Consider the following 144,179-nt stretch of genomic DNA (forward strand, 5'->3'; position numbering starts at 1 on the left):
TGATGACCTGAGGCGTCATGGGCCCATCGAGCCAGGAACAACTCTCCCTTGTGTTGCCAATCTAAGTCTATCTTTGACACCTCTATCTTTGCAGCCTGATCCACCTGCTCATTGTTTCGGTGCTCTTCATTAGCTCTACTCTTGGGGACATGGGCATCTACATGACGGACCCTTACAGACAGTTTCTCTACCCTGGTGGCGATGTCTTTCCACTCATCAGCAGCTCAGATTGGCTTTCCTCTGCGTTGCCAGTTGGCCTTTTTCCACCTTTCCAGCCATCCCCACAGAGCATTGGCTACCATCCATGAATCAGTGTAGAGGTAGAGCTTTGGCCACTTCTCTCTTTCAGCAATGTCTAGGGCTAGTTGAACAGCTTTGAGTTCAGCAAGTTGGCTTGATCCACCTTCTCCTTCAGTGGCTTCTGCGACCTGTCGTGTGGGGCTCCATACGGCTGCTTTCCACTTCCGGTTCATCCCTACGATGGGACAGGAACCATCAGTGAACAGAGCGTAGCGTGTTTCTTCTGCTGGCAGTTGGTTGTATGGTGAAGCTTCTTCAGCCCATGTCACTTGTTCCTGCTCCTCTTCATCAGTGAGACCAAAGTTTTCACCTTCTGGCCAGTTTGTAATTATCTCCAAAATCCCAGGGCAATTTGGGTTTCCAATACGGGCGCGCTGCGTGATGAGGGCGATCCACTTGCTCCATGTAGCGTCAGTGGCGTGGTGGGTAGCAGGAACCTTTCCTTTGAACATCCACCCCAGCACTGGCAGTTGGGGTGCCAGGAGGAGTTGTGCTTCTGTGCCAATCACTTCTGAGGAGGCTTGAACTCCTTCATAGGCAGCTAAGATTTCCTTCTCTGTGGGAGTGTAGTTGGCTTCGGACCCTTTGTAGCTTTGGCTCCAGAATCCCAGTGGTTGGCCTCGAGTCTCCTCAGGCACTTTCTGCCAAAAGCTCCAGGACAAGCCATTGTTCCCGGCTGCAGAGTAGAGCACGTTCTTCACGTCTGGTCCTGTTCTGACTGGGCCAAGGGCTACTGCATGAATGATCTCCTGTTTGATCTGAGCAAAGGCTTGCTGCTGTTCAGGGCTCCAGTGGAAATCATTCTTTTTTCGGGTAACCAGGTAGAGAGGGCTCACGATCTGGCTGTACTCAGGAATGTGCATCCTCCAAAAACCTATGGCACCTAGGAAAGCTTGCATTTCCTTCTTGCTGGTGGGTGGAGACATTGCAGTGATCTTATTGACGACCTCAGTGGGAATCTGATGCCGTCCATCTTGCCACTTTACTCCCAGGAACTGGATCTCTCGAGCAGGTCCTTTGACTTTGTTCTTCTTGATGGCAAAGCCGGCTTCTAGCAGAATCTGGATGATCTTTTCTCCTTTCTCAAATACTTCCACTGCTGTGTTCCCCCACACAATGATGTCATCTATGTACTGTAGATGTTCTGGAGCCTCAACTTTTTCCAGGGCAGCCTGGATCAGTCCATGGCAGATGGTGGGGCTGTGCTTCCTCTCCTGGGGCAGTCAGTTCCAGGTCTACTGCACTCCCCTCCAGGTGAAGGTAAACTGAGGCCTGCATTCTGCTGCCAGGGGAATGGAGAAAAATGCATTAGCAATGTCAATAGTGGCGTACCACTTTGCTGCTTTGGACTCCAGCTCGTACTGGAGCTCCAGCATATCCGGCACGGCAGCGCTCAGCGGTGGAGTCACTTCATTCAATGCACGATAGTCCACAGTCAATCTCCATTCTCTGTCAGACTTGCGCACAGGCCAGATGGGGCTGTTGAAGGGTGAGTGGGTTTTGCTGACCACCCCTTGGCTCTCCAGTTCTCGGATCATCTTGTGGATGGGGATCACAGCATCTCGATTTGTCCTATACTGCCGGCGATGCACCGTCGAGGTGGCAATTGGCACTCGCTGTTCTTCCACCTTCAGGAGTCCTACTGCAGATGGGTTCTCTGATAGTCCAGTATGGAGGCTAGCTTTGGAGCAAGCTGCAGGCCCCATGGCCTGCCAGGCCTGCCTGAGAAATTCATGGGAGGATTCAAAACAATCCTCAAAGACAGAAAACAGCCTGCAGGTGCTGTTTGTCTGTTCCCGTGTTTTCCTTGCAAGAGAGGGTCAGGGGGGTGGTGAACCCCACTGACCAATGATGGTAATGTAGCACTTTACTAACCAATAAGTGTTTCCTTTCTGTACTTTCCACGAACTAGTCTATATAACATGACTGTAGCAATAAACTAGAGATTGTCTCCTGTTCTGACTCCCTTGAGAGTCCGTGTCGTTCTTCCTGCCGTTCCCAATTAGAACGACAGTCCAGGCAAGGTGTTCAATTGCTTAATGTCCTCTGCCTCCACAGCAGCTATTCCAAAAGCCCGTCTGAGTCCCTTTGGGTCTTTGTAATAGCCATTTCGAAGGAAGTCCATGCCCAGAATACACGGGGCCTCTGGGCCAGTCACAATGGGATGTTTCTGCCACTCTTTCCTAGTCAGGCTCACCTTGGCTTCCAACAGAGTCAATTGCTGTGACCCCCCCGTCACCCCAGCAATGGAAACAGGTTCTGCCCCCACATGTCCTGATGGCATTAGGGTACACTGTGCACCAGTATCAACTAAAGCTTCGTATTTTTGTGGCTCTGATGTGCCAGGCCATCGGATCCACACCGTCCAAAAGACCCGATTTTTCCGTGCCTCTTCCTGGCTAGAGGCAGGGCCCCTCTAGCACTGGTCATCCTCTCCTCCCTGGGCATACATGCTAGAGGTTCCTTCAAGGGGATCATCCTCTTTTCTGTAATATCTGGCAGTTTGGTCACGGGAAGTTGAGGCTACCTTCACTTTAGTGGAACCTTTCTGGTTACTGGTTCCCTGCCTGAGTTGACGCACTCGTTCTGCCAGGGCAGAAGTGGGTTTTGCATCCCAGTTTCCCATGTCTTCCCCATGGTCACGTAGAAAGAACCACAGCTCAGTTCGTGAGGTGTACCCTCTCTCTCTAGCTGGGGGACGTGGGGCTTGGAGTTTTGGGCTTGTGACCCGCACTGGTGCCATATGGGAACTGCTCTTCTTCATCTCTTCCCTCATTTCCCTCATCTCCTCTTTGAGTTCCTTAATCACAGCGGAAATCTTAGCCTGATGTGGACCATGGAACATACTGTCGTAATTTCTAAGCCTGGTGGCAACAGAACCCACCGTCTCTCTGCTGTTATTGGCATTAATCGTTGCAATATAGGTGGTGTAGTCATGTGGCTCTAGATTTGCCAGACTCCACAACATCTGCCCAGTGCACCTGACTTTGTCGGGGTCATTATCATGCTGTCCACCCCTTCCAAAAAGGACCTCTAATATCGCCACTTCTCTCAGCTGTTGGATCTCTTCCTCAATGGTTTTCCATTCCCTTCTATGATAGTGCTCTTCCATTCTCTCTCTATGGACAAACCTCTCTCTTACACTCATCAAAAGCTGCTCCCAGAGGGAAAGGGGCCCTTGCTCCCTGACGAATTTCTGATTCACACCTGAGTCCTGCGTCAAGGGTCCCGCATTCCTTGCCTCACCACCATCCAGCTGCATGCCTGTACCCATAAGGTCCCAGACCCGAAGTAACCAGGTGGTATAAGGCTCACGCCCCCGCCTCACAATGTCTTTTTGTAACTTAAGGAGACTGTCATATGTCAGAGACTCAGTGATGATTTCAACTTCTGGCTCCCCTGTGGGTTGTGAGGACCCTCCTTTTTTATCCTTATCAGCAGGGTGCTGTGATTTCATCTTAGACTTCCTCGTTTCCACAGGGGCAACAGCTGCTGGCTGTGACTGCCCTTGTGGTTCAGCTGGAACCTGGACGGTTGTAACGTCTGTGGGTTCCACTGCTGCACCATCAGACTCTCCCTCTTTGGGGAAGGGGGAGGGTTTCCCAGCAGCTGAGGAAATGCACTCTATCTTCTGGCTCATTTCACTTATCTCCTTCACCAGAACCGCCACCCACTCTGGGTGGTTCATTTCTGAGGTGGGCTGTGGGGCAGGGGCAGGCTCTGGAGCAGCACTTCCTGTCTCTGGGGCAGGGGCAGGCTCTGGAGCAGCACTCCCTGTCTCTGGGGCAGGGGCAGGCTCTGGAGCAGCACCCCTAGTCTCTGGGGCAGGGGCAGACTCTGGGGCAGCACTCCCTGTCTCTGGGGCTGTGCCAGGTTCTGGAGCAGCACCTCCGGTCTCTTTCCCTTTGTCTCTGAAGGCTAAGTAGAACAGGCCTATCAGCAACACCAGCCACTGTATGATGTCATTAGCATTCAGAGAAGATTTTAACCCTTTGAAAACTGGTGGGGTAGGCCCAAGGAACTGGGTGAAAGGTTGGGAGAAAATTTCCCCAGCTGTCTTTTTCTCCCAGTAGGTACCATTACTAAAGTAACCTGAAAACCATCCAGTTAGTGTGTGACAGCTCTGAATCCATGAGCCCGCCGTCCAGAGGACGTTAAACATCCATGAATTCCTCACCTTATCAACCCACAAAACAAGCTGGATAGTAGCCACAGTAGCCTTAGTTATAGGACCCATGTTTATGTAAGGTGCAGCAAATGGGAGAAATATAGCTGTGACCACATGGCCCACGAACCTGGGTAAGCTAAACAACATGGTTCTACCTAACAAGGTTTCTAAATCCAGCACACAAAAGTTAGGTTATTTAAGAACTGTTATTCCTTTTTTGCCCTTTTTCTCTCAGTGCCCCACGTTGGGCGCCAAAATCTGTCTTGGTTCTAGAAGACAGGTGTCTGCTAGGGAGAGCAGGAGCCTCCCTTGGGATGAACGAATATAGACTCCCTCCCTCCGAATTATTATAATTTTGAGATCAAGGGGGCTTTCAGGCAGAGATCTGGGGATAGGAATAACAGTTTTTTACTAGTATAACCAGGTAAACAAACAAACAATAACTACAGCAATAACAAGAACACAGAACCAGGGACCCCGGGACAGCTTTCTCGGCTAAGACGGGATGAAGGAGAGGCTTGTTTCACAAACCCCTCGGGCAATCAGTCCCAGTGCTCCTGCAGGGCTCTGAGGAACAGTCAGCTGGAAACAGCAGGGATGAGCTGTGTCCTGGGGTGACTTTATGATACTGGTATCCCCAATCGTCTGGTTTATGTTATATATTAAGTTCTGTACCTTTAAGACTGGCTCTGAGAGCAAGGGAGGGGGAAAAGAAGCCGCAGTTTGTGTTAAAGAAAATATAACTCCCACACATCTCGCTTCTGGACTGTGTTGTCTGCAGCACAGACAGACAGCGGGACAGAGCTTCTCCCTGGCTTTTAGTTAGTTTTAGCTAGCTGAGGCAGAGGAATTCCCCGGACCTTTGTTTTTTTTCCTTTTTCTTGGATCTGTGCAAGCCTGCTCTGGACTGAACACCCAGCCAAACCCCGGGAGCTCAAGCCTGTGGCCCACCGGGGCCTGGGCCTCGGCACTTTTCCAGCGCCGGAGGGACTGATAAGAAACTGAGCGAGCCGAGCTACACCACATAAAAAGGACTTTTCTTCCTAGATTTGCCATCCCATCGAACAGCAAGAGGTTTTATTATTTAATATTATTCAATTTTCTGTTAAATAAACAGCTTTTTCCACTTCTCTCCAAAGAAATCTTTTTCCCTTTCCCGGACCGGTTGGTGGGGAGGGGCATTTCCCTGGGGAAATCCCCATTCAGAGTTTTCCTCCCTAATTTGCCCTAAACTAAGACAAGCTGAGATCCTGGGCCGGTGGATGAGGTGTATCAGCAGCTCCGTGGCGGTGCCTGGCACTGCCACACGTCTCGGCAGGACAGGGGGTGCGAGGACACCAACAAAGAGGGGAGAAGGAGAAGAAGCAGCAGCTCCGTCTGGGTGATGGCGAAATTCCCTTCTCTCCACCGCAGCAGCTCCGCGACCCAGCACACGAACGTCCTTCCCCGAAGCCGAGGAAAAGCCAGCTAAAAACTGTCCCCACCCTCCTTTTCTGCCCCCTTCCCCCCCCCACCCTGGGCCCGGCCACTCTTTGTCCTTTGTGAGCACCCCTAAGTACCGGTAGTTAGGTTGTCCCAGCACATAATGGGTAAAAATTCCCTGGGCAGGCCAGAACACAAAACAAAACAAAAAAAGAACACCTAACCCTCAACACTAAGGCATAACTGTCATTTAACATAGTCTCCAGGCTGGAACAGATGAGCAGATTTGTTCAATCCTATCGGTCTGGGTAATATGATGAATCTCTGGAGCTTCTGCAAAGCGGAACTTAAAACTATTAAATACCTCAGTAAGTCAATTTTCCCCCTCATATATGAATTTCTTCCATAATATACAGAATTTGATATGGCCTGCTGTTGCTAGAGGACATGAAATAATTCACACTACTACCTTCAGTATTAGAACAAAAACCCTTGACTTTATTACTTGACTCCAGTATTTATAGATTCTTGACAATGACCAGGGATTGGATAATTAAGTTACCACCTTCCCAATCACACTGGTCATGCAAAACGTCCATCAAAAGACGTTTCTTAGAAGGAATGAGTAAACATCTATGTTTACAGTTACTTTCCTGAGAAATTAGCTACAACTATGAAAAACAAGATCAGAAAGCTAAATTTGAGGGCGACATCTCACCCTTTCTTCTTTAAAAAACAGAAAATAGAAAAAGAAAAATGAACAGAGAAAATGAACAATATTTTAAACAATCAAAAAGGAAAATAACGAAAAAAACCAATGTTCTAGACAATCAGAAGGCTTTAGTTTCAGGGTGATATCTCACCCTTTCTCCATTAAAAAAATAAAAATGAAAACGTTCTCAGCATCAGTGTCTGCTTGTGGATGGGCCATCGGGGTGATCACTCACATTGTCTGCATGTGAGACATTATCCGATGGCCCATCCAGCTGATGACTTTCAATTTTGTCATGGTCCCCAACCTGCTCTTGGCCGGATTCTGCCTTTGTGGTCGCAGGTCAGGACAAACGCACTTTGCAGGTACCCAGCGTACCCCAGTACCTGTGGATACACACGCATACCCATGCCCCAAAGAGATAAGGTCATAGGGATTTTCCCACTGTTTGGTGACTAAATTCCTCACTCCAACATTTGCTCGAGGCTGATGCGTCTTATCCAAAGCCCGCAAGGAAAGGTGATGATTCAACATGACCAGGTTATTGGAGTTCTGCAGCACTGTGAGGTGATTGAGGGTATATAAAGCTTTTTCCAACTGACTGTGTGGGGTTTCATCCTGCATTCCCCGTTTTTGCTTCTGTAGAACTCGTTTTAGTGTACCATGAGCATGTTCTACGATAGCCTGACCTGTCGGAGAATGAGGGATACCAAACTTGAGTGACACACCCCACAACTGCAGGAACTGCCGCACCTTCTGAGAGGTGTAAGCAGGACCATTATCAGTCTTCACAGCAGAAGGTATGCCTAAGATGGCAAAGGCCTGCCTCCAGTGGGCAATGACATCGTAGGTCTTGTCTCCTGTGTGAGCAAAGCCCACATTGCAGAGGAGAAAGTTTCCACACTGACGTGCACATACCGGAGCTGGCTGAACTTGGCAACTTGGGTGACATCCATCTGCCAAAGCTCCAAGGCCCGAAGGCCCCTGGGGGTGGCCCCTGGGGGTTACCCCTGCCGGCAAAGGCGCAGCAAGCGCATGACAGTCATCACAAGACTCGACAATGTCATGGGCCTCAGCTGATGTCAACTGAAGCTGCTTCTGCAAAGTATGTGCGTTCTGGTGGAAAAACCCATTTGATGCCTTGGCCTGGCCAGGCATATCAGGCTGAGGCGCAACCCACGCTGGGTTAGCCAACTTGTCAGCCCTCGTGTTACCTTCTGCAATGAACACTGGCAAATTGGTATGATTCTTCAAATGCAGAACATAATACAGATGCACCTGGGCCTAAATGGCGCACCACAGGGCCTTCAGTAAATGAAACAAGGCAGGATTGCTGACTTCCTTCCAAACTGAATGACCCAATGGGGTGACTTTGTGATGCTTGTTTCCCCAGTTGCCTTGTTTATGTTACATATTAAGTTCTGCACATTTCAGACTGGGTCTGTTAGCGTTCAGGAACACACATAATCACGAATGATTATATGAAGGTGCTTTATTGAAGAGCTCTGGGTGTCAGGGGTACACATACCCAAATCTGACCCAATTTGGTTTTGAGTTGAACATGTTTTATACTCTATCATTATACAACTTACATATTAATTATTAAACTTACATTGTTCTATTGTAAGCATTGTTTTTACCCAAGCATGGATTTCTCGTGATCCCCCCTAGCCCCCTAACATGTTCCTCATGTTCTTTAAACAATAATTATATCTAATCACATCTAACAATTGTATCATTTATCATATACTGACTACACAGGTGCAGTTTGACCTGATCTTTAGCAAGCACAAGGCCTAACATTTCTCAGGGCCTACTTTTCCCAGGGCTTTCCAAACCTAACTTAGTTCTAAGTCTCTGAATTTTCTAAGATTTTAGAACCTTTTACTATCAGGTCTGTGAACGAAGGGGGGGAAAGAAGAAGCGTGCAGTTTGTGTTGAGATAGAGCCCCCACTCCCTCGCATCCTGCTCCTGGACTGTGTTGTCTGCAGCACGACCAGACAGCGGGCCAGAGCTCTCCTTTGCTTTTAGTTAGTTTTCATCTAGCTGAGGTAGAGAAGTTCCCTAGACTGTTTTTTTTCCCCTTTTTCTTGGATCTGTTTAAACCTGCTCTGGACTGTGAAACCAGACAAACCCCGGGAGCTCATGCCTGTGGTACATCAAGGCCTGGGCCTCAGCACTTTCCAGTGCCAGAGGGACTGATAAGAATCTGAGCAAGCCGAGCTACACCACATGAAAAAGATTTTTTCTGGATTTCCATGTCATTGAACAGCGAGAGGTTTTATTGTTTAATATTATTCAATTTTTGTTAAATAAACAGGTTTTTTCCACTTTTCTCTAAGGAAATCTTTTCCGGAACCAGTTGGGGGAGGGGCCGCTTGAATTGATTTTCTAGAGGGACCGCATTTGGAGGTTCTCTCCAAAATTTGCCCTAAACCAGGACAGAAAGGTATTTTAAGAAAGATTGTTTGGGTTAGCCCCACCTCAGGCAAAGGGAAACCCATCCATGGGATTGCTTTTTCTCAAAGTCCTAGTTACACTTAGTAGGTTATACAGAAAGATCGAGAAACTCGTGTACCACAAGGAAACCTAATCTTAAGCGGAAACAGTGTGTAGGGTTTAATTGTGTATAAAGCAGAGTTTAAAAAGAGTATTGATTTAGGTGTGCTGCAGATAGTAATAGAATAAGGGGTAGATAATGTCTTAGGTTGCAATGCAGGATGTAACCAAAAGTATGCATTCTATCACTATCTGTTGAAACCAGGTGGGGCAGTTTTCTGTATCTCTTTCATGACCCCATCCCTCATAACTGGGGGATATCTTCTGTTAATGACCCAGCTGTTAAAAGCAGGTGTAGCAGTGTTCTTTATCTCTTCCACAACCCATCCTCCCTCCAGGGGGATATCTTCTGTTAATGGGCCACTGAGTCTCATTACATGACTGATAAAATTACATCATCCCATTGTGAGATGCTCCACCCAGGGGGAGGAGCCAAGCATCTAAACTTGTATATCTTTAAAGACTCAGAACACCGTAGTAGCCTTTCTCCACTGAATTCCCAGAAGAGAGAAACCAGACCCATCTACACAACCAGACCTTCAGAAAGAAACTACACCCTTCTACGGGTTCATTTCTTCAACAGAACCACATCTGTCACTCTAGGAAGACTGTAGCCACCATTTAATTAGACTGCTACCAACACCCTGACTAACAGGGTGTCAGGTTTTATTCTGACTGTCAGTGGGTTGTTTTTCTTGTTTTCTCTTTTGTACTACTGCATTTTTATTTTAATTTTCCTAGTAAAGAACTGTTATTCCTATTCCTAATATATTTACCTGAAAACCCCTTGATTTCAAGATTATAATAATTCGGGGGGGGGGGGGGTGGTTTACATTTTTTCATTTCAGGAGAGGTTTCTGCCTTCCTTAGCAGACACCTGTCTTTTCAAACCAAGACAGGGGGTGTCTCCCTCTGTGCCAGTGACTAGCTAGAATGCATGGAGTTCTGCCAACTGAGGTTAAACCATGACACTAGGGATGGAAAAGGAGCTGACCGAGCGCTTATGGGTCAGGATTAAAGGGAGGGCAGGGACAGGAGATGTTATAATGGGGGTCTGCTACAGGCAACCTGACCAGGAAGACCAAGTTGATGAGGCCCTATAATGACAGAGAGAAGCAGCCTCATGTTCACAAGCCCTGGTCCTCATGGGGGATTTCAACCACCCTGACATCTGCTGAAGGGCCAATGCAGTATGGCACAAGGAATCCAGGAGGGTCCTGGAATGTGTTGCTGACAACTTCCTCCTCCAAGTGATAGAAGAGTCAACAAGGAGAGGTGCTATTCTGGACCTTTTTCTTGCCAGCAAAGATGGGCTGGTGAGGAATGTGAAGCTCAAGGGCAGCCTTGGCTGCAGTGGCCATGAAATGGTGGAGTTTGAGATCCTTGGGGCAGTGAGGAGGGTACACAGGAAGCTCACTTCTCTGGACTTCAAGAGAGCAGACTTTGGTCTCTTCAGGGACTTGCCTGGTAGAGTGCCATGGGATAAAGCCCTAGAGGGAAAAGGGGCTCAAGAAAGATGGTTAATACTCAAGGATCACCTCTTCCAAGCTCAGGAGTGATGCATCTCAGTAAAGAGGGAATTAGGCAAAAATGCCATAAGATGCATGGATGAACAAGGAGCTCCTGGACAAACTCAAACACAATAAGGAAGCCTATGGAGGGTGGAAGCAGGGATAGGTAGCCTGGAAGGAAGAGGGAGAGATTGTCTGAGCAGCCAGGGATCAGGTCAGGAGAGCCATAGCCTTGAGAGAATTAAACCTGGCTAGGGACATCAAGGACAACAAGAAAAGCTTCTCTAGGTACATGGTAGTTTTCCAAATGTCTACCAGCAGTTGTATGCAACTGCATAGAATGAAATGAGAAGTTCTATAGGGATTAAGAGGATAATCCTCAAATAATGACACAAACTGATTTCTTTCATGAAGGGTCAGTAGAACCCATCTATTTTGTACTAAAAGTGTGTCGTGGTTTCAGCACTAGCTAAAAATCACTAGAATACTTACTCATTTCTTGCTGTGAGATATGGATTAGGAGAAGGGGAAAACAGGCTTAAAACTTAAAAGGAATTTCGAAAGTTTATTAACAGAACTACAAGAATAAGAAACTAGAATAAAACTTCCAGAAATCTTTTTTCCCCACCCCAACTTTTTCCTTGCCCAACTGACAACATAGAGACAAAACCTGGGATGTTAAAGCAGTACCAACTATACAATAGTCTTTTCATCAGTCTTTGTAGAGAGAGTTTTCTCTTGTCATTCCATGGAGAGTTCTCCACAAGAAAACCAGTTTTCTCATGGCTTTTAATTTCCCATGATTGATAACCACCTGGGAAAAAAAACCTCTGCCATCATGCTCCCCTCAATTTTCACACCACTCTGAGGTGTGTTCATGGACCATGAACTCAAGGGGTGTTATTTTAAGGATGAGTTATTCAAAGGCAAAGGTTCTCTTTGTCTGTCTCTGTGATCATCTCTGGGAACAGAGGTTTTCTTCTTCTCTCCCTGGGGGCAAAGGATCTTCATCAACTCTCACTTTTCTCTCTCTGTTCCAGCATCTCATGGGATCACAACTTCTCTACCCTCTGCTTAACTTCATCAATGGATACCTTTGCTCAGATTCACAGTTTGAATAGTTCATTACCCCCAATACTCTTTTCATGAATTAAATGAGTTATTCAGAACATTATTGTCCATCTCCATGGTCTTACCAAAAGAACGTTTCAGCTTATTAAAGTGTCTCCTCATTCTCTTTCCATCTGAGGCTAGACTCCTTCTTTTACTGACTTTGATGGTTCATGTTGTCTCTTTACATGTCGATCGCTCCCACTTTTCTCTCTCTGGAGAGGGAATTAAAATCTAGAGGTCTCATCTGGGTAGTGAAAGGGTTAAATCTAGCCCAGGTCTTGTGGATGGTCACATGATCTCTGCTGGGGCAGCGGCTGGGGCTGTTTGTGATGTAGGATTTTCGGTGGCTGTGCTGGGGGAGGGTGGCCAGCATTTCAGCAGCTAGGCTAGCACTCAGAGGCAGCCCGCTGCAGGCCGATGGCTTCCCCTCCCCCTACTTGGCAGTTTTTGGCGAAACCCAGCGGCAGCAGAATTTCAGCCGAGCCAGGGACCAGCCTGGCCTGGCAGTGCCGCTGTACAGGGCTCGGCGGGCTTCCCTAGGGGGCTCAGACCCTCTGGGAAGGGGCTCCTGCCACCTCACAGTCTCCATCCCCCACCCGGGAGCCACTGTTACCTATCAAAGCCGGAAACAAAGAGACAGAAGTTTCCGGGCTTAGGTTTAAAAGGTGGTATTCACAAAGTTGATCTCACTTTTCAGTGGTGGAAAATGCTGTCAATTCTCAGAAACGGCCAGCTATTGGCCAGGTCTGAAGCAGAGAAGAAATTCCCAGCAGTTTCTCTCAGAGCCCTTATTTCCGTGGGTGTTTCTCACTTTTCTTCCTAAATGCCAATCCATCACATTGTGAAATAGCTAACTGTAATGTTCTTATTGTAGCTATTTGCATGGTATCCTCCTAGTTGGAGACTGGGACCCAGGAAGAAGGATATAAGTGGATCAGGTGAATAACTGTCTGTGTGGCTGGTGCCATGTTCAAGGTTCTGGGTTCTATGATCTTGGATGCACCTTTAAAAGACAGGACATATTGACACCTGATGGGGCACACATAACCAGGTGGGGAAAGAGTGTTCTGGAATCGAGATAGCTGGACTTATTAACAGAACTTTAAACTAGATTTAGCGGGGGAAGGGGATGTACTTCTGAGTGTCAGAGAACCAGGAAACACCAACACTCTAGGAAGCAGGAGGGAAATACCTGTAAATTGCCCCAAAGGACTTTTTTGCCTCAGTTTTCATCAGCAAGTGCTCCAGCCACATCACCTGAGTTGCAGAAGGTGAAAGCAGGAACTGGAAGAATGAAGAACTGTCCACTGTAGAAGATCAGGTTTTAGACCATCTAAGGAACCTGAAAAGTCCATGGGACCAGATTAGATGCATCCACAGGTCCTGAGAGAACTTGTGCAGAAAGTGGCTAAGACACTATCCATCATATTTGGGAAATCATGGCACTCTGGTCAAGTTCCCACTTGCTGGAAAAAGGGAAATATAACCCCTATTTTTAAAAGGGAATATAAGGAAGACCCAGGGAACTACAGACCAATCACTTATCTCAGTGCCTGACAAGATTGTGGAGCAGATCCTCCTGGAAACTATGCTAAGGCACATGGAAAATAGTGAGGTTATTGTTGATAGCCAACATAGCTTCACTAAGGGCAAATCATGCCTGACAAATGTTGTGGCCTTCTACGATGGGGTTACTGCAGTGGTGGATGAAGGAAGGGTGAGTAATATCTGGAAATGTGCAAAGCATTTGACACTGTCCCACATGATATCCTTGTCTCTAAACTGGAGCGACATAGATTTAACATATGGACCACTCAGTGAATAAGGAATTGGATTGATGGTAACACTCAAAGAGTTGCAGTCCATAGCTCAATGCCCAAGTGGAGACCAGTAATAAATGGTGTCCCTCAGGGGTCAGTATTAGGACCAGCACTGTTTGTCATCTTTGTTAACAACAAGGACAGTGGGATTGAGGGCACCCTCAGCAAGTTTGCCAATGACACTGAGCTGTGTGATGCAGTTGACACGCTGGAGGGAAGGGATGCCATTTGTGTTACTTAAAGCAAACAATGAAACAATAAGGCATGAGTATGATATTTGATTTAGCTTTATGTTTCTCTTTTTTTTTTATTTAAGGTACTTCTTTTTTGTTTTAATTTTTAGGCAAACTTTTTTGCACACTTTTTTTTTTTTTTCCCTTAATTTTGTTTTGAGACAAGCCAAATGTAAGGCACTAAGTTATCTTTTGTATTCAACTTTGTAAATTCAGACTTTTTTTTTTATTTTTAAATTTTAATGGCCTTACACCTTCTATGAAATTTTGAATCATAACACTATCCACACTATGCTCTTGCCAACAAAGCTTTATGATACTAATGATTTTTACATTTTTTGTATTGGCATAAAGCCGGTTTACACCTTCTGCATGTGGGACAAAAGATTTTTGTCATTAGCTGTGGTATCAATGTAGTTTACATTTGCATGTTCTCTTTTCTGTTCTTGGAGTTGTTAATGTGTTTTTCTACTTGATATGACTTCACACTGCTGAAATCTACTGTAGTGGAAGTTTCTGTGGAAACACAAACATACCTTTTGCTGTAGGTTATTAGTGAAAATGGACTTTTAATTTGCTTTGTTTCTGGGTTTTTGATAGTTTTAGCTGTCATATTGATAGGGTTAAATTGCTAAGTTAAAGTGACTTAAATATTGTTTTTATGTAGAAAACATTTGGATTGTTGGTAAACCTTCTATCTAGGTAAAGTTAAGGCCTTGCTTGGGCTTAGGCTTTAAACTGGAAGGTTGTTCTTTAACTTATTTTTCAAAAACAAAGCTTTTAACAAAGACAAATCGAAACATTTAGTAGTTGGTTTCTTTTGAAACAACTCTGGAAGTACTGAAAAATTATGAAGCTGTATTGGATCAAACCTATAACAAACTTGTTTAAACAAGAAAAGAGACTAAAAAATAAGAGAAACCTGCACAGGGTTAGTTAAACAGCTTGTTCAGAGAGGTGCATTTTGCAGCTAAAGAATAAAAGGAAAATCTTGAGAATGACAATGACATCTGTCCTATAGTTGATCATACAAAGAGATGTTAAAGTATATAAGAAGCTGGCTGTAAATACAATAATGATACTTTATGAATAATACTCATCATAAAAAAAAATGTAAATTTATATTATACAATGACTATATCAGCAATAAGTGTTTGAGGAAGTTAAGTAATAGTCTCAAAACATTTATGTATTAAGGCAAGAAATGAAGCAAAGTAAAAAACTTTTAAACTTCTTAGTATTAATAACAATCACTATTATTTTGTGTTACCTATAAAAGACAAAACTGCTGGCCACACCTCTTTTGATGCAGCCCAGGATGTGGTTGGCCTTCTGGGGTGCAGGCGCACACTGTTGGCTCATGTTCAGCTTTACATCTACAAGAATCTCCAAGTCCTTCTCCACAAGGCTTTAGTTTCTGATTCTCAAACATGTCAACTGTCTAGAACTAAAATTCTAAAGTCCTCGCATCTATTTCTGGGAGAAGATACTATTTAGAAAAGAAACATCAGTTGAATTAAAGGCACTTATAGATGGGAGATAATACTTAAATGGTCAAGAAAAATAAACTCAATGAAATTATTCCCTGCAATTTACACCAATGGGGTTGCTCAGCCCCTGAAACTGCTTTAGATCTAAGAATATATTTTTTAAAAATTACTGCAAAAAATAGTTTAAAAAAATAATAAGAAAAAAAGGTAGGAAAAAATGTTTCCCTGTGGTCATGTTAGTAAGAGAGATGAAATAGGGAATGAAGACATGGTTATATATATTGTTTAGGACTCTTTTTGATAGAACAATTATTTTTTATTCTGGTTGTTTTTACATACACATGCACAAACACCCTTCTCTCCCTGAAAATGAGTACCAATTTTTAGTTTACTCATTTCCTTCCTTAACTGTGAAGGAGGGCAATCTAAACATGCTGTAACATATATGCATACCTGTCACGATCCACAAGGTGGGATTCGTGATGTGGTTCTTTTAGTCGGTCTTAGAGTACAAAAGATTATCAGCAAACCAAGGACTTAAACAGCAAAACACACTTTATTAAGTGCTCATCAGCACTAATATGCGATAGAGAGAAAAGAGGAGAAAACAAAGCATAAGGAAAAGAGAGTAAGGGGATTATAGCTACCAACGTCAAAGTCCACTCAGCTGTCCAACGATGCAGAGCCTTCTGTCCATTGGGGAGATCTCAAAGGAAGGTAAGTTTGGGGTATAATTTTATAGTCTTTTGCAAAGCGAGGGGCGCAGGGCCAAAAACAGAGGAGATTGATGATCACTGTGATGAATTCCATTGCGCGGGGGGCAGGTGTAGGGTACAGAGCAAACCACGTCTTGCAAGTCTTTGCTCACCAGCAGGAATGAAAGCAATGTGTCGTGGAAAGCCATTGTGCAGGGTACCACGCACAAGCCTCTGCTCACCAGCAGGAACGAGAGCAGTGTACCGTGCAACCACCTGCAAACAATCACTTAGCAAACATCCACCTCAGCTAAGCCTGAACCCCCAAACCAAGGCTCTTGTGATATTCAGGGTCTCAGTCTCTGTCCTTCAGACAGTTGTGAGACAGATGGGACAGTCTTCGGACCTTCTCTTACAATACCCATGATTTCAACAAATCTATTTGGTATGAATCAGCTGAAAAATCAGTCTACATCCTTAAAGGAGAGAGCCCTGAAACCACAAATTTCTTGTGACACATGCTATTCTGTTTATCGATGCCACTCTAAAGCTATATGAACAGTACACAAAATAAAGAATAATACTCCAATCCAGAAAACACAGAAGCATGTTCTGGTTTCTTCCATGAAATTACTCATATGCTTCTTATGTTAAATACGGTATGGGATTTCTTAGACTGAAAATGTTTTTGCTTCAGTCTCCAATTACCCCTAGCATAGGAAGAGGTGTCAGAAAAAATACATCTTTCAAATAATCTGCGTGTAAATAACAATTTAAAAACACATTGGCACTGTCTCTTGTTTATTCAATTTTAACAGCAAAAACTCCTTCTCCCCTCACCTCTGTGTAGTTAATTTGTGGGTCCCCTAGGCAAGTCTGCCCACTAAGCACCATTCTTGCAGCACAGCCCCTGAAAGCCAGTGGGTTTCTCTGCTCCTTTTTCAGAGCAAAGCACCAGGATATGACAGCATTTTCATGAATCAGATTACAGCCCCAGAAAAGGATATGCAGAATTAGACCTCCAGCTGAAGGGAACAACTGGAAACAGTTTATTTTGTTTAAAATACGTTAAAGAAAAGTCAGCATTAGAAAGATGTGTGTTGCTAAAGGACATGGAATGATTCACACGAACACGTCTCAGTGGTATGACAGGAAATTAAAGTAACTTTATTTTCTGACTCCAGTATTTATAGATTCTCAACAATGACCAGGGATTGGATAACTAAGTTACCACCTTCCCAATTTCACTGGTCATGTGAAATGTCCATCAAAGGACATTTCTTAGAAGGAATGTGTAAACAACTTATGTTTATAGTTACTTTCCTGGGAAATAACTAAAACTATGAAAACAAGATCAGAAGGCTTAGTTTTCAGGGTGACAGATGTGGGATCTTATACCAGTAACTTTATGAAGAAAAAAGTTCCCTTTAACCAGTATACTTTCTCTAAGAAAATTAACATACAAATTTAAACAGCAAAAACAAATACTACTGAAATTATTAAAACTTCTCCGGGGCAGTGCCTCTGGGATAACATATTTAATAAGGGAAGAAAAATTGTGAAACAGCAGCTGGGAGAGCAGGGTGAGAATATGTGAGAGGAACAACTCTGCAGACACCCAGGTCAGTGGGGAAGGAGGGGCAGGAGGTGCTCCAGGTGCCAGAGCTGAAATTCCCATGCAGCCTGTGGTGCAGCCCATGGTGAGGCAGCTGTGCCCCTGCAGCCCATGGGGGAGCAGAAATCCACCTGCAGCCCCTGAAGGAGCCCATGCCAGAGCAGGCTGTGCCTGAAGTACTGATCTCATGGAAAGGGACCCACACTGGAGTAGGAGGAGTCCTCCCCTGAGGAAGAAGGAGAGCAAGAGATAATGTGAGAACTGACCGCAGCCCCATTTCCTGTCCCCTTGCACTGATGAGGGGGAGGAGGTAAAGAATTTGCATGTAAATTTAGGCCCAGAAAGAAAGGAGGGGTTGGGGGAAGGCATTTTAAGATTTAGTTTTTATTTTCTCACTATCCTACTTTGATTTGAATGATAATAAATTAAGCTAGTTTCCCCAAGTTCAGCTGTTTTTCCTGTGACAGTATTTGGTGAGTGATCTCCCCCTGCACTATAATGAAAGACCAGAGTCTTTCATTATATTTTCTCTCCCATGTCCACTTGAGGAGTGGAGTGATGGAGTAGCTTGGTGGGCACCTATTCAGCCAGGGTCAACCCATAACACCTTGGCAAAAGCTTTAAGACCCAATTGTGCTGGAAGAGCACCGGAATTATAAAACTCAGCACATACAGGTGTGGGGAGTCCATGCACATTCACAGCAAGCTGACAATGCACAGTGGCTCAGCCTCTGTTTCCCACAACAATCCATTGGCAGAATCTGATGAGGACCAGCCTGGAATGCTTGTCTGAGGCAGTACCACCTCCAGGGGCCAGATCTCCAACCGAGCAGGGGACATAGCCAGCCACCACTGGTGCTGTGGTTCCACCTCTGTACCTGAAAACTAGTTGCCTTCCCACTGCCTCCAGCCTTGGCTTTGCAGTGTCTCACTGCTTCTTTCAACCTTCCAGCAGTCTAAATCTGGGCAGAGGAGGCCTGCCTGGGATTTTAGTCCTCAGCACCACTGCAGCCCCTGCCAACCACCTGCCATCACTCTTCTCTTCATAAGATGGGGATTTGTCGCTGTTGGACACAAAATGATTCACACAGGCACAGCTCAATGTGTGATAGAAAAAAGAGAGCGATTTATTCTGTGGTTTCAGTATTTATAGATTCTTGACAACGACCAGGGATTGGATAGTTAGGTTACCACCTTCCCAATCACACTGGTCATGCAAAACGTCCATCAAAAGACATTTCTTGAATGGAATGTATAAACATCTATGCTTATAGTTACTTTCCTGGGAAAGTGGCTAGAAACTATGAAAACAAGATCAGAAGGTTTAATTCTCAGGGTGACAGGGATGGACCTCCCTGCCTCACCCCATCCCCCACTTGCCCAACTCCCAACACTCCAGCTGAGAGGGCTTGCAGTCCAGGCTAGGCAGCCACTGCAGCCATCTTTATTATGAAACCTTGGACAGCTTCGGCAGCGATGGGCTGCAATCCCATGACCAGTTATCACTTGCCAGGCACAGCTGCCTGCACACCATTTATACCCTCTGGGTCCTTGTACCCCTATTGAGAGACTGACAGCTATTCACGACCCTTCACAGAAGTAAAAGTGAACGCCATTTATTTCTATCTTTAGTACACCTTTTATAGGGTTCTACAGGGTCCGCAGGCTAAGCAAGTTACTATTGGCTAATACACACAGGTTTACATTTTTTCTCCTGTACACAAGGATATTGTTTTGCTTTACTCTTTCTTCTGCAGGAAAGTTTCAAGGACTTTAGCCTTTAATATCACGACTTATTCCAGAGGCTGGTTTGTGCAGACAGGCCTTTACTAATATATAAAATATTCTCTACATACCCCCACGTTAGAGACCCTCACCCTAAGATCTACATGCTGCATCCCCCTTTCCAGTTTTAGATCTTTTAATGGTACAAATTATTTCCTCAACAGGCCACCAAGCTCTCAAAAGAATTGGAAAGACAAGTCCCAGCAGAGATGTTTATAGATGTCAAAGTTCCAGTTAGGGAAGAAAGTATGAGGGAGCTGTGAGAGCATTACTCACATTGCATGCAAAGCTGTGGCCAGGATGCAAACACAGGCATGCTCCCACAGTTAGGTCCAGCCATGGCTGAAGCTTTACAAGATCTGATCTAGTGAGCTACAGCTTCTGTTGTACCTGCCTGAGCTACCAAGTGTTTAACAAGCTATAAATTATTTGTATTTTCATTGTAAACAGGTTGTTTTAATTTTAAAATGATTTTTTAGAAGCAAACACTACAGTTTAAGAAGGAAGTTGTTAGAAATAACAAAAAAAAATTCTAACTGCATGTTACATTTTCACAATAGTCCTTATAGAACAAATACTTCAGTCCTTAAAAGTAAGCAACCAAATTAAACATCTATTTGTTTCCTTATTCGAAATAATACTGTTACAGAATTTGTGTAAGAGATTACTATATTCTGCACCATTAGCTAATTATAAATTCCACTGCAAGCATGGAACAGTAGAAGCTGCATGATCCTCCTCTAGTGACCATCTCACACAGGACTGACATCCAATTCCATCCTCATAAGCCTGCAGATGGAAACATGCTTTTGCAACTGTTTTCAAAAAAAGCAGCTAATCCTTTCTTATATTGTATGAATAACTTAGCAGATCTCAAACTATTGATCAGCTCCCATTCCTCTCCCTGCCCTTCTTTCAGAAATAGCTTGTGGCATTTCATGAATATTGTATATAAATCCACAAGTTTCAATTTAATGTTCACTTTTTATTTTGTATCTAGACACACCTCACAGTTTTTTGTTCATTCCAACTTTTCTGTTTCTCACTGCCTAGACCCCAGTGCTTTAGCCAATTAGTTTCATTCAGCATAAATTCAAGCATTCACCTCATATGACACGGCCCACTGCAAGCACCAGACAACAAGTGCAGCTGCATGCTGCCTCATTGCAAGTTACAGACCAGTACCTGCATAACACTGGGCACTCTGGGGACCAGCAGTATATACTTATTTAAAGGGAAAAACTACTCCAATGGTGCATAAGTATATATTTTGGAGCGATCTGTATGTCTATACAGATATTTGTGGAAGAAAGAGGATGGCAAGGTGGCTGTTACGGAGGGCAACCAGAACTTCCAAGTCTCTCCAAGACTTCAGATTCTTCAAGTCAATCATCCGTCCCACAGTTGCAGTTGCTGTTGCAGTAAGGAGGCATGGGGGACTCCACGGGTAGAAGCAATTTGGGAAGGAAATTCTGGGGAAGAGTGTTGCCCTGAAAACTAAGACTTTTGATCTTGTTTACATAATCTCTAAGAACTTGCCCAGGACAGTGACTGTAAACATAGATTATGTATACATTCTTTCTGATACATGTCTTTTGATGGACGTCTCGCACGACCAGTGTGATTGGAAAGGTGGTAACCTAACTATCCAATCCCTGGTCATTGCCGAGAATCTATAAATACTGAAGTTGTAAGAATAAAACCAGTTTTTTCCCTGTCATATGGGAGCTGTGTCTGTGTGAATCATTGCGTGTCCTACAGCAACAGAAGAGGGGGTTGCAAAGGGAATCACTTTCCAGTGGAGTTATTACTTGAGGAGCCTTTCATCCTGTCTGTCTCGGTTCTAGAAGACAGGTGTCTGCTAGGGAGGGCAGGAGCCTCCCTTGGAATGAAAAAATGTAGACCCCCTCCCTCCAAATTATTACAATTCTGAAATCAAGGGGCTCTCAGGCAGAGATCTGGGGATAGGAATAACAGTTCTTTACTAATATAACCAGGCAAACAAACAACAATAACTACAGCATTAGCAAGAAAACAGAACCAGGGGCCCCGTGACAGCTTTCTCGGCTGAGACGGGATGGAGGAGAGGCTTTGCTTCACAAACCTCCTTGGGCAGTCAGTCCCGGTGCTACTGCAGGGCTCTGAGGAACAGTCGGCTGGAACAGCAGGGATGAGCAGAGATCCCGGCTCGGTGGTTGAGGTGGATCAGCAGCTCCGCGGCGGTGGCTGGCACTGCCACACGTCCCGGCAGGGCAGGGGGTGCGAGGCCACTAACGAAGAGGGAAGAAGGAGAAGAAGCAGCAGATCCGTCTGGCTGATGGCGAAATTCCCTTTTCCTCACCGCAACAGCTCCGCGCCCCAAAGTGTCCTTCTCTGAAGCTGAAGAAAGCCCGCCAAACTGTCCCCACCCCCCCTTTTCCTGCCCCTTCCCCCCTTGGGCTCAGACGAACTCTTTGTCTTCTCTCAAGCACTCACCAAGTACCCACAGTTAGGCTGTCCCCTCAATTAATGGGTAAAAATTCCAGTCAAGCCAGAACTAAAAAAAAAAAAAGACACCTAACCCCCAACACTGTCCCTCGGGGTGAGGAGAGGATTGGTCATGCCGCCACTGCATTCCCACCCAGGCTCAACAGAAGTCTGTAGAGGCAGCACTGGGCACAACAACAAAGCATCATTTCACTCCTACCAAATTTGTAAGCTGTTCTTAAAAAGGGGAGATAGAACAAAAAAATAGCCCAACTGTGCTTACCAAATTATAGCCCTGCTATCAATATCACCTAATTGCTCAATTTACATTGGACTTAAATTGCCTAAGTTAGTTTAATTAATTAGACACAACCAGATTGCTCCTTTAATTCCACTGATTCAGGTCTGGTGTCTATATGCATAAATGCCTAAAAATTTAGAGTTAGGCAGCTAAGCAAGTTACACCCCCTCCATGTTATCAAAATGCAGGCTTCTTATCAGAAGCCAGGTATAAATCCAATAGCTATCTTTTACTTTCATGATTAACATCAGGCCACATTCTTTCCTCTGCACATAATCTCATCCCATATTATCTGTATCTCAGAAAATACAAAACATCACAAAAAAAAGAATGCAAGTTATGTTAATGAAATAGTTTGAAATTTTAATTGAGATTCATGTTTGTTTTCCAACAGTTTCTCCAAGGCTAGCTATGATGAAACACAACAATCATTTTGAATGATACTAAATAAAAGCACTAATCTCAAAAAATAATTTTGCATTTGGAGAAGACTGAATAGAAAAGCCTGATTTTAAGCAAGATCTACAGGAATACCAAGAGCATTAGGGAACATCCTTGCAAAAAACCCTCCCTTTCCTTAGGGCTTTGAAAACAAAGTTTTTCAGAAGTAGGGAGGCACTTCTAATCTCAAGGCAATAATTGAAAATTGGAAGTTCTTAGCATCCTTAAACATAGAGCCAGACAAGTATTTTCTAAACAAACTTGAGATTAATAGGTCATTACTATAAAGTTATTAAAATTATATATTCTTGACACTGGGATTGGGCACTGTAATTGACAGTCACTCAGTTGTTCCTAATTCACCGGATTAAGCAAATAATGCAATATTTAATGGATGCTATTGTTTTGTTGTCTAATACTGATAAAAATATTTACACTTCTACTTTTCAATTCACATTTTAGCATTCATACCAATGGCTTTTACTTTTAGTACGTCTTTGTGTCAAGTGTCAGAATTTTATTAAAAAATGTTAGGAACTGGATACCATATAGACAAGCCTTCCCTATATGTTTAAAAACATTCCTTTTCAAAAATGACAATTTATAAAAGAAGAGTCTGCTAGTAGCTTTCTTCCAGCTTATGTTTGCCACAGATTTTACTGAGCTTTTCCTAATTTAAAATATCCCTTTTAGAGTGTCCTGCTGCCTCAACATGGAATCTATTTCCTCCCTCATCCCCTCTTAAATTTAATGAAACCAAAACCCTAAATCAGTAGCTGACAAAGCAAAAATATAAACCGCTATAACATTATCTGCATTGCCTTTTATTGAACTAGGTTGAACACTTTAGGAGCTTTATGGAAATTTCACCTCTGTCAAAAAGGCACAGTATTTTTGTGCTCTGAGACCTCCAGCAACAATGTTTTTTCCCCAGCCCGAAAGTTAGGGACTGCTGTTAGGAAACAGCAAACAAACAGTGTGTTGGAATCCAAAATAAGTCTCTATGAGTCCCTCATAGAGAGAAAAGAATTAAAATATATTAAACCACATAGACATGAAGAGTGTAGGTTTTAGTTTTAAGTAAGTTCTAATATAGCTTAAATGCCTTAAGAGTCTGTGTTAGCTTGTGGAAAGCCTTATTACCAGTTTAAAGTTCAGTGATAATACCCTTCACAGATTCAACTTAGCTCTAGACATAATAAAAATATAGCTTGCATTCTTAGATAGAACAAACAGAATTATTCACGTAAACAGATAATATCCTATATGTAAGATTTAGGTAAAAAGAACACTGCTTTTGCATGTTAGAATTAAGCTTGGATTGGTGTAGAAAGTTTGTTTTAGAACCATGTTTTTAGCTAATTGGATGATTTACAAGTTTAATCCCCTGTACTGGGGATCTCACACACACACACACACACACACACACACACACACACACACCGGAAGAAGAAGAAGAAGAAGAACAGGAGCACCATCATCACCAAGAAGAAGTTCTGCAACTGCTTCTGTGGCCCAGGACAACAGAACTCCACGCCGAGAAGCTGATGCCCAGAACATCGAGACTTTATACCAGAGCTGCTGCTCAGAATTCGGGACTTTATGCCAAAGCTTTTAGCAAGGACTTTAATTCTCTGAATTCTTTGCCTTCAAGACTGATGCTTTTATACAATAAATATCTTTCTAGCAACCAACAACTGCTCATGTCTCCTTGAGACCCGGCAATCCCCTTGAATCCCCATTGAATCATCAACAAGTTTGCCCAGAAAATTCACAGATATCTGATTATCCACTTACATTAGAACCCACCAGATTTTACTGATTCTTCTGCCACAGACACCCTGCAAATCTATAACAAGAGTTTGCTTCTATAGAAAGAGGAAAAGAGGCAAAGTTACTCTTACATATACCCAGGGGTGATGCAAATGATACAAGCTATTCATTATCAAAATCGTAACAAAGTTGTGGTGGTTTCTGTTCCATGGCATTACATGAATGGTAAAGTTATTTTTCACATATGAGAGGTTTAGTTGTACATGAAGGAAACTAACTTTGGTCCACTTGCTTCCTAAGGACAGCATATTGGAAAGGTGACCACTGACCATTGGTTCAAAAACCAATGTAAAAGCTAGCAAAAATAATTGGGTACTTAATTCCTAAAGCTGCACAGTGTGGTTATTTGTCCTAGTTATCCACCTTTTCATTCTGTGTGTCCACTAATTGATGAGTTTTTAAGTTTTCAGCTTGTTCATGATCTTCCATATCTGCATCATCTACTTGACTTGTTTCATTTTCTTCTGCTTCTTGATCAACACTTTCATATTCTACTTGTTCAAGATCTGTTCCATCTATAAATTCTTCCTGTACTTCTTCCATCTGTATTTGATTTACATGCCCAACATGCAATTGCTCCACATGAACTTCAGCACCTTGTTCAGTCCGAATGTGTTCAACTTCTAAATAACTAATTTGCACCTGTTCTTGCAGTTCCTCCATCTGTGTGCCTTTCACTTGATTGTCCTGTATGAGATCCTGGTGCATCTGTTCCACAGTTACCTGTGCAGGATCCACTTGTACCTGAATTACTGGTAGGACATGGACTTGCTCTACTTGTTCTATTATAGTCATTGATGTTACTGGTTCAGCTTCCATAGCTTCCACTGGAAGAATCTCTTCTGTCACTATTCGTTCTGAAATATTGTGCATGTCTTTGAGATGCCTTCTCAACTCACTGCCTTGCATAAACCACAAATCACATAAGGTACAGTGGTTGGGTTTGTCACCAGTGTGTATTACCAAATGATTTTTAAATTGATCCCAGCTGTTAAACATGCTGTTACAAACCTGGAACAAAAGATACAGTGTGTTAAACAGTGCCAACAGAAATATAACAAATTATAGTGCCTATTTCAGATCATGGCTTCACATAACGTAGCTTCTTGCTACTTGGATTAAAAAAACCCACCATGTATGTTAGAGGTAAAAGCTGAGAAGTCAGCTTCAAATGAACAGAAGACCTGGTATTTATTTATTTTTAAGATACAGTGTGCCATTTTGAGTTGTGCATACAGAGGATACATACAAAATTAATGAGTCAATACAGCATGCAAAAGCTTTCTTATTTTAACTTTATGTGAAATTCACATACAGATTCACACCCCAATAAATGTCTGATGCTAGAATTTTGAGTGGAAATCTATTTATGTGATATATGATCAAAGTGCAATTCAAACTGTTCTTTTACTGAAGTTCTAGATGCAGTTCTAATAGTCTACTTTTACTTATCAGTTTTCATTTGTTCATGGCATTGTAAGATTTACCTGGATAGACTAAACTCTCACATTTTGCCATTTCAAAAAAAATATTTGAGCGATTTTAGCAGATAAAAATCTCTTAAAACTCCATCTTTTTAAGTCTCTTCCAGCTAAAAGTACTGCTCTGACTGCAGACATACTATTTTCACAAAGCACATGAGCACACTTCCTTCCCTTCAGCTGGCAGTGAGGTAAGTAGCTTGAAAACAATACACAGACTGCAGAAATTAATGAGGTGCCAGGGTAGAAGAGAGAGAAGAATGGGGTAGAGTCAGGCTTGGAATAAAGAAAGGGGGTTTTGTCCACACAAGTGCTCTTGGCTTCAGAAAGAAGCAAAGAACATGCATTTCACTGTTGGAACCCCTTCCCTGTTGGCAAATAATTTTGAAACAGAATGTTCCTTCTCCTCAATTTACAGCAACAGCACAAAAGGATGATAGAGTATCTGACAGGGATTAAATCAAGGAACAGGTCTGTGTAATGGAGCTGAATATCCCCATTTTGCTGTTGAAATCTTAAAACCACATTTGTGATGCTAGTAACATGCTTTTTGTATATGTGTGTCCCTTAGGCTCATGCTTTAGAAAGAAGTTGCACACACAGACTTCTTAAAATACTAACCTTATTGATAAGCATTCCAAATTAATTAGTAATACATAAAGATAATGACTATCAGTAATGCCCAAGTACATAATTACTGTTCTTGAGATGTGGAGCCTAATTCAATACTCAAGGCATTCACTGAAGAGCACCAAAAGTGCTCATCAAGCACATGCAATTTTGTTTTTTCCTTCCTGTTCAGTGAGCCAAGATTTTATTTATTGAACACTATTCAAATTCAGTTCTAAAGAGAAAAAAAACCAAGAAGAATTTATCCAAGAATTCTTGTAGTTGCTGCAGGCTGAAATAACACTAACCCACATTCACAGTTATCTGTAATAAAGCAAGCTACAAGGTGAAGTAATTAAATCAAAGGGTCACAAAGACAGAACAGTATCTTCAATGAAGCTACTAGGTACAATTTTGCATTATATAGTAGTTGTCATGTTCAAAACAAACTTATCTTTAAGACAAAGGCGTGCTCCCAAGAATTAACTTCAGTCTAGCATAACAACTAAGCAATGCCACAGCATTGGTGAAACTTCTGATTAAATGATGAATTTATTCACCTCCTGCAGTATTTGCTGCTTTCTGTGAATAAGATCACTCTTTTTTTGAACAAATAATGCCAATATCCAACATTTTTCTTTACTACATGACCCAATTTAACCTCAAACCACAGCAATTCTGTGAACTGAATTAGGTGAGAGCCTTATTTGAGACTGTCACAGTAGTGGGACAGCAAAATGGTAAATAAAAATGCTACAACCAACCTCAGCTCTCATATTTTATAGCTTTTCAGAATCAACTTTTAAAAGCTAAGTAATATTCTTCTGAACAGCTTTTCACATGTCAGTTGTATAGTGACCAAGTACCCTAGCTATCCATCTACAGCATTTATATTTGCTTAAAAGACATTACGGATTGTCATCATAAGTAGAAATGACTTTCCAGACAGTCAGTATATTTGTATTAAACAAAAAAATAATAAATTAGGAAATAAAATAGTAGTTTGTATTTTGGACTTCAGTGAAGCATGCTCACAAGCACGAAAGGCCTAGGTCTGTGCATCAAGAAGCAGAAAGATCAGTAAGATGTGGATGAACACTTACCTACTCACAAGAATCTAAGTGATTAACTATTATGAAGCTCCATATCAGTAATTTCATATTTTAAATGGAACTACTTAGATATAAGAATTTACCTTCATATCATGGTTGAATGCAACCTTTATAATGTATTTTGCTAAAAATAGTTCTTGGAGACAAAAGTCCACTCTTACTCCCCCCCTCAGCTCAGGAAGGGTCTAGCCTCAGACTTCTATTACCCACCTGACATTCATACAGCTTCTTTCTTCCCTTTTTAGCTCCAGCTCCAGACTGACAGGCTGTCAGGTGACATTTGAGTGTACTATTCCTAGCAAAATGTTCATGGCAGTTTGGACATTCAAATGGTTTTTCACCTGTTAAGACAGACACAGGGATTTGTAAGTGTATAAAACCAGCTAATTTTTGGTCAGCTCTTCCTTTTGTGTAGTTTGATAAATATGCTGTAAAGATGTGCCCAACTGGACTATTCTACAGAAGAAAAAGACATTCTATGTAAATTTTATGCAAATAAAATTGCAAAAACTTAATGTGGAGTCATAACTTTCATTTATAAAAACAAAGCAAACTGAACAAAACAAAACCCAGACATGATAAAGTAACATAATTACTGGCCTGTATCAGGAATAGTGTGGCCAGCAGGACAAGGGAAGTCATTCTTCCCCTGTACTTGGCACTTGTGAGGCTGCACCTTGAGTACTGCGTCCAGTTCTGGGCCTCTCAGTTTAGATAGAACGTTGAGACGCTTGAGCACGTCCAGAGGAGGGCAACAAGGCTGGTAAGGGGCTTGGAACACAAGCCCTATGAGGAGTGACTGAGGGAGCTGGAGTTGTTTAGCCTGGAGGAGACTCAGAGGTGACCTTATCACTCTCTACAACTTCCTGAAAGGAGGTTATAGTCAGGTGGGGGTCGGTCTCTTTCTCCAGGCAACAACTGACAGAACTAGAGGACACAGTCTTAAGCTGTGCTAAGGGAAATATAGTTTGGATATTAGGAAAAAGTTTTTTACAGAAAGGGTGATAAAGTATTGGAATGGTTTGCCTGGGAAGGTGGTAGAGTCACCATCCCTGGATGTGTTTAAAAAAAGACTGGATGTGAACTTGGTGCCATGGTCTAGTTGAGGTGTTAGGGCTGGGTTAGACTCAATGATCTTGAAGGTCTCTTCCAACCTAGTGATTCTGTGATTCTGTAATTCCCAGCGTCATTTAAGGTATATTCAGGTTTTATGAAAGTTAGATTATTATTCTGATGAAATAGCCTTAAGAAACAGAAGCTATTTCTCTCTTTTCACCTGATAATAACAGTTAAAGACTCAACATTAGTATATACAAAGTGACACATTAAAGAAGGAGGTATTTAAAGAATACAAAGTTTTATTTTCAAGAACAATGACAGCTTATGCTTGAGAGCTGAAACAAAGCTCCAGAAAAAGAAGTTGGAACAGAATGACCATGAAGTAACAATGCATTGGTATTAAAACAAACCAAGCCGAGAAACTTTAATTCAAAGTAGTATACTGTTATTACCATCATCAAATAGTAACAAAGAAGAACTGCTGTCTCTGTTTACTATTTTCATCATGTACAAATGTGGGTGCGGAGGAGCCTGCTGAGCCCAAGATCCTGGCTCTCCCCTGGAGACAAGATACTTCTCTGTAAGAGAGAGACAATGTATAGCTCCCAGGGATCTTTGAGTTAGATATGTTAAACTGTTGTGCCCCATTGGTGTTCCCCCCTGCTGTCCCACCCCGATACATGTATCTTGGGCTCCCCCCGCCCCTCTCCTCCCCTATAAATATCCCGGGTTTTCCCCTGTTCGGGAGATTAGCTGTTGCTGGCACCCTTCGCCAAAGCTCTGCCTGAATAAAGGTTTGTGCTTAGCAGAACGCTGGACCAGCTTTCTCGTCCCTGCTTCCCGTGTCGCCTGCCCGCCGCCGCTGAGCCGAGCTGGAATCACTCGCCTGCCCGAAGCTGCTCACACGCGCTTTGGCCCAGCCCTTTTCAAAGCTGCTTCTCTAGAAAAGTCGCGGCGTTCCGGCCTTTCTGTCACCGCGGCATACAAATACAATGAAATTCAAGGAAATTATAGTACAAAAAATTAGTAACAGTGTGTTTCTTCTAAGTCTGATAATTAATCTGTGGAGGTACTGATACCAACATCACTATTGAAACAAACTATTTAATGAACTCCAAAAGAGGCTGAGACATTTCATTGAGTAACATAAGAATCTATTGTAGCTCGATTCAGTTTAAAAGCCTACATTTTCAGGGATGTAGTAATTATTGACAACTGAGATGGAAAGCAAATAAACCTGTATTTTAAAAAAGATATTCAGCAGCATTTAACTAACTTTTCAAAAGTAATCCACAAGTAGCCTATAATTTTCACTTATACACCCAAAGGCCACAGAAAAATGATAAATGGAGGAAACATCCCCCTTAATGGTTAAAAAAGGCTACATTTTTGGAAACTTTCATACAGGTAATGCAGAGTATGCTGAACTACCAGGTCTCACAGATCAAAAATCACAGACATTGTACGAGCAACTGAATACATTGGTGAGCCTAAAGAATATCCCAGGAGGTGATCCCAAGAAATAAAAAACTGGACAAAGAAGAGAAGAGATTGGCATGGCTGAGTGGGTAACTGCTGGTCAAACTAAAGGGAAAGAAGGAAATGCACAGGCAGTGGAAACAAGGACAGCTATCCTGGGAAGAATATAGAGATGGAGTTTAGTTGTGTAGGGATGGGGTGAGGAAGGCCAAGGTGAAGCTTGAACTGAACCTGGCAAGGGACACAAAGAATAACAGGAAGGGCTTCTACAGGTCTGTCAGCCAGAAAAGGAAAGTCAAAGGTGTTACCCCCTGATAAACAGTGCTGGAAAACTGGTAACACTGGACAAGGAGAAGGCTGAGGTACTGTACAGTTTTTTTGACTCAGTCTTCAATGCCAACCTCTCTGCCCACACCTGTCAAATGGATGGACAGCAGGACAGGGACTGGGGAAGCAAAGTCCCTCCCAATCCAAGATCAGGCTCCTGACCACCTGAGGAACCTGAATGCACATAAGTCCATGGGACCTGATATAAATGCATACCAGTCCCGAGGGAACTGGCTGATGTAGTTGCCAAGCAACTCTCCATGATATCTGAAAAGCCATGACAGTCAGGTGAAGTCCCAGGTGACTGGAAAAAGGGAAACAGTCCCCATCTTAAAAAACAGTAGAAAGGAAGACCCTGGGAACCACCGCCCTGTCAGCTTCACCTCTGTGCCTGGGAAGATCATGGAACAGATCCTCCAGGAAGCTCTACAAAGGCACATGGAGGTGATTCAGGACAGCAAGCATAGCTTCATCAAGGGCAAGTCCTGCCTGACCAACCCAGTGACCTCATCTGATGGAGTGACTCCATCAGTGGACAAAGGAAGGACTACAGATGTCCTTTCTGTGGACTTCTGTAAAGCCTTTGACGTGGAGCCCTACAACATCCTTCTCTAAATTAGAGAGAGATAGATTTGATGGGTAGACTCTTAGATGGGTAAGAAAGTGGTTGGATGGTTGTTGTGGTTTGACACTTGCTAAATGTCAGGTACCCACGAAAGCCATTCACTTACCTTTTCGTGCTACAGTTGGGCAGAGGAGAAGGAAAAAAATTAACGAAGGATTCATGAGTTAAGGACTGGGAGAAAAGCACTCTAAGGGCAAAACAAGTTCAAATTTAAAGGTATAAAGTAAATTTATTATTAACAGAGTTAGAGGAAGATAATGAGATGTAAAATAAGCCTTTAAAAAACTTTTTCCTCCTAGTCCTTCTCTCTTTTCCACTGGTAGCGCAGGGAGACAGGGTGTGGGGGTCTTGGTCAGTTTGTCATTCAAGACCTTTTTTTTTTGTTCACTCAGAGGGAGGAGTCTTTTCTCTGCTATGCTGTGGAGTCCCTCCCATGGGCAAACGGTCTTCCCAAAACTGTTGTGGCATGGGTCACTTGTCCATGGGGTGCAGTCTTTTAAGACTAGGCTGCTTTAGTTTGTAAGCAAGGGTCTTTTTGCCCTATCTCTGGAAGCAGGGGCCCTCTCTCTTTATTTGGGTTTCTTACCGGATAACAGCTTTCTCTGGTATCCACCCGCTTCAGCGTGAGCACTTTTCTCATGGGCTACGAGTGGATTCTGCATTTCCTGTGGACTTCATGCATTACAGGGGGACAGTTTGTTTCACCATAGTCTTCACTACGGCTTTTAGAGGAATTTTGGCTCCGACGCTTGGACCACCTCTTCCCCCTCTTTCTTTTCCACTGACCTTGGTGCCGCCATGTTTTTTCCTCACATGTCCTCACTTCCTCTTCTTCTCTGACTAGAAGAAAAATTGCTGCTTGTGGGTACCATTGCCAACAAGTTTCACTAATTTAAAGATTCCTGCAGGATCCCACAGCACCGAGAAGTTGATTTCATCCAGGTTCCGCACTGGAGAATCGCTTGCCATGTTTTTGCCATCGGCCACGTGGCCCCACTGCCACCATGTGGGCAGTGGCGACTGCCGTGGTGCTGGCGTTATTTAATGCCTTTCTTCAGGTGGGGTGCCGGGAAGGAGAAGCCACCACCGCCACCCCTGTCCTTTTGTCCATGGGAAATTGAAAGAGGAATTGGAAAGGAAGGACACATTTGTAGCCTTTGGAAATGGCTTCTCTCAAACATGAGGGCAAGATATCCATTTAAGGATGATCTTGTGAAATCCCCAGGGAAGTGGACCACTGCAGATGAAAGTATTCAGTACTTGACAGAACTAGCAGTGCTGGAAGTCTTCTATAGTGATCTGAAGAATGACAGTGTCTCTAAAGATCCAGAGGATGTCCCTTGTACACTCGCCATGTGAACAAAGGTGGTTCAAGGCACTCCTACATCATATTCCAGCAGCTTGGTAGCACTGTATTATCCGCAAATGGATACACCAGCTGTAGAGGTGGCATCCTCCTGGTTCCAAAATGTAGAAAAAACTCTGGGTACTCCCTCATCCCTATGAGCCAGTATCCCAACTTTTAGGGGCAGCCCAAGAGATTGCTCCTCTCCAACCCCAGTCAGAAGGATGGGAAGCCCCAAGAACAGGCCACGTAATGAACTTTGGTTCTTTCTGTGCAACCAGGGGGAGGACATGAGGAAGTGGGATGGTGAATCCACCTTTAAGCTAAAAGTCTGTGTCTGTGAACTGAGAGGGAAGAGACCTGTTCCGAAGGGGCTGCCTAAGAAGACAGTGTAGTTGCCACAGAGAGAGCAGAAGACAATTAGAGATCTCCCAGATATAAGAGAACTAAAACAATTTCCTACAGCCCTGATGAGGGAACTTCTGATCTGGCATCGCAAAGATCAGATAGTGAATATTCTGGCCAGGAACAGGAATAGAGGGTCCCTGCCTTCAGCCAGGAGGAAGAAAAGAGATGACAGGGTATACTGGACTTTGTGGATTAGATGGTCTGGCACATTGGATCCACAGAAGTATAAAGCTTTAGTAGATACAGGCGCACTGATGCCATCAAGGCACTAGCGTGCAGAACCTATCTGGATCTCTGGAGTGACAGGGGGATACCAAGAGTTGTCTGTAATAGAGACTGAGGTGAGCTTAACAGGGGACAGATGGCAAAAGCACCCCATTGTGACTGGCCCAGAGACCCCGTGTATCCTTGGCATTGACTACCTCAGCAGATGGTACTTCAAGGATCCAAAAGGGTATCAATGGGCTTTTGGTATAGCTACAGTGAATACAGAGAAGATCAGTTATCCACCCTGCCTGGCCTCTCAGAAGATCCCTTCATTGTAGGATTGCTGCAGGTAGAAGACCAACAAGTACCAGTTGCTACCAGGGCAGTGCACTGGAAGCAGTATCGCACAAACTGAGACTGTAACTCCTATCCAAGAACTAATTTGTTGACTGGAGAGCCAAGGAGTAACCAGCAGAACCCGCTCACACTTCAACAGCCCCATATGGCCTGTGCAGAAGTCAAATGGGGAATGAAGGCTGACAGTAGACTATTAGGGCCTGAATGAAGTCATGCCACCTAAAAGTGCTGCTGTACCAGACATGTTGGAACTCCAATATCAGCTGGAGTCAAAAGCAGCCAAATGGTATGCCACAACTGACATCGGTAATGCATTTTTCTCAGTCCCTCTGGAGGCAGAGTGCAGACCACAATTTGCTTTCACCTGGAAAGGTGTCCAATACACCTGGAACTGACTTCCCCAGGGGTGGAAACAGTCCCATCACCTGCCATGGCCTGATCCAGACTGCCCTGGAACAGGCTGGAGCTCCAGAATACCTACAATATATTGATGATATTGTGTGGGGCAATTGCGATAGATTGGCATTTAAGAAAAAAAAGTAGGAAACACCTATGGTTTCTTATTGTGATAAACAGAGACCCTTTTGTTCAACTAAACATGCAGATATGATACTCTGTAATGCTATGTTCTGTAAAATCAAGATTATATTGAAGGTTGTTACTGATGTTTGCATAATTATTATGGCCTTGCCAAGATTCCTTGAATTCCAGAAAGTTACTGAGCTAAGCCTTTAAAGAGAACAGTGAAAAAAAGTCAAGAAGATACGGCAGAGAAAGACCCCCCTAAACCAATGGAGACGCATGCGCAGAGACACCCGAGAAAGGTGTCTTAGTTTAGGGCAAATTAGGAAGGAAAACTCCAAATGGGGATTTCCCCAGGGAAATGCCCCTCCCCACTTCTTGGTCGGGGAAAAGAGAAAAAAAAATTCTTTGGAGAGAAGTGGAAAAAGCTGTTTATTTAACAGAAATTGAGTAATATTAAATAATAAAACCTTTCGTTGTTCGATGGGATGGCAAATCTAGGAAGAAAAGTCCTTTTCTTGTGGTGAACGGCTCGCTCAGTTTCTTATCAGTCCTTCCAGCGCTGGAAAGTGCCGAGGCCCAGGCTCCGGTGGGCCACAGGCGTGAGCTCCCGGGGTTTGGCTGAGTGTTCACTCCAGAGCAGGCTTGCACAGATCCAAGAAAATTGGAAAAAAAACAAAGGTCCAGGGAACTCCTCTGCCTCAGCTAGCTAAAACTAACTAAAAACCAGAGAGAAGCTCTGTCCCGCTGTCTCTCCGTGCTGCAGACACCACAGTCCAGGAGCGAGATGTGTGGGAGTGATGTTTTCTTTAACACAAACTGCGTGCTTCTTCTTCCCCTCTCTTGCTCTCAAAGCCAGTCTTAAAGGTGCAGAACTTAATATATAACATAAACCAGATGATTGGGGATACCAGTATCATAAAGTCACCCCAGGACAAAAGGACACATCGTCGGAGAGCCGGACCGATTAAAAGGGGACGCACGGAAAACAGAAGCACGGCAGTGGCGAAGCGGGATAGCTTCCCGGCCGTCCAGCGCTGTTATTTTGCTTATTGCTCGCTTGCTATAATTAATAAAATCCTTCTTAATTAAGTCATATCACTCTCTTTGAGTGAATTTATAACAATTTGGTGCCCCGTGACTCGGATGCAATCTGTAGGACAGATTCTCGGCACTTCCGGGAGGCGCCCCGCTAAGATTTAGCGGCCTGGGGGGGGCCCGGTTCCTGCCTCGATTGCACCGATGAACCTAAAATTAAGGCAATAAGCAAAAGGGAGACCGGTCGACCCCTTAAATTCTGTGCACAGAGTCCGGACGAAGACGCGGGACGCGTGAGTATAACGGGGAGCCGTTCAGTCGGGGTCGGGATCCCAGAGTGTGGCGAAGTGTGTGTGTGTGCGTGAGAGGGGGACTGGTAGCCGGATTCCCCAAGCGAAAGCGGACCCTCTATCAGTGCGGTTCCCATTGGCCCGCGAGGGCCTGGGCCACGAATGAGGGGAAGCAAAAGGAATTGTGTGATTTGAAGGCACTCCGGAGGAATGGGACAGGGGAAGAGCAAGACTCCTGTACCTGTTAAACTACCACCGGTACCTAAAGATAGTCCGTTGGGTTTTATACTAGATAATTGGGAACATTTCCCAGGGACAGAAAATAAAGATAGGGCAAAAATGATTCACTATTGTGTAGAAATATGGGGAGGAAAGGAAATTTCAAAGAATGTATTTTGGCCTATATTTGGATCAACCGAAGAGTGGGTTAAACAAAAGTTAAATTCCTGGGTAAAAACAAAGATCCCCTTTAGCCCAGAGGAAAGTGCTTATGCAAAGATCTGGGTAGAAAATCCCGAGGTTTTTATATTTAAATTGACAGAGAATTCGGGGGAGGGGAAGGGAAAGAAAAAGAAACCCCGAAAAGAAGATACTTTGATAATCCCCCCCCCTCCATTTGTACCACCACCACCACCACGAGCCCCTCCCCCTCCCCCTCTGAATCCCGAGGAGGAGGATTTAGATATGCCAGACATGCCAGAGGTGGGGCCTGTTACCAGGAATAGAGCCAGAAGGAAACAGGAGAACCTATTCCCATTAAGAGAGATGCCAATGGGTGGCCCCCAAGCTGGAATAGAATTTATATCTGTCCCTCTTAGCTCAGGGGATGTCAGAGACTTCAAAAAGGAGATAGGGCATTTGCTGGAAGATCCATTGAGGGTTGCAGAAAGAGTTGATCAATTCTTAGGACCCAATATATACACATGGGAGGAATTACAATCTATCCTGAATATTTTATTTACGGCAGAAGAGAAAAACATTATTAGAAGGGAAGGCATGCGCATCTCGGATGCTCAGCATGTCCAGGGACCACTGGCAGATGTAAAATGGCCCCTCCAAAATCCCCATTGGGATCATCAGAATCCAGCCCACAGAGTACACATGCAGGATTTGAGGACTATTATAATTCAAGGAATTAGGGAGGCAGTCCCAAGGGGTCATAATATCAATAAAGCATTCAATGAGAGGCAAAAGAAAGATGAAACTCCTACGGAATGGTTGGAAAGGCTAAGAAAGAATTTTCAACTATATTCCGGAATGGATCCAGACACCCAATTGGGACAAGCACTGCTTAAAGCACAATTTGTAGCAAAATCCTCGGAGGATATTCAGAGAAAGATAGAAAAATTGGATGGGTGGCAAGACAGGGGTTTGGATGAGCTTTTGAGGGAGGCCCAAAAAGTGTATGTTAGGAGAGAAGAGGAGGCTCAGAAGCGGCAATTTAAGATGATGGTGGCTGCTGTAAGAGAGGGTAGAGATCAAACCTGGAAAGAGAAACAACAGAGACCGATCAGAGATTCAAAGGAAAGACAGAACACTAAAGCTTGTTTTTACTGCGGAAAGAAAGGACACTTTAAGAGAGAATGTAGGGTGAGGATCCAGAATGAAAAGATGTTCAAAGAAGACTAGGGGTGTCAGGGGCTCTTTATTATAGGGACCAAAAAACACCAGAAAGAGCCCTTGATAAAGTTAAAAGTGGGTCCCCAGCACCAAGAAATAACATTCTTGGTAGATACTGGAGCTGAGAGATCAACCATTCAGTTTTTACCTAAAGGATGTAGTATATCCAAAGAAACTGCCACAGTAGTGGGGGCAAAGGGGGAACCCTTTGAAGTGGGGGTTATTAAAGATGTGATGATAGAATCAGAATCAAAAATCGGGTTGGGAAATTTTTTGTTAGTACCAGAAGCAGATTATAATTTGTTGGGACGGGATTTAATTATTGAATTGGGAATACATTTAGATATAGTTGATAAGGAGTGGAGGATAAGACTATGCCCTTTAAGAGTAGAAGATGAAGACAAAATAAACCCAGAAGTGTAGTATACACCTGAGAGTGTGGGGCAGTTGAAGATAACCCCATTCTCGGTCACTATTAAAAACCCAGAAATCCCAGTCAGAATAAAACAATATCCCTTGTCACTTGAGGGACGAAGAGGGTTGAAACCAGAAATTGATAGATGGTTAAGTAAGGGACTATTAGAACCATGTATGTCACCTTTTAACACACCCATACTGCCAGTAAAGAAGCCAGATGGGACTTATCGTTTGGTACAAGATTTAAGAGAAATTAACAAACGCACAGTGGCACGGTTCCCCGTAGTTGCAAACCCGTATACATTATTAAGCAAACTGGGACCTGACAGTCTGTGGTATAGTGTTATAGATTTAAACGATGCATTCTGGGCCTGCCCTCTTGATGAGGCTAGTCGAGATTATTTTGCATTTGAATGGGAAGATCCAGACACGGGGAGGAGACAACAACTGAGATGGACAGTACTGCCCCAGGGATTCACAGAATCCCCCAATTTGTTTGGGCAAGCATTAGAGCAGATTTTACAGGATTATCAGACAGACCCAGGAGTGACCTTGATACAATACGTGGATGATTTGCTTTTAGCTGTGTCTTAGTTTAGGGCAAATTAGGGAGGAAAACTCCAAATGGGGATTTCCCCAGGGAAATGCCCCTCCCCACTTCTTGGTCGGGGAAAAGAGAAAAAAAAATTCTTTGGAGAGAAGTGGAAAAAGCTGTTTATTTAACAGAAATTGAGTAATATTAAATAATAAAACCTCTTGTTGTTCGATGGGATGGCAAATCTAGGAAGAAAAGTCCTTTTCTTGTGGTGAACGGCTCGCTCAGTTTCTTATCAGTCCTTCCGGCGCTGGAAAGTGCTGAGGCCCAGGCTCTGGTGGGCCACAGGCGTGAGCTCCCGGGGTTTGGCTGAGTGTTCACTCCAGAGCAGGCTTGCACAGATCCAAGAAAAGGAGAAAACAAAGGTCCAGGGAACTCCTCTGCCTCAGCTAGCTAAAACTAACTAAAAACCAGAGAGAAGCTCTGTCCCGCTGTCTGGCCGTGCTGCAGACACCACAGTCCAGGAGCGAGATGTGTGGGAGTGATGTTTTTCTTTAACACAAACTGCGCGCTTCTTCTTCCCCCTCTCTTGCTCTCAAAGCCAGTCTTAAAGGTGCAGAACTTAATATATAACATAAACCAGACGATTGGGGATACCAGTAGCATAAAGTCACCCCAGGACAAGCTGGGAAAGAGGAAGAAGACGTAAGGAGAGAGAGTATTAAATTGTTAAATTTCCTGGGTTTAAAGGGATTGAAAGTATCTAAGGCAAAGCTCCAATTTGTGGAAGAAGAAGTAAAATATTTAGGCCATTACCTTAGAAAAGGGGAGAAAAAGATAGACCCTGAAAGAGTACAAGGAATTTTGCACTACCGATTCCTAAAAATAAAAGACAGATATGTCAAATCTTGGGATTAACAGGGTATTGTAGACAGTGGATTAAAAATTATAGCAGTAAAGTTAAATTTTTATATCAAAAATTGACACAGGAGGGATTAATAAAATGGAGTTCAGAAGATACAGAAAAACTCCGGGAACTACAAGAAAGTTTAATTCATGCTCCTGTCTTGAGTCTCCCAGATTTGAGAAGACCCTTTTACTTGTTTGTAAATGTGGAAAATGGGATTGCCTTTGGAGTCCTAACTCAGGAGTGGGCAGGGAGAAAGAAGCCAATAGGGTATTTATCAAAGATCTTGGACCCTGTGAGTAAAGGCTGGCCAGCCTGTTTACAAGCAGTAGCAGGATGTGCCCTACTGGTGGAGGAAGCTAGGAAAATCACCTTTAATAGCAATTTGAAGGTAATGTCCCCCCATAACATTCGGGGTGTGTTACAACAAAAGGCGGAAAAATGGATTTCAGATGCTAGACTTTTAAAATATGAAGGAATTTTAATTGAGGCCCCAAACTTAATATTAGAAACCACAACTGTACAAAACCCGGCTGCATTTTTGTATGGAGAACCTGAAGGTGAACCTTTGACACACGACTGTATAACTACAATTGAGGAACAAACCAAAATTAGACCTGATCTGGAAGAAGAGGAATTAGAAAGCGGAGAAAAGCTGTTTGTGGATGGGTCCTCCAGAGTAATAGAAGGAAGGAGGAAAACAGGCTATGCTATAATATGAGGACCTGATATGCAAGTTCTAGAATCAGGTCCATTAGACAAATCTTGGTCAGCCCAAGCCAGTGAATTGTATTCAGTATTAAGGGCATTGAAATTACTAGAAGGAAAGGAAGGGACAATATATACAGATTCTAGATAAAGTTATGGGGTGGTGCATACGTTTGGTAAACTGTGGGAAGAAAGAGGCTTAATAAACTCTCAAGGGAAAGATTTAGTTCATCAAAAACTCATAATTGCAGTATTAAAAGCCCTGAGAAGGCCCAAGAGGTTGGCAGTGGTTCATTTGAAAGGACACCAGAAGGGAATAGACTTAAGGAGTAGAGGAAATAATGCTGCTGATCAGGAGGCAAAACAGGCGGCGTTACGAACAATGGTCCTAAAAGAAAGAGGGGGGCAGGAAGAAATTCTGGAACATAAGGATAGTGACTTAAGAAGTAGATTTACTGAGGAAGAGAGGTTAAAACTCCCAGAGACAGGAGGAATAGAAAACCCAGAGGGGAGATGGTTTCTCCCAGATGGCTGGGAAGTACTACCAAAAGCCATAGCTCAAAGAATATTAGAAAAAATACATCAAAGAACACATTGGGGAGCACAGGGGTTAATAGACTATTTTGCGGCAAAGTATATGAGCACAGGTATTCGAGACTTAGCTAAGCAAATTACTAGAAGCTGCCTCCCATGTTTAAAAACAAATAGGAAAAATCTCAGAAAATTACCTTATGGAGGGAGACCCTTAGCAAAAAGACCCTTTGCAAATATTCAGATTGACTTCACAGAACTACCAAAGGTAGGGAGACTTAAATACCTCCTGGTCCTAGTGGATCATCTCACTCATTTCGTAGAAGCTTTCCCAACATCTAGGGAAACTTCACGAACAGTTGTAAAGGTGCTATTGGAAGAAATAATTCCCAGATATGGGGTACCAGAGACAATAGACTCTGATAAAGGTCCCCATTTTACATCAAAAATAACTCAAGAAGTGTCGGAAGCATTAGGAATAAAGTGGGAACAACACACCCCTTGGCACCCTCAAAGTTCTGGGAGAGTAGAAAGGATGAATGGAGAAATAAAAAAGCAACTTACTAAGCTAGTGATGGAAACAAAACTATCATGGGTTAAATGTGTTCCACTAGCCCTTCTGAATATTCGAACCCAGCCAAGGGCAGATTTAGGAATTTCCCCTTTTGAGATGTTATATGGTATGCCCTATAATATAGAGGAAGTTCAAACACATCCAAATGTGAGTGATCAATACATCAACAAGTACTTAATAAAATTAATGAAATTCAAGAAGGCATTGTGGGAAAAAGGAATGCTAGCTCAAAGACCACCATTGGATTTTATATTACACCAGGTACAACCCGGAGAGTGGGTGCTGATAAGAAGCTGGAAAGAAAATCCCCTAACACAGAAGTGGGAGGGACCGTATCAAGTCCTACTAACAACTGACTCTGCAGTTCGAACAGCTGAGAAGGGGTGGACACATGCCAGTCGTATAAAGGGACCTGTGGAGCCACCAAAGACTAATAACTGGGAAGTGGTTAGCCCGGCTGGGGACCTGAGACTTAAGATATCCCGAACAAAATAACATCCAAGAACTATTAACCGGCTTAGAAACTTATGAATAGTAAACTTCATAAAGGTTTTTATATAGAATATAAAATACCCCCATCTAGTGGTAAGGAAATATATAATAGAAGTGTTAAAATAAGCTGTGCTTTATGTCAGAATTGTCACCCTTTTGTTTGTTTTAAATGTATAATATGTGAAGAACATTGGTGGACCCACTGTCATAGAGGCTACCCACCGAGAGGGGTGTGTAGATCTTGCTACACTGCCCAGAGGAGACTCACTGATTGGGCCTTAATAACTAGAACACGAGCAGGAAAATTTGAGACAGAATCAGAGGAGTGGTGGACTATGCAAGAGGAGTTAACCCCTTGTATTATTGTTACCATCCAAACGAACCTGCACCTTTTGTAGCAAATATAGTAGCTGGGTTGTGCAGACGGTGGCTCCAGGAATTGAGGTGCAATACCCCTTTAGTAAAGCATAAAAGTTGGGAAAAATACATACAAAGAATTAATAAGAGAAGGAGTAATTTCCCTCCCGAAGAATACTCTTGCTGCCGAGAAGATGGTACACCCCGTGTCCCGTGGCAACCGGGTCGACGACGGGAGAGGCAGAGGAGTAATAAACTGTGGAGGGAAACACTCCAATATACATGGGACCAAAAGGTCATGGTCCTGGAAATGCCACAAGAATGGGAATGATACAACCCAGCGAAATAATTTCTGGGGAATCCAAACTGACACTTTACAAAAGAAAAGCCTCTATTATAGCAGGGGAAGCCAATGCTCATTAAAGAAGTTAATAACATTTATAATCTTAATTAGCACATTTAACATTTGTATAAGTAAGACTCACGAACCCTTTAATTGGTCTATAATTCGATGGGAAGACCAGGCTATTATCCAATCACAGATCACCTCTGGAGACCCTAGCTTTCAAGTTACACTAGATTCTCTTATTAAATGGAAGAGTACTAGTAATATCCCGCTCGGGCGGGTACTATATATGTGCCCAGCTTCTAATCCAGGCAGAGGATATTGTAATTACCCTGGGGAATTTTACTGTAGATATTGGGGCTGTGAGACAATTTCCATGGGGTGGAAAGTACAGAACCCAGATAAGTATCTAAAGGTTGAACGGGGTCCACATGGATGTATAAAGCCCTGGATAGGCCCCTCAGGGGAAGTAACATATGTTGGGACTTGCAAATTTCACTACATCAATATTACACAATCCCAAGACCCTGGGTGGTTATTGGAACGAACCTGGGGTCTCAGGGTATGGGAACCCGGGGTCTCAGGGTATGGGAACCCGGAAAGGATCGGGGAGTGCACATTCTTATAAAGAAAGAGATTGTTGCCCATGATTCGGGATCTGTTGGACCAAATCCAGTGGTGTGGGGAGTAATAGACCCCAAAGTAAGAGATCGGAATAACCATTCAGAAAAACTAGAAAATAGCACCCAAGTAACAACCACGGTAGAGACACCCCAAGAATATGGAAATGAAGCTCTTTGGAAAATTTTGCAAGCTACCTTTAAAGTATTAAATTATACACACCCATATTTAACTAGAGAATGTTGGTTATGCTATAACATTAACCCACCCTTTTATGAGGCCATAGGCTCCATAGCAGAACCAAAAAGAGTAAACGGCACCAATCCTGCTGCCTGCTTATGGAAATCAGAAAGGGAAGACACCCCAGGAATAACATTATCTCGAGTCACTGGAAAAGGGAAATGTGTGGGAAATGTGCCCCCAGATAAGAATCATTTACGTCAGACAAAAATACAGATTAATGACCCTCGCAAGCCAGCTCAGTGGCTGATTCCAGCACCTAATACTAAATGGGTTTCTAACACTTTAGGAGTAACCCCATGTGTCTCTGTAACAGCCTTTAATGAAACCTATGAATTTTGCATACAGGTTATAATAGTTCCCCGGATTATTTATCATTCTGAAGAATATATGTATACACAATACCAAAACTCAGAACACCATTTAGTGAAGCGAGAACCCCTCACAGCACTAACAGTAGCCGTATTGCTAGGCATAGGAGGGGCGGGATTAGGAACAGGTGTAGCATCCTTAGTTAATCAACACCAGGGGCTTAGAGAGCTTAGAATTTCAGTAGATGAGGATTTAAGGAGATTTGATAAATCTATAAAAGACCTCACAGACTCTCTAGACTCACTAGCTGAAGTGGCCTTGCAAAATAGAAGGGGATTAAACCTATTATTTTTACAACAAGGAGGCCTGTGTGCTGCACTTAAGGAAGAATGTTGTGTATATGTAAATAAAAGTAGGATAGTAAGAGAAACCATGGCCAAATTACAAGAAGGACTGGAAAAGAGAAAGAGAGAACAAGAAATGCAACAGAGTTGGTACGAATCCTGGTTTAATTATTCTCCCTGGCGAAAAACTTTACTATCTACCATAGCAGGGCTGCTAATTTTACTAATCTTAGGACTTACTTTTGGCCCTTGCATTCTTAATAAAATTATTAACATCGTAAAAAGCAGGTTAGAAGCAGCTCACCTTATGTTAATACAAACCAGATATGAAGCCTTAAATGGGGAAGAAACAGAAGATTATTTAGAACTAAGTAAAAAGGAACTACAAAGATTTAGCGAACAAAAGTAGGGAATAAAAAAAGGGGGGGGGGTTGTGATAAACAGAGACCCTTTTGTTCGACTAAACATGCAGATATGATACTCTGTAATGCTATGTTCTGTAAAATCAAGATTATATTGAAGGTTGTTACTGACGTTTGCATAATTATTATGGCCTTGCCAAGATTCCTTGAATTCCAGAAAGTTACTGAGCTAAGCCTTTAAAGAGAACAGTGAAAAAAAGTCAAGAAGATACGGCAGAGAAAGACCCCCCTAAACCAATGGAGACGCATGCGCAGAGACACCCGAGAAAGGACAAGTCGTCGGAGAGCCGGATTGATTAAAAGGGGAAGCACGGAAAACGGAAGCATGGCAGCGGCGAAGCGGGATCGCTTCCCGGCCGTCCAGCGCTGTTATTTTGCTTATTGCTCACTTGCTATAATTAATAAAATCCTTCTTAATTAAGTCATATCACTCTCTTTGAGTGAATTTATAACACTTATCCTTGTAGTTTTGTTAATAAACTTTCTTTATTCCTTTTAAGTTTTAAGCCTGTTTTGCCTCTCTCCTAATCCATATCTCACAGTGTCGTGGTTTTAAAGCATTAGCTAAAAAAATCACTAGAAAACTTACTCATTTCTTGCTGTGAGATATGGATTAGAAGAAGAGCAAAACAAGTTTAAAACTTAAAAGGAATAAAGAAAGTTTATTAACAAAACTACAAGAATAAGAAACCAGAATAAAACCTCCAGAAACCCTCTTTCCCCACTACCCAACCATTCCCTTGTTCACATGACAACATAGAGACAAAAAAACCTGGTGGTTAAAACAATCCCAACTTTGCTATAGTCTTTTCATCAGTCTTTGTAGAGAAAAAGAAGTTCTCTTTTGTCAATCTATGGAGTTTTTCACAAGAAAACCATTTTCTCATGGCTTTCTATTTCTCTGATGCCAGCCGCCCGGAAAACTCTGCCATCAGTTCTTTCCTCCCATTTCACATCACTCTGAGGTGTGTTCTTGGGCCATAGGTCAAGGGGTGTCACTTTAAGGATGAGTTATTCAAAGGCAAAAGTTCTCTTCATCTGTCTCTGTGATCATCTCTGGAAACAGAAGTTTTCTTTGTCTCTTAAGGGCCACAAATCTTCAACAACTCTCACTTCTCCTTTTTTCTTCCAGCATCTCATAGGATTACAACTACTTCACCATTTGCTTAGATCCACACTTTGAAATACTCCATTCCTCCCAAAATACTCTGTCATGAATTAAAGGAGTTTTTCAGAACATTATTGTCCATCTCCATAGCTTTAGCAAAAGAATATTTCAGCTTATTAGTGCATCTCCTTATTCTCTTCCCATCTGAGGCTTAATTCCTTTCTTCACTGTCTTTGATAGTTTATGCTGTCTCTTTAAATGTTGATCACTCTCTCGCTTTCCCTCTCTCTCTAGAAAAAAGGATTAAATCTGCAAGTCTCATCTGGGTAGTGAAAGGGTTAAAATCTTGCCCTGGCCTTGTGGATGGTCCCGTAATCTCTGCCAGAGCAGTGGCTGGAGCTGTCTGCGATGCAAGATTTTTATTTCCATGGCTGCTCTGGGGGAGTGTGGCTACTATCTCAGCATGCCGCAGGCCGATAGCTTTCCCTCCCCTTACTCGGCAGTCTTTGGTGAAACTCAGCAGCAGCAGAAACTGCAGCCGAGCCAGGGACCGGCCTGGCCCAGCAGGCCTGCTGTACAAGGCCCAGTGAGCCCTCTGGGAAGGGGCTCCTGTGACTTCACAGTCTCCATCCTCCCCGGGACCCACAGAGCTCCGGCCAGCCCCGCTCCCCCTGCGGCCTTGTCCAGCCTGGGGGAAGGAGGCTGAACTGGAGCCCTGTTACCTCTTCAAAACTGGAAACCAAAGAAAGCAAGAAATTCCCGGGCTTAGGTCTTAAGGTGGTGTTCACAGGTTGATCTCACTTTTCAATGGTCAAAGTTACTGTCAGTTCTCAGAAATGGCCAGTTATTGGTCAGGAGAAAAACTCCCATCAGCCTCCAGCAGCTTTAACTTCCTTAGGTGTTTCCCTTTGTTTTTTAAATGCCAATCCATCACACACAGCAAGAAATTAGTAAGTTTTCTAGTGATTTTTTAGCTAGTGCTTTAAAACCACAACATTATTTGGTGTGTTGGCTGGGAAACAAAATTGGCGAATCTAAACTACTACAAAATAGTGTTTTCTGCCTGGTTTTTGAACTGAAGCTGTGAGATAGGGATTAATTAAGAGAAATAAAAGGCAAAGCATGACTAAGTACTAAGTTTATATAGCAGTAATGGTAAAATATCTAGGGGTGGAGGTTAGTGAATTTTTGTTTCTTCCTTTCTGTCAATTTAGTAGTTTTATTGTTTTAGGTAAAGTTGTGTTGAATATAATTCTGAAAATTTTTGAAATAAGTGTTCACAGGTTGAACGGGTGGATTGTGATAGATTGCCATTTAAGAAAAAAAAGTAGGAAACACCTACAGAAGTTAAGGCTGCTGGAGGCTGATGGGAGTTTTTCTCCTGGCCAATAACTGGCCATTTCTGAGAACTGACAGTAGTTTTTACAATTGAAAAGTGAGATCAACCTGTGAACACCACCTTAAGACCTAAGCCTGGGAATTTTTGGCTCTTAGTTTCCAGCTTTGAAAGGTAACAGACCTCCACCTAGCTCCTGTTCCCCCCTCTCCCAGGCCATGCGGCCCGGTAGGGGCTGGGCTTGGCTTGCTGCAGCTCCTGGGCGGGGGATGGAGCCTGCGGGACTTTCCCTCCTCCCAGGCTGGGGCCGGGCTCTGCTGTGGACCCTGGCCTGGGCTGGAGCGGGTCACGGCTGCTCGCCTCCACAGTTCGCACAGACGACCTCGGCTGAAAAAAAAGTGTCTGCTGCTTTTCCAATGTTGCCGAGCTGAAATCCGACACCATGAATACCTGCTGCAGCTTGAGCCAGATTTTAACCTTTTCACTACCCAGATGAGACCTACAGATTTAATCCTTTTTCCAGAGAGAAGAAAGCGAAAGAGATCAACATGTAGAGAGACAACATGAACTATCAGAGATAGTGAAAGAAAGAATTAAGCTTCAGATGGGAAGAGAAAAAGGAGATGCCTTAATAAGCTGAAATATTCTTTTGTTAAAGCTATGGAGATGGATGTGGAGGCTAGCTTTAGAGCAAGCTGCAGGCCCCATGGCCTGCCAGACCTGCCTGAGAAGCTAGCCTGGGAATTTCATGGGAGGATTCAAAACAATCCTCAAAGACAGAAAACAGCCTGCAGGTGCTGTTTGTCTGTTCCCGTGTTTTCCTTGCAGGAGAAAGTCAGGGGGTGGTGAACCCCGCTGACCAATGATGGTAATGTAGCACTTTACTAACCAATAAGAGTTTCCTTTCTGTACTTTACACGAACTAGTCTATATAACATGGCTGTAGCAATAAACTAGAGATTCTCTCCTGTTCTGACTCCTTTGAGAGTCCGTGTCGTTCTTTCCGCTGTTCCTAATTAGAACGACAGATGGACAATAATGTTCTGAAAAAAAACTCCTTTAATTCATGAAAAAGCATTTTGGGGGGAATGAAGTATTTCAAAGTGTAGATCTGAGCAAAGGTAATTCATTGATGAAGCTGAGCAGATAGTGAAGTAGTGTTGTAGTTGATAGCTTGAAATTTATCTTTTCCCTTCTTCTAGTTGTGATTTCCCCCCCACACTTCTTTTTCCCCTATTGCTTACCTGGAGGCAGGTTACCATGGTTACTGAAGTTTTTTCTCCTCAGCTCCGCGGCGAGAAGCCGGATGGAGTGGAGGGGAGACCCTGCTGGCATTTCCAGCTGCTTGAAATTTCGGTAGCCCAGGAAAGCACGGGGTTGGGAGAAGAGAGACCTTCTTTCCAGCATGGAAATATGTAACTTTGTTTTTCCAGTCCCAGAATGCCTCTGAGCTACGGAAGCCGAGAGGGTATTTGTACCTTCCCTTTCTTTCCCTTCTGCGTTGCCAGGAAACCATTCCCTCCCCCCTCTCTCCCCCTCTGCCCCTCTGTGGAGAATACTCCTACGCCTTTGTGGGCATTTGAAGAAGTTGGTGTCTGTTATTTCTTATCTTAGCATGTGTAACCTTGATTTATAGAAAGTTTGTAATTGTACTAGCTAAGAGAAATAATTGGTTCTCTCTCTGATGTTCCCTCCCTCCAATAAACCCTGTTAAAAGAAACCCCCCGACCCCAAATCCTTTGTCTCTCACCCTTTGGATTCCCCTTCACAGAAATAAACTGTGGAATGCAACCCAGGGAGAGATTCCACCCCTTATTTCTTTGCTCACTTGATAGACTTGAATTCCAAAAGTAACTGTAGTGGTTTAGATTTGTCAATTCCGTTTCCCGGCCAACGCACCAAATAAATGTTGTGGTTTTAAAGCAGTAACTAAAAAATTACTAGAAAACTTACTTATTTCTTGCTGTGAGATGTAGATTAGAACAAGAGCAAAACAGGCTTAAAACTTAAAAGGAATAAAGAAAGTTTATTAACAAAACTACAAGAATAAGAAAACTAAAATAAAACTTCCAGAAAACCCTTTTTCTCCCACTACCCAACCATTCTTTTGTTTACATGACAACATAGAGACAAAAAAACTTTGGAACTTTGGTGTTTAAACAGTCCCCAATTCCTGCTAGAGTCTTTTCATCAGCCTTTGTAGAGAAACAGAAGTCTTCTGCTAATCTATGGAGTTTCTCACAAGGAAACTATTTCTGTTATAGCTTTCTATTTCTCTGATGCCAGGTGCCTGGAAATCTGTCATCAGATTTTCTCCTCCCATTTCACATCACTCTGAGGTGTTATGGGCCATGAGTCTAGGGATGTCATTTTTAAGGATGAGTTATTCAAAGGCAAAAGGTCTCTTCATCTGTTTTTGTGAGCCTCCCTGGAAACAGAAGTTTTCTGTTTGCCTCTCAAAAGGCCACAAATCTTCAACTATTACTTCTCCCCCTCTGTTTCAGTATCTCACAGCATCACAATCACTTTACTATTTGCTCAAAATCCACACTTTGAACGCTCCATTCCTCCCAATATACTCTGTCATGAATTAGAGCTCTTTTTCAGAACACTATTGTCCATCTCCATAGCTTTAACAGAAAAATATATCAGCTTAATTAAAGCATCTCCTTATTCTCTCTTCCTCATCTAAAACTTAACTCTTTTCTTCACTGTTTTTGACGGTTTTATGATGTCTTCTTCATGTTCTCTCTCTCTCTCTCATCCTTCTCTCTCTCTCGGAAAAAGGAGTAATCTGTAAGTTTTATCCAGGTAGTAAAAGAGTTAAAGTCTTGGAAAGCTGCAGATGTTCATGGTGTCAAGTTTCAGTTCAGCAGCAGAAACTGCAAACCAAGCCAGGCCGACCGGCTCTGTTTCTCCCCCCCCGCCCTCTGCGGCCTTGTCCAGCCTGGAGGGGGGGGAGGAGGCCGAGACAGAGCCTTGTTACCTCATCAAAAGCTGGAAACCAAAGAGAACAAGAGAACTCTGGCTTTACATCTTAAGGTGGTGTTCACAAGTTGATCTCACTTCTCAATGGTTAAAACTGCCGCCAATTCTCAGAAATGACTGGTAATTGGTCAGGAGAAAAGACTCCCATCAGCCTCCAGCAGCTTCAACTTCCTTAGCTCCCAAAGCTATCTTAAAGGTAAATTCACCCCATGACAGCCCCAAAATAAAACATATGCTGGCTCGAAACCAGAGTGAAGAGAAACCTCACCACTGAGCTAAGCTGGGCCACTCTGGAGGTTTGAGTCAAAGTAGTTGTGATATCATTAAATGCTGGAACAGAAAAAGAGAAGTGAGAGTTGATAGAGATACTTGGCCCCTAAGAAGAAATGAGAAAACCTCTGTTCCCAGCAATGATCACAGAGATAGATGAAGAGAACCTTTGCCTTTGAATAACTCATCCTTAAAATGACAGCTCCTGAATTCATGGCCCATGACCTCAGAGTGGTGTGAAATGGGAAGAGGAGCCTGATGGCAGAACTTTCCGGGCAGCTGGTATCAAGGGAATGAAAATCCATGAGAGAACTGTTTTCTTGTGGAGAACTCTCCATAGAATGACAAAAGGAAACTTCTTTTTCTCTACAAAGACTGATGAAAAGACTATTATATAGTTGGTACTGTTTTAACCACCAAGTTTTGTCTCTGTGTTGTCAGTTAGACAAGGGAATGGTTGGGTGGTGGGGAAAAAAGGTTTCTGGGGGTTTTATTTTGGTTTCTTATTCTTGTAGTTCTATTAATAATCTTTCTTTATTCCTTTTAAGTTTTAATCCTGTTTTGCCCTTCTCCTAATCCATATCTCACAGCAAGAAATGAGTAAGTTTTCTAGTGATTTTTTAGCTAATGCTTTAAAACCATGTCAGCAATATAGCAGAAGTTTTTGAAAAAGGAAAGAAAACAATCTGAATTCTTCTGAAAGCTGGTCTTGCTATAAAACAAAGTAAGGTAAAGGGACCTGCACAGGAGATCCAGTTCTTGGGAATAAAATGGCAGGATGGACACTGCCATGTGCCTACAGTGGTTGACAAAATTGCAACTATGTCTCCACCAGTTAATAAGAAGGAAACACAAGCTTTCCTGGGCCTTGTGGAGTTCAAGAGAATGCACATTCCAGGTTATAGTCGGCTTGTGGGCCCCCTCTATTGAGTGACCCAGAAGAAGAACCACTTTGAATGAGGCCCTGAGCAACAACAGGCTTTTGAGCAGATCAGACAGGAAATAGCTTGTGTGGTAGCTCTTGGGCCTGTTCAGACAGGACCAGCTGTGCAAAATATACTCTCCACTGCAGCTAGGGAGCATCGTCTCACCTGGAGCCTCTGACAAAGGACCGCAGGAGAAATTTAAGGTTGACCATTAGGGTTTTGGAGCCAGAGTTATCGAGGATCAGAAGCCTACTATACTCCAACTAAAAAAGAGATACTAGCAGTTTATGAGAGGGTTTGAGCCACCTCAGAAGTTGTTTGGACAGAAGTGTGTCTCCCCTTGGCACTGTGATTGCCCATGCTACACCGGATGTTCAAAGGAAACATTCCCTCAACACATCATGCAACCAGTGCTACATGGAGTAAGTGGGTAGCATTAGTTGCACAAGAAGCCTGAATGGGAAAACCCAATTTCCCAGGAATCCTAGAAGAGATATTGGATTGGCCAGAAGCCAGAGATTTTGGAGCACTGACGGAGAAGGTGACTTGTGCCCAAGAAGCACCACCATATAACGAGTTACCAGAAAAGAAGCTATGATTTACTGATGGATCCTGCCAAGGGATAAGAAACCATTGGAGGTGGAAAGCTGCTGTGTGGAGTCCCACACAACAAGTCATTGAGACTGCTGAAGGGGAAGGTAAATCAAGCCAATTTGCAGAGATGAAAGACATTCAACTAGCCCTAGAGATGGCTGAGTTAGAAAAGTGGCCCATACTTTATACCAACTCCTGGATGGTGGCTAATGCCCTATGGGGATGGCTGCAGCAGTGGAAGAAAAGCAATTGGCAATGCAGGGGTAAACCCATCTGGGATGCTGCATTGTGGCAGGACATTGCTGCATGAATAGAAAACATGACTCTGAAAGTACATCATGTAGATGTGCACATGCCCAGGACTCGTGGCACTGAGGAGCATCAAAACAATGAATGGGTAGATAAGGCTGCCAAAATTCGTATAGTTCAGGTGGAGCTAGATTGGGAAAGAAATGGTGAGCTATTTATAGCCCAGTGGGCCCATGAAACATGGAGGCATCTTGGAAGGGATGCAACATACAGATGGGCTTGTGATTGAGGGATGGACCTGACCATGGAGGCAATTTCACAGGTAATCCATCAGTGTGAAACATGTACTGCCATCAAGCGAGCCACACGAGGGAAGCCTCCTTGGAGTGGAGGGAGGTGGCCTGGTTTCCAGTATGGTGAAATCTGGAAAATTGATTACATTGGGCCATTGCCACAAACATGCCAAGGCAAGAGCTATATCCTCACCATGGTAGAGGCCACAACTGGCTGGCAGGAAACATACCCAGTAAACTATGCCACTGCCTGGAACATGATTTCAGGACTTGAAAGACACATTCTGTAGCGACATGGAACCCCAGATAGAATTTGATCAGACAATGGGACTGTCCTGGGTTGATTATGATGTTAAATTGCATCCCCATTCGTCCACCTAGCCCAGGCACAGGTTTTGTATTCTTAAAATTTCATCTAAGAGTAAATGTGAGTGGAAAAGAAGCACTGAGTCTGTTATCAGAGACTGTACTTGCTCCCCCCGCATCCCGGGACGGGGTTTTGACTACAGCACAGACACACAACAAGAGACAGATCACCTTGGCTTTCCAACTAGCTGAAGCAGAGAGGTTTTCCTGGACTGTTTTCTTTCCCTTTTCCTTGAAACGGATCCAACCTGCTCTGGACTGGGGACTCGGGGAAGCACCGGGAGCTTGCACCCGTGGACTACCGGGAGCCCAGCCTGGGCAGTGGCATTTTCCAGCGCCAGAGGGATTGAAAACAGAGTGAACACCCACAGGAAAGAGACCCTCTGAATTTTGTCATCTCTTCAGAGCGGCGAGAGGTTTTATAATTTGATATCGTTCATTCTTGTGCTGGGTACTGCTGTGCCTGTGAAATAAAAAGGTTTTTTCCACTTCTCTCAGAGAAATCTCTTCCCGAACCGGTTGGGGGGTGGGAGAAAAGGGCCACGAGGGTTTGCTTCCCGGGGGGAGCCCCATTGGAGGTTTTCTCCCAAATTTGCCCTAAACCAGGACAAATACATTCATTGGTGCCCAACGTAGGGCACGAGAGAGTGGAAAAACCCTGTACTAATTGTACTGAAGTGGCAATTACTCTGTATTGGGATAAGATAAAGCAGTCCCTAGCCATCCAGCCATGCTGCTTGAATTAATAATGTCTTTTGTCTTTTGGGGTGCAGGCCTTCATGTGTTTCTGGTCGCTAGGCTTCTTTGAAGTTTAATACCTTTATGGTCCCTTGGTTTATTTTCTTATCCACAACTAGCCCCGGTATTGTCCCTAACACATAGCTTTTATAGTAGAGGGGCACAGATTAGAATAGCTATTGAGCTGGGCCTAGTGATAATGATTTCTAAGAAGTTTATTCAGGTGCTGGAGTCTGTTCCAGGTATAAAGGATTCATGGGTATGGTTATGCATCCAGTTTGTTAGAGGAGGAGCAGGGGATGAGGCTTTTCAACCTTTCCTTTCCTTCTTCTCCTCTGAATCTGTTACATCACTATTGGAGAGTGTTCATTTCCCCCTGAATGTTAAAGAGACCATCTTTCTGGCATTTAATCTGGCAAGTTTCCTCTATACAGTCTTCAGCCTCTCTAGAATGAGGGTTGAGATTTCTAGAGGGACTGATGAGACCCCTGAACCAGGCGTGGGAAATCCTGAATGGTGTGGAGAATGGGAGGATATGGGCCAAATTCTGAAGCAATTTTCTGACCCTATAGTTTGAGACTTTCCACATGAACAAAATCAGAATCCAGCTGAGGTGGGGAAATAGCTGAGAGAGAAGCATCATGATGATTCCAAGGAAAAAAGATCATTGCAGTAAGCTAGGCCCTAACATATGCTTATCGTACATTGCTAAATACTGTAGGGCAGCAAACAGGAGAAAGGGGACAGGGAGATAAATCAACAGTTACCCCAGTTACTCAGGCTGCAGCCAACCTCCCAGTTACAAAGCTGGTAGCTAAACCAGACAGCAAGCCTCAACCAATGGCTGTTGCTACTAGCACGAGAAGTGGAAAGTGCACAGACAAAACCGATCGACCAGTAGATGATGATGATGCTGCAGGAGAAGGACCCTCAATGCCTCCTGACATAAAACCAAGAGTCAAAGCAACTGGCACAAGATCATAGGCTAATATTGAGTCCTTTTCCCTGAAAGACCTTTGTGGCCTAAGGAAGGACTACACTCGACGACCTAATGAATCTATAATTAGTTAGTTAGTCCGTCTGTGGGACGCCGCAAGTGAGGCTATAGTTCTGGATGGCACTGAAGCGAGGCATCTGAGATCCCTGTCACATGATCCAGTTATCGACCAAGAGACGATGAGGGGGGCTAACCCTCACAGTCTCTGGGCATGGGTCCTTGAAAGTGTAGCTCAAAGATATCTGTGTGTAGATGATCTCTACATGCAGCAAACATAGTAGAAAACCATCAAACAAGGGATCCAACGCCTGAGAGAAATGGCAGTGGCAGAAATTGTCTTTTCAGATGACATACCAACTAAGAATCCAGACTTGGTGCCATGTACATCCGTGATGTGGTGAAAATTGGTACAACTCGGGCCACAAGAATATGCATCTGCTTTAGCAATGATGAAGCGGGATGAAAGGGAGGACACCGTGCTGGATATGGCGAAGAAGCTCCGAGCATATGCAGATGCCATGCATGGCCCTACACATGCAAGAATTGCAGCTGTGGAAACACATCTGCAGAAATTAGAAGATAAGATAGAGGAGAATCACAAGAAACTTAGAGATGAGATGAAAGAGGACCTTCTCCAAATCTCAGCAGTACAGATCAGAGGTCCTGGCACTCAACGCAGACGTTCCCCAGATCGGGAGAGAAGGTATACCCCACGAGCTGAGCTGTGGTTCTTCCTGCGTGATTGCAGAGAAAACATGAGGAGATGGGATGGGAAATCTACTGCAGCTCTGGCACAATGGGTGCGTGAATTGAAGGAAGAGAAGAGTCACAAAGGAATTTCCACCAAAAGGGAAGCAGCTCCAGTTGCCCATAGCCGAACTGCCAGGTATGATGATGATGACATGTCCGATCCCCTTGAAAGAACCTCCAAGACATATACCCAAGGAAAGAAGGATAACCAGGCTTAGAGGGGCCCTGCCTCTAGCCAGGTAGAGGCTAGAGAAAATCATGTTTTTTGGACTGTGTGGATTCGTTGGCCTGGCACATCAGAACCACAACAATATGAGGCCTTGGTTGACACTGGTGCGCAGTGCACATTAATCCCATCAAGACATGTGAGGACAGAATCTGTTTCAATTGCTGGCGTGACAGTGGGATCACAGGATTTTACCTTGGTGGAAGCAGATGTGAGCCTGACTGGAAATGAGTAAAAGAAACACCCTCTTGTGACTGGCCCAGAGGCCCCATGCATTTTGGGCATAGACTACCTCCGAAGTGGGTATTTCAAAGACCCAAAAGGACTCAGGTGGGCATTTGGGATAGCTGCTGTGGAGACAGAGGGTGTCCAGCAATGGAACACCTTGCCTGGACTGTCCGAGAATCCATCTACAGTAGGACTTCTGAAGGTGAAAGAACAGCAAGTACCAATTGCCACATCGATGGTGCACCACTGACAGTATAGAACAAATCGAGATGCTGTGATCCCCATCCATAAGATGATCCAAGAGCTGGAGATCCAAGGGGTGGTCAGTAAAACCCACTCACCCTTCAACAGACCCATTTGACCTCTGCGTAAATCTGAAGGAGAATGGAGATTGACTGTGGACTATCGTGCATTGAATGAAGTGACTCCACCACTGAGTGCTGCCGTGCCAGATAAGCTGGAGCTCCAGTATGAGCTGGAGTCCAAGGCAGTGAAGTGGTACGCCACTATTGACATTGCAAATGCATTTTTCTCCCTTCCCCTGTGCCTTGGGTTGATTATGATGTTAAATTGTATCCCCATTCATCCATCTAGCCCAGAAATAGGTTTTGTATTCTTAAAATTTCATCTAAGGGTAAAAGTGAGTGGAAAAGAAGCAGCGAGTCTGTTATCAGAGACTGTACTTGCTCCCTCCGCATCGGGAGTTTTGACTACAGCACAGACACACAACAAGAGACAGATCGCCTTGGCTTTCCAGCTAGCCGGAGCAGAGAGGTCTTCCTGGACTGTTTTCTTTTCCTTTTTTTGAAACGAATCAAACCTGCTCTGAACTGGGGACTCGGGGGAGCACCGGGAGCTTGCACCCGTGGACTACCGGGAGCCCAGCCTGGGCAGCGGCATTTTCCAGCGCCAGAGGGATTGAAAACAGAGTGAACACCCACAGGAAAGAGACCCTCTGAATTTTGTCATCTCTTCAGAGCGGCGAGAGGTTTTGTAATTTGATATTGCTCATTCTTCTGCTGGGTACTGCTGTGCCTGTGAAACAAAAAGGTTTTTTCCACTTCTCTCAGAGAAATTTCTTCCTGAACCGGTTGGGGGGTGGGAGAAAGGGGCCACATGGGTTTGCTTCCCAGGGGGGGCATTGGAGGTTTTCTCCCAAATTTGCCTTAAACCAGGACAGAGACTCATTTTCAAAATAATCTTATAAACTCCTGGGCAAAGAGACATGGCATTAAGCAGATATATCACATTCCCTATCACCCACAAGCCTCTGGGAAGATTGAAAGATATGACAGGCTGCTAAAAACTATGTTAAGGGCATTAGGTAATGGGACATGGGAGCACTGGGATGCAAACTTTGCAGAAGCCGCTTAGCTAGTTAACACTAGGGGATCTGCTAACCGCCCTCATCCTGCCCAAACCAAGCTCTTAGACACTGTGGAAGGAGACGAGGTCCCTGCACTACATATAGGGAAGTGGCTGGGGAAGTCAGTGTGGATTTCTTCCCCCATGGGAAAAGGCAAACCCATTTGTGGGATTGTCTTTGCCCAAGGACCTGGGTGTACTTGGTGGCTGATGTGGGAGGATGGGGAGACCTGGTGTGTACCTCAAGGAGATTTAACCTTGGGGTAAGAATAACCTATATTCTAAGTTGTATGTTACAGAAGGTAAAGTTGCAGGAGGGACATGAACTGATGAAGAATGAATTTTGCAAAGAGCAAGAAGAATGCTATGATGAACAGAGATGGTGGCAGTGTCCAACCATGAACCATCAAATGTACTATTTCTCCTGTCCTGACCCCACATCCTGAGAGACCACCTGGAGGGATGTGAAAGGACAGGTGATAGTAGTTAATAAAATGTATGTTTAATATAGAAATGGTTTAAGGATCCTAGTACTGAGAGTATATAGATTATATGGGATCCAAGCATGATGCAAATGGTATAGAATAAGGAGTAGAGATCGTATTGGGTCTGACCAAGGTAAAGTTCACAGCCCTTACAGTGCTGTGCTTTGTATTGGTAGCTGGACAGGTGTTGATAACAGACTAGTGTTTTGGCTACTGCCAAGCAGTGCTGTCCCTCTGACATTCTTTCCCCCACCAAAGAGAATGGGAGTGGGCAAGATCCTGGGGACACAACCAGGCCAGCTGACCCAAATTGGCCAAAGGGATATTCCATAGTATATGATAGCAGCTCAGATATATAAGCTAAGGGAGAGAGGAGGAAGGGGAGGCATTCGTGAGTTTTCAATGTTTGCCTTCTGGAGGAACCATTACATTTTCCTGCTTCCCAGGAAGTGTCCGAACATTGCTGCTGATGGGAAGAAGACACTGAGCTTTTTTCTCTTTAGCCCATGCAGATCTCTGCTTATTTCTTTCTTTTACTGTAATAAAACTGCCTTATCTTACCCTGCTGGTTGTCCTCCATCTTATTCTCTTCCCTGTCCCAGTGGGAAAGGGAATGATAGAGCAACTGAGTGGGCACCTGGCACCCAGCCAGGGTCAACCTGCTACACAGTGTTATTTAATATCTTCATTAATGACACACACAAAGGGGTTGAGGGCACCCTCAACAGGTTTGCAGATGACACCAAGTTCAGTGGTGCAGGTGACACACCTGAAGGACAGGGCCATCTAGAGGGACCTGGACAAGCTCAAGAAGTGGCCCATGGGAATCTCATAAGGTTTAAAAAGACCAAGTGCTGGTGCTGCACCTGGGTCGGGACAATCCCCAGGATCAATCCAGGCTGAGGGATGAACAGATCAAGAGCAGCCCTGAGGAGAAGGACCTGGGGGTACTGGTGGGTGAGAGGCTGGACATGCCCCAGCTGTATGCACTGGCACCCAGAAACCCCCTGTGTGCTGGGCTCATCCCACAGTGTGGGCAGCACAGGAAGAGAGGATTTTGCCTCTCCTCTGGCAAGACCCCACCTGCAGTGTTGCCTCCAGCTCTAGGGTCCCCAGCACAGAAAGGACATGGACCTGTTAGAGCAAATCCAGAGGAGACATCAAGATGATCAGAGGGATGGAGCATCTTTCTGTCTTGGAGTGAGTTATTATGATAGTATATTTCCTGATCCTCTGCAACCATAAAATGGTTGCTGTATCTTTAAGGCAAGGGATTAGATGTATGTGGGGCTGGTGGTAGGGAGAGCCCCTGTTTCGGTGCAGGCGTTTTTAAAAGCGTTGCTGTCCAGGTTTTCTGCAGCTCAGGGGATATCATGAGAGGTGTAAGCTCGACCTGGGACCTGGGGGGGTAGGGCCTGGGGCTCTCTCACTCTCGCTCTCTTCTGGTTCAGGATCGAGGTGGCAGCCGCGTAGGGACACAGTGAGTGCATCTGGCTTGAAATACTGTTGCCCTGTGTTTTTTTCCTGGCACTGCGACCAGGGCGTGCCTGCTTGCTTCCCCACTTCTCTGTTGTTCAGGAGCCACCTGGGACTAGGACCATGTCCCATCAGACCCCGGCCTGCAGTGTATTGTCCGCAGCTACTCCTGCATGTTAGCTCCAGAACTTTGATCTGCCGCAGTTTCTGCGCTGCAAGCCTGCTCGTTTTTTCCGTTTCTCAGCCGTTTGGGGGTCCAGAGCCAACGTGTGGTATGCTGCCAGGACTGGGGCTGCTCCTGCCAGGCCACTTCTCTGCACAGTAGCCCAACATTGTGACCAAGTCCTGCCCACCTCCCCAGAGTGTGCCAGCGGCCAGTGGGGGTACCAGGACCAACTGCTGCCCATGAGCTTTGCAAAAGGATCAATCTCCTGTCCTCCTCTTTGCCCGAGCTCCCACCATCACCTGAAGAGGTTGCCAAGCTCATGTCAGAGCACCCCCTAAAGCTGTGGGGAGTCACTGCAGTCTCTCTGCCCTGCTAGGAGCCAACAGTGCCCCCTGCCAGTTGTGGTTGTAACTACACCCAAGGGAAAAATTTACTTAACAGGTGGGAAAACTTCTGTTATTGTTTTGTTGTTGATTATTATATTATATTATATTATATTATATTATATTATATTATATTATATTATATTATATTATATTATATTATATTATATTATATTATATTATATTATATTATATTATATTATATTAGCCAGTAAAGAACTGTTATTCCGTTTCCCATATTTTTACCTAGAAACCCTTGTCCTGGGGTGACTTTATGATACTGGTATCCCCAATCGTCTGGTTTATGTTATATATTAAGCTCTGTACCTTTAAGACTGGCTCTGAGAGCAAAAGAGGGGGAAAAAGAAGCCGCCGTTTGTGTTAAAGAAAATATAACTCCCACACATCTCGCTCCTGGACTGTGTTGTCTGCAGCACAGACAGACAGCGGGACAGAGCTTCTCCCTGGCTTTTAGTTAGTTTTAGCTAGCTGAGGCAGAAGAATTCCCCGGACCTTTGGTTTTTTTTTCCTTTTTCTTGGATCTGTGCAAGCCTGCTCTGGACTGAACACCCAGCTAAACCCCAGGAGCCCACGCCTGTGGCCCACCAGGGCCTGGGCCTCGGCACTTTTCCAGCGCTGGAGGGACTGATAAGAAACTGAGCAAGCCGAGCTACACACCACATGAAAAGGACTTTTCTTCCTAGATTTGCCATCCCATCGAACAGCAAGAGGTTTTATTATTTAATATTATTCAATTTTCTGTTAAATAAACAGCTTTTTCCACTTCTCTCCAAAGAAATTTTTTCCCTTTCCCGGACCGGTTGGTGGGGAGGGGCATTTCCCTGGGGAAATCCCCATCCAGAGTTTTCCTCCCTAATTTGCCCTAAACTAAGACATATACAGCTTTTGGCGCCCAGTGCGGGGCGAGAGAAAGTGGAAAAACCTGTACGGATTGTTGGTTGTATTTTTGGTTGTATTTATTCTGTGTTAAGATAAAGCAGTCAGTAGCCATGTTGTTTGGATACATAATATCTCTCGGGGTGGAAGCCTTCATGTCGATCTGGTCCCTAGAATTTTTTGAGGTTTTAATACTTGTCTTTTCCCTCTTTCACAATAGAGGGGCATGGATTAGAATGGTTATTGTGCTGGGCTTGGTGATAATTATTTGTAGGAAGTTTATAGAACTACTGAAGTTTCTGTCAGGTATGTTTGGCTTATGGTTTCTTCGCCCGACCCTGCCTCCCAGTCCCAGTAGCACATTTTGGGAGTTTATTGGTAATTGTACCCAGTTTGTTAGAGGAAGAGCAGGGGATGAGGCTTTTCAGCCTTTTCTTTCCTTTTTCTCCTTTGAATCTGTTATGTCCCTCTTTGAGAATATCCAGTTTCCCCTGAGTGTTAAGGATACTACTTTCCTGGTAGTTCAGCTGTTAAGCTTCCTCTATACGGCCTGTAACTTCTCTAGAGTGAGGGCTGAGATATCCAGAGGAGCCAATGAAACCCCTGTCCCAGAAGTAGGCTCAGGTGTGAAAAATCCTGAGTGGAGTAGAGAATGGGAAAGAATTGGCCGAACTCTGGAGGAATTTTCCGATTCCCCAGCCTGGGAATTTTCACGTGAACAAATTCAGAACCCAGATGAAGTAGGGAAATATCTGGAAGAGAATTGCTGTGATGATTCTAAGAAGAAAAATTTCATTGCAATAAGCTGGGCCCTAGTGTATGCTTATCGCACGCTGCTAGATACTGTAGGGCAGGCAGATAAATCAGCAGCTACCCCAGTCACTCAGGCTGCAGCCAAGTCAGCAGCCAAACCAGACAGTGAGCCTAAGCCAGCAGCCAAACCAGACAGTGAGCCTAAGCCAGCAGCCAAACCAGACAGTGAGCCTAAGCCAGTGGCCACACCAGACAGTGAACCTAAGCCAGTGTCTGTTGCTCCTACCACGAGAGGTATGAAATTCAAAACCAAAACCGATCGGCCAGTAGATGATGATAATGGCGATGAGGGGGAAGGACCCTCAAGACCAGCAACTGATCAGAAATCAGAAGGCGCTGGTGAACCTTTCTCCCTGAAGGACCTTCGTGGCCTGAGAAAAGATTACACTCGACGACCTGATGAATCTATAATTAGTTGGTTAGTCTGTCTGTGGGATGCTGCAGGTGAGGCTACAGTTCTGGATGGCACTGAAGCGAGGCATCTGGGATCCCTGTCACATGATCCGGTTATCGATCAAGAAGTGATGAGGGGGGCTGACCCTTACAGTCTCTGGGAACGGGTCCTAAGAAGTGTGGCACAAAGATATCTGTGTGCAGACGATCTCTATATACAGCAAACTCGTTGGAAAACCATAGAACAAGGGATTCAGCGCTTGAGAGAAATGGCAATAGTAGAGATTGTCTTCGTGGGTGACTTAGGTACTAGAAATCCAGATTTGGTGCCATGTACATCTGTGATGTGGCGAAAACTTGTTCGACTTGGGCCACAAGAATACGCTTCTGCTTTAGCAACAATGAAGCGGGATGACCGAGAGGAGACTGTGCTGGATATGGCGAAGAAACTTCGAACATATGCAGATACCGTGCATGGCCCCATGCAGGCAACAATTGCAGCTGTGAGAACAGATATGCGAAACCTCCAAGACAAAATGGAAGAGAATTTCAAGAAACTCAAGGAAGATCTTCTTCCAGTCTCGGCAGTACAGTCCAAGAGCCCCGGGACCCAACGCAGAAATTCCCCAGATAGAGAGAAAAAGCTACGAGCTGAGCTGTGGTTTTTCCTACGTGACTGTGGAGAAAACATGAAAAGATGGGATGGAAAATCTACTGGTGCTCTGGCACAACGAGTGCGTGAATTAGAAGACAGCAAGACTCAGGGGGGATACTCCACCAAAAAGAAAGCCGCTCCAGTAGCCTGTAGTCAAACTGACAAGTATGATGATGACATGTCTGATTCTCTTGAAGGAACCTCCAAGACATATACCCAAGGAAAGAAGGATAACCAGGCTTAGAGGGGCCCTGCCTCTAGCCAGGTAGAGGCTAGGGAAAACCGTGTCTTTTGGACTGTGTGGATTCGTTGGCCTGGCACATCTGAACCACGAAAATATGAGGCCTTGGTTGACACTGGTGCCCAGTGCACCCTAATCCCATCAAAATATGTAGGGGCAGAATCTGTTTCTATTGCTGGTGTGACAGGGGGATCACAGGACTTTACTTTAGTGGAAGCTGATGTGAGCCTGACTGGAAATGAGTGGAAGAAACACCCCATTGTGACTGGCCCAGAGGCCCCGTGCATTTTGGGCATAGACTACCTCCGAAGTGGGTATTTTAAGGACCCAAAGGGGCTTAGGTGGGCATTTGGGATAGCAGCTGTAGAGACAGAGGGTGTCCAGCAACTGAACACCTTGCCTGGACTGTCAGAGAACCCATCTGCAGTAGGACTCCTGAAAGTGGAAGAACAGCGAGTACCAATTGCCACCTCGACGGTGCATCGCCGACAGTATAGAACAACTCGAGATGCTGTGATCCCCATCCACAAGATGATCCGAGAGCTGGAGAGCCAAGGGGTGGTCAGCAAAACCCACTCACCCTTCAACAGCCCCATCTGGCCTGTGCGTAAATCTGAAGGAGAATGGAGATTGACTGTGGACTATCGTGCATTGAATGAAGTAACTCCACCGCTGAGCGCTGCCGTGCCGGACATGCTAGAGCTCCAGTACGAGCTGGAGTCCAAAGCAGCAAAGTGGTACGCCACTATTGACATTGCCAATGCATTTTTCTCCATTCCCCTGGCAGCAGAATGTAGGCCTCAGTTTGCTTTCACGTGGAGGGGAGTGCAGTACACCTGGAACCGACTGCCCCAGGGGTGGAAGCACAGCCCCACCATCTGCCATGGACTGATCCAGGCTGCCCTGGAAAAGAGTGAGGCTCCGGAACATCTGCAGTACATTGATGACATCATTGTTTGGGGAAAGACGGCTGAAGAGGTCTTTAAGAAAGGAGAGAAAATCATCCAAGTTCTCCTGAAAGCCGGTTTTGCCATCAAGAAGAGCAAAGTTAAGGGACCAGCTCGTGAGATTCAGTTTCTGGGGGTAAAGTGGCAAGATGGACGGCGTCAGATCCCTACTGATGTCATCAACAAGATCACAGCAATGTCTCCACCAGCCAACAAGAAGGAAACACAAGCTTTCCTAGGTGCCATAGGTTTTTGGAGGATGCACATTCCTGAGTACAGTCAGATTGTGAGCCCTCTTTACCTGGTCACCCGCAAAAAGAACACTTTCCAGTGGGGCCCTGAACAACAACAAGCCTTTGCTCAGATTAAGCAGGAGATCGCTCATGCAGTAGCCCTTGGCCCAGTCAGGACAGGACCAGATGTGAAGAACGTGCTCTACTCTGCAGCCGGGAGCCATGGTCTGTCCTGGAGCCTGTGGCAGAAAGTGCCTGGGGAGACTCGAGGCCGACCACTGGGATTCTGGAGCCGAAGCTACAGAGGGTCCGAAGCCAACTACACTCCCACAGAGAAGGAAATCTTAGCTGCCTATGAAGGAGTTCAAGCCGCCTCAGAAGTGATTGGCACAGAAGCACAACTCCTCCTGGCACCCCGACTGCCAGTGCTGGGGTGGATGTTTAAAGGAAAGGTTCCCTCTACCCACCACGCCACCGACGCTACATGGAGCAAGTGGATCGCCCTCATCACGCAGCGCGCCCGTATTGGAAACCCAAATCGCCCTGGGATTTTGGAGATAATTACAAACTGGCCTGAAGGTGAAAACTTTGATCTCACTGATGAAGAGGAGCAGGAACAAGTGACACGGGCTGAAGAAGCTCCACCATATAACCAACTTCCAGCAGAAGAAACACGCTACGCTCTGTTCACTGATGGTTCCTGTCGCATCGTAGGGATGAACCGGAAGTGGAAAGCAGCCGTATGGAGCCCCACACGACAGGTCGCAGAGGCCACTGAAGGAGAAGGTGGATCAAGCCAACTTGCTGAACTCAAAGCTGTTCAACTGGCCCTAGACATTGCTGAAAGAGAGAAGTGGCCAAAACTCTATCTCTACACTGATTCATGGATGGTAGCCAATGCTCTGTGGGGATGGCTGGAAAGGTGGAAAAGAGCCAACTGGCAACGCAGAGGAAAGCCAATCTGGGCTGCTGATGAGTGGAAAGACATCGCCACCAGGGTAGAGAAACTGTCTGTGAGGGTCCGTCATGTAGATGCCCATGTCCCCAAGAGTAGGGCTAATGAAGAGCACCGAAACAATGAGCAGGTGGATCAGGCTGCAAAGATAGAGGTGTCAAAGATAGACTTAGATTGGCAACACAAGGGAGAGTTGTTCCTAGCTCGATGGGCCCATGACGCCTCAGGCCATCAGGGTAGAGATGCCACCTATAAGTGGGCACGAGACCGAGGGGTGGATCTAACCATGGACAGCATTTCTCAGGTTATCCATGACTGTGAGACGTGTGCCACGATCAAGCAAGCCAAGCGGTTGAAGCCCCTCTGGTACGGTGGGCGGTGGTCCAGATACAAGTATGGGGAGGCCTGGCAGATTGACTACATCACACTGCCCCAAACCCGCCAAGGAAAGCGCTACGTGCTCACGATGGTAGAAGCCACCACTGGATGGTTGGAAACCTACCCTGTGCCTCATGCTACAGCCCGGAACACCATCCTGGGACTTGAGAAGCAGGTCCTTTGGAGGCACGGCACCCCTGAGAGGATTGAGTCAGACAATGGGACTCATTTCAAGAATAACCTTATAAACAGCTGGGCTAGGGAACATGGCATTGAGTGGGTGTACCATATCCCCTACCATGCACCTGCTGCAGGGAAAGTGGAGAGGTACAATGGACTGTTAAAGACTACCTTGAAAGCATTGGGTGGGGGATCTTTCAAAAATTGGGAGCAGCATCTAGCAAAGGCCACCTGGATAGTTAACACCCGAGGTTCCACCAACCGAGCAGGCCCAGCCCAGTCCGAGGCCCTGTATATAGTAGACGGAGACAAAGTCCCAGCGGTACATCTCAGAGGTTTGTTAGGAAAGACAGTTTGGATCAATTCTACTTCGAGTGCAAACAAACCCATTCGTGGGGTTGTTTTTGCTCAGGGACCGGGTTGCACATGGTGGATAATGCGGAAAGATGGAACAACACAATGTGTACCTCAGGGAGATCTGATGGTTGGGTGAAGATCGTGAATTAATTCCCTTGTCTGTATAATGTATGTGTTGTAGAGTTAAAATATATATATATATTAATTTTGATAATAAGTTGACGATATGGGGATAAGGGGTGGAATGTCCTGGGGTGACTTTATGATACTGGTATCCCCAATCGTCTGGTTTATGTTATATATTAAGCTCTGTACCTTTAAGACTGGCTCTGAGAGCAAAAGAGGGGGAAAAAGAAGCCGCCGTTTGTGTTAAAGAAAATATAACTCCCACACATCTCGCTCCTGGACTGTGTTGTCTGCAGCACAGACAGACAGCGGGACAGAGCTTCTCCCTGGCTTTTAGTTAGTTTTAGCTAGCTGAGGCAGAAGAATTCCCCGGACCTTTGGTTTTTTTTTCCTTTTTCTTGGATCTGTGCAAGCCTGCTCTGGACTGAACACCCAGCTAAACCCCAGGAGCCCACGCCTGTGGCCCACCAGGGCCTGGGCCTCGGCACTTTTCCAGCGCTGGAGGGACTGATAAGAAACTGAGCAAGCCGAGCTACACACCACATGAAAAGGACTTTTCTTCCTAGATTTGCCATCCCATCGAACAGCAAGAGGTTTTATTATTTAATATTATTCAATTTTCTGTTAAATAAACAGCTTTTTCCACTTCTCTCCAAAGAAATTTTTTCCCTTTCCCGGACCGGTTGGTGGGGAGGGGCATTTCCCTGGGGAAATCCCCATCCAGAGTTTTCCTCCCTAATTTGCCCTAAACTAAGACAACCCTGTCATTTTGAAGTGATAATTTGGAGGGAGGGGGTCATCTTTTCCATTCCTGGAGGATTCCCACCTTCCTTGGCAGACATCTGTCTTTTAAACTGAGACACTTTGCTATGAAAGGCTGAGAGAATTGGGATTGTTCAGCCTGGAGAAGAGAGGCTCCAGCATGACCTAATTGTGATCTTCTAGGTCCTAAAGGAAGCTGACAAGAAAGATGGAGACTATTTTCAAGGGCCTGGAGTGAGAGAACAAGCAGGAATGGCTTAAAACTGAAAAGGAGTAGGTTTAGATTAGATATTAGGAAAAACTCTTTACTGTAAGCAGAGTGAGGCCCTGGCACAGGTTGCCCAGAGAAGCTGTGGCTGTCCCATCCCTGGATGTGTTCAAGGCCAGGTTGGACAGGGCTTGGAACAACCTGGTCTAGTGGAAGGCACTCATGGCAGGAGGGGCTGGAATGAGATGAGCTTTAAGGTCCCTTGTGGATATGATTTCTGAACCTGAGAGAATTTCAAGCTCTCAGGGGCTGATTGTTCCCAAGGGAAAGTATTTTGAGAACTTTTCCTCTCTCAAGGACTACTTGTGTAAATAAGGTTTTACTTTCCCAAAACAAGACACAGATGTTCTGAGAGTGTTTTCTCTCTTGTCCCACCAATGGGATGAGGGAGGTGTTGTTCCTTCTACCAATCAGGATAACCTGGATCAGAACACCTTATAAAAGGGTTGAGAAAACCCTGAAATAAAGGCTTTTTGCCTCATCAAAAAACCTCTGGTTGTAATATCGGAACCTTCGCTCTATACTTCATGTCCTCTAGCGACAGTCCCTTCCAATCCAGGCCATTCTATGATTCTATGAATAATACAGAACAAAACTCACACCACAAACCTTCACCTGCTCTGCAATCTGGTCACATTTAAAAAGTTACATGAAGTGAGGCACTGCCCAGTTAAGGACAGATTTATTCTATTTTTACCCAAATTCTTCAACAATCTTCATATTCTGCCCAAAGTATCTGAAACTGACAATTCAAACACAACAGTGGCAATATCCAAAGGCCAAAAAGACATTGTGTGACTTCTTGCACAGAGCAAATCAATGCTGTGACTTCAGCAGCAACAATGGAAAACAGAGAGCGTATCAGCCTGCCTCTAGCTTGAGAAGTACACTGGTGAGCTGGGAACTGAACTCTTCTGCTAAAGGTGACAACTTGCTTCTCTTCCCCTGGGTATCATTAAACTATGAGTTTAAAAAATGTCACGTAGGTAAGACTAAAGAGGAAGGGTTCTTGGCCTGATCTAACAGGCAAGATTTCACTTGCCAGTCATAAGTAACTCACAGGACAGAAATTCTCATCTAAGATAGTCCAATATTTTGCTGGACCTTTATAATCCTGCAGCCACAGGAAGGGGACTGCCCAAAATAAATATTTTTTTAAGCCAAAGACATTATTAATAACACAGTGACTTCTATTTGCCCAATATGTAAGAAATACCAGGGAATTCACCCATAACCATAAAGCTGCATATCATTATTTAAATTTGGTTTAGAGAGAAATAGTAAGGTTTTTAGGATTTTTTGTTTGGCTTTCTTTTTTTCTCCCCCAGAAACATAGAGGCAGGCATTTATCAAATGAACTTCTTGAGATCATTTATTCATGGTATGTAAATAGAGTCAATTTATTCACTCCTATGGAAGATGTTATTTGCAATTCAAAGTACACTTCCTGTGAAACATATTTTGCAATCATGAAGAACAGCAAAGACCTTGATGAATTTCTCTCAAGAAGTTTGTATAATCTGCATACAAATTACTTCAATTACAGAGTTTTCAGACATGGGCTGATTAATTTGTCTGCTTCAAGCACATCACTGGAACTGGAAGTAATTAGATTCCCTGTGTGATACTTGCATCAATAAATATTTAGAAAGTATTCTGCACCTCCTGTGATATGCTAAGTTACTTCATCCCCAAAATCCTTCTGTCACAATAGCAACAAATATACTGTTATATTTGGCTTATTCTGTTAATCCTCTGTCGCTAGAGGACACGAAGTATAGCGAGTGTCCCGAGAAAATCACACACAGCAACCAGGTTTCGTGAGGCAAAGAAGCCTTTATTTCAGGGTTTTCTCAACCCTTTTATAAGCTGTTCTGATTGGTAGAAGGAACAACACCTCCCTCATCCCATTGGTGGGACAAGAGAGAAAACACTCTCAGAACATCTGTGTCTTGTTTTGGGAAAGTAAACCTTTATTTACACAAATAGTCCTTGAGAAAGAGTTTCCAAAGACTTTCCCTTGGGAACAATCAGCCCCTGAGAGCTTGAAATTTTCTCAGGTTCAGAAATCATGTCCACAATCCTCCAGAAACTTTTCTCTGAAAAGACTTTTGTTAGGTAGCTTGCATTTGGCTTGATCATAATGGAGAAACACTCCCTGCTTCATAGGGAAGAAGGATTTGCCAAAGAGTTTTCATAAATGCAACTTTTAAGGGGCTATTTGGAGTAGATTTGATGCAGTCATATACAGATGCAAAGACATTCCAATTAAAAGGCTTTTGCAACAGCAAGCTACAGAAGAAATAAGACTGCTACCCTCTATTAAATTCTTACTGATGATTCATGACTGACATATTAAACAAAAACATCTGAAAGATCAGGACAAATATATTTTACATTCAGAGAGCTATCTATATAATACTTAGTACCTATTCAGATAGTACAGACTTTTCATGACATGAAGAAATAGCATCTTAACCTCCCATATTATATAGAAACACAAGTAATTTTGTACTCAAAAGATACTGTTCAGATTTCAAAGAGGCAGATTTTACAGTAACAGAAGTCTACTATAGTCACTAGAAATGTTTTGCTGCGTTAATTAACAAAGAAAATGAAATCAGATGAGATGTCAAGAGCAAGGGGGTACTTTATGCCTAATGCATTAATAGGCATTTGCTCATGTTCTGCTAGTAAAAGAAACTCTTTTAAAATGCATATTCCACTGAGAAGCTCATGGTTTAGATCATATTTCAACAGAAACATTTACTAGTAGAATTGCAAAAATAAGAGCAGCTCCTCAGTTTGGTACTTTTCAAAAAAAAAAACATGCTTTAAGAAATTATTTTGAAATAAATATTTTAAGATTTAATAGACTGAAAAGAGAAGCTTCATTAGTGCTTCCTGGTTTTAGGCATTTCTTTTTAACCACCTCAATCCCTCAAAGTTTATATCAACATAAAACAAACAAAAGAAATTAAAAACCAAACCAGCATTTTAGTTGCAACTAGAAGCCAAGCATTTCTACCACTCAGGACTCATGCATTTTCTTCAGCACATTTTCTATTTCCCCAAAACATTAGATGCAAAGCCACAAGAACAGAACCATATCAGTATTCTTACCTGTGTGCTTTCGGAGGTGCTCTTTAAAATGTCCAAAGTGATCAAACTGCTTATCACAGTATTGGCATATATGTATTTTCTTGCCAGGTCTTTGCTTCTTGCTAGCACTACCTTCATCAAGGTGGTGACAAGTGAGGTGTTGTTTCAAAGCACTCTCTCGTAGGTAACTTTTATTGCATGTGTCACACTTGTAGCTCTCAGCAGAGTGTGTTTTCATGTGTTCCTTAAAATGGTAAAACAATTTAAATGAACGGTTACATTTTTCACAGTGGAATAAATTCTTCACATGCGACAACTGAAGTTCCACAATTTCAATATCTTCTACCTGTTTGCATGAGGGATCAGTTGCACTACCACCTTCTTGAATCTGGCATTTTGTCTCTCCTTGACGATACTTACTGGTGATATCTGCCAAAAGAGCCAGAGCAGATTCATCTGATGTACCTGTTGCATGTATGTACTTTATAGATTGCTCTGCAGAAGCTACTTCAAGTGTTTCAATGCTGTCATCTTCCACTTCAATTGTCCCTTCAGCAATCTCAACCTCAATTTCAACAGGCTCTGATTCTGCAGATGGCAGTGTTTCTGTGATAACATTAGACGTTTCAGCAATCTTCCTCTTTTTTGCTTTATTTTTACCTTGCCTTTGATTTGATTCTAAGGGTGATGAATTTTCTTTGTTCCTGCAAAACATTTACATAAACATAGTTAAGATACATAAGCACTTACATAACAATTCCTGCCTGATGCTAAGCTTCTACATTAAACACTAGCTAGATATTAAAGAAGTTGAATGATGAGTGACCACATAACCTGCCCCCATTTCAGATGTTAATTTGTCCTTATTCTATACTCCTTAGAGCTGTAGAACAGCAGTTAAAGCTGTGGAGCCTTTAAAATAAGGTTATTAAAGTGTTTTAAATGGTTCCACTTGAATGATACAAAACACCTATCAAGATGGAAGGCCAGTTAGCCTAATGACATAGGTTTATATAAGAAATGCAAAATTCTGTACTTTGGCCTGCCTACTCAGAAATAAGATTCGAGTTCTTCCTACACTATTCACCTCTCAAGCTCTGGAGTACATTAAATTGCCTGCAGCACTTACAGCTTCTTACAAAACACTACAGCTGTGACTTCACACAATGATTATTATAACATCTAGTACTTCAGGAAAACACACAGCTAACAGTTGTAGTAAAAAAGAAAAACGCCACTGGGATGTGAAAAGAGTATTTTAATTTAATTTATCTGGACTTAAGCACAGCTCCCAGCTCTGGTCTTCTTTTCCTTGAACCATAAATACAAAACCCCTTTCCTCCAAGATGTCAGAGATAGCATCCCAACTCAAACACGGACAGAGCTGACTGGATGTCTCAGTTTAGAAACAAATTCTAGGAGAAAAACGTTCTAAAACTAGTGTTTTTTCTCTAAGGAGAGGGCTTCAATAACACCCTTTTTTTTCTGCCAATGAGAGATATGGATACCAGGGGATGAAAGTGAAAAAAAGAGTAAAACTGTTTATTAACAAAGCAAGATGATCCACAAAGCACGGTGTTATAGATACATTTTATATTGTTGGCTTTTCGCAAATATTAAAATGAATGTTATGTGTATAAGAATGAGAAATTTTGTTGTATTAATATAGTTTTCTTTATTTCTGTTATTGATGAAATTTAGAAATAGTAGTATAATACATATATGTTAGGCTATGGCATAGTATTAAAATAAAAACTGCTTTTGTTTGTATAACCCAAAGAATGAGAAAAAAAAAAATAGCTAGAGAACTCCTGCATTTGTAAACTATCTTACCCAGATGAAGACAGCAGTGACCAGAACTCTGGGGCAGGAATTTATTGCATTTCTGGTATCAGAGAATGTAAATCTCAATGGCGCCAAGAAGATTGATCTATTGGGAAGGGGGCAAGAGAAAACTAAACAGAAGAACACCAAAGATCCTAAGAAGAATGTATGAATATGTATGAGAATTTATGGATATGTAGTAGGGTTCTGTTTTTAAGGGACAATCCTTTGTTAGTAAGGTGTGCTCTCTTGGCTGAATGCAGAGACACCCGGCCGTATTTGTATACTTTATTTTTTTCTCCTAATTGTTTTTTTATTAAACTTTTAAATTCTATAAAAATTATGTGAACCTCGTTTTTCACAACGGGGAAAAAAAAAATAAAATAAAATTTAACTTTACACCTCACCCCCACCTTGCCGCGTGGCTGAGAGGCAAAGATGGCAACTGCCCTTTGTCTCTGTCAGGGGAGGAAAAAAAGAGTTCGCAAAGCAGCCTGGAACCTGCTGGATTTCTGGTGTGGGTCTTCTCCTCGCAGCCGGCGAAGTTAGTGGAGTTTATTATCCGTTCTTTTGCTGGCTCAGTCTTTCCAGGGTTCGGACTGGCCGGAGCCGCCCTGCAGGTTCCCCAGGCAGGAGAGAAAAAAATACCACAAACCCAAAAAAACTTGCCGAAAGGATTTACCAGTGAAAAGCCTCCAAGCCAGAGGAAGGGAAAAAAACAGAAAAAAAAAACAACCCAGAAGCTTCTTGCCTAAATTGGCGAAAATTAATCCAGCAAACAAGTCAACGAAGTAACAATCCATGTAGCCACCAACCACGTTGGAGAGAGCTTTAACAGAGCACCTCCCCACCCCACCCCCCGGGCCCATCTTAAAGCTACAGCAGTTGTGTTCTGGGCATAAAGCAGACAGGGAATAAAGAATAATCATAAAATCACCCCAAGACACTGGGCCAATGCTTTCAAGTCAAACACTCATGATTATCCACAGCATTTACATGCCGGATGTTTAAATGTTGATTATCAGTTTTGAAAATGAGTGGCTATCTTCCCCTCAAATCAGACTGTAATCAGAGTAATTTGTACCTTTACCTTCCTTTGCAGCCTGATAAATCCTTTTATGTAACCTACTCCCTATCACTTTCAGGTTTTCTAGCAATAGGGGTGATAAGGTTTTTCTCCAGTATCAGTATGTCATACAGCAAAGATGTGTGGCTAATGACCTAATGCAGGATACAGCTTATTAAACTGCACCTTATTATATTCAGACACAGGAAGACAGCAGCTAAACTTAAGAGTTTCACCTAGGCCATATTTCTGATGCCTAAAAGGTGACAGTTACTTTGCACATTACTGCAAGGAGCTCCAAGACCACGTACAAAAATAATAATCTGCTCAGCAAAGAGGAGACTACTGTCCTTGAGTACATTGTGTGGCTCAGGTGTGAAACTGAATGAGGATACACACATACAATACACAGTACCTCAAGGAAGGATAGCTAGTTTTCTTTTGAGTCTAGATTATATGCTGTGCAACTCTGATGCATTACACAAATGGTTAGTTCTATAATAACCTCTAGCTGAAGTTTCTGATGCTTGCCCCTTTTAGTCAAAGCTCAGCTAGAGGTACTGTACTGCAATTTGTCCCCTTCCTACTGTGAAGGAGAAAACTGAGACTGACAGTGGTACTCAAGCTTGTTTTTCTAACTAAAAACACTCATCCAAAAATCTATGAACAATGGAAATAATTCTAAGAACAGACTGGCTTGCACATGTGTGTGTTAAGCCAAACATTTATTTCCTTGTAACATAAGAATTACAGCATTTACTAGTGCTGCATAAGCAACAAACATATATTAGTGGGAATTAATTGCAGACTAGACAATTTAACTTGACGGACAGATCTGAATCCTGGTTAAACAGCTCTACCAGTGTACAGAGACTCAAAGTGATACCACTTAGAACATAGTTTTTTCAATTTCAAGTGTCTTAAATTTCTCAAACAGCAAAGGTCTGCTTTTCCCTAAATGAAGAAAAAAAAAGTTATTTTGGTGATACCATGTTTAATCTCAATAATGTCAAAAAAGAATATTGTTGGGGTTGGAGAGTAGAACTAGAAATGCACAATCCTATCTTTTCTATTAAAAAAACCCCACCACAGTTATTCAGCTCTGCTACCAATCAACAGAATAACTTGATTCCAAAAAACACAAAAAACACTGTTGTTGAAAACCAAGTTTCCAGGGTACCGTGTCATGGAGGTTTTGTTTGTTTGGCTACTAGAGGAACTCAGTGTTAGAGCTACTCTCCTTAGCTTAGTGTGTCTATGGGGAGATAAAGAAGAAACAGCTGTCTTTCCTTAGCCTGAACACAAAGACCTTTCAGCATGTCTAGAAGAGAAAGCAAGGATAACTGTAATGCTGGGAGTTATTTATTGCCCCTCCCCCTGCTTCATGACAGGAGAACAGTATAGCATACAGAAGAAATGAGAACATGACAGCACTTTGTGAAAGAGAAGGAAGGGGAAGAAAAATAGCATGATGGAAATGGCAACTGTTTTTCTCAGGTTGAAGTTTGGTAATGGATTACAGTTCCTTGTACTGGATAAAAGGTGCTACAGCAACATTTGATTAAGTACTGATCCCATATAAAACCAATTATAACAACTACATTTGTTCAAGAAGTTTGAGAGACTAAATTTGCAACAAGAAGCTTTAAAATCACTGCCTATTCTCTTGAAAGCAGAAAGCTGCATGAAATCAAGAGAGCAGTGCAAACTTGCTAATGTGGTCTAATTACCTGAGAGATATCATCACTGTACAGCCAACTGTCAATCAGGTGTGGGCAGTCAGTATAGAGGCCTGGTACTAGTTATCATAAAGTCACAGTCCTACAATGTCTGCAACATTTACCAGCCATGTCACTTGTCATTGAGTTCTAGCCCAAAGAATGTGACATTCATTTTTTTAGCTTGTATAATTCTGACCCGTATCTTATAGTAGAAGAGTATACAATACCACATGAGTTTAGGAGGTTTCAGGATAAAGAAGAGCACTGCAAAATACTGGCAGCTCTCATACAAGGATTCTTAAAACTCTACATTTCAGTGTTGAGAAGAAAAAGAGGCTTATATGTTTACCTGATTTCAAGTGCTTTGATAGCTTCTAACATCTGTAGATACTCAGCTGCTTTCCAAACATCATTTGCTTCTTCCTCACCTTGGACCACTAGTTTTGCTGTATAGGTGAACTCAATTAGGTGACGAAATGCCATATTACTTACACCTGTTTACAAGCAAGAAAAACGGCTTCTTTTAACAATTCCTCAGTCTTTCACACTTGCCTGCTCACAGTACTCCAATAGCCAGTTTCAAGAAGATGTCACCCTTGAAAGGCTTACATTGGAATAAAAAGTCTACTATAGGAACAGGTGAATCTGGAACATCTACAGTCATTCCATGACAAAAAGAAGGATAAAATATACAAAAAGCTACTTGTATAAAATAAAAAAGTTCAAATTTAAACATAAAAATATGATATCGCTCTCTCAAGAGATCTCTGAGCAGCAAATTATAAAAAGCTGCATTGCTCCAGGAAATTTCTTCTTACTTACCAGGAAGATATTGCTCCACATCTATCACATTCTTGCATCCCAGCAAAAGTATCTTTTTATTTTAAATTTTTCTTCAGGGGAAGTTTTTTCCACTGGCAATAGGTACCTGTACTGGTTTTGGTTGGGACAGATTTAAATTTCTTCATAGTAGCTAGCATGGGGCTATGTTTTGGATCTGTGCTCAATCATAGAATGGTTTGGGTTGGAAGGGACTTTAAAGATCATCTAGTTTCAACCCTCTGCCATGGCCAGGGACACCTTCTACTAGACCAGGTTGTTCCAAGCCCCATCCAACCTGGGCTTGAACATTTCCAGGGATAAAAAATCCACAACTTCTCTGGGCAACCTGTGCAGGGCCTCATTACCCTCACAGTAAAGAATTTTTTCCTAATATCTAATCTAAACCTAGTGTCTGTCAGTGTGAAGCCATTCCTCCTTGTCTTGTCACTCCAGACCTTTGTAAATAGTCTCTCTCCATCTTTCCTGTAGACTCCCTTCAGGTACTGGAAGATCACAATTAGGTCACCCTGAAGCTTCTCTTCTCCAGGCTGAACAATGCCAATTCTCCTAGTCTTTCCTCATAGCAGAGATGCTCCAGACCTCTGATCATCTTGGTGGCCTCCTCTGGACTAGCTCCAAGAGGTCGATGTCCTTCCTGTGCTGAAACAGTGTTGATAACACACTGATGATTCAGTTACTACTGAGCAGCACTTACACAGAGCCAAGGCCTTTTCTGCTTCTCACATTGCCCTGACAGCGAGCGGGCTGGGGGTGTGTGGGCAGTTGGTAGGAGACACAGCGAGGACAGATGACTCCAGCTGACCAAAGGAATATTCCAGACCATATGACATCATGCTCAGTATATAGTGTGTCTGGGAGGCAGGTGAAGGGGTGACTGCTAGGACATTGGTCAGTTGGTGGCAAGCAACTGTTTTAATGTGCATCACTTGTCTTCCCTGGTTTTTTTTTCCTCTTTCTTTTCTCTTTTACTTATAATTTTTTACAAAATTACTATTTCTTTTTAAGTATTAAACTGGTTTTATCTCAATCCATGAGTTCCTTTCTCACTTTTACACTTCTGATTCTCCCCCCTATCCCACTGGTAGAAAATGAGCCAGCCTGGCTCTGTGGTGCTTAGTTGCCAGTGAGGGTTAAGCCACAACATTACTTCACAACTCAAAAGCTGATATCTAGAAAGCTAATCAATATGATCAAGCATGCATTTAAGCTCATACCAGGGATACTACATTCATTTTGAGCATGGGCACACAACTATGAAGGTTTTAATTTGCATGAATCAGACTACCTTCAATCTCCACCAAGGGCTCCTGAGTGAAATCTTGGAAGAATTTGTAGAAGAACTGGCTACAGGCAGCAAGAACAGCCTTATGAGCTTTGAAATAGTGACCTACAAAGAGAGACAAAAAATTTGGTTTAGGATAACACCTTCTTTACTCATGGTGCAGCATAAGTGCAGATGCAAAGAAGACAACAGCTGCAGAATCACCCAGTCTACAAATCTATTCCAGCAGCACACAATCACTTAGCATGTCTCCTTGTAACATTGGATACCACTGCAGCTAGCTTGTCCCATCTTATGCAGATCCTTGCTGACATCAGTGACCTTGCTTGAAGCTCTGCAATTCAATCAGCTGAAGGACTCACTCAAGAGTGTTTCTCTTTTCAAATATTTAAGTTGTGGGAAATTCCTGTTCAAACTTTTTACTGTGTGTCTTGGGCTCAGCTCTCAGATTTTATCCAAGTCTCTCATGGTTTAACACTGGCCAAACATCAGGCACCCATGAAAGCTGTTTGCTCATCTTGTCTTGCTCTCAGATGCGCAGAGGAGAGAGAAAAACATTAATGAAAGGCTCATGAGTTGAGATGATGGATTGGTTTTATAGGGCCTGTTTTTTGGTAGCAGGGGGGTGTTGGGGGTTAGGTGTTTTTTTTAGTTCTGGCTTGCCTGTGGAATTTTTACCCATTAGTTGCAGGGAAAACCTAACTGCGGGTACTTGGTGGGTGCTTGAGAGAAGACAAAGAGTTCATCTGGTCTCGGGAGGGTGAGGACAGTTTGGCGGGCTTCTTCAGCTACGGAAAAGAACACTTTGGGGAGCAGAGCTATTGTGGTGGGGAGAAGGGAATCTCGCCATCACCCAGACGGAGCTGCTGCTGCTTCTCCTTCTTCCCTCTTCGTTGGTGGCCTCACACCCCCTGTCCTGCTGGGATGTGTGGCAGTGCCAGCCACCGCCCCGGAGCTGCTGATATACCTCAGCCACCAGTCTGGGATCTCAGCTCATCCCTGCTGTTCCAGCTGAGTGTTCCTCAGAGCCCTGCAGGAGCACTGGGACTGCCCGCCTGAGGGGGTCTGTGAAACAAAGCCTCTCCTCCATCCCTTCCTGTCTCAGCTGAGAAGGTTGTCATGGGGTCCCTGGTTCTCTTTTCTTGCTAATGCTGTAGTTTTTGTTGTTTGTTTGCCTTGTTATAAATACCAGTAAAGAACTGTTATTCCTATCCCCAGATCTCTGCCTGAGAGCCCCTTGATTTCAGAATTGTAATAATTTGGAGGGAGGGGGTCTCCATTTTTTCATTCCAAGGGAGGCTCCTGCCCTCCCTAGCAGACACCTATCTTCTAAAACCAAGACAGATTTTGGCGCCCAATGTGGGGCACTGAGAGAAAAAGGGCAAAAAAGGAATAACAGTTCTTAAATAACCTAACTTTTGTGTGCTGGATTTAGAAACCTTGTTAAGTAGAACCATGTTGTTTAGCTTACCCAGGTTCGGGTGGCATGTGGTCACAGCTATATTTCTCCCATTTGCTGCACCTTACCTAAATATGAGTCCTATAACTAAGGCTACTGTGGCTATTATCCAGCTTGTTTTGTGGGTTGATAAGGTGAGGAATTCATGGATGTTTAACATCCTCTGGAAGGCAGGCACATGGATTCAGAGCTATCACACACTAACAGGATGGTTTTGGGGTTGCTTTAATAATGGTACCTACTGGGAGAAAATGACAGCTGGGAAAATTTTCTCCCAACCTTTCACCCCATTCCTTGGGCCTACCCCACCAGTTTTCAAAGAGTTAAAATCTTTTCTTAATGCTAATGATATCATACAGTGGTTGGTGTTGCTGATAGGTCTGTTCTACTTAGCAATCAGAGACAAAGGGAAATTGACTGGGATAACCAACCTGACACCTACCCCAGAGACAGGGGGTGCTGCCCCAGAGCCTGCCCCTGCCCCACAGCCCACCTCAGAAATGAACCACCCACAGTGGGTAGGGGTTCTGGTGAAGGACAGGCGTGAGATGCTAAAGGAGTGCATTTCCTCAGCTGCTGGGAAACCCTCCCCCTGCCTCGAAGAGGGAGAGTCTGATGGTGCAGCAGTGGAACCCACAGGCGTTACAACCGTCCAGGTTCCAGCTGAACCACAAGGGCAGTCACAGCCAGCAGCTGTTGCCCCTGTGGAAACGAGGAAGTCTAAGATGAAGTCACAGCACCCTGTTGATAAGGATAAGAAAGGAGGGCCCTCACAACCCGCAGGGGAGCCAGAAGTTGAAATCATTACTGAGTCTCTGACATATGACTGTCTCCGTAATTTGCAAAAAGACATTGTGAGGCGGGGGCGTGAGGCTTATACAACCTGGTTACTTCGGGTCTGGGACCTTATGGGTACAGGCATGCAACTGGATAGTGGTGAGGCAAAGAATGTGGGACCCTTGACCCAGGACTCAGGTGTGAATCAGGTATTCGTCAGGGAAGCCAGGGCCCCTTTCCCTCTGGGAGCGGCTTTTGATGAGTGTAAGAGAGAGGTTTGTCCACAGAGAGAGAATGGAAGAGCACTATCATAGAAGGGGCTGGAAAACCATTGAGGAAGAGATCCAACAGCTGAGAGAAGTGGCGGTATTAGAGGTCCTTTTTAGGAGGAGTAGACAGCATGATAATGACCCTGACAAAGTCAGGTGCACTGGGCAGATGTTGTGGAGTCTGGCAAATCTAGGGCCATATGAATATACCACCTTCATTGCAACAATTAATGCAAATAACAGCTGAGAGACAGTGGGTTCTGTCGCCACCAGGCTTAGAAATTTCAACAGCATGGTCCATGGCCCGCAGCACGCTTGGGTTTCTGCTGCGATTAAGGAACTCAAAGAGGAGATGAGGGAAATGAGGGAAGAGATGAAGAAGAGCAGTTCCCATATGGCACCAGTGCGAGTCAAAAGCCCAAAACTCCAAGCCCAACGTCCCCCAGCTAGAGAGAGAGGGTACACCCCACAAGCTGAGCTATGGTTCTTTCTACCTAACCATGGAGAAAATATAGGAAAGTGGGATGGGAAACCCACTTCTGCTCTGGCAGCACGAGTGCATCAACTCAGGGAGGGAACCATTAACCAGAAAGGTTCCACTAAAGTGAAAATAGCCTCAACCTCCCGTGACCAAACTGCCAGATATTACAGAAAAGAGAATGATCCCCTTGAAGGAACCTCTAGCATGTATGCCCAGGGAGGAGAGGATGATCAGTGCTAGAGGGGCCCTGCCTCTAGCCAGGAAGAGGCACGGGAAAACCGGGTCTTTTGGACGGTGTGGATCCAATGGCCTGGCACATCAGAGCCACAAAAATACAAAGCTTTAGTTGATACTGGTGCACAGTGTACCCTAATGCCATCAGGACATGTGGGGGCAGAACCTGTTTCCATTGCTGGGGTGACAGGGGGATCGCAGCAATTGACTCTGTTGGAAGCCGAGGTGAGCCTGACTCGGAAAGAGTGGCAGAAACATCCCATTGACTGGCCCAGAGGCCCCCTGTATTCTGAGCATAGACTTCCTTCGGAATGGCTATTACAAAGACCCAAAGGGACTCAGGTGGGCATTTGGAATAGCTGCTGTGGAGGCAGAGGACATTAAGCAATTGAACACCTTGCCTGGACTATCAGAGAACCCATCTGCAGTAGGACTCCTGAAAGTGGAAGAACAGCGAGTACCAATTGCCACCTCGACGGTGCACCGCCGGCAGTATAGGACAAATCGAGATGCTGTGATCCCCATCCACAAGATGATCCGAGAACTGGAGAGCCAAGGGGTGGTCAGCAAAACCCACTCACCCTTCAACAGCCCCATTTGGCCTGCGCACAAGTCTGACAGAGAATGGAGATTGACTGTGGACTATCGTGCATTGAATGAAGTGACTCCACCTCTGAGCGCTGCCGTGCCGGACATGCTGGAGCTCCAGTACGAGCTGGAGTCCAAGGCAGTGAAGTGGTATGCCACTATTGACATTGCCAATGCATTTTTCTCCATTCCCCTGGCAGCAGAATGCATGCCTCAGTTTGCCTTCATGTGGAGGGGAGTGCAGTACACCTGGAACCAACTGCCCCAGGGGTGGAAGCACAGCCATGGACTGATCCAGGCTGCCCTGGAAAAGGTTGAGGCTCCAGAACATCTGCTGTACATAGATGACATCATTGTGTGGGGGAACATGGCAGTGGAAGTATTTGAGAAAGGAGAAAAGATCATCCAGATTCTGCTAGAAGCCGGCTTCGACATCAAGAAGAACAAAGTCAAAGGACCTGCTCGAGAGATCCAGTTCCTGGGAGTAAAGTGGAAAGATGGATGCCGTCAGATTCCCACTGAGGTCATCAATATGATCACTGCAATGTCTCCACCGACCAGCAAGAAGGAAATGCAAGCTTTCCTAGGTGCCATAGGTTTTTGGAGGATGCACATTCCTGAGTACAGCCAGATTGTGAGCCCTCTCTACCTGGTTACCCGAAAAAAGAATGATTTCCACTGGGGCCCTGAACAGCAACAAGCCTTTGCCCAAATCAAGCAGGAGATTGCTCATGCAGTAGCCCTTGGCCCAGTCAGGACAGGACCAGATGTGAAGAATGTGCTCTACTCTGCAGCCGGGAGCCAGGGTCTGTCCTGGAGCCTTTGGCAGAAAGTGCCTGGGGAGACTCGAGGCCGACCACTGGGATTCTGGAGCCGAAGCTACAGAGGGTCCGAAGCCAACTACAGTCCCACAGAGAAGGAAATCTTAGCTGCCTATGAAGGAGTTCAAGCTGCCTCAGAAGTGATTGGCACTGAAGCACAACTCATCCTGGCACCCCGACTACCGGTGCTGGGGTGGATGTTCAAAGGAAAGGTTCCTGCTACCCACCACGCCACCGACGCTACATGGAGCAAGTGGATCACCCTCATCACGCAGCGCGCCCGTATTGGAAACCCAAATCACTCTGGGATTTTGGAGATAATTACAAACTGGCCGGAAGGTGAAAACTTTGGTCTCACTGATGAAGAGGAGCAGGAACAAGTGACACGGGTTGAAGAAGCTCCACCATACAACCAACTGGCAGCAGAAGAAACATGCTATGCTCTGTTCACTGATGGTTCCTGTCGCATCATAGGGATGAACCGGACGTGGAAAGCAGCCGTATGGAGCCCCACACGACAGGTCACAGAGGCCACTGAAGGAGAAGGTGGATCAAGTCAATTTCCTGAACTCAAAGCTGTTCAACTGGCTTTGGATATTGCTGAAAGAGAGAGGTGGACAAAGCTCTACCTTTACACGGATTTATGGATGGTGACCAATGCTCTGTGGGGATGGCTGGAAAGGTGGAAAGAGGCTAATTTCAGCATAGAGGAAAACCAATTTGGGCTGCTAAAGAGTGGAAAGATATTGCTACCAGGGTAGAGACTACCAGTGAAAGTCTGCCACGTAGATGCCCATGTCCCCAAGAAGAGGAACACCAAAATAATAAGCAGGTAGATCAGGCTGCAAAGATACAAGTGTCAAAGATAGATTGGCAACACAAGGGAGAGTTGTTCCTTGCTCGACTGGGCTCATGATGCCTTAGGTCATCAGAGTAGAGATGCCACCTATAAGTGGGCACGAGACCAAAGGGTGGACCTATCCATGAACAGCATTTCTCAGGTTATTCATGACTGTGAGACGTGTGCCACAATCAAGCAGGCCAAGTGAGTGAAGCCCCTCTGGTACGGTGGGCGGTGGTCCAAATATAGGTATGAGGAAGCTTGGCAAATTGACTACATCACACTGCCCCAAACCCACCAAGGCAAGAGCTACGTGCTCACAATAGTAGAAGCCACCACTGGATGGTTGGAAACCTACCCTGTGTCTCATGCTACAGCACGTAACACCATCCTGGGACTTGAAAAGCAGGTCCTTTGGAAGCATAGCACCCCTGAGAGGATTGAATCAGACAATGGGACTCATTTCAAGAACAGCCTTATAAACCGCTGGGCTAGGGAACATGGCATTGAGTGGGTGTACCATATCCCCTACCATGCACCAGCAGCTGGGAAAGTTGAACGGTGCAATGGCCTGCTTAAAACCAGCTTGAAGGCACTGGGTGGGGAGACTTTCAAGAATTGGGAGATTAACTTAGCAAAAGTCACATGGTTAGTGAACACCTGAGGTTCCACTAACCGAGCAGGCCCTGCCCAATCTGAGCCCTTTAGAAGAACAGATGGAGATAAAGTTCCAGTGGTACATATGAGAGGTATGCTGAGAAAAACTGTTTGAGTTAATTCTGCCTCCAGCAAAGACAATCCCATCCATGGAGTTGTCTTTGCTCAGGGACCGGGTTGCACTTGGTGGGTGATGCAAAAGGATGGAGACCCGGTGCATACCTCAAGGGGACCTTGTTTTAGGGTGAACTACCCATGACACTGTGCTTGTATCTGTATCTGCATGTACATATGTATATAAAGTAGTGTGTGTTTGTGTATAATTTAAAGGTTTAATATTTGATGTAACATTTTGGTATGGGAAAAAATTTGGGGTGGATAATGTTGGGGGTTAGGTGGGTTTTTTTTAGTTCTGGCTTGTCTGTGGAATTTTTACCCATTAGTTGTGGGGAAAACCTAACTGTGGGTACTTGGTGGGGGCTTGAGAGAAGACAAAGAGTTTGGCCGGGCCTGGGGGGGAGGGGGGGAAGGGGGGCGGAAAAGGGGAGGGTGAGGACAGTTTGGCGGGCTTCTTCAGCTTGGGAGAAGGACACTTTGGGTGCAGAGCTGTTGCGGTGGGGAGAAGGGAATCTCGCCATCACCCAGATGGAGCTGCTGCTGCTTCTCCTTCTTCCCTCTTCGTTGGTGGCCTCACACCCCCTGTCCTGCCGGGATGTGTGGCTGTGCCAGCCACCGCCCCGGAGCTGCTGATATACCTCAGCCACCAGTCTGGGATCTCAGCTCATCCCTGCTATTCCAGCTGAGTGTTCCTCAGAGCCCTGCAGGAGCACTGGGACTGCCCGCCTGAGGGGGTCTGTGAAACAAAGCCTCTCCTCCATCCCTTCCCGTCTCAGCTGAGAAGGTTGTCATGGGGTCCCTGGTTCTCTTTTCTTGCTAATGCTGTAGTTTTTGTTGTTTGTTTGCCTTGTTATAAATACCCGTAAAGAACTGTTATTCCTATCCCCAGATCTCTGCCTGAGAGCCCCTTGATTTCAGAATTGTAATAATTTGGAGGGAGGGGGTCTCCATTTTTTCATTCCAAGGGAGGCTCCTGCCCTCCCTAGCAGACACCTGTCTTCTAAAACCAAGACAGGGGGCCACAGAGGTGGCTCTTGTGGGAAGCTGATGGAAGCTTCCACTATGTCCAGCAGAGCCAATTCCTGATAGTTCTGAAGATGGACATGCTGCTGGCCAAAACTGGGTCAATGAGAGAGGTTGGTAACGCCTCTGTGATTACATATTTAAGAAGAAAATCAAAACAAAGTGACACAATTTTTCTTCTAGTCAGAAAAGAGGAAGAGTGAGGTAAAACAACATGGCGACACCAAGGTCAGTAGAGAAGGAAGGAGAGGAGGTGCTCCAGACTCTGGAGCCAAGATTCCCCTGCAGGCTGTGGTAAAGACCATGGTGAAGCAGGTTGTCCCCCTGCAGCCCATGGGTCCACAAGGAATGCAGAGATCCACCCACAGCCCATGGGGGAGGTGCCCATGCCGGAGCGGGTGGATGCCTGGAGGGGGCTGTGATCCAGTGGAAGACCCGGTGGAGAGAGAGGGCTCCTGCTTCCAGGCTGGAGCAGACTGTCCTTGGAGGACTGCACCCTGTGGAAAGAGTGACCCATGTCACAGCACTTTTGGGAGGACTGTTTGCCCATGAGAGGAATTTGCATTGCAGCAGGTGTGGTAAGACTGCTGCCTGTGAGAGTGGACCCACACTGGAGAAGTTCATGGAGAACTGTCTTCCATGGGAGGGACCCCATGGTCTCACAGGGGAAGGACTCCTCTCCTGGAGCAGTGGGAGAATGTCTCTGTGATGAACTGACCCAAAAACGCCCATGCCCTGTCTTCCTGCACTGTTGGTGGGAAGGAGGAAAGGGCTGGAGGGGGAAAAAGGTGTTTTAAGGGCTTATTTTACTTCTCATTATCCTCCTCTGATTCTGTTAGTAATAAATTCACATTGTACCTCTAAGCTGAGCCTGTTTTGCCCTTGAAGTATTTTTCTCACAGTCCTTATCTCAACTCATCAACCCTTCATTAATTTTTTTTCTCTCCTCTGCTCAGCTGTAGCAGGGGAGGGTGAGTGAGCGACTCTTGTGAGTGCCTGGTGTTGGGCCAGTGTCAAACCATGACAGATGAGGATTGGGAGAAAACATTCCAAGGGTAAAACAGGTTCAAATTTAAAGGTATAAGGTAAATTTATTATTAACAGACTCAGAGGAGGATAATGAGAAGTAAAATAAGACTTTGAAACACCTTTTTTCCCTCTCAGCCCCTCCCTCTTTCCCACCAACAGTGCAGGGAGACAGGGTGTGGAGGTTTTGGTCAGTTTGTCACCTGAGATCTTTCTCTGTTCGCTCAGGGAGACTTTCCTCTGCTATGCCATGGGGTCCCTCCCATGGGAAGACAGTTCTCCGTGAACTCCACCATGGCTCTAATCTCATGAGCAGCAGTCCTGCCAAAATTGCTGCAACATGAATCCCTGCCACAGGCAAACAGTCTTTCTGAAACTGCTGTGGCATGAGTCACTCGTCCACAGGTTTCAGTCCTCTAAGGCTAGGCTGCTCTAATTTGGAAGCTAGGGCCCTCTGTCTCTCTCTCTGGAAGCATGGGCCCTCTCTCTCTATTCAGGTCTCCCACTAGATCACAGCTTTGTCCAGCATCCACCCACTCAGGTGTGAGTACTTCTTTCACAGGTTGCGAGTGGATCTCTGCATCCCCTATGGACTTCATGGGCTACAGGGGGACAGCTTACTTTACCATAGTCCTCACCACAGCCTGCAGAGGAATCTCAGCTCCAGTGCTTGGAGCACCTCCTCCCTCTCTTTTAACACTGACCTTGGTGCCACCATGTTTTCCCTCACATGTCCTCACTTCCTCCTCTTCTCTGACTTGAAGAAAAACTGCTGTCCCTAAGTACCATTGCGAATAAGTTCCACCAATTCAAAGATTCCTGCAGGATCCCACAGTGCCAAAAGGTCAATCTCATTTAGGTTCCGCACCAGGGAGTCGCTCACCATGTTTGCAGCCAGGCAGCCCCACTGTCACCGCATGGGCAGTGGTGGCTGCCATGGCACTGGTGCTATTTAACACCTCTCTTCATGTGGGGCACTGTCCTGATGGGACACTTGTGGTTGGGTTCTTTTTCCCCCTTGGACTGTGATTGATGAGAGAGGCAGTTTTCTCTTGTTCAGACTTGGTTGTTTATTCTTCTTTTATCTACATTACATGCATACAAGGTACAAGGAGCTATTTGCACTAAGATAGAAAGGTGCAAAATGGCTAACAAAGATCTTCTTTAAGGTCTTTTATATGTCCATTTGCCCAATTAACAGATGCCAAGTAGATTATTTTTCTTATTGACCCAATGACCCAACACCTGAGCGCTGCACTGCAGCATTCTTTATCCAATCACCTACTACTACCCAAAAACCTCTAGAAGAAGATGAAGAAGGAAGAAGGAAAAGAGACAACACCCTATTTCCTCCATCTTGCCTCTTATTTCTTAAACTAGCTTAAATGTCAAACTTTCTCACCCAGTAACTTAAGAAAACTCTCTAATTTACACACTTACATTTTCAGTTTCTCTACTTAACTTTAACAGTTGTCTCCATGGTGTTATGTGAAATTCAGTGCTTTCTTGGGCGTCAGAGTTAGGCATCACAGATAAAGGTATATATCTTGCATCTCTGACCCCAACAGGGCACCAGGAAGGAGACGCCACTGCTGCCACCCCTACCCTTCTGCCTGCAGCACAGCTAGCTAAGGGCGGCCAGGCAGGCAAGGCTCACCGCAGGCTGCACCAAGATGGCAGCGGCTGTGGTGCCTTGCCACCCCTGGAAAAACTGTGCGTGCGCTGTTTTGGTTTTCTTCGCAAATATGTCATCACAAAGGCATTACCAACCTCTCTAACTGGGCCAGCAACATGTCCATCTTCAGAGCCATCAGAGATTGGCTCTGTCAGACATGGTGGGAATTTCTAGCAGCTTCTCACGGAAGCTACTCCTGTGGCCCTCCTCCATTACTAAAAACTAGGCCGTGCCATATCAACATAATGCTCTCCTTGGATTTTGTTGATCTTACATATGGATGTATTTAATCATCTTTTCTGCCAGCATAAAGATCCCTGCAGATCAAAATTGGTTTATCTCTGTTCTTCCTGTTTTCCAGACTATGTATTCCCATCACAGTGTTGCCTTCTCCCTGGTACAGGCATGAACATCCAGAAGGCTCCGTGGGACAGAGGTAAGAGAACAAACATGTATTAGAAATACACAGCTGCACAAGAAAAAACAGTTTTGAGCTCAACACGTGGATTTGGTAATACTAGAACAGGAACAAACATTCAGGATAAGTTCTGTGCAAGTGTTGTCAGTGAAACTACAGTGATTCCAAAGAATAAATTTTTTCTTCATTTGCTTACTTTTTTCTAATCCAAGCTCTGTAGGTCCCTTTTCTTTCAAGTGAATCCTTGCTATCCTTTTAAGGATCAGGTGGTACTCCTTTAGCTAGGTCTGTCCTAGTGGACACTGCCTATCTTCACTGAAGTGCTCATCCATTCTATGACATGTTTGGGATAAGAAGCAATCTTAGGTGACCTATCAGACACCACCTTTTCTAATGAGATAATAAGCATTTGCATCTCCATCTTCCTTTTAAACTAATACTTATGTCTTTAGAACACATACAAAAAGTGAGTTGTTCTACCCTATTTTAACTATAGATTAAAATAGTAGGCAGATACCCAAGAAGCAAGAAGGCGACCTCATTTCAAGCTGGCTTTTTTTTTTTTTTTTTTTTTAATAATCAACCAATATTTGTACAAATTCATCCCCTTGTTTGGAAGGGGCTCCCTACTCTCCCCCTCTACTCTGCTCTCATGAAACCCCACCTGGAGCACTGCATCCAGGTCTGGAGTCCTCAGCACAAGAATAATGTGGACTTGTTACAGTAGGTCCAGAGGAGGCCACAAAGATGCTCATAGGGCTGAAACACCTCTCCTATGAAGACAGGCAGAGAGAGTTGGAGCTGTTCAGCCTGGAGAAGAAAATGCTCTGAGGAGACCTTAGAGCACCTTCCAGTGCCTAAAGGGAGGTTAAAAAAAAAAAAAGAGTGACTTTTTACATGGGCAGATAGTGACAGAAGTGGGAATGGTTTAAAACCAAGAGGGGAGATTTAGATTAGATATTAGGAAGAAATTCTTCCCTGTAAAGGTGGTGAGGCCCTGGCACAGGTTGACCAGAGAAGCTGTGGCCACCCCATCCCTGAAGTGTTCAAGGCCAGGTTGAATGGGGCTTGAAGCAACCTGGTCTAATGGAAGGTGTCCCTGCCCATGGCATGGGGTTAGAACCAGATGAGCTTTAAGGTCCCTTTCAGCCCAGGCCATTCTGGGATTCTATAAAAAGCAGAAACAAAAGCATTAATCTCTGCTGGAGACTCTGTTCAGCCCAAGATTAATAACTGAAACTCTGCAAGCAACTCACACACCAATACAGAGCCAAGAATGTTAGCAGCCCAGTTTGACAGTTGACCTGTGACAAACCCAACAGCTTCCTAGCACAGCTTTCAGAATTCTCTGGGTACCAACTGGTTCTCAGGTGTATACATACCATCAACAATCAGTGTGATATCTGTAAACTGGTCCTGCTCACGTTGTTCATTCAGTCTATCCAAAATAACTTTATAGTGTTCAGGGAATTCCTGGATACAGTCCATAATTTCTTTGGCTTCCATGGCAAAAGGATTAGTCTGCAAAAGATGTGGTAGGACAGTAAGAATACCGTGCCACTTAAAAAGTACTAAGCACAGTCAGCTTATTATACAGACATGAACTAACTAGCACTTTTCAGAGACTACAAAACAAATTGAAACATCAAACTGTCTTGGTAACAGGTTTACCTGGTTTTATCTGTCAGGTAGGAAACATGAGGGTTAATGAAGTATGGCCTTATTTATATGCCGTTTATAAGTAGTTTTTTTCACTTTCCTCCAAGAAATTCCTTTCGGTGGGAGGAGGGAGTGCCAAGACCTGACTTCTTCAGAGAAGACAATTTCATAATGTTTCCTCCTAACTTGTCTCAAACCAAGACAGCACAAAGAAACAGTCAAAGTTGGCAAATGCATTTCTTTATTCTACAAATTCAGCAAGGACCCACCTCCCTCAAAGCAAATATTGCAGGGGTGTAACATCTCCACAGCTAACTATTCTCCATCTTGGCAACATAATATCAGAATCTTTATAGTTACTTCTTGCAATTCTACCAATCCTCTGTGAAAGAATGGTTCTAAAATTTTTCATACTTAAGTCACATTTTGTATCTAGTAAACTCAAGATGTTTACTTCCTTTAAAGAAGGATATAATAAAACAGCACTTTTCAGCTTCTGGGTACACAGGAGTTGCCAGGGATTTAATGTGTTGTCACATCCAGGAGCAAAGAGCTTATTATTCACCCAGGCTTCTTATACTTCTCCCCTTACAAAGTGAAATATTCTTTGCCAACTTTTAAGAGATATATGGGCTTGTAATCTCATGGCTCTTCCTCCCTTACTTATACAACAAACATAGCTGGAGGTGGGAGTTGCAGAGATCCTCAAACTTGAAAAAGTTTAGCAGAAGTCTGTGCCTGTGGATGAGACACAGGTGTGCTGCTGATGCAAAATAATCTCTGGAGAGAATTCAAATGCTTCAATGAAAGCATTTTACAAATTAACTCTGGGCAAAATTACTTCAGATCTGTGCAGCAGCACTCATCTTCAACTTCCACATTCATGTGGCTCACACTGAGAATGCCACAGAAAAAGCAGACATTTCAAAGTCACATTAATGCAGAAACTTTGTTTCTTGTCATAGTCTAACTCACTTTGAAGAACATATGGTTTCTGAGAGAAGATGCTTATTAGGCTTGAATGACTTTTCTAGAGAAGGGTATGTATCAAATTACTTTATTTTTGTACTTAGTATGGACCAAAGGAAGTATCAAACCAAACATTGAATATAGAGATGGAAAATTAAGGTGTGGCTAAGAAGCAGTTTTCTTTAGTGCTAGAAGAAACTAGATAGCAAGTGTTCCCTAACTTGTGCAGATTTTTTGTATGGGATTAGAATTGAAAAGTCCTGAGCTGATGCCACCATGCTTGCTAACATCCCTGTGCAGATGTTTAAATCCTACCTTGCTTCCAACAAACATATACTGAAGAAGAATTACTTGATTATGATAAAAGCAAAGTTATTGTCTTATAACTAACAGACATCAGGTAAAGGAAATTGTGGAATTCCTATTTTTACCACAAAACACACTCTTTCTTGCATCTCAGAAAAACTGTCCCATGGAGAAATCATTTTGCCAAGAGATGGAAAAGAGCAGAAGCAACTGCTTATGGAAGTCTAGTTCTATCTGCTATCACTGCTTTGCCAAGCAGATGCTGAGATATATATCAGGATCTTGTGAGGGCAAGAGAGAAAGTGAGGTTGAAGAAAAAGAATGCTGCTGCCTTCACCTCATCTGTAATGATAGGTCTAAGACAGATGATCAGCATCTTTCTTCCATTCATCATTCCATAAAGTTTCATGTACAAAGTTGTCAGCCATTTACTTCACTGTTTAATTTTTCTTGCCCACTTTTGACATATACATAGATAGGGGACTTGCAGTTAAAAGTGTAATTCCCTAAAAGTTAAAGCAAATTTCAACCTCAAATCTCATTATTTCCATCTATCCAGAATTTACTTCCAAATTGTGTTTATAGGGAGATCTCACACTCACAAAATAACAAAGCAAGTCCCCCAATCTAAGAAATTTTTAAGTTCCAGTCTCTCAGAACACTAAAAATCACAAATAAAAAACCAATTTATGATAATTTATTGTCCCGAATTAACACAAGACTAGTAAAAGTGAATTTATCACCCATCTAAATATAGTTGCAGCATTCATTGAATCTTCTAATTTCAAACTCAGTGGTATTGCAGAAGAAAGCCTAACAGAACAGCATATGTTCAATGAGAGCATGACTACTTTGGCGCAAGAAGTGAAATGCAGTCCTCAGAGAAAAACCAAGATGACAAGGAAGGCAGACAGAAATGATCCAAGTTGACACTTACATGCAGGCTCATTTATGAGTGATGAAAACTGGATTAATTCAGTTATTTACCTAGATTTTTCAGTAGACCCAGTTGACTACTGACTTAACCTTATTAACTTGTGACAATAGATGCATCTCACAATATGCACACAATTAGCAATTTTTTTCTTATAAAACTACCTCAATGAAGCCACCCTATTACTTTCACACTCCTAGACTTCAACAGGAACTCCTCCTATTTCAGGCAAAAGATATTTGTTTTCTTTGTCTATACGTATTGTATGCAAATGCAGGCAGGCAAAGCAAACACAACAGCAGACTGAGCACTGGCCAAACCCCTGCCATCTCATTGTAGCCACATCAGGAAAGGAGAATGAGGGGTGTTTGGTGGGTAACAGCAGTAGTTGCTCCAAAATAACACAGACATGAGAATTTCTTGTGCACTTTTCTATTTATTTTTCTTCAAAGATAGCAACCACAGAGCAAGGACACAAGCCAGCCCCTCAGTTCCCTCTCAATTACATACAAGGCCTCGCTATCGCTAAGACAGAGGCGACCAAGGCACCCACGCCCTAACAAGCAGGGTAGTGCATACATTGGGGTGTCGCACTTCCAAGGGGCAGGAGAGGCCTTGCGCTGTCCGTAGCAGCTAAGAGGCGGAACTGCGACGCGCCGCCAAAACCCCGAGTAGTTCCCGCCAGCTCGAGTCTGCGCGGAGCTCTCAAAAGCGACACCGAGGCCCAGCCCTGTCTAAGCTCCTCACAGCCCCGTGGACAGCCGCAACCCCACTGGCGGGCGCTGACAGTGGTCTGCGCGAACCCCGCCAATCGTAAGGCGGCAGCAGAGCCCGCCTCAGGCGGAGAAGCAAATGTGCGTCCGCCGAGTCTCAGAAGCGGCAGAAGGCCTAATCAGCGCTAAGTGCCTGCCGGGCACGGACATTCCGAGAGTTGTGCACAACCGTCGGCAGGCGAAAGTATCCCACAAGGGCACCCCTGAGAAAGGGACCCAACCAGTGCCAGCCCGAACCATGCGTTTAGCACACCGCCACCTCATTAGTCGTTATTACGTCATCAAAGGGCGCATTAAATCGATTCCTTTTCAATTCCCGGCCGGGTCACACTGGAGGCAGTTCTGTTGGGTAACTCACCGTGAGGAGCCCCTCACCCTGCCGCGCTCGCTCTGCCGTTACCGCTTCCTGCGTCCCTGCACGTTGAAAAGCGGGGCAGGCGTCGGCCAATCGCTACTCGCATTCCCGGCCTGCACAGCGTGAGGAAGTGACGGTAGGGTCACCTTTCACACGACAGGGTGCGCAGGTAGTGAAGGGCGTAGTTCGACTGCTCGGAGCATTCTGCGAGTTGTAGTCTGGGACGTGTGCGTGTGTCAGCACCGCATGGCTGCGGGTGTGGAGAGGACGTTGGGGGCGGGTGACGCCGCCGTGAGACGCCGCAGCCGGCTGGGTTGGGCCTGGGAACGGCGGGGGGAGGGGGCAGGGGGGCTAATTCCCCTAGGATTGGCCCGCCTCCGTGTCGCTAGCTCTCTCCGCAGGGGAGCCGGTAGTGCCCACGGGGGATGGGGTAGCTGCGGGAACTAGTGGCTCCGACGGTTATTTCTCGCGGTCCCGGTCCTGAGCTGTGGTGGAAGTCCTAGCGCCGGCGGGTAGCTATTGCACCTAGCAGGACGGTTGGCTGTCGGAGAGGCTTTGACTGTTCCGGCACCGGGAGGTACACCGATGCTTTCTGAACATGAAAGAAAAATGCAATTTAATTCATCATTAGGATAAGATTAAATACCGTCGTTTTTTCCCCAGACTTAAAGTCTCTACGTTTGCCAGTTTCATAAATGAACCAACAAGTAAGTATGTGCAAATTACTTGTAACCGAGTGTTGGCAATAATTAACTGCCTTTACTGTGTTATGGAAATTATACATGCTATCCATCATAATAGGGTTCAATTCTAGGTTTCTGCTGAATCAATAAGTCGAAAGGAGCTTCTTCTATGTAGTCCTTTTTATTCATAGCACAATAGCTTAAGTTGGATATTTCCGAAGAGGGACCTCAAATAAAAAAAATACCTAGGCAATTATACCCTTATAATCTCAATTCCCTTCCCCTCATGCAACAGTTCAGACCAGTAGTAATATTAGGGTCTTGTGTCTTCTGGTTCTTCATTGTAAGAAACTAAGCCTACTCCTCAGTTAAAATTTAAAGAAAATTTAATAAGGGACAATAGGGGACAAGGTCAATAAAGCAAAAGGAACAGTGCTGGAAGGCACGCCAGTCATCACAGTAGCACCCCTTATATACCCTGGGTATTGCATCAGCCTAATACATATTTAAAAATGGTTATACATATTCAAACATTTTAACATAGTTCCTCCTCCATCCTTCCTTTTTAGAGCATGTGCAGTTGTCCTAGTTGTAGTCATTTGTTACTTTTTGAGACATTCAACAGGTTTCAATTCTTTCATTGGTTAAATGTTAACATTACAACTCTTCACCAACATTGTCATCACAACACATTTGCATTAAAAGGACTCTAAACTTTAAAACCACGGCACATGGATTTGCTTGAATTCCAAAAGGGAAAAGACAATAAAGGAGTAACAGACAAAAAAGGAATAACAGAAGTCTAGTATGGCGTCTATCCCCACCTTCCATGCCTATGGGATTTCTACCCATAGCAGGTGTATATGATATTCTTGGCAGTGAGTACAGTGACCAACCCGATCTTGCCCTCTATTTCCTTGTCACTCTCTTTTTGCTAATTTCTAGGTAAATCACTTTTTGCACTTCTGTATTGTGGTTTTTTCACTGTTCCTCAGGTACTTCCCATTCAACCGACACTAGTAGTTCCCATACACAAAGTAAGATAATTGTATTAGTACAAATCACATGCTAATGCCAGTACATTATGACCCCCTGACCAATACAGTCCTGATCCTCCTGCTTGGAGTGGAAGTGTCCCTCCCCAGAGGGGTATTGGAAGTTTCTCAAAACTTGTCCAGACAGTACTTGAAACCACTGATATGAACTTGGCCTTGTTTCCCAGTTATCTGTGATCCTTGGAACATTCCTTGGATCATTTGAGTCAGTTCATTACCAACCAGTCCTTGTTTAAGAGTCAGTTTTGTATCACCCAGCACTGATGTTATGGTCCATTCCTTAGGTTCTTCCACAGGTCCTTTGATTCTGCTGGAGTGGATCCACCCTCTTTCATTGGTTTGGATCGCAGCTTCATGTGTCAGTAGTACCTGAAAAGGACCTTCCCATTGTGGAGGTAAAGATTGTTCTTTCCGTGTTTTAACCAATACCCATTCTCCTGGGTGAACATTATGGATCTTGAAATCTAAGGGGGTGGTTTGAGGGATTAGCCCTTTTAACAGTAAATTTTCTTGAGTTTGTGCAATTGTGGTGACATTTTCTAACATTCGCTTCCCCTTCTTCGTAAGTAGCAGTGTCATGGGTTAGCTTCACCTTTAAGACCGAGTGAAAAAAAGAGGAAGTTGAAGCTACTGGTGACTGATGGGAGTTTTTCTTCCTGACCAATTATCAGCCATTTCCAAGAATTGACAGCAAATCTGACCATTAAAAAGTGAATTCAACTTGTAAACACCCCCTTAAGAAGTATACTCGGAGCTTTCTCGTTCTCTTTCTGGTTTCCAGCGTTTGAGAGGTAACAAGCTCTGTGTTAGTTTCCCTCCCCCCCCCCAGGCCCGGGACAAGGCCGCAGGGATGGGGGGGGGGGGAGGAGAGAAAAGCCGAGCTTAACACTTTTGTTTAGTTTTCAAGGTCTGCTGTTGGACTGAAACTTGACACTATGAACTTTTGCAGCTTTCTTAAAACTTTTAATTCTTTTACTACCTGAATAAACAAACAGATGACTCCTTTTTCTTAAAAAAGACAGAGAGAGACAATTAACATGTAAGACATCATAAAACCACCAAAAACAGTGAAGAAAAGAGTTAAGTTTAAATAAGAAAGAGAGAAAAGGAGATGCTTGTTGCTGAAAAGTCTTTCTGTTACAGCTATGGAGATGAACAGTAGTTTAAAGACTCCTTTAATTCATGACTAGAGTATGGGAGGAATAGAGTATTCAAAGTGTGAACTTTAGAGAAAAGTGGTTGTGATAACTGTGAGTTGCTGGAACTTAGGAGTGAAGTGAAGATTTTGAAGCTTTAAAAGAGCCAGAGAGATGGCTGTTTTCCAGGAGGGCTCACAGAGAGAAATGAAGAGGATTTCTACCTTTGAATTACTTATCCTTAAAAATGGCATCCCAGGACTTAAAATGACCCATGCACACCTCGGAAGAGTGTACACTGGGAGGAGTAAACTCTAGAAACTCCATGGATTAGCAGAAAGAGACTTCTGTTTCTCTGCGGAGACTGATGAAAAGACTCTAAAAATTGAGACTGTTTTTGACCACCAAGATTCTAAATTTTTTTGTCTCTATGTTGTTATGTGTACAAAGAAATGATCAAGTAGTGAAAAGTAAAAGGGTTCTCTGAAAGTTTATTTTGGTATTCTTATTCTAGTAGTTTGTTAATAAACTGTCTTTATTCCTTTTAAGTTTTAAGCCTGTTTTGCTCTTATTTTAATCCATATCTCTAGCAAGAAATAAGTAGGTTTTTTGTTACTAGCTTAAAACCACGACAAGCAGTTTCATGTTGGGTGGTCAAAAAGGGCAATCCAAACATCATTTCATAGGGTGACACTCCTTAAGTGTGATTTGGGTTGTGTCTGGACCCTCAGTAGTGCCAGAGGCAAACACTTTACCCATGACATCTGAGTTTCAATCATCAATGTAGTTAGTCCTTTTTAAAGTTTGGTTCATCCTCTCTACGCAGCCCAAATTCTGTGAGTGCCACAGGGTATGTAATTCCCATTCTATTCCCTGTCGCCCTGAAAATTAAACCTTCTGATAATGTGTTCATAGTTTTAGTTACTTTCCCATGAGAGTCCTGTAAACATAAGTTGTTTACACATTCCTTCTGAGAAATGTCTTTTGATGGATGTTTTGCATGACCAGTGTGCTTGGGAAGGTGGTAACTTAATTATCCAATCCCTGGTCATTGTCAAGAATCTATAAATATTGGAGTCAGAAAATAAAGTGACGGGTTTTTGTTCTAACACTGAAGGTAGTAGTGTGAATCATTTAGTGTCCTTTAGCGACAATTCCCAGGACTTATTTGTTGTAAGACTGGGCATAAAATGTGTTCCTCTATCTGAGTCTATCTTGTTAACTATTTCATACCTGGGAATAATTAGTTCCAAAAAGGTTTTACATACCACATTAGCTGTAGCTCTAACAGCTGGAACAACCTCCACCCAGTGAGTTAAATGGTCTATTATTCCCAATAAAAACTTCCATCTCTGCACTTGAGGAAGTTCAGTAAAGTCCACTTGGATGCTTTGAAATGATCACATAGCTAACTCATGACCTCCTGGTGTTCTTCTCATAACCTTTTTATTTACCTTTTGGCAAGTTATATGTCTCTCAGTTACTTGCTTTGCTAATCCAAAGATCCAAATGCACCAGTAATTCCTTAAAAAGTGATCACACAAAGCCGAAGTACCCCAAAGAGTCTTCTGATGTATGTCTTCTAATATTTTCCTAGTAAGGTGCTTACTAAATAACTGCCTCCCATCAGGGAGTTTCCATTTTCCAGATTGATCATGCTCTCCCCCTATCTTACTTAACTTCTTCTCTTCCACTTTACTAAATTTTGGAGTTTCCAGTTCTTCCTTGCTTGTAGTCAAAATTAACATAACCTTTTTGCTCCCATTTTTAGCTGCATATCTAACCTCTTGGTCTGCCTAATTATTCCCTCTTACTTCTGGAGTCATTCCTTTTTGGTGTCCCTTAACATGTACTACAGCTATTTCTTTGGACAATTTTAATGCTTCTAAAACCGCTAGAATGAGTCCCTCATGAATCAGCCCTCTTCCTTTTGAATTTTAGTAACCCACTTTCTTCCCAAATTTTCCCAAAAGTGTGCACTACCCCAAAAGCATATTTCAAATCAGTGTATATGGTGCCTTTCTTATGTTCGAAATATTCCAATGCTCTCTTTAGAGCATATAATTCACAAGATTGAGCAGACCAATTTGAAAGTAATTTCCCTTTTTCAATGGTTTGCATATTTTTCCCATCGACTAAAGTGTATCCTGACATTTTTTTTCCCTGTAAGCATCTAGATGAACCATCAACATATATTTTTTCCCCTCCCAGGAGGTCCTGTTCTGCTAGATCTTCTCAGAATTTAGTTTGGTACTGTATAACTTCTAAACAATTATGTGTTAAGTCACTCTTTGGTTCTCCATATAAAAACTGAGCTGAGTTTAAACTTTTGTCTACCTCCATTGTCAAATCATCACTGTTTATCAAAATTGCTTCATATTTTAACATCCTGGACTCTGTTAACCATTTTTCAGCTTTTTGATTTAGCACATTTTGGACTGCATGAGGTATGTACACAATTAGCTTGCTTCCAAAAGTAAGTTTCCTGCTCTCCTCTACTAGGATGGCAGTAGCTGCTATGGCTTGAATACATAGTGGCTATAGGAAAACATTTTAACAGAGCAAGGGCGCATGATATTTTAGTCAAAGCCTGTCTGCACAACCCAGCTTTCAACTTAGACGACAATTCCAAAAGCAGTGTCCTTGGAACTTTCCTGGAGCAGCGAGAATGAAGAAAAACAATGATGTATACAAGAAAAAGAATGATAAACAAAATTTATTAGCCAATAGTAGCTTGTTAAGCCGTGTGAACCCTGTAGGACCCTATAAGAGTGTGCTAAAGATAGAAATAAAGCGAAGTTCACTTTTACCTCTATGCAGACTCCGTGAATATTCCAAGCGGTTTTCCATTAAGTGGCTCAAGCAGCTTCAAAGGGAGACAAAATAGTCAAAAAATCGCTAACTATATGGTATCTAGTTTGAAATTCATTACTGTAATTAAAGGTTGATAAGTTGCAATGGTCACTGCTGCTACCACCTGGCCCTGAGAAGCTCTTCACTTAACATCGTCTGTTTTTGTAAAATCATGTCCTTTTCCCTCTGTCTGTGAACAACGAGAGAAATACTGAGAGAAAGAACTGCATTTGTTAAAGTTAACTTTGTGGGGCTTTTTCTCTGTTTTTCCCCTCTGCATGTGTATGTGGGGTATGATGAAGACTTCACTCAAACCTTCTAGAGATAACAGCAGCAGAGTGGGGCATTCAACCCCCCCACTCCCTCTCTAAGAAGTGCCGGGATAGTACCCAGTTTGTTTAAAAGTCATAATTCATTGTTTTCTTAGAATGTCTTTATATACCCTTTTAGAGTTAATTTTGTGGTTTTAAGTAATTATGAGTTCTTGCGATTTTAGAGTTTTACTGGAGAAATTATTGCGACCCTTTAGAAAATTCAAAAAACCCCTTTAGAAATGTTTAGAGTAAATATTAACAGAAGTAAAAAGTTACCTTGCAATAATTAGTTTTAAAATCTAATGTCAAAATATTGAATGATTTACAGCTACTAATAAAACGACCTTTAAATTAATGTCATCTACAGAAGATATTCATGGTTTAAAAAATAATTAGCTATGAGAACTTCACTGTACAAAACTTAACTATATATTATCCATTTGTTTGTTTTTTCCACACTTTTAATAAGGTAATTTCAGTGTGAGTCTTTTTGCTATAAAAAACACGTGTAACAGCATATATACTGATTTAGACTTCGGATTTTAATTAAAAATTAGACTTGATGTTTCTGAAAAGTGCTACAAAAGCTGAATGGCAATTTGCCAAATCCTGTGTTGTTTTTTCTCTAATAAAACTGCACTTTAAAAATCCTAACAAGCATATACCAGTCAAATTCCTGCTACGAAAAAGTATTTTCACTAACATCTGTACTTACTATGAGTTATTCTCAAAGCCAAATTACATAAAATCATAATGTATTTGTCACATCTTTATAATCTCTATAGTAAATTCATGTTGCTGTTATATTGTGTTCAAAAGGTATATACAAAATTTTCAGTTGCCTTTTTTGTGATAATAGAGTTAGATTGAGTTATGCTTTCATTTGATACAAATTAAGTATTGATAAAATTAAGCAAAGTTAAGTTTCACTATGTTTGAGTGTTCTTAAGTTTTATAACTTTGGTATTCTTTTGAAGTTGTTTTATTATTTCCTTCTGTCAAAATTAATTTCTGCCAAATTTGAAATTTAAATTGTCTCATGGTTTGTTGAAGACATTTATCTAGACTGCAAAGTACAATTGTTTTTCCTAGAGATGAGGACGACTACAACTGAGACAGCTGTGATAAAACACTTATGCACACCTGCTTGTGGATGGAGGAGAATGCAGTCTGTGACACCCTTGATTTCATTGGGAGTTCTATTGTTTGTTGCAATCTCTGCTGTTTTTGTTTTCTATAAGTAACACAAAAGAATAGTGACTATTATTTACTAGGAAATTTAGAAGTTTTTTACCTTATTTCATTTTTGGTCATTGAGACATTAATATTCTGAAAATATTATCTTAATTTTCTCAGACTTACTGCTGACATATTCATTGTATAATGTGAATTTATAGATTTTTTATGATGAGCATTATCTATAGAGTGTCATTGTTGTATTCATAGCCGGCTTCTCATATATTTTAACATATCTTTGTGTAATTACCTTTTAGACACGTCATTTGAGATCTTTTAATTTTCTAACTACAGATGCATCTCTGTAAACAAGCTATATAGCTGTTCCTATACAAGGTTTTTCTTAGTTTTTTTTACTCCTTCCCTTGTTTAAGAAGACTTGCTTTTGCCTAATCCAGTGTAGCTTTATTATTTTTCAGTGCTTCCAGAATTCCAGGAAAATGTATCATTGCTGAAAGTCAGCTGTCACGAAAGAAATTTCAGATTAAACCAACTGCTAAATGGTTTCATTAGTCTGTTGCCTAAGACTTCTGATCATTTGCTTTACAAGAATGCACTTCAACAGTTTGCTGAGCTTTAAGCATCTCATAGTTGCTATTATTAAGAACCTTGTTTTGAAAATGAGTTAAGAGACATCTTTCCAGTTTAAAGCCTAAGGCCCTGGCCAAGCTTTGACTTTACCTGGATGGAATGTTTGCCAACAGATCCAGATGTTTTTTGCACCAAATCAGCATTTAAGTCACTTTTGACTTGGCAATTTGACCCTATTAATATGACAGCAAGATCAATTTTGAAGTGGGCTTGGAGAATCATTTCCAGAAGTGGTTATCCAATCCTTCACTGATTTTGTTGTCTGTTTGCAGACTATGAGATGCTGGTGCAGTGTTTTAGTGGTTAATAGTAATTCTATATCACATATGTTATTAATGATGTTTATTATCTGACTGATTTCTGACTGCTGTAGGTTTTTTGTTCATTATGTGTATAGTTTTGTGTTGATATTAATATGCATGATAAAAGTACATCTCACTTCTAAAAACAAAAGGAATTGATGCCCTGAAAGCATTTGGTTAGTGTAGTATGTGCATTAGAAATTTAGACCACAATTCATTTTGAATAATTAAATATTTACATCAAAAATTTAGAAAAGATCATATAATCTGAATTCAGAATTAAGTGTACCACAGCTAAGCCAAAATTATTCATTAACTTTAAGGGGAGAAGTACCTATGGTTTTGTTGACAGGTTCAAAAAGGTCACCTATTCATCTGACCAGACTGACTGCCTCTGAAAACATGAAACCCACTAAACAAAGAAGTCACCATACAGCCTTAGTACTCCAAACAAGATCTGAAGTGGAGCTGCCAAGACCCAGTTATGACTGAAAACTACACAGACAGTTTGCCAACAGAAGTTTTATGTTATCACCATAATGTTGTGTATCTACCAATTTTCTTCAGTTATTCCCTGTTTTAAGATTTGAAAGAATGTGTTGTATGAATCTTTCTGACCACTCAGTCTCTATCCATAAACAACTAAAACAGCTGAAAAATGGGTTACACACCCTGAAAAAAGACGATAACCCCATTGGAAGTTAGTTAACCAATTGGGACATTACTGAGTAGTCACTCTCTAGTACTAGAAGAGAGATGAATTTTTGTTATAGTATTAATAAGGTTAATTATTGTAAGCTGTATGTTATCCTGTATTTGTAAAGGTCTGAAACAAATCGCGTCCAAAGCCTGGGCTGTGCAAAAAGAAAAATGGGGAATTGTAGGAAAACATTTTAACAGAGCAAGGGTGTCGCCCTGAAAACTCAGCTTCTGATCTTGCTAACATAGTTTTCTAAAGACTTTCCCAGGACAGTAACTGTAAACATAGATATGTGTACATTCTTTCTGTTACACATCTTGTGATGGACATCTCTCATGGCCAGTGCAGTGAGAAAGTGTTATCCTGACCATCCAATCCCTGGCTGTGGTCAGGAGCCTATAAATCCTGGGGGGAAAAATAAACTTTCTCTTCTCTTCACCACACCTCGACCTGTGTCCGTGTGATCTATTCATCTTCAGCGGCAACATCTGGTGAACCCCTACGTGTCTTGCACGTGACTGTTGCAGGGTACTGTCTAGCCTGTGGCTATGGATGGTTTTGGGCTTCCTCTTACGGACGGCCTGGTTTTGGAGATATGGCGTGCAGTGCATGATCAGAGAGGAATTGATGTTTCATATGCTGACTTTCAGCAATTGTGTGAGTACGGGAAAACTGAGGGGGTTTTTCCCTGTGGTTGAAGCGATTTTTTCTCAGTCGGCTTGGGAGGCTTTAGGCGATTCCCTGATCGAGGCTCTGCTGGTCGGTTATGAGCCCCGGCTGCTCCGGTTGCTGGGGATCTGGCGAAGGTGCGGCTTTCTGAGGTCAGGTCCCGAGGTCGGCTCCCCCGGGATCGCCGGGGCCCCCGGCGGGTTGAACGGGGCCGCCGCGGGACCGGTGGGCGTGACCCCGCCTCGGCCGGCGCCCCGGCGGTGTAAGCCCGTGGCGGGGTCGCCGCCTCTACGTGCCCTCCCAGCACAGACCGATGAGGGGCTGCCTGAACGGGGGGTGGCGCCGGCCCTGGGGGATGCCTCAGGGTCTGTCCCGTGTCCTTGCTGCGGCTGGGCCGTGCCCCGCCCCGCGGTGGGGGACGGGCAGGGGCCAGGCTCCGCGCTGGTGGCCGCGCACGCCTTTCCAGCGGAGGAGCGGCCGGCACCGCTTCTTGGACCTTTCGCCCCTGAAGAAACGCTGTTAGGGGCGATTCCGAGCGCTGCCCCCCCCGCGCCGCATTCGTGGGGCGTGGGGGCGGGTTCTGCGAGTGGTGCCGACGCCGGGCCGGGTTCTGCCGGCCCCATGCTGCCTGATTCCCATGCCTGCTCCCTGGCAGCGGAGCAGGACGGTGCCACGGCTTCGCAGGCTGTGCCTGTACCGGCGCCTCGGTCCTTCCCGGCGCTGGAGGCGGGCTGTGCTGAACTGCCTCCAGCCCCCCCCGCCTCGGGTTCCCAGGCATCACCCGAGCCTGCGGCTGGAGCCGGGCCTTCCCCGTCGCCTCCTGCGGCTGTGGCAGACCAAGGTCCTGAGCTGTTTACCACTGGCTCGGGTGGTGCTGCTGCGGGACAGAAGCCGGTGGCCTTGACAGGCCAGGGGTCCCAGGCTGCTGGAGCCTTTTCGGCTGGCCTGTGGACCTTGTCCTCCTGTAAAATGACTGTGCAGCTGAGCATATCAGGCATTCCATGTGCTTCCAAATGCTTTGGTCCGGTGGGTGAGGGCATGAGTGCTTTTCTTGTGGCGTGGTTGAATGCCACTGCCCAGGGCATCATTGCTCACCTAGAGGACGTTGATTCAAATTTCCTGGGGTGCATTTCTGCCATGGGTTCCACACTCACCCCTCCTGTTCCTATCCCTGCGGGACCTGGATTTGCTTACCTTGTGCCTTTTGAGTCTTGTGTTCGCAGAGCTGAGAATCAGCTGCGGGGAGATGGTGGCTTCGGGTTCCCTGGGCCTCCCTGGGTCACTGGACTGCTGTTCTGACAGCCAGGGATCATCCTGAACGGGTCTGCACCCAGTCCATCCTTGGTGAGATGCTGTCAGAGATTAGCTTCTGCGGGTTTTTGACACTGGCATGGACATCACGATTGTCTGGTTTGCTGATGGACCCTTGGACCTGATGCTGACACTCAACACAAAGAAGAACTTGAGACTGACTCTTTGTTCATCAGATTCTGTTGTCTTCTCTCATGATAGACTAGTCACCCTCCGTGACTGGATGCAAGAACAGTTGGATCACAGTGATCTGGAGTTTCAACCAGTCCGTGGGACATTCCTGTTTTCTGTATCAAGAGGAAGTCTGGGAAATGGAGGTTGCTACAACACCTCCAGAAAGTTCATGCTATGATGGAAAGCATGGGGATGTTGCAGGCTAGCATGCCTTCACATGCAATGTTTCCTGCTGATTGGCTAGTCCTCATCGTGGATCTGAAGGATTGTTTTTTACAATTCCTTTGCATCCCAATGACAGACCGAACTTTGTCTTTCTGGTGCCAGCTATCATTAATGCTGAGCACACACAGAGATATCAATGGAGATTTTGCTATGAGGCTTGTGAAAACTTTCCGGCATTTGCCGATGATATGGAGCTGCGAGTGACTCCAGAAACAACCTCATTGAAATTATTTGAGGGTCAAAAATAATCTTTGGGACAAACAGTCTCGCATTTGGAGGTGCAATTATTTTTTTTGCATTCAGTGCAGACACTGCATGAATGATGTCCAAATATTAGTGGACTTTTACATGGTTGTGTCCTTATATGGGACTGACCACGACACAACTGTCTCCCTTGTTTGGTCTATTAAAGGGGGACTCTGATTTTAAAGTCACCTCTGACACTGACCCCACAGGCACAGTAGATGCTGGAGGAGGTTCTGTGAGCAGTTTCTGCTCCTCAAGTTTATTACATTAATCTTTGCTCCTCAAGTTTATTACATTAATCTTTCCATTGATGTCGCTGTTTTGTTTTTTGGTTTTTTTTTAAAGAGTAATGAGGCTGGATCAGCCCAATTGATGGAATTACAGGCTGCTGTCATAGCATTTCATACGTTTTCCCAGGCACCTTTCAGTTTGGCCATGGCTTTTGCTCCCGTGACCAAATTGAGAGCCATCCACGAGCAGGTGTTGATGTTGGACAATTGTGTCATTTATTTTTGAGTTTTGTTGTTTTTTCTGGTTCTTGTTTTTTGGGTTTTTTGTTTTTGGTTGTTTTTTTTTTATAATAATGAAAGGGTGAGATATCACCCTGAAATTACAGCCTTCTGATTGTATGGAGTATTGTATTTTTTCCTGTTATTTATCTTTTGATTGTTTATAATGTTGCTAGTTTCTTTGTTCATTTTTCTTTTTCTTTTCTTTTTATTAAACTGAAAAGGGTGAGATGTCGCCCTGAAAACTCAGCTTCTGATCTTGCTAACATAGTTTTCTAAAGACTTTCCCAGGACAGTAACTGTAAACATAGATATGTGTACATTCTTTCTGTTACACATCTTGTGATGGACATCTCTCATGGCCAGTGCAGTGAGAAAGTGTTATCCTGACCATCCAATCCCTGGCTGTGGTCAGGAGCCTATAAATCCTGGGGGGAAAAATAAACTTTCTCTTCTCTTCACCACACCTCAACCTGTGTCCGTGTGATCTATTCATCTTCAGCGGCAACACAAGGGCATGATATTTTTGTCAAAGCCTGTCTGCACAACCCAGCTTTCAACTTAGACGACAATTCCAAAGACAGTGTCCTTGGAACTTTCCTGGAATAGCGAGAATGAAGAAAAACAATGATGTTGTGTACAAGAAAAGGAATGATAAACAAAATGTATTAGCCAATAGTAGCTTGTTGAGACGTGTGAACCCTGTAGGACCCTATAAGAGTGTGCTAAAGATAGAAATAAAGTGAAGTTCACTTTTACCTCTATGAGGACTCCGTGAATATACCGAGCGGTTTTCCATTAAGTGGCCAGCCACAACTCACTGGATCTAACAACTTAGATATATAGGCTACTGGTCTCTTCACTCCTCCCCATTCCTGGACTAAAACTCCATGAGCTACTCCATCTTCCACATTCACATACCTATAAAAAAGGGCTTTTCTAATGAGGGTTAACTCAAAGCTGGTACTGAGGCTAGTTTAAACTTTAATTCCTCTAATTTATTGCCATCTTCTCTGGTCCACTTTACCTTGTCTGCCTCTGTCAGTTTTTCATATAAGAACTTCACTGCCTGAGTATATCCTTCAATCCACAGCCTACAGTACCCCAATAATCCAAGCAGTTTTCTAAATTCCTTCTTTGAAGAAAGAGGAGGAAGAGATAAAATCACAGCAATTCTTTCAGGATTTAGTTTTTGGCTACCTTTGCTGATTAAGTGACCAAGATACTTCACCTCTAACTCCACAAATTGTGATTTTCCTTTTGAACCCCTCAATTCTTTTTCCCCAAGAAAATTCCAAAGTTTTATAGCAGCCTCCCTTACTTCAACCTCAGTTTCTCCTGATAATAAAAGGTCATCAACATACTAGGTAATCTGTACTCCAGGAGAAGAGGGGAAGGTCTGTAATATTTCCTCTAAAGCTTGCCCAAATAAATCTGGAGATTGAGTAAACCCCTATGGCAGTTTTGTCCATCTTAATTGCTGTTTTTGTCCAGTACTTGGATCCTCCCATTCAAAAGCAGAAATATTTTGACAATCTTCTGCTACCAGAGAAGCCCAACATGCATCTTTAAGATCCACAACACTAAACTATTGAGAGACCACCAGCTATTCACGACTCTTCACAGAAGTAAAAGTGAATGCCATTTATTTCTATCTTTAGTACATTTTTTATAGGGTTTGCCAGGGTCTGCGGGCTAAGCAAGTTACTATTGGCTAATGCACATAGGTTTACAGTTTTTCTCCTATACACAAGGATATTGTTTTGCTTTACTCTCTCTTCTGCAGGAAGGTTTCAAGGACGTTAGACTTTAATATCACAACTTATTCCAAAGGCTGGTTTGTGTAGACAGGCCTTTACTAATATATAAAAAATTCTCTACAAATCCCCCTTTCTCTTTTTGCACAAGCCAGGCTTTGGATGCGACTCATTCTACACTTCTATGAAGACAAGATAACATACAACTTAAAACCACTATCCCAATTAACACCATAAGTAAAATCCGTCCCCCTTCCAGCACAAGAGACTTCAGCTATCCAGTGATGCTCCAGCTGGCAAATTAACTTCCAATGGGGTCACTATCTTCTTTCAGGGCATGTAGCCCATCTTGTAGCTGTTGTAGTTGCTTATGGATGGAAACTGAATGATCAGTAAGATTCAAGCAGCACATGCCTTCAAACTCTTCACAACCATATCCTTGTGCTAAGAGCAAGAAGTCAATTGCAGCTCGATTTTGCAATACTGCATGACATACACTACTCACATCAGCGGAACGTTCACTTAACATTGTTGATGTTAAGTTTAATTTTTATTTATTTTTCTAGTCTAGTAAGCGAGACTTTAGAGTTGCTAATCCTTTAGCAGCAGCTGCTCTTGGAATGAAGAAGGAGGCTGCTTATATCATGATTCTAAAAGTTTAGGTCTCTAACATCATTACATTGTAATTCATTTAGGCTTCGCGTTGACTGTTTGATGTTTTTTATTTTGTTAGCTACATTTAGTAATGGATGTAAGCTAGGGTGGAACAAAGTAAGTTTCCTAAGAAAACAGGGTCTTCTATGTGGACTAGGCTTAGACACATTGATTTTTGGCCTGTCAAGTGTGCTAGGGTGACCCATATGTTTTGTCGCTTTTGGATGTTAGTTAGCAGACAGTTGACTGGGACTATGCACAGCACAATTACTATAAGTAGTTTTTTCTATGCAAATGACACCATGCTTGCAGGATCACAATTAAGGCTTTAACGTTAAATGAACTTTCAAATATGCTTACACAAGCTCTTGAAGGGGGAATACTTATATCTTATACTAATATCTTTTCAAAACTTATCAATAACCTACCGTAAGAGACGGTCCGAAGATTCCCTCATCTGTCTCACAACCGTCTCAAGGACTGAGACTGAGACCCTGAATATCACAAGGGACTTGGTTTGGGGATTTGGGTCTAGTTGAGGTGGATGTTTTCTAAATGATTGTTTGCAGGTGGTTGCACAGTACACTGCTCTTGTTCCTGCTGGTGAGCAGAGGCTTGTGCGTGGTACCCTGCACAATGGCTTTCCACGACACATTGCCCTCGTTCCTGCTGGTGAGCAAAGACTTGCAAGATGTGGTTTGCTCTGTACCCTACACCTGCCCCCCACGCAATGGAATTCATCACAGTGATCATCAATCTCCTCTGTTTTTAGCCCTGCGCCCTTTGCTTTGCAAAAGACTATAAAATTATACCCCAAACTTACCTTCCTTGATCCACATATAACCACTAAAGGAATCTCATACACTGCTACTGAATTGGCTAAGTTAAAAAAGGAGTACGGGCGTCTCCCTCATGAGTCAGAGACAGAATACATATTCCAAGTGTCTCTCACAGGGGGAGATCAAATTCGATTATCTGAACAAGAAGCAAGTGGTTATTGGGGACATGGTGTTTTCTTAACAACAGGAGATAACCGCAACCCATGGTCCCTAACACAGCGAGCTGCATATTGGGCAGGGGGACTTAAACCCTTGGAAAGGGGAGATCCTGTAGCTCTAACCGGCTCCCCAGACCAAATTTTAGAAAATATTCATAAGGCAGCTTGTCTACAACTGATTCATGAAAGAAAATTAATTGTTGTTTCTGAATCACCAATGTTGTTACCTGTGAAAGCTGAAATTATGACCCCTTTAATTCATGGTCTTCCAGAATCGCTTAAACCCACCGCTATCCTTCTCCAGAAAACGATAGCTGCCATAAGCCCAATAGAAAGACTGGGCAGGTTTCTGGGAAACCCAAATAATAAAGTAGATCTGTTGATCCTGGATTTTCTCCGTACACAAATCCTTCACCACATACGAACTCACAATTCAAGTTAGTTGCTGGAAACCACAAAATTTGGACATGGAGTGAAGTTGCAGAAGAGTTACGAAACTATAACAGAAAATATGGTCCTGTAAAAACCCCAGAGGAAAAACTAGAAAGAACAAAGGGTGTTAGGCACATTGCCCCTCCCAACATAAAAACAGAAAAGGGTAGGCAAATTTCTAGCTGACAGTATTGGTGGAACTTGGGGGTGAAAAAAGGGATACCAAAGGGGTTAATGGATAACCTGCCATTTGAAAAACTAAGTAAACTGGTTTCTCAGTGGCAGGATTCCAGCCCCATTGTACCAAGCGCTCCACCTTCCCCTCAACCTACTCCAGGCAGTGAGCCAACACGGTCTTATGCACAGTATCTGGGTAGTGGGTCAAAGCAACATCACTCACAAGCTCTGGATGGTGAGCAGAAACAATCCCAAAGTTTAGCAATGGAATTGAAACATTTTCAGAAGCAGGGAAACTTGAATCCCCGTCTCTAATTGAAGGTGAGCATAGAGATGGGGGGGGGAAATTGGATATATCTTAGACAGCTCACCCGCAATCAACAAACTGGAGATTTATTAATAACAGCAATAGTTGGTCCCAAGCGAACACTGGTCACTTTTGTAATAGACACTGGAGCCCAAATTTCTGCATTAAAAAATACAACTGCCCAAAAATGTGGACTTGTTCCAATAAAGAAAAGGTATTGTGTCCTGAATGCTTTGGGAACTTCAGAAGCTATGAAAATAGCTTTTGTAAAAATCTTATTACCTGGAGAGGAAGAACAATTAACTATCAAAGTAGTGCTTGGAGATATCCCAAATGATTTATTGGGCATGGATGCTTTGGCTGGAAGGCAGTGGGAAGATCAAGACAGCCTATTGTGGTCTTTTGGCACATCACGTCTTAACATTAACTTGCTCCAAGTAGCACCTTCCCTGCCGCACAGCAAAATCACTAATGTTAAACAATATCCTCTCCCTTCTGGTGCCAAGGAAGGTATCAAAACTGTAATTCAGGATTTACGAGATCAAGGGGTAATAGTTAACACTCATTCCCCTTTTAACTCTCCAGTGTGGCCAGTGCAGAAACCTAATGGAAAGTGGAGACTTACCATTGACTTTCGCAGGCTAAATGCCAACACAGATCCCCTCACTGCAGCGGTTCCAAATTTAGCTGAATAATATCAATTCAAGAAAAAGCTCACCCATTCATGGCAACTATAGATGTCAAAGACATGTTCTTTATGATACCTATACAGCCAGAGGACATGGACCATTTTGCTTTTACTTGGGACGGTCAGCAATACACCTTCACCAGATTACCACAAGGGTACAAACACTCTCCCACCTTAGCTCACCATGATTTGGCACAAGAATTAGAAAAGATATCCAAGCCTGAGGATATAGCTTTTTATCAATACATTGATGACATTCTTGTGGGGGGAGAGGAAAAAGAAGTAGTGGGGGAGGTTCAACAAAAGATAATATCTCACCTTGAAAGCCTTGACCTACAAATCCCCTCAGAAAAAATTCAGAGACCATCACAAGAAGTGAAGTTTTTGGGAATCTGGTGGAAGGGAGGTATGACATGTATACCACCTGATACCCTAACCACTCTAGATAAGATTAAAATGCCTGAATCCAAGAAAGAACTTCAACAAGCTTTAGGCTTGTTAGTGTTTTGGAGAAAACACATCCCAGATTTTTCAATAATTGCCAGACCTCTTTATGATTTGTTAAGAAAAAGGATGCAATGGGAATGGACCCCTTCCCAAGAAGAGGCATTGCAATTATTAATCTTTGAAGCAATAGCCTATCAAGCACTAGTCCCCATACATCCCACAGATCCTTTCCAAGTAGAATGGGGGTTTGCTGCTTCAGCACTGTCAGTTCACATATGGCAACGGGGTCCAGAGGGCCCTACAAGACCTGCTGGGTTTTTCTCCTGTGGCTTTAAAGATGCTGAGAAGAGATACACCACCTGGGAAAAGGGACTGTTTGTGGTTAGCATAGCTCTCATAGAAGTGGAAAAAATTACATGACAACAACCCATAGTACTGAGAGGCCCTTTTAAAGTTATAAAAACAGTTACTACTGGGACTCCCCCCCCCGATGGGGTGGCACAGAGGGCTTCAGTGAGAAAATGGTATGCCCAGATCGAACATTATTGTAACATCTTTTCAATAACTGAAGGAGCTATAAAAAATCTGGCCATACAAGAAACTGAGAACTTGGCTGATGGCCACGAAAAACCTGTTTCTGTAATTAAGGTAGCCCCTCCTTTCTCCCTTGAAAAATCAACAAACTCTTGGTTCACTGATGCTTCTGCCAAGCGAGAAGGGAAGGTATGGAAGTACCGGGCAGTAGCTCTCCACACTTCCTCAGGTGAACAAATAGTTACTGAAGGAGAAGGTAGTGCTCAAGTGGGTGAATTAATAGCTGTTTGGAGCGTTTTCAAACGTGAGGCACAGAATACCTCTGTAGTTTATATTTACACTGACTCCTATGCTGTTGCCGCGGCGGCGGAAAGCCCGGAGCACCGCGACTTCTCCAGAAGCAGCCTTGAGAAAGGCTGGCCCGAAGCGCATGTTAGCAGCTTCGAGCAGTCGAGTGATTCCAGCTCAGCTCAGTAATAGCATAGTGATTTCAGCTCAGTTCAGCTCAGCTCGGCCCGGCGGCGGCGGGCAGGCAACACAGGAAGTAGGGACGAGATAGCTGATCCAGCGTTCCAACGAGGCACAAGCCTTTATTCAGGCAGAGCTCCAGTGAAGGGTGCCAGTAACAGCGAATCTCTCGAACAGGGGAAAACCCGGGATATTTATGGGGAAGGAGAGGGGCGGGGGGAAGCCCGAGATACCTGTATCGGGGTGGGACAGCAGGGGAGAACACCAATAAAACACAACAGTTTAACATAACTAACTCAAAGACCCCTGGGAGCGACACATTGTGTCTCTCTCACAGAGAAGTATCTCCTCTCCAGGGGAGAGCCAGTATCTCGGGCCCAGTGGACTCGTCCGTACCCACAACTCCCACTTCTTTATTTATTAAAAAGGCATCCCCTAGAGAGTTAGCTGATAGCTTCTTAAAACATGAAAACATACTTAGGAAGATAATAACAATCAAGAAAACCCAACAAATGTTCTTGAGGACTGAGGCAACCCATCTCTCAAGTCCCCAGCTCACAAAAAGGTCTTCAAGCCACTGGGGCTCCTTTTCAGCCTGGAGTTTTTGGACTGCATGTTGGAGTCTCTGGATGCGGGCGTGGATGCCTTCACTGGGGCTGGAGAGGTTAAAGCAGCATAAACCATCTGATTCCTCGCAGCCGTGTCCATGGGCCAGGAGCAGAAAGTCTATGGCAGCTCGGTTCTGTAGCGTGGCATGCCTAACAGTCTCTTCATCTGTCAGGAGGTCACTCAGGACAGAGGAGGTCCGGTTGGACTGCTTACCAAGCCAACACTCCAGGTGAGAAGGCTCACCAAGGGCTTTAGCAGCAGCTGCCCACGGCAAAAATGCTGACATCACCACCCTCTTTGTGTAGGACCGATCTTTAATTTGGCTATTGCAATTTTCATCTAATTGGGTGAAACCTTTCTTTTGGCGGGCCAATTCATTCCTTTTCAGCCAATCATGTATTAGAGCTGAATTTGGAGTGAGGATGGTAAGCTGTCCAAGCGTGCAAGGACCTCCCCGGAGTCGGGAAGGGATTCCTGCCCACACTCTATCCCCACAGATCAAGAACACTCCCCGGGGCAGCACTCTGGGATAGTGAGAGGAGGCGAATTGTGTGCTGCTGGTGTAATTGCACCATTTGGACTGATTGTAAATTTTACTGTTGGGAGTCACATTTTTCCTTGATTTAATTGCCTTTTGGTATTTCGAGGCAGGCCATGCATTGGCTACTGGGTGATAATTAAAATTTATGCAATAGGTAGCTTTGGAGGATCCCAAAAGCTCTAATTCCTGGGGTTCCTCTGGTGCATGGGGCAAGATCTTTGTCCACTCATCCAAAATGTCTACCGGGTTGGGTTCTTTCCCTGTGAAAGGATGTTCATGGGGCTTTAAAGGAATCCCTACCAGGCAGGATGACAGAGGGTTGGTGGCGCTGCCCATGGACAAGCACATGCGTTCTTGTTGGAGCGTCTTTGCGAGGGTGATCCACACGTTCTCCTGGGGCTGTGCTACTAGCCAGGCCTCTACAGCTGATGTTTTCAGGAGCATCCAGATAATCAGGAACATCAGGAACTCAAGGATGGTTTTGCTCTCCATTTTTGTCACGGTGTCAGGTGTGACGTTGGCAGTCGTCTCGTTGCAGCTCTGGTAGCAGGACGGTTTGGCCTCTGTCTGGTTGTTGGTCTGGTGGCAGGTCGGTTCAGTGGAATCCGATGACATCTCCGTTTCCAGGCTGCAGTGGACTGCTGTTTTTCTGGACCTGTGTGGGTCTCAGGAGACTTTGAAAGTTCTGAATCTGGTGCAGGGTTTGTAGGGCCTAAATAAGGTTTCACATTTTTCCCTGGGAGCCACTTAGGTCCTGATGGTGTGGACACACACGCATACCCTCTCCCCCAGGTAATCAATGGGAAAGGTCCTGATGTCCGTTGTGATTCAGGATCCTTGATCAGCACTGGCAGCTTCTCTGTGAGTTTGGCATGAGTTGAATTAGAGAAGTGCCGTATTACAGGGGGGTCAGGCTCTGTAGATGAGCAATTTAGAAAGTTCATGACATATAGAGCCTTACAGAGCCTCTCAATGGGGGGAATGATTTCTGTTCCTCCCCGCTGGTGATCAAGGACTCTTTTCAGGTTTTGGTGGGTTCTCTCTACTATTGATTGCCTTGTAGGGGAATGAGGAATGCCCGTGGTGTGTTTCACTCCCCACTCATTGAAAAAGTCTCTTAATTTGTGAGAGGTGTAAGCGGGTCCATTATCTGTTTTAATTTGTTCTGGGACTCCCAGGGTAGCAAAAGCAAGGAGAAAATGTCGAATGGTGTGCTTGGCATTTTCGCCTGCATGGGCTGAGGCAAACACTGCACCAGAGAAGGTGTCTACGGAGACATGTACGTATTTGACTCTCCCGAAGGACGGGACGTGAGTGACATCGGTTTGCCATATCTGGCAGCTGTTAAGTCCTCAGGGGTTAACCCCGGAGTTAACGACAGGTATTTGGAAAGATTGACAATTAAGACAGGTGGCAACTATTGCTCTAGCCTGGTCTCTGGGTAGTCTGAACATTCTCATCAGTGCAAGCACGTTTTGGTGGAAGAACTGGTGGGACGATTTTGCTTGTGCGAAAATGTCAGGAACATTGGCTGCTCCAGCAGGCATGGCTAAGGCGTCTGCCCTCCTGTTTCCTTCGGCAATGGCACCTGGGAGGTCAGTATGTGCCCTGACATGCATGACATAGTAAGGTTACTTTCTGTGGGAGATAAAATATACTAATTCAGAAAGCAATTTGTATAAATTTGGGTTAGAGACCTCTTTTAGAAATGTATGTTCTGCTCTCATAGCTATTCCAGCCACATAAGCCGAATCAGTCACCAGATTGAAAGGGTCTTGGAATTTCTCAAAAGCTCTGATGACGGCTGCTAATTCAGCAATCTGTGGTGATCCCTCGACCACTTGGACATCAGACTCCCATTTCTGTGTCCTGGGGTCCTTCCAAGTCATGACTGACTTGTGGGATTTCCCTGAGCCATCTGTGAAAACCTTCAGAGCCTTGAGCGGTGTTTTGCTCTGAAATGATTTGGGGACCAAATTGAATGTGGTTTTGAAAAGTCTGTGGCCAGGTGGGTGTATAGAAATTTGGCCTGAATAGCTATCGAGAGCGAACTGAAGGCTCTCATTGGTTTGGAGCAAAGGCTCCAAACTTCCAGTTGCCAATTGGAGGAAGATGCATGTAAACTCACAGGCTGCAAGAGTGCAGAGACGGACTCTAGCTCTTTTAATGAGTTCAGCCATGATTTCCTGCAGGGTAGTAATAGTCTTAGTGGGCTGGTTATGTGTAAAGATCTACTCGATGATAAGGAGAGGATCCTTCAATGCCATGTCCCATTGAAAAATGAGCGTGTGTAAGCACGAGGCCTTACCCAGGATAACCAGTTGGAAGGGCAGGCTGGGCTCATACTGGTGGGCTTGCCGTGAAGACAGGGCCTCCTGGACCTTGGTGATGGATTCCCGGGCCTCCAGCGTGAGGGAGCGTGGTGAATCGAGGGCCTCGCTGCCATGGAGCAGGTTGAAGAGGGGTGCAAGGACTTCTGTTGTTACCCCAAGCAGAAGGCGTATCCAGTTGATGGACCCGCAGAGCTGATGTAAGTCCCGCAGGGTCTTGGGGTTGTCTCTGATGGTCAGCTGCTGGGGCACGATGGTTCACTCACGGATCTGGAGTCCTAGGTAGGTCCAAGGGCAAGTGTGCTGGATCTTGTCTTCACGTATCTCAAATCCAGCGTCCTCAATTGTCTGGATAGTTTTTTGTAAAGTCCGGTGCAGATAGTCATCAGCAGCAGCACAAACCAGGATGTCATCCATGTAGTGGAGGATGACGGCATCTGGGAACAGGGTCCTCACAGGTGACAGAATGTGGGCCATGTACCATTGGCAGATGGTAGGAGAATTTTTCATCCCTTGTGGAAGGACTAGACAATGGTATCTTTTTAAAGGTGCTTGTCTGTTTGGAGAGGGAACCGAGAATGCAAATCTGGGGGCGTCCCGAGGATGGAGGGGTATGTTGAAAAAACAGTCCTTTATGTCAATGACGGCCAGCTTCCAATCCCGGGGGAGCATTGAAGGGGAGGGCATGCCAGGCTGAAGGGATCCCATGTCTTCAATGACATCATTGATCTTCTGGAGGTCCTGAAGGAGTCTCCACCTGTCCTTGCCTGGTTTGCATAGGACAAAGACAGGCGAGTTCCAAGGGCTATTGGACGCAGTGATGTGGCCCTTGGCAAGCTGCTCTTCCACGAGGGCTTCCAGTGCGCGCAGTTTGGTCTCAGATAGGGTCCACTGATCAACCCACACTGGATGGTGCTGTTTCCAGGTGAGTTGGGGGATGGTAGGCGTGGCGCGCTTCTCAGTGACCCCCACTAAAAATCCCTGCTGGGAATCCGCAGAGAAGCCCCCCATTGGGACAGGGGATCTTGTCCCCAGAGGGTGATTGGTGCTCTCACCACAAATGGCCTGATGGTTGCCATTTGTCCCTCAGGTCCTTCGATGACAATATTCCGTTTGCTCCTCATGGAAGCTGTCATACCTCCAATTCCTGAAATCATGCCTGCTACAGGTTGTAATTCCCAATTGTCTGGCCACTCGGAGGGGGCGATGATGGTAACATCTGCTCCAGTGTCTAGCATTCCTGGGCGCTGAATCCTTTCCCCATAACAAAACAGGCTACAGTCCACGATGGGTTTGCTGGAGTCCACAACCTGAGTCCACATAGCGCTGGGGTTGAGGGGAACCTGATCTGGGCAGTCACTAGGAAGTAAAAAGGCTTGTGCCACGGGAGTCTGTTCCTTTAAATAATAAGGAGGGTCTATGCAGGTCAGGGAGATGGAAATTTCATCTCCAGGGTATATAGTTTGAACTTCAGGAACAGTATGAATTTGTCCTGGAGAGTTGGTTGGATCCCCAAGTATTAAGATGTTGGAGGGACCGCCTGGTGGTCCACGTTTCCCTGTGGGGACTTTGTAAATACAGTCACCCTTCATATGTAAAGAGAGTCTAGTTACCAGTTGACGCCGGGTTCCCATCTGAAGCGCTCCACCTGCTGGGCTTGATATCGGGGTCCCCGTGGAGACAGGATGGTGGGTTTGGCAGGAGGGGTGGAATGGTGCGGCATTTGATTTGATGTCAAAGCGCGGGGCCGTTCCGTGCTCTGTTTGAAGTTTCCCGAATGCCAGTTTTGTCTGGGGAATCGTTGGTGGGCTGGCAGTTGTATAGAATGTCTCTCTGGACAGTCTTTGAAAAAATGTCCAGGCTCGCCACAATTAAAACAGCAATTTCTATTGGGGTCTGCAGCATAAGCTCCAGATATCCCCTCTGCCACTCCTTTAGCCACTGCAAGTGCAACTGTATTCTCACTTGAGGCAGAGGAGTGTTTGGCACAGGCTTCAACCATCTGATCTATGGTTGGTTCGGGGTCCAGTGGGAGGGCTCGCAAAACTGCTTTGCACTCCGGATTAGCATTGGCCATTGCTATTTTTACTAATAATTCCTTTTGTGCCTGCGGGGCTCTCTATCTGCTTTTCAATGGCTACTTTTAACTTATCAATATACTTAATAAAAGACTCAGTTGCCCCTTGCTTAATATTGGTGAAGCACTGCGTTGGCACTTTATCATCAGGGGTGGTAAAGAGATATCTTGGCAGCATTAGCTGTATCCTGTAAAGCTGCTTCAGGCAGATCCCGGGCCTGATCTCGGGGCTTTTGGAAATCTCCTTCTCTTGCTAATTGCTCTAAAGTAAAATTAGGTCTGTTAGCATCTTTAGCATAAACATCTGCCAATTGCTTTAAATGTTTTTTCCACTGCCTCTCCCATAACATGTACTCTGCTGGGGAGAGAAGGCAGTTCATAATATTCTTGATGTCATGTGGGACCATGACGTGGGTAGAGAAGGAGGCTTCCAGCAAGTGTTTAAAAAAATGTGAACCCCTGCCATGTTCCTCGGCAGCTTTACAAAGTTCCTGCAGTTCCCTATAGTGGAGGGATTCCCATGCGGCAACTTGTGCCCCTGCCCTGTCTCTCCTCATTATTACAGGAAAGGCAAGTATTCTCTGGGACAGAGCTGAGTTTCCTGCTCGTGTGGCTTCCCTCTGCACCTCAGCCCAGTGGTCTTCATACTCAGAATCTGAATAAGAAGATTCACTGCTCTCATCTCCTAGTGGAGATAGAGGGCGCTTGGTGGCAGCATGGGGCTGGCTCAGGTGCCTGGAGTTGGCCCTTTTGTGGCCGGGTGGGGAAGCCAAGATGGCCCCACTCCGGCCGGAGCCATCCCGACCTCCGGGGCACTGGGACCCTGGAGCGGGCGCGTCGCCGGGGGAGGGGTTGGGGTTCGCGACTGGGAGGGGTTTCACGATGGATAGGGCGGGGCCCGATGCGGTTACACCCAACGACGCAGTGGGGGGGAGGGGGAACAGGACGCGGCAGGAAGAGAAGGGGTGAAGGCGGGAAAGTGGCCATTTTGGGCATTGAGGGTGGGAAAACCGGGGTGTGAGTGGGACAAAATGGCGGAGCTGGCCACACTGCTGGCGCCATCTGTGCTAATGCTAGGAACTGGGGGGGACACCACCGGGTGTGAGGGCATGAGAGAGAGGTTAGAGGAAAGACCCAAAGCAGCATGGCCATTGCTGCCCTGGTACGGGTAGAGAGACGGTAGGAGGGTGTCAGGGAGATGGCAGCAGTCCTGTGCCCGGGGGCAACGTCCACCCGCCGACTTGCTCTCAGATAGGGAAGAGGGTTCGGGGACACTTGGAGAGGTTGACGGGGTTGGGGGGTTCAACTGGGGACCCAAAACTCCCTCTTCTTTTTTTCCCTCTTTTTCCAATGAGAAAATAATATTTTGAAACACAGGAAAAAATTTTGCAACAGAAAAATCTCCCTTAGCTTGAACTGTATATAACTTTCTTCCCACTTTATCCCAAAAAATTCCCGATTTAGCAGAATCCGAATTAATCTTAAAATGTTTAAAAACCCAATGAATAAATCTATTTAAATGCCCTTTAGAAAACTTAAAATTTCCTGCTTTTAGGGTGCTTACAACTTGGATATAAAAGTCCCTCTCAGGTGGGGTCAGCCTCGATGCAGAGGACTGGTTCCCCATCCTTTTTCACTCCCCGCCCAGCAGTAAAACAGCAAAGAAAAAGAAAAAAGCCCAAAAAAAACCCTTCAGGGGATCGACTTACATTTTCTCTTTGGGAGATGCAGGCGGGCGAACAAAAAGCTGCTGGGTGGCTGCCGCGGCGACGGAAAGCTCGGAGCACCGCGACTTCTCTAGATATTCAGCCCTGAGAAGGGCTGGGTCGAAGCGTGTGAGCAGCTTCGAGCAGGCGAGTGATTTCAGCTCAGCTCAGCGGTGGCGGCAGGCAGGCAACACGGGAAGCAGGGATGAGAAAGCTGGTCCAGCGTTCCGCTAAGCACAAACCTTTATTCGGGCAGAGCTTCGGCGAAGGGTGCCGGCAACAGCGAATCTACCTAACAGGGGGAAAGCCGGGATATTTATGCGGAAGGAGAGGGGCAGGGGGAAGCCCGAGATACCTGTATCGGGGTGGGACAGCAGGGGGGAACACCAATGAAGCACAACAGTTTAGCATAACTAACTCAAAGACCCCTGGGAGCGATACATTGTGTCTCTCTGAGTGAAAGGTGTCTTGCTTCCAGGAGAGAGCCAGGATCTCAGGCTCTGCAGGTTCCTTCGCACCCACAGGTGGGTGGTCACCTGGGCGGCCGGTCCTCAGGGGATCTTCCTTGCCCCAGATGGTCAGTGAGGGTCCCGGTCGCAGCCTCTTGGATCGCCGCTTGCTAAAACGCAAGCAAGCTTCCTCGAGGGGCAGCAGCTCGAACGGCGGCGTGGCTCGCAGTTAAAGCTGCAGGCGGAGGCTTCTTCAGGGCTCCTTTGAATGCCCCGCGGTCGGGCACCAGTTGCCACGGCTACAGAAAAGCCAGAGCGCCGTGACTTCTCTAGAGAAGCAGCCCTGAAAAGGGCTGGGCTGAAGCGCGTGTGAGCGGCTTCGGGCAGGCAAGTGATTCCAGCTCGGCTCAGCAGTGGCGGGCAGGTGACACGGGAAGCAGGGACAAGAAAGCTGGTCCAGCGTTCTGCTAAGCACAAACCTTTATTCAGGCAGAGCTTTGGCAAAGGGAGCCAGCAACAGCTAATCTCCCGAACAGGGGAAAACCCGGGATATTTATAGGGGAGGAGAGGGGCAGGGGGGAGCCCGAGATACATGTATCGGGGTGGTACAGCAGGGGGGAGCACCAATGTGGCACAACAGTTTAACATATCTAACTCAAAGATCCCTGGGAGCGATACATTGTCTCTCTCTTACAAAGAAGTATCTTGTCTCCAGGGGAGAGCCAGGATCTCGGGCTCGGCGGGTTCCTCCGCACCCACACTGCGGTATAGTTGTTGTTTTTTCAAGCTGTTGTTGCTCTGCTACAACTGTATTGCAAAGCGAATTCAACTTTAAAACTGATGCTGTTGCTTGCTGACATTGCAATTCAGCCACTGCTGCTGCTTCCTTTAGCATCAGTTGCCATGGTGACAGGGCTGCAGCGGTCGGCGTACGCCGCGGCTCCGCTTGTGCGCATGCCTGCCCCCCCGCGCCAGGCTGGCCACAGAGGGACGGGGCCACGCCTCCCTCTGACGTGCTGGGCGGTGCCACTGCCATCAGTGGGCGGTGCAGAGGCGCTGCAGAGGCTGCAGGGAACGCCCCTGATGAGGGCTGGCTTGGGGGAGGTGATGTGGGCAGGATATAGAGCTCCAGCTGTGTTTGCGTCACTGTGACATCACTTTGACTGACAGCTGTGGCTCAAAGCATACCCCTGGTAGGCGGGGCGCAGGGGCCGCCGTGCCCATGGAGGTCCCGGACCACTCTGGGTCGGGCTGAACCCTCCCGTACCCTCCCAGGGGGACAGGGCTGTCCACTCCACCCCCCTAGGGCCGGAAAAGAACTCGGCCGCTGAAGCGGAAGCGGCCGAGGAAGTTTCCTGTCCCTCTTCTGCCTGCAACAGTGTACCGAGCGCTGGAACAGCTCCAAGACAGCCCAAATACTCTTGCGAAAGCTCCGAGCCGTCGGAACCCCCTTTTTGCAGATTCTGCCCACGTTTTAGAACCTCCCCCTCTTCTCCGAACCACTGTTTCTCTGGGTTTTCAGCAGGATTAGACATTCCCTTTGCTAAAAAGGCATTCAGGGAGGCTCTCACAGCCTCAGCAGACTGCAAGAATTCCAAGAATTCCGCAGCTGACTGAGACAAGCCCGTCTGTTCTTTATCTGAACCCATATTCTATTTCTTCCCCGTCTCCTGTTTTTGAAGTGTTCATAAAAGACATTGTATCTTGTGTGCCTTTTACTGCTATAATTTCCTCCTTTGAAAGGATTTCCAACACTTTGGGTGTTGTCTTGTGAGCCAAAGGTATCCCGATCCCCATGGAATTACTGAGGGCAGAGGCAGACCCAGCCTTTTCCGGCATATCCACCAGGGTCTCCCTTCCTGTATCTGGATCCGTAGTGTCCCTTGCCTGGGTTTCAGGGTCCCATTTACTGACAATGACTTCATAAATCACTCTAGAAGCCGGCAGAAGTTTAGTCGCTGCCTGGTCTCTAAAAGTGGCCTTTTCATACATTCTCATTTATCTTATCCCAAAGGCTTGGGTTAAAAATTTTCTGTGGATCCACATTAGGGAATTCTGCCCGTATCCAGGATAGAAGGCTTTTAAGCTCATCCGTGGATACAAAGATCGGGTGCTCCTTTAGCATAGTTTCCAAGATAGCCAAAACCTCCCTCTCAGGTTTGGACATACTATTTCCCATATTTTTGCTCCCTTTTGACGGCTTACCTGACCTTAGGGTCAGCTTTCTCTCAGCTCCTCTCTCCGTGATCTGTTCCACAGCTCACAGATGTCTGGCTTGGCTTCTCCGCTCTCACCAGCACCGGGATTACCGCCGAGATCTTCTTTTTCCCCTTTTCAGGGAGTTTTCCAGCTTTCCACTGTCTGCTCTTTTTTTTTTTTTTTTTCAACAGGAACCTTCAGTTCAAGGTGCCCCAAGTGTGGGCACCATTTGTCTCATTAAGGACTTTTGGGTTAGGTTCTTTTTCCCTTTGAACTGAAGATTGACGAGAGGGAGGCAATTTTCTCTTATTCGGTCTCAGTTGTTTATTCTTTTCTTATCAGCATTACAAGGTACAAGGAGCTATGTGCACTATGATAGAAAGGTGTAAAATGGCTAACGAAGATTCTTTTCAAGGTCTTTTATATGTCCATTTACCCAATTAACAGATGCTAACTAAATTATTTTTCTTAGTGACCCAATGACCCAACACCTGTGTACTGCACTGCGGCATTCTTTATCCAATCACTTACTACCACCCAAAAACCTCTAGGAGAAGAACATGAAGAAGAAAGAAGAAAGACAAGAGACAACACCCTAAATCCTCCATCTTGTCTTCTGCTCTCTAAACTACCTTAAACTCTAAACCTCAACCCATTCCCCCAGTGACTCAAGAAACTTTCTAATTCACACACTTAAATTTTCAGTTTTTTCTATTTAACTCTAACAGTTGTCTCCATGGTGCTATGTGAAACTCAGTGCTTTCTTGGGTGTCAGTTAGGCATTACAGATAAAGGTATATATCTTGCATCTCTGACCCCAACAGAGTGGTACACTAAGTCAGGTCTTAGCAGACGATCCTCGCCGTTCACATCCAAGAATCCTCCCTAAAGGTATATTTCTAATATGTGGAGATAAAGTATGGGCAGGAGTCCCATCTCACCTTTGAGGGGGGCCTTGCACTTTTAGGATGCTGTCCCTGTTTGCACCCAACCAAACCCAAATTATTAGATGGACTAGGAAAGACTATTCGACTCATGAAATCCACAAAAGAAGCACTGATATTTTAGACTCAAATTGTGATTTAGATATATTTCATTGGGCAAAATCAAAAAGGGTTGCTGCATCCATATTTCTTCCATGGGTTGCAGCTGCCAAGGCACTAGATGAATTAGGACAGCTTGAGTGCTGGGTGATTAAACAGGCCAACTTAACATCAGTCGCCCTCAGCTCCCTCCTCGAAGACGAGGAGATTACCAGACAGGCCACACTCAAAAATCGGGCTGCAATAGATTTTCTTCTGCTGCTGCATGGACACAAATGCCAGGAATTTGAAGGACTTTGCTGCCTAAACCTGTCCTCAAAAGCTCCCAACATCCACGGAGCCCTCCGAGAGATGAAGAACTTGATCGGACAAGTGAAGCAAGAAGCTGAGGACTGGTTTAGTGAGCTGTTCAAAGGCTGGGGACTCACAGGATGTTGGACCTCGATAATCAAAACAATCTTGTTGGTTTTTGTTGTTCTGTTTCTAATCGTGCTAGCCTTCGGGATTGTCCGTTGTTTAGTTTTAAAAGCTCTCAAAAAATTAGTATCTACTACCTCAGAGATCAACCACATAGAGCTAGCAGACCGGAAGCAACTGAACTGGGCCATCAATCACGAGTGGTGGCCGAATGTTGGGGAGGATGGAACAGGGAAACCTTATGAATGTGATTGTTTGGCAGAAGATTCTGAAAATATGAAGCTTAGAATCGAAATAGAAATGAAAGCCTGCTTTGAGTCATAAGATGCTGAGTACTAGTTACTATATAACCAAAGAACAATAGCCTAGCCAGCTAAAAGAGAATCCCTGATGATGAAACAATGTCCTTCTGCTGATAGAAAGTCCAAAGGTCAAGAAGCAAGGGAAGAATTTGTAAAGCTTTTAGTGTTTAAAATGCAACACTGTATGTTAATATGGGGATTCTTATAGGCTGTATATAAATTCTTTAGTGGGTGTATCTTGTAGTGATTGGTTACTGGGAATTAGAATATTCAGTATAGAAAAAGATATATTGTATTGTAACAAGAACTTCACTCTCTTAGCTCTTACTTCTTACCCCGCTCTCAGCTCCTAGCCTTTCCCTTTCCCCTCTCTTACCCCTCTCTTGCTTTCCCTGCTCCTACCCCTCTCTTGTTTTTCCCTCTTTCCCCCTCTTACCCCTCTCTCCCCTCCCCCTCTCTCCTAAGCCTCCCTAGTTTTTCCCTGCTCTCCCTCTGTTGCTCTTGTTTCCTCCCTCCCCATCTCCAACCTCTCCTCTCCTGCTCTCCCCGCACTCTCTCCCCTCCCCCCGACCACGTGGATGCCAAGGCTGGCGGCGGACATGGGTCTCTTCCTCTCTTTACCCTGATAATAAATTGCTTATACCTGAACAGCTTGACCCAGGAGAAGTCTCTCACCGCGAGCAAGTGTTTTGAACACCAATAGATGAACTCGTGACCTGTATCAAAATGATCTCATAACCCTTCAAAAATTTTATATAATAAGAAAGGGTGAGATGTTGTAATGCAGTTAGGAAAGATGGTATGATCCAAAAAATGTACCACCGAAAATGTAGAGTTGTAAGTTGCTTTCCCTTATCTTGTTCTCCCCAGTTCCCCTTATTGGTTGTGTAAATTCCCTCCACCCCTTTTCTCCTATCTTGAAAAAGGACTGCTTATCGATACCTCTTCCTCTTTCACTCCTGCAGCCTCACCCCAAACGGTCCCAAGAAATAAAGCTGTGACTGCCATCCCAGCAAAGGGAAAGAGCTCGTGTTTAGGATCTTCTTTGGCAAGCTAATCTAACTCCCCTGTCTCCCTGGCTGCTGCAGGCAGACAGTGGTAGAGAGAGGCAGGGGACCTTAGAAATTATAGCAACAATCCACCTCCTTTCAGACAACAAGGCTGAACTCCAAACCAACAATTGACATAACCTACACTCATTCACTCAATAACTCGCTCTGCCCCTCTGCGGCCACTCCCATCGCCAAGCTACAGAAATGCAGGCAGGGACTTGCATTCATCCCACACTTGTCCCATGTCCACATCACATCTCACTCTCTCTGACTCCACTATAATAACAGAATGAAAACACAGCAGTAAGATACCTTTATTTTCAAATCACTTGTTAACCTTTACCCACAGGTGTTACTTATCAAGTAAAAATTATCTAATTTAGAGCATATGATCAATATCTCAAGTGTTATTTATGGATGCTAAATCTGAACCAGAGTGCCTGTAGAAATTACAGGCCGCATAGCTCCTCAGTCTTACCTGAGAAAGTAGTCTGGGAAAAACATGAGAAAGAATTAAAACAATCCTCAGGGACAGAAAACAGCCTTGCAGGTGTTGTTTTCTATCCCTTGTTTTCTTTGCAAGAGAAAGTCAGAGGGTGTTGTGCCCCACTGATCAATGATGGTGATGTAGCAGTTTACTAACCAATAAGAGTTTCCTTTCTGTACTTTGCACGTATCGGTCTATAAAACAAACCTGAAGTAATAAACTAGAGAAATTCTCCTGTTCTGACTCCATGAGAGTCTGTGTCGTCTCTTCCCAGCCGTTCCTAATAGAGGGACAGTTATTGGCCAACCCCAGATGCTCTTGGATATAGGATCCTTAAGATATTTTCCTAACCTTCAAATCCACACTTCCCATCTGTAGGAATACTCCTAGCCTTCAATTCCACACATCCCATTGGGAGGAATTTTCCTGGCCTTCATGGACCCCAACCCTCAATCTGGCAACTTTTTGAAATTGGGGACCGTTACTCCCATCCTATATTTCCTAGTGGACTGCCCTTCCTCTCCTGTCTCTATATTACGGGTCCAACCCCTCCCTAGGACTGTGTCCCAGATATCCCGGGGGGTCACTAAGTCTTTGCCTTTCACTTCATCTCTTCACTGTCCGGTCTCACAGAGATACAGAACTGCAGCTATAAAGACTCTGCACTCACTTTGCAGATCTGGACAGTCCAGTCCGTGTCTCACACACACATCAGTCAATCCCCCATACACTGCCCCCCGCACCGTACAGTCCCTTTTCCTGTCTGGGTCTGTCATGTTGCACTAAGATGTTTACACTAAGTGTTTTTTCCCTGTGCTCCCCTCCCAATTTTGTGATGTTGGTTCCTTCCCCTCACCCTACCCCTTTGGTCTCATCCTACTGGTTGTAATTCTACTCTCCCCCTCCCATTTTTCCCCAGTTTAAATGTCCCCGTGATTTCTCCCTTGGTCTCTTTTTTTCCCTGGAGTTCATTCCGAGAATAAACTGGGACAGTGTCCCCGAATCAATAGCCTCCTTCATCTTTTACCTTTGTCCCTTGTCAGACTCTCCTCCCCCCAGTGGACTGGAAGCTAGATGGGTGATTCCCAGGGCTGGGAGTAGAGGTTTACGACAGCTGGCATGTGGACTTGATTTCTCTGAGCCAGAGAGAATTACGGCCTGTCAGTGGCTGATCTGTTCCCAAGGGAAAGTCTCTTGAGAGCTCTCTTGCTGAAGGTCTATCTCTGTAAACAATTTCACTTTCTCAAAAACAGTTCTGTACAACTATAGTTAGTGTGTTTTTCTCTTGTCCCACCAATGGGACAAGAGAGGTGGTGTTCCCTTTACCAATCATGTTAAACCTGTAGCGTAAGACCCTATAAAAGCTGAAAAGTTCAGGGAATAAAGGCCTTTCCTAGCAACTCCTTCTGGTGTGAGTTGTGAATGAATCCACACTTCTACATCGTGTCTAACAGCGACACTGGTGCTCCAACATAGGGGCTTTCTACGAGGACAGAAGACCCCCCACGCAGCATCTGGAAATTCATGTGTGAATTATATAAGCTTTGGACCGTCCGTTTCCTTGTGGCAGCAAGCTGCTTTTTGTGCAGCCGAGCTTACAAGGGCAGAACCAGCAGCTTTCCTAAGCCGGGAAAAGTTGGTTCCAGGACATTAAGGACTTCCTATCACAGCCCCAAGTCAGCCGAGGTCCCAGGAAGGGGTGAGTGCAAGCGGCACGGGTTCAGCCACGTGGGTTCAGCAGTGTGAGTCCGGCGGCATAGGTGGGCGTGCATTGTCCGCCACAAGCCACTCAGCGAGACTCCCGGCAACTGCATGTGACGTGTTCCGCAGCCAGAGGAACATGGCTAGAGCCACAGGCAGGCTCCGGCGCACACAAGAGCTGTGGTATTTCGGGCAGCGATGTGGCGCTCTTTGCGCTGCCCTGGCAGCATGCCACGAGAGGCACGGTGAGCGGCAAATGCACCGCACACAGGTGGCGAGATGTGAGAGGTGTGGTGTGCAGCGAACACGCTGCGTGTGGCGGCAGCCGCGAACTGCACTTTTCGGCGCACAGCGAACGCGGCTGGGGCGGCACTCCGCGGGAGGTGCCGCGTATGGAGGTTCTGCTCCAGCGCGGCTCTCGACTGAGTTTCAAAAATGCAGCTGTTTCTCTGTCAGGCAGTTTCATCTCTTACCCCAGGGTGTGTGGGGGGAAGAACTGCGAAAAACCCTCCCTGTGCTGGCTGTGGAGTTTTTGCTGTAAAGGAAAGTAGATTGCTGTGCAGATAGTTTTTAACATTAGAATGGGTTTGCAGCTTTCTGTGCAAGAAAGGAGATTGTTTTCCCAAGTTCAGGAAACTGTAGGTGGTGGAAATGATAAAATTTTTAGAACTCAGTTGAAACTGTTTGTTGGCTGTCTCTCCATTTTCCCCAGTTCACCCTTGTTATAGATACATATTATATTGTTGGCTTTTCTCAAATATTAAAATGAATGTTATGTGTACAAGAATGGGAAATTTTGTTGTATTAATATAGTTTTCTTTATTTCTGTTAATGATGAAACTTAGAAATAGTAGTATAATACATATATGTTAGGCTATGGCATAGTATTAAAATAAAAACTGCTTTTGTTTGTATAACCCAAAGAATGAGAAAAAAAAATAGCTAGAGAACTCCTGCGTTTGTAAACTATCTTATCCAGATGAAGACAGCAGTGACCAGAACTCTGGGGGGAGGAATTTATTGCATTTCTGGTATCAGAGAATGTAAATCTCAATGGCGCCAAGAAGATTGATCTATTGGGAAGGGGGCAAGAGAAAACTAAACAGAAGAACACCAAAGATCCTAAGAAGAATGTATGAATATGTATGAGAATTTATGGATATGTAGTAGGATTCTGTTTTTTAGGGACAATCCTTTGTTAGTAAGGTGTGCTCTCTTGGCTGAATGCAGAGACACCCGGCCGTATTTGTATACTTTATTTTTTTCTCCTAATTGTTTTTTTATTAAACTTTTAAATTCTATAAAAATTATGTGAACCTCATTTTTCACACCCTGCTAGATGTGGATTCTGTTTCTTCCTGAGATAAAATCAGGAACTTGTTAACTCTTAAAGTAGAACAGAGAGACAAAGTTGCTTCTAAGTTTCTCCCATTATTTCTTTTAATTCGGAAAGAACTGGTTAACAGGGAAGTGAAGGGACAGTCACAGCAGATTCCCTTGGTTTCCCCTACCCCATCTCCCAAACCCTTTGCTTCTGAGCTGAAGGGGACGCATGGGGCAGCCCAAAAAATGCAGGATACGTGGCTCAGCTGCTGCTGTTCTGGCTCCCTACCTCCCATTCAGCACTCCGTTGGTTGTGCGCAGACTGACAAAGATCCTTCCCTGCATCCTTTTACCCCAGTGGTTACTCCTCAGCTTCAGCGTTCTCTTAGCTTTAAAACTGATGACCCCCACTATCCCCACATGGACGAGGTCCAAGATGGTGCCGGCCACGTGGTGGCAGGCCACATGGTGGAACCTCTACCTTACCCTCCTCCTTCTTCCCACAATCCCTTTTACCCATCTGTCCCCGCCCACAACCCCTTCCCTTGGATATTCCTCCCCCCTCCACCATATTCCCGCCCTGCATGACATCACCCTGAAACCCTGCCCCCAGATGTTGCAAACCTGGTTCCCACGGTGACCCCACCCCCTTTCCTGCCCCTTTTCCTGTCCCTGGTTCCCACACCCCCTCGCCCTGTTCTCATGGTGGGGAGGGTGGCTTTGCCCCGTTCTCACAGGGTGGGGGGGGGGGTCTGCCCTGTTCCCATGGGGGGGGGGAGGAGAGGCCCCTGTTCCCACAGTGAGGGGGGTGAACCCCCACCCAGCTGCCACAAGGGTAGGGCTGGGCCCCTCCCCAGACCCAGTGGGCACTGGGGGTAAGGGGGACCAAGGAAATGAGGACCCTGGGGATCAAAATGAAGAAGCTATACCCTCAGCCGCCCCTGTCTTATATATTGGAAAAAGAAGGACAAATAGACACTATCAGTCCTTCTCTTACCAAAACATAAAAGAAATCTGTAGAGCCCAAAGGGAGTTTGGTAGAAATAGTGAGATCCTTACGGGAATAGTGAGAGCTACTTTAACATCTAATGAGTTAGTTCTAGCCAATCTCAGAGACCTCTTCCAGTGTCTCCTAACCCCCTCAGAGTTCGATCTTTGGAAAAGCACGTGGAAGAGATATTTTAAAGGTCTCCTGGTTGAGCTCACGCAAAGCACCCAGGATGCAAAATATGCAGATGATAATGACATCACATTTGAACATCTATGTGGTGAGGGGATGTGGGCTAAACCTGAGGACCAAACTCAAGTGCTGACAAAATTCATTTTAGATAAAATCTGTGGAGTGGCAGAAAAGGTTTTTAACCAATTGCCAACAGTTGAAACCCAGGGCAGCTATGTTATTATTAAAGTTTCCCTCAGAAAGTTTTTTGCAGTTTGTCAACCAGCTTTGAACACAAATAGAGGCAGGTGGAAGGACCAGTGGCACTGGCAGAGCTGATTAAGGAGATGGCTCAGAGGAATGCCAATGAGGCCTGACACAGGGTGATCCTGGGACTGCCCATTGATCCTCCACTTACCATAGCACAGATGATTGAGGCATGTACAAGAAAGCAGAGCTGTTTGGTGCACAAGACAGGCAGCTGGGACTGGCAAACCCAAGGACTGTAGCAGCGGTAACACCAGGAATGAAGAGGCCACAGATGTCATCAGAGCAGCTCCAGCATATCATCTGCTTCCAGTGGAAAAGGACAGGACACTTCACCAGAGACTGTCCTCAAAGCCAGCACCAAAAGAAAAAGTACCAAAAGGAAGCAGCAACCAACCAACAAAAAAAATGGGACTAGAGCACAGTCCTGCCCAGTGCAATGATATAAATGTAACAGGCCCCAAAGTGGGAAAGGTCTCTCTTAATTGAAAAGGTGGAGGAAGGGAAGCGGGGTATGGGACTGTTGAAAAATAATTTTGGGGAACATGTGCCTAATAAAGTTTGGCAGCCTCACAAGCGATCCAGACTTTTAACTGCCAAAGCTTTTCTTTTCAGGTCTACTCGTTAGACAGTCATTGGAGTGGACCTGCCGGACGATTCACAAGACATGGCAGGACTGGATAGTGAGTATTTTGTTATTGGGGACACAGCACACACACCCATGGAGATTGAGGTGGCTCCCATGACAATCAAGGGAGACCTAACACACTTCACTCTCCTGGCGCATTGTCCTCAACCACCTTTCTATTTGACCAAAAGGCAAATCATTGCCCAAGCCATTCCTGTTCCAGAACAGGTCCCAGTAGATGACAAAGCACCTGGCGCCTACTGGGCAGAAGTGGTTGGGGGGGACAAACCCATCATGGGATGCAACCTAACCTGTGGATCAGATCATCTCCATGTGGAAGGGTTGATTGACACGGGGGCAGAACTGACAATCATACATGAAAGAGTGTGGCTGTCACATTGGGACTTGCAACCTGTGGCTGGAAAAATCCAAGGTGTAGGAGGAGTAAAATTGGAAAAAGTCTCTAAAGGCATCGTTCAGATTGAGGGGACGGACGGAAAATTAGCCAGTGTTCATCCGTTTGTCACTGACTACAAGTGCTCCCTGTGGGGGAGAGACACCATGTCCCAGTGGGGAGTCAAACTAACCATCCCTGAGCCTCCCCAAGATTTTTAGAAATGGCCACTGTGGAGCGCCCTACCCAAAAGTTAACGTGGCTGGATAACAATCCAGTCTGGGTAAGTCAGTGGCCACTCAGTAAAGAAAAGCTCAAGGCGCTCAAAGAGCTTGTGGAAGAACAATTAGACATATGCCAAATAGAGGAAACAACCAGCCCTTGGAATTCCTCAGTCTTTGTAATAAAGAAGCAAGGGAAGGATAAGTGGTGTCTCCTACAGGATCTGAGGGAAATAAAGTAATTGAGGACATGGTGTCACTCCAACCTGGGATTCCCTCTCCAATGATGCTCCCACAAAATTGGCAATTGGCAGTCCTAGACATCAAAGACTGTTTCTTCCAAATTCCCCTACACTCAGCAGATGTGCCTCGGGTTGCTTTCTCTGTTCCTACAATCAACCAGGAGGCCCCAATGAAATGGTACCACTGGAAAGTTTTGGCCTCAGGGAATGAAATGCAGTCCCTCCATCTGCCAGTGGTACATGGCTTCATGGCTGTCCCCAGTACAAACCGAAAAAAGCGAAGCCCTCATCTTACACTACATGGATGATGTGCTTGTGTGAGCCCCTAATGACACTATACTCCAACACATACTTGACCTAGTGGTTAAAGTTTTAACCTCTGCTGGATTCCAACTGCAGGAAGACAAGGTTCAAAGGATGCCACCTTGTAAGTACCTGGGCATAGAGATCACTGTGCGAACCATTGTTCCGCAGAAATTAGAAATTGTTAGTGATCCCAAAATCCTAGCGGATCTCCATTCCCTGTGCGGGTCTTTGAACTGGGTCAGAACCTGGCTGGGTCTCAGTAACAAGGACCTGGATCCCCTGCTCAATTTATTGAAGGGGGGAGTGTCGCTAAAGGACATGAAATGATTCACATGACCACTCTCAGTGTCAGAACAAAAAACTGTCTTTTATTCTCTGACTCCAGCATTTATAGATTCTCGAAAATGACCAGGGATTGGCTAATTAAGTAATCACCTTCCCAAGCACACTGGTCATGAGAAACGTCCATCAAAAGAGGTTTTTAGAAGGAATGTGATAAACTACTTATGTTTATAGTTACTTTCATGGGAAAGTAACTAAAACTATGAAAACATTATCAGAAGGCTTAATTTTCAGGGCGACAGGAGAGAAAGCTGCTTTCTCCCAGGGAACTGACCCCAGAGGCAAAAAACAAAATTGAAAAAGCACAAAGGGCTTTGGCTCAGAGACAGACTCATTGCTATAAGCCTGAGCTGCCTTTCAAATTCATTGTCCTGAGGAAGCTACCACACATACATGGGTTGATATTCCAATAGATCGAAGGGCAGAGAGATTCACTCTTAATCATAGAGTGGGTCTTCCTCTCCCACCAACGATCCAAAACCATCACCAAGCCACAAGAGCTGATGGCTCAGCTGATCCGAAAAGCCAGGGTGAGGTTGTGGGAACTGGCTGGTTGTGACTTTGTGTGTATCCACCTCCTGGTCAAACTTTCTGAGGAGGGAAAGCACTCTCCTGAGAAGGTGACCAAGGAGATGTTCAAGCACCTGCTTCAGAGCAATGCTAACTTCCAGTTAGCTCTGGACAGCTACAGTGGGCAAATATCAGTCCATGCACCATCACACAAATTGTTTCATGAGGAATTCCACCTCATTCCTTGTGAGAAAAGGAGCCGTAGGCTGCTCAAAGCTCTTACAATGTTCACTGACACGTCTCCGGCATCCCACAAGTGGGTCATGACTTGGAGAGATCCCCAGACAGCATTGGGAAGCTGATGTTGAGTTTGTGGAGGGGTCACCCCAGGTAGCCAAACTGACTGCGGCTGTGAGAGCCTTTGAGAAGTTTTCGGAGCAAATCAATTTGGTTACTGACTTAGCCTACATGGTGGGGGTAGTTTCCAGGGCAGAGCACGCAGTTCTCAATGACACCGAGACTGAGCATCTCTTTGGGTTGCTCTCAAAACTAATTTATTTAGTTTCAAATCAAGAGCATTCGTTCTATGTGATGTATGTAAGATCACATGATTTTCCAGGTGAAATTGCAGAAGGGAACTGTAAAGCAGACTCCCTAGTTGCCCCAGCTGAAAGGCTACGTCTTCTGGACATCTTCCAGCAGGCTAAGCTGAGCCACCAGCAATACCATCAGAATGTGCCAGGTCTGATCTGTAAGTTACAACTAACACAGAGTCAGGCTAACACCATTGTGCCCACCTGTCCCAATTCCCAGCTCCAGGCTGTGCCATCCCTGGGTGTCAGGGTTTACCCTCAAGGCCTTGGGAGCTGTGAAGTATAGCAGACAGACATCACACACATTCCCAGTTTTGGCTGCCAGTCTTGGTTCTAGAAGACAGGTGTCTGCTAGGGAGGTGTGAAAAACGAAGTTCACTCCTGTAAAATTTTAAAAAGGTTTAATAAAGACAATAAGAGACATAAAGTAAAGCAAAGAGTTACCGCCGGGTGCCTTGGCGCGCTGCCAAGAGCACACCTGGTATCTTGGGAATACCCTTTTTATCCCATCCTTGCTGTGAGGGGCTAATGCATATTCAAGCATGTCCCCTCCCTGGTTCCGCCTTCTTAGATCATGCTTTTGCACAATATTTTTATTTTCTGCTGGTCAGCATTTTTTTGGCTAGTCATCATTATTCTAGCTGGTCAGTATTATTTTGGAGTTTGGTTTCCTTTCTTCTGCAAATGGTCACTGGTTGATAAGAGTCCGGGCCCCTCATCCTTCCTTTGAGGGTAGCTGGTCTTCATATCTTCCCCCCTGCCAGCGTCCTGGTACCGGCTTTTTGATAACAGTTTGCTCTCCATTTCCTGCTGCTGATAATAGCCTGTTTTCCACAGCTTGATCCTCCCATTGTCTTGCCTGTTTATCTTGCCTTGTCCAGATGAAACATATCCTTACCATTCAGAATTCCTATCTAAGCCTATAACTTGCTAAGAGAGAAAAGAATATAGTGAAAGCATATAATATTTATATTTATCAGAATAATTGTGAAAAGCCAATATTTACAACATGAATTCACAACAGAGGGCAGGAGTCTCCCTTGGAATGAAAGAATGTAGACCCCCCTCCCTCCGAATTATTATAATTTTGAAATCAAGGGGCTTTCAGGCAGAGATCTGGGGATAGGAATAACAGTTCTTTACTAGTATAACCAGGCAAACAAGCAACAATAACTACAGCATCAACAAGAAAACAGAACCAGGGACTCCATGACAGCTTTTCTTGGATGAGATGGGATGGAGGAGAGGCTTTGCTTCACAAATCCCCGCAGGCGGGTAGTCCCGGTGCTCCTGCAGGGCTCCGAGGAACACTCAGCTGGTACAGCAGGGATGAGCTGAGATCCTGGGCTGGTGGCTGAGGTGTATCAGCAGCTACGCGGCGGTGGCTGGCACTGCCACACATCCCGGCAGGACAGGGGGTGCGAGGCCACCAACAAAGAAGGAAGAAGGAGAAGAAGCAGCAGCTCCGTCTGGGTGATGGCGAAATTCCCTTCTCTCCACTGCAACAGCTCCGCGCCCAAAAATGTCTTTCTCCGAAGCTGAAGAAAGCCCGCCAAACTGTCCCCACCCTCCTTTTTCCTGCCCCCCTTCCCCCCCTGGGCCCGGCCACTCTTTGTCTTTTGTCAAGCACCCACTAAGTACCCACAGTTAGGTTGTCCCCACAACTAATGGGTAAAAATTCCACGGGCAATCCAGAACAAAGAAAAGGACACCTAACCCCCAACACCGCCTCAAGCATATACAGGTAAGCATTGACACATTCTCAGGTGCAGTTTATGCCTCAGCCCATGCAGGGGAAAAGGCTGTGCATGCCAAACAAGACATGGTGCAGGCCTTTTCAGTGCTGAGGATCTCTAAGGAAGTTAAAACTGACAATGACCTGGCATATAAATCCAAGGAGTTCCTAGAGTTTGTCCAGCAGTGGGGAGTGGAACATAAAACTGGCATTCCCCACTCCCCCACAGGTCAAGCGGTGATTGAGCGTACACACCAGACGCTCAAACACCTCCTGTCCAGGCAGAGCAGTGCCACAATATGGATGTCACCACAATAAAAGCTCTGCAAAGCCATGTTTGCTATCAATTTCCTGAATTGTTCATTTGAAAACATGAGTCCTCCCATGGTTTGGCATTTTAACAGCGGTGAGCAGTTTAAGTTGTCACAGCATCCACCGGTCTTAATCAGGGACCCAGGAACCTGGTAGACCAAGGGCCCCTATGAACTTGTTACCTGGGGGCGTGGCTATGTGTGTGTGTTCAGCCCCTGCAAGCCTGCTTTGGATACCCCAAAAGTGGGTAAAACCTTTTGTTCCCAAAAACCCAGCTCCAGCAGAATGGGATGAAAAACAAGTGGGAGTCACTTCCAAAAGAAGATGCTGCCAGAAAAAGGAGAGGAAACTTCCCTGACATCTGGTTACTTTATGGCAGATGCACACTGACTGTTAATATGCTTTAAAAATGTTTGTGTTTCCTTTTAGAGAAAACCTACCTCCCACTCAACCTTGTGATGAGCCCTATCCCAGTTGTCATCCTGTTCCCACAGACTGGTTCAGTGAATTGTTCAAAGGTTGGGGACATACGGTGTGGTGGACTTCAATAGTTAAACCCTTGTTTTAACTTTATATAGTTGAAAAGGGGGAGATGTCGAGTTGTTCCAAGAAGTTTACACTAAGTGGTTTTTCCCTGTGCTCCCCTCCCAGTTTTGTGATGTTGGTTCCTTCCCCCCACCTCACTCCTTTGGTCTCATCCCATTGGTTGTAATTCTACTCTCCCCCTCCCATTTTCCCCCACTTTAAAAGTCCCCGTGATTTCTCCCTGGGTCTCTTTTTTTCCCTGGAGTTCGTTCCGAGAATAAACTGGGACAGTGTCCCCGAATCAATAGCTTCCTTTGTCTTTTACCTTTGTCCCTTGTCAGACTCTCCTCCCCCTGGTGGACTGGAAGCTAGATGGGTGATTCCCGGGGCTGGGAGTAGATGTTTACAACAGGGTCTTCATGCACAAGAATTGTGGTTCAGTTACTGTGATTTCTTAGGAAGCCTTCATCCTTCCCGTTTCTTTTGCTTTATGAGTCCCTTCTTGTCCACGGGGTGTCAGCTTGCAATCGCCGATGATGCCAGAGGAAACCAATCGAGCCACCGAAATCAGCGGGGTGTGCCCCTCGCTCGAAATCTCCTAGGGCCAAGGAGATGAGGCATCCATCCTGGACTAGGCCCCAGTTGTGAGAAATGAAGCCCGCTCCTCAGTTAAAATTTAAAGAAAATTTAATAAGGGACAATAGGGGACAATATCAATAAAGCAAAAAGAACAGCACCGGGTGCTTAGCTGCAGCCAGAGGCATTGCAGTCAACATAGTAACACCCCTTATATACCCTGGGTATTGCATCAGCCTAATACATATTTACAAATGGTTATAGGTTGCACTATATTAGGAACAGCGAAAGTGACAACACAAACTCTCTTGCCTTGGTTGCAAAAGAGAGCAAGATTTATTACTCCAGATCTTCTTTTATAGACAGTTCCGAGAAGGTCCGAGAAGGTCTGAAAAGGTAAAACTCTCATTGGTCATGAAACTAACATATCACCATCATTGGACAGTTAGGAACAACAGCCCTTGACTGTTTCTTGCAAGTAAACAACAAAGTGACAAACAACACCTGCAAAGATTGTTTTCCTTCTCTAAGGACTGTTTGGATTCCTCCTTATTGTTGGAGTCTGAGATACAGTGTGTACCCTTGTCTCTGATGCCTACCTCTGAGATCCAGAAGAACACTGAATTTCATACAACATAAAATTTATGGGCATGTTTTCATGGTGTTATATGAAAACAACTGTTGAAGTTAAAAAAGCTAAAAGTGTAAGTGTGCAGATTAGAGAGTTTTCTTAAATCACTGGGTGAAAAAGTTAAAGCTAGTTTAAAAAGCAAAAGGCAACATGGAGGATTTGGAATGTTATATCTTCTTTCTTATGTTATTCTTCTAGAGGTTTTTGGGTAATAGGTGATTGGATAGGGTTAGGGTTAGGCTACAGCAGTTTGCAGCACACAGGTGATGGGTCATTGGGTTATTAAGAAAAATAATTTACGTGTCTATTGTTAATTGGATAAGAATAAGTATAAAGATAAAAGAACTGCATAGTTCAGGGCCATTTTGTGCTTACAAAGCCAAAGTGAGCCAAAAGAGCAAGATGAATTAAACTTGTGCAGAAAGTCTGGAGAGACCTGCCAAGTTTTGTGATAACATCCTAATAAACACGAGAAACAAGATCCTAACGAGCTTTGGAGTTTTCGTCCTGACCCGGAGAACTGAGATAAGCTGAACTCCCCGTGAGGAAGTATCCCAAAGGAGCTCAGCTCAGAGAAGCTGAGAAATCCAGGAGTGAGGAGAAGTGCAGAAGAAGCACAGCAGAATCACAAGAGAAAGAAAGAAAAGAAACAAATTAAAAAAGTTATGATTTCTCAGGCCAGAGTGAGAAAGTTGTGTGACTTAGTTTCACACAGGCTCAAACTAATACCTGAAGCCTAAAAATCTCTTATTTGACCACTGTCAGTTCCCACAGTTATGCATATTGAAACATTTTAACATAGTTTCTCCTCTGTCCTGCCTTTTTAGAGCACATGCAGTTGTCCCAGTCTTAGTCATTTGTTACTTTTTGTGACATTCAACAGGTTTCAATTCCTTCATTGGTTAAATGTTAGCATTACAACTCTTCACCAACATTGGCATCACAACACAACATTTGCATTAAAAGAACTTTAAACTTTAGCAAAACTTTTTTTACAAAAGTCAACATTATAAAACATAGTATTCAATCTAACAATTGTGAAAGCCAACACTGTAATATATTCGTCACATTAATCAGGACATTTCATTGTCTCTAAGTGCCATAATCCTTTAGCTCCCAGCTCTGGGAAGTCGCCCTACTAGCTCCAGTCCACTGGGGAGGGGGGGTGGGGGGAAGGGGGGGGAATTCAGCAGTGGACAAAGATAAAAGACTAATTAGGCTCTTTCTTCCAAGACACTGTCCCAGTTTATTCATGGAACAAACTCCAGGGAAAAAAGAGACCAAGGGAGAAATCGCGGAGACTTTTAAACTAAGGGAGAAAGGGAGGGGGAAAGCAGGCTACAGCCAATGGGGTGAAACCAAAGGGGAAGGGCAAGGGGAAGAAACCAACACACCACAGACCTGAGGGGGAAAGCAACAGGGAAAAACCACTTAGTGTAACATCTTAGTGCAACACGACATCTAAGTGGGCCATTTATTTTCTCTAAGGTTGCAGCTTCTGTTAATCAATGTAGCTTCCTTATCTTCTGGCTTGAACTGGCTCTGGGGTCTTCTTTTACTTATCCAGGTAAAAGTTCATGGACTGTGACCTGAAGCTACAGCAAATTTAGCTACTAATGCTAAGCAAATTATGCTAAACAAGCTCTATATAAGTAGTATACCAAATCACAAAACTGTGAAATCAAAACAAATACAGGGGTGCATTCTGATTGCTGAAGGCAAATACATATGTTTGGTCTTATAGATGTGATTTAGAAAGTTATGTTGATGTATTTTGTGCAAGTGGATATGTAGCTTAATGTGATCTGCCAAAATATTCTGGAAGCCTAACTGGTGGAGGGCCTGAGAATTTTTGTTTTATTCTAGAACAGCTCATCCTTAAAATAGCACCCCAATAATATGACATGGCCCATGAAAACAGCTGTGGGAAAGCTGCAAGGCATTGGGAGGTACTTTCACACTGCAAACAGATTTTCCCTTCCCGGGCATCTGACATTGAAGCCACAAGAGAACTGTTTCTTGTGGAGAAGTCTCCATGGCATGGCAAGAGGACTCCTCTCCTTAAGTGGACAGAATAAAGACTATTCTAGAGGTGGTAAACCGGCTGAAAGTTCCAGGTTTTGTTTCTTTATGCTGTCAGTGGGAAAGGAAAGAGGAGGTGGGGGGAGGAGAAGTGTTCTGAAGGTTTTATTCTGATTTTCTTATAATTTTTTCTTTAAATTCTGTTAATAATTTTTTCTTTATACCCTTTAAAGTTTTGAACCTGTGTCACTGTTGGACACAAAGTAGGAGTGTGGATTCAATCACAGCAGCCAGAGTTGTTGGAGTCTGAGGCACAGAGTGTGTGCCCTTATCTCTGATACCTGGCTCTGACATCCAAGAAAACACTGAATTTCATATAACACCATGAGAACAACAGTTAAAGTTAAATAGAAAAGCTAAAAGTGCAAGTGTGTAAATTAGAGAGTTTTCTTAAGTCACTAGGTGAAAAAACTAAAGTTTAGAGTTTAAACTAGTTTAGAGAACAGAAGACAAGATGGAGGATTTAGGATGTTGTCTCTTGTCCTTCTTTCTTCTTCTTCTTCTAGAGGTTTTTGGGTAATAGTAAGTGATTGGATAGAGAATGCCGCAGTGCAGCATACAGCTATTGGGTCATTGGGTCACTAAGAAAAATAATTTACATGTCTATTGTTAATTGGGTGAAAATAAATATAAAAGAACTGCATATTTCAAGGCCATTTTGTGCCATTTGAGCCAATTTGAGCGAGGTGATGGTGGGTTGAACTTGAGCAGAAAGTGTGAGGAAGACCTGCCGAGTCTTTTGATAATATATTAATAAACACGAGAAACAAGAGCCTAACGAGCCTTTGGAGTATCCTTCCTGACACAGAACTAAGATAAGCGAAACTCCCCGTGAGGGAGTATCCCAGAAGAACTCGGCCCTGAAAAGACCGAGATCCGGCAACAAGAGTGAGATGATCAGAAAGTTTTATTTTCCAAACTTTTCAGCTTTTTATAGGGTATTACATTGCAGGTTTAACATGATTGGTAAAGGGAACACCACCTCTCTGTCCCATTGGTGAGACAAGAGAAAAACACACTAATCACAACTGTACAGAACTGTTTTGAGAAAATGAAATTGTTTACAGAGATAGACCTTGAGCAAGAGCTGCTCTCAAGAGACTTTCCCTTGGGAACAGATCAGCCAATGACAGGCTGTAACTCTCTCAGACTCAGAAAAATCAGGTCCACAAACCTGTTTATCCCTCCTCCTCCTAACCCTTATCTCACAGCTGAAAATGAGTAAATGATTCTAGTGGGTGCCTGGCGATTTGGCCAGTGCTAGACCCACTACACAATTGGTGCATTGGCTGGGAAACTCAAATTGGCAAACCAAAACCTGTACAGTTATTCACCCCTTATTCTATAGCACCTACTCACCCCCAGATCTTACACCTACCCCCCATATCCATATATATAAATATACTCAAACACAGGTATAATTTCCATAGTCAATGGCTGTCCCTCCAAGGTTTCTGTTGAGTTCATTTAGTCCATGACTGTGGGTTCTATCCATCCTAGATGTCTTCCAGGGCAGGAGGGCTCATGTGCTGTCAGCTGATTGCTGAATCAGGAGCTCATGACTGGTGTATTTGGAGCAGTCCATTCTCATTGCCCGTGGGAGTTCTGGCATACAGTGCCAGTGTCATTTAGCAACCAATATAATAAAATTCAACAGTGCAGACTGTTCTCACCCAAAAATCCAATCCCCTTGAGATACACATCATGTTTCCCCATCCCTCTGCATGACCCACCAAGTACACCCTGGTCCTTGAGCAAAAACAGTCCCATAGATGGGTTTGCCTTTGCTTGAGGCAGGACTAATCCAAACTGTCTTCCCTAACATATTCCTCATATGCACCACAGGGACTTTATCCGTTCTATAGTACTTGGAAGTTTTGATTGGGCAGGGCAAGCTCAATTGGTAGAGTGTTGGGCTGTAAATAATGAGGGATGGGATTACCGGTTTATTGAGAAACCACTCAGACTATTCACTGAGTCCTCATGGAGGTATAGCGAATGTCATTTATTTCTATCTTTAGCACACTTTTATAGGGTTTTACAGGGTCTGCGGGCTAAGCAAGTTACTATTGGCTAATGCACATTGGTTTCCATTCTTTCTCCCATACACAAGGATATTGCTTTTCTTTCATTCTCTCTGCTTCAGGAGAGTTTCAAGGACTGGCTCTTAATATCGCCACTTATACCAAAGGCTGGTTTGTGCAGACAGGCCTTTACTAATATATCATGCCCACCTTCTGTTAAAATATTCTCTACACCGGTTGTGGTGGTTTCACATTGATTGACATTTTGGGAAGAGGCAAAAAAACACCCACGGAGGTGATTTCTTTGAGAGAAGCTGTTGGGAGCTTCCTCTGTGCCTGGGAAAGTCCAATAGCTGGCTAGTTCTGAGAAATGACAACATTTTTCACAATTTAGAAATTATGTCCTCCTCTGTGAATGCCACATTTTAGAAACCACAAACCCGGGAACTCTCTCTCTTTGCTTCCGGCCTCAAAAGGTAGCGGAGCTCTGGTAAGGCCGGCCCCACTCCCCCGTGTCCTGTGTGGCCTAGGGGAGGCCGGGCCAGACCCCAGCAGCTCCCAGGCAGGGGATGGAGGCTGCAGGACCCCAGCTCCAGGCTGGGCCGGGCCACAGCTGCTGACATCTTGCCAACACTAAGCTTTCCCACCCTCCCCCCCCTCCCCCCCCCAGTGGCTGCTAGGCAGAGGGAGGCACCCAGTGAGACCTGAAATAAACCACCATGACTGCTGTGGCCACTGGGCAAGATATTAACCCCTTCACTACACAGATGAGACCTGCAGACCTTGTTCTTCTCTCCAGGGAGAGAAAAGGAATGATGACATGTAAAAATAAAACATGAAAACACCAAAGTCAGTAAAGAAAGAGTCAAGTCTCAGATGGAAAGAGAATGAAGAGATGCTGAATGGGGCTGAAATATTCTTTTGGTAGGGCCATAGAGATAAACAATTATATACTGAAATATCTGCTTTAATTCATGAGAGAGTATGGGGGGATGAAGTATTCAAACTGTAAATGTGAACAGAGGCATCCATTGATGAAGCCAAGCAAATGTTAGAACAGCTATGATCCCATGAAAAGCTTGAACAGAGAAAAACAAAAGTGATGAAGACACTTTGCCCCCAGGGAGAGAAGAAGAAAACCTCCGTTCCCAGAGATGATCACAGAGACAGATGAAGAAAACCTTTGCGTTTAAACAGCTCATCCTTAAAATAATACCCCACGAGTTCATAGCCCATGGACACACCTCTAGGAGGGCTGTGAAAATGGGAGTAATTTCATGATGCAGAACTTTTTGCTCGGGCAGCTGCAATTCATAAAAATGAAAAGCCACCAGAAAACTGTTTCTTGTGAAGAAGTCACCATGACATGACAAGAGAAAACTCCTCTCCCTACAAGAACTGATGAAAGACTATTGTATAGTTGGTACTGCTTTAACATCCCACATTTTGTCTCTACATAGTCAGCTGGAAAAGGAAAAGTTAGGCAGGGGGAGGAAAGGTTCTAGAAGTTTTATTCTGTTGCTTCTTATTCTTGTAGTCCTGTTAATAAAGTTTCTTTATACCTTGTGGTAGTTTTAAAGCACTAGCTAAAAATCACCAAAAATCTTACTCATCTCTTGCTGTGAAATATGGATTAGGAGAAGGGCAAAACAGGCACAAAACTTAAAAGGAATAATGAAAGTTTATTAATAGAACTACAAGAATAAGAAACCAGAATAAGACCTCCAGAAATCTTTTCTCCCCACCCTGTCACACTGTTGGGAATGGCGAGAAGCACGACACAGACTTTCTTGTGGATTGAACAGGAGAGAGCCTTGTGGGTGTCCAAGCAAGGCTGGTACCCTGGCTGGAACCAGCACGGGCGGCTATCCTCAGCCGCGCGGTCCATATCCCACTGCATCAATGTGATGGATGGCAAATATGGCGATTTATTGCAGGGAAACTTAACATTTTATAGCCTGGGTTCACTGTGTTACTCCCATCTGCTTACATCACAGTTAGGTGCTATTGGCTAATTGCGTGGGGGGGGCCCTGCTATCCTAACAGAGAGGGGTGGGTTTCTAGCTTTCCCGTTACATCCCGAGTTCTTCCGCAGCGCAAGGCCTTAACTACAACATATCCCCTCTCTCCATGAATAACTAGTTTGCTAAAATATAAAAGTATTGAAAATGGATAATATAAATTTGAGTTCAAAGATTAACACAAGTAAAATCATTACAACTGGTCCAATCAGGATAGACACCAGGGTGGTTAGCCACGAAGACTGATCGAACCAGGATTGGAACCAGCTTTGCTGGGCTTCTCTCTCTGCTTTTCGTTGAGACAGCCTGTCTTGTAGTTCTGCCATGGTGTCTCTCACTATTCCGGTGTGGTCAGCGTAGAAGCAGCATTCTTCTTTCAGGGCGATGCAGAGGCTTCCTTGCTGCATGAATAGAAGGTCGAGACTTCGTCTGTTCTGCAAAACAGCTTCAGAGAGTGAGGAGACTGATTTTTCTAGAAAGGATATGGATTTCTCAATTCTTTGTAGATCTTCATCTACAGTCATCTGTAGCTGAGACAGCCTCTGTTGTTGGGTCACGATGGCAGAGACACCTGTGGCAGCACCTGTTGCTCTCAGGTTAAGCAGCATCGCTGTGGTTACACCTGTCACCAGTTCTCTTTTCTGAAGTCGGGTGAGTCTCTCCACTTGCAGGCTCAACTCTTCATCCAGGTGGTATAGGACTCTGGGGATGATAACAGCTAATACACAAAAGTCAACAGAGGAGTTAAAGCTTGGGTATAAGTACAAGGGCTAGACTATTAGATCATGGGTTCTCAGCTTGTACCACAAAATTGGGGCTCACTGCTTCAGGTGTTATGACTATAAATAGCACAATTACTATAAATAGTTTACCATGTAAATGACACCATACTTATAAACTTACAGCTAAAACTTTAACGTTCAATGAACCTTCAAAGATACTTACACTACCTCTTAAAGGAAAATACTTATATTTTATAATAACATAACAATTACTACACAGACTAAACACTTTACCTTAAACTATTATCTAACTACTTTTAACATACGTGTTCTGCTATATATGTAGTCTAAGCGTGAAAACAATTTGCTAAAAGGATAAACACACAATTACAATTTACTTTATATATAGTTAGATGGAGTCTCTACACCTCCCAAATCTTCTACAGAATTTCTCCAACACGATTCAGTCTTGGAATGTTCACTGCTCCTGTGATGTCAGCTGGTAGCTGATCGGTGACTGAGGGCTTTGATGTTCAAGTTGTTCTTCAAACCCCTTTAAATCTTAAAACAAAGGATAACTGAAAAATCATAATAACACATATAATCATCATAATAACAGTATAAAATTTCTGTTGGCAGCTGTCTGTATAGTGTTCAGACACAACTGTGTCCTGACAGGTCCACTTCTGATCCATGTCTGGAGTACCACGGCTGTGTGATGACATCTCTGTTCACTGGATCTCATGTGTTCAGAGGCACACAGTCTGGTCAGATGAACAGGTGACCTTTCTGAATCTGTCAACAAAACACAGGCACTTCTCTCCTTGAAGTTAATGAATTACACTAATCAAATTGCTTTTAGGGTATCAATTTCCCCCGTTTTCTAAAAAATAAAAATGAGATGTATTTCTGTTCAACATTAACACAAAACCTTATATACAATTAGTAAGAACCTATAACAGTTAAAAATCAATTAATATGAAGGTACTGTTAATTATTAAAACACTGCACCAGCATCTCATAGTTAACAAACAAACAAAACCAAAAATCATCAGTGAAGGATTGGATCATCATCTCCGGAAATGATTCTCCAAGCTCACTTCAAAATTGATCCAGCTGTCATATTAATAGGGTCAAATTGCTGAGTCAAAAGTGACTCAAATACTGATTTGGGACAGAAAACATCTGGATCTGTTGGCAAACATTCCATCCAGGTAAAGTCAAGGCTTGGCCAGGGCCTGGCTTTAAACTGGAAAGATGCCTCTTAACTCATTTCTAAAACAAGGTTTTCAATAGCAACAGCTATGAGATGCTTACAGCACAGCAAACTGTTAAAATGCATTTGTACAAAGTAAATAATTAAAAACCTTAGGTACCAGACTAATTAAATCATCCAGCAGTTGGTTTAATTTGAGGCTTCTTCAATGGCAGCTAATCCTTAGCAATGGTACATCTTTTTAAAATTCTGAAAACACTGAAAAATAAAAAGTTATAGCAAACAAAACTGCAAAAATTACAACAACTAAATAGAACTCCCAATGAAGTCTAGGGTGTCACAGTCTGCATTCATTTCTGTCCACAAGCAGGTGTTCATCAGTGGTTTATCACAGTTGCTTCAGTTGTAGCTGTCTTCATATTTCTAAAAAAATAACTATACTTTGCAATTTAAACAAGTGTTTTCAATAAAACATAAAACAATTTAAATTAAACAAAATTTAAACTTAACAATAATTATTTATAACAAAAGGAAATAGCAAAACCTAACTTTAAAAAAATATCCAAGTTATACAGCTTAACTTAAAAACATTCAAGCCAACGGTAACATGGAATCACTATAAAAATTATAAAAATTTAACAAATACATCACAATTCCATGTCATCTAGCTTTGAGAATAACCCATAATAACTGCAAATGTTACTAAAAACACTCATTCACAATAAGAATTTGCTTAGTATATGCTCAAATTAGCTAAGACTCCAAAGTGCAGCCTTTCCAAAGAAAAAAGCCACAATACAGGATTGGGCAAGTTGTCATTTAGCTTTTGTAGCACTTCTCAAAAATATCAAGTCCAATTTTTAAACTAAAATCCAAAATCCAAATTGGTATATATGCAGTTATATGTGTTTTGTATAACAAAAATATTCACATTAAAATTTCCTTATTAAAATTATCAAAAACTCAACAAATGGGTAATATATGATTAACATAACTTTGAAATTACTGAAACAAAACAAGAATCTTTTAAGTTTCTTGGGATGCAAAAATACAACATTTAAACCTTTTAATCTATTTTTAAAGGCACTTAATTCAATAGAAACTTATTTTTAAATCTCAATTTTAATTACAACAATTTGCTAATTTATAAACAATACAATTTACAAAGCTTCTAATTTTTAAATTGTCTAATTAAAACTCTCTCTTTTTCTTATCCTTCTCAAAAATGTCCAGCTTTCTGTTGTTCTTCTTTTGTTTTGTAGTTTTACTTTCCGTGGTTTCATTGAAGTAGCTGTTACTTGTTTCAGCGGTGGTTGCCATGGCGACAGCGTACTGCCGTGTGTTTTCCTGAACTGGGCCGTGCCGGGCTACTTTTTAAATCTGAGAAAAACTCTGAAAACTGCAACTGCATAAACTCATAATTACTTAAAACACAAAATTAACTCCAAAAGGGTACATAAACACCTTTTAAAAACTCAGTAAATTATGACTTTGTAACAAACTCGGTATTGTCCCGCCGCTTCTCAGAGAGGGAGTGGGGGGGGGGGGGGGGGGGGGTGTGCGTGTGTGTGTGTGAACCGCTCGTGTCTCGGTTAGAGTCAAAACTGGTCGGTTACTTCCTGTTTGCCGTGCCTTTTCTTGGGCCCCGGCCTCGCTACCACCCCCGTGGGCAGGCTGTTCCCTCCCCCCTGGCTCCACTCCGCCTCCATCCCACCTTTCCTTCCACCTTCTGCTCCCCCCTCTTTCCTCTCCTGCATTCCAATCCCTGTGCCTCCCGTGTCTTATCTCTTTCACATTCCTTATCTTTCTTCTTCACATTCTTTTTCTTTCCCATCCCCCCGACCACGTTCCTC

General features: G+C 44.3%; 1 protein-coding gene and 1 long non-coding RNA gene across 6 annotated transcripts; one reads left to right on the forward strand and one right to left on the reverse strand.

The window, feature by feature from the left end:
* Positions 1–21,235: 21,235 nt before the first annotated feature.
* On the reverse strand, positions 21,236–91,259 carry LOC131591495 (zinc finger protein 131-like). Of its 3 annotated transcripts, XM_058862274.1 has the most exons (8): positions 91,123–91,259; positions 87,506–87,644; positions 75,741–75,842; positions 73,962–74,106; positions 69,348–69,705; positions 69,023–69,245; positions 27,878–28,008; positions 21,236–25,476 (listed from the first exon to the last, which is right to left on the reverse strand). In XM_058862274.1, exons 2-8 carry the CDS (start codon positions 87,627–87,629, stop codon positions 24,817–24,819), a joined length of 1,743 nt encoding a protein of 580 aa, XP_058718257.1. In that variant the 5' UTR covers positions 87,630–87,644; positions 91,123–91,259; the 3' UTR covers positions 21,236–24,816. The 3 variants fall into 3 exon arrangements, with proteins under 3 accessions (XP_058718257.1, XP_058718256.1, XP_058718258.1); XM_058862273.1 differs by having other exon boundaries at positions 69,023–69,705; XM_058862275.1 differs by lacking the exon at positions 75,741–75,842 and having other exon boundaries at positions 69,023–69,705.
* Positions 91,260–91,562: 303 nt separating this feature from the next.
* Positions 91,563–100,469, forward strand: LOC131591510 (uncharacterized). Of its 3 annotated transcripts, XR_009280411.1 has the most exons (4): positions 91,563–91,696; positions 91,783–91,826; positions 93,142–93,252; positions 93,428–94,577. It is a non-coding gene; the product is annotated as an uncharacterized LOC131591510 (long non-coding RNA). The 3 variants fall into 3 exon arrangements; XR_009280410.1 differs by lacking the exon at positions 93,428–94,577 and adding an exon at positions 99,642–100,469 and having other exon boundaries at positions 91,692–91,826; XR_009280409.1 differs by having other exon boundaries at positions 91,692–91,826.
* Positions 100,470–144,179: the final 43,710 nt, after the last annotated feature.

The sequence above is a fragment of the Poecile atricapillus genome, chromosome W, assembly GCF_030490865.1.
Source record: "Poecile atricapillus isolate bPoeAtr1 chromosome W, bPoeAtr1.hap1, whole genome shotgun sequence".
NCBI classification, from domain to species: Eukaryota; Metazoa; Chordata; class Aves; order Passeriformes; family Paridae; genus Poecile; species Poecile atricapillus.

Bases quoted from the DNA above. Each gene is read 5' to 3' on its own strand.
- LOC131591495 (XM_058862273.1), bottom strand. From the start codon at position 87,629: ATGGAAGCCAAAGAAATTATGGACTGTATCCAGGAATTCCCTGAACAC. The intron at 69,706-73,961 runs GTAAACATATAA...AATGTTTTGCAG, and splicing joins ATCAAAGCACTTGAAATCAG to GAACAAAGAAAATTCATCAC. The intron at 25,477-27,877 runs GTGGGTAATAGA...CTTTTGTTCCAG, and splicing joins AGAAGCTGTATGAATGTCAG to GTTTGTAACAGCATGTTTAA.